This window comes from Staurois parvus, unplaced genomic scaffold (genome assembly GCF_062004578.1).
Source record: "Staurois parvus isolate SC_StPar_1 unplaced genomic scaffold, SC_StPar_1.0 ptg000041l, whole genome shotgun sequence".
NCBI classification, from domain to species: Eukaryota; Metazoa; Chordata; class Amphibia; order Anura; family Ranidae; genus Staurois; species Staurois parvus.
The window spans coordinates 67,035-188,930 of NW_028317837.1; the positions used below are offsets into that span (position 1 = coordinate 67,035).

General features: G+C 47.6%; 3 protein-coding genes and 1 long non-coding RNA gene across 4 annotated transcripts; 1 reads left to right on the forward strand and 3 right to left on the reverse strand.

Annotated features, from left to right (window-relative positions):
• Positions 1-24,572: 24,572 nt before the first annotated feature.
• Positions 24,573-52,873, reverse strand: LOC149470494 (uncharacterized). The gene is made up of 2 exons (XM_089663103.1): positions 52,749-52,873; positions 24,573-39,479 (listed from the first exon to the last, which is right to left on the reverse strand). Exon 2 carries the CDS (start codon positions 39,212-39,214, stop codon positions 37,319-37,321), a length of 1,896 nt encoding a protein of 631 aa, XP_089519229.1. The 5' UTR covers positions 39,215-39,479; positions 52,749-52,873; the 3' UTR covers positions 24,573-37,318.
• A 10,460-nt stretch (positions 52,874-63,333) lies between these two features.
• LOC149470495 (uncharacterized) lies at positions 63,334-71,300 on the reverse strand. The gene is made up of 2 exons (XR_016308598.1): positions 70,785-71,300; positions 63,334-64,143 (listed from the first exon to the last, which is right to left on the reverse strand). It is a non-coding gene; the product is annotated as an uncharacterized LOC149470495 (long non-coding RNA).
• LOC149470496 (uncharacterized) lies at positions 71,230-101,454 on the forward strand. Its single transcript, XM_089663163.1, has 2 exons — positions 71,230-71,625; positions 93,961-101,454. Exon 2 carries the CDS (start codon positions 94,280-94,282, stop codon positions 95,156-95,158), a length of 879 nt encoding a protein of 292 aa, XP_089519289.1. The 5' UTR covers positions 71,230-71,625; positions 93,961-94,279; the 3' UTR covers positions 95,159-101,454.
• Positions 101,455-115,937: 14,483 nt separating this feature from the next.
• LOC149470497 (uncharacterized) lies at positions 115,938-118,311 on the reverse strand. Its single transcript, XM_089663149.1, has one exon. It carries the CDS (start codon positions 118,309-118,311, stop codon positions 117,163-117,165), a length of 1,149 nt encoding a protein of 382 aa, XP_089519275.1. The 3' UTR covers positions 115,938-117,162.
• Between the last annotated feature and the right edge of the window lie 3,585 nt (positions 118,312-121,896).

Here is a 121,896-nt window from a genome sequence, read left to right on the forward strand (position 1 = left end):
ATCTCATATTCTTCCTCCATCCCCACGCTCCTCTCTTTCTTTTCTTTTCTTTTCTTCCTCTCATTTACACCCTCTTTTCTCATAGTCTAATTAGCTATTATTCTCATTCGGTACGGAACACTCATAGCTATACAGATGTAACAATATTCTACAACAGTAGCCCACATTTTTTAGAGATGGAAATATATGTCATAGATGCCTTGAGAGGATACTTTTGTCGACCACTTCAGAATCCGCTTATGTGTACTCTCCTTACATAGAGCCTAGTGTATACCATAATTATCTAAAGTACATGCTACTGTCAGTATTGCTATGGTTACGTCTATCACTTTTGCCTTACTGTGGAACTCCGTCCTCTGATGTTCTACAAATTAATATATTGTCTTGATCCCGTCTGCGTTACGGGAGAACGTACAAGAAATTTTGCACGGACTGCGATCCGTATCTGTCTATCATTTGTTTACCTTTCATACTTCAATAAAACGTTTTTTGGAAAAAAAAAAAAAAAATGATTTCACATTAGTGGATTGTTTATGTAATTATCCACATTGTACTTTAGGAGCGCTTTATTCCCCTTGTGTTCTATACTTTGTGTATAGAAATCCCTCAGCACAATAAACCTCCTACAATTCAAATTGAGCAGCTAGCAAATAATGTGTTCCCACATGGAAACCGTAAATCACAATACAAAATGCAGCGCAGCAATATAAACTCCAATGGTGCTAATAATACAAATGTGCATATATGAAGAGTGAGAACAGAAATGGTGTTTGTGACAATAAATATGTGCTACACCCAATATCTTCACAATGCAGAAACATAAATAATCACAGACTTGCACATAACAGTGCTGAAATAAATAGAAATACCAAATAAAATGTACTCAATAGTGAACTGTCCCTTTAAATCTCAGATATCTTCACATGTGCTTGTGCAGTATGTCTCCTATATATCGTGATCCAAATACACCGGCAACAAGTGTCTCCATTGATGGTATATCAGAGCTGACAGCAGAAGTGGCTCCATCACCTGAGGTGGTGTCACAGAACTGCATGGCGGCTGACTATCCCTCGGAAGATCAAGGTGGAGTCTACAAACTGGTGTCACATAGAGAGTGTTGTACATTTATATGAGGATCTGAGAAGGAGATATCTACACAAGGTAAAGGAGATCCAACAGGCACCTGGGTGGGGGAAGTTGGATCCAATGTTTTTGGATGGGCTGAGCTGGAACTTGGTGGGTTTGCTGCTTAAGCCTTTAGATGTTACTAATAGTTCTGATAGTAATTCTACACATTGCTGGGATTTCTCTCACTGCCAGAGTGGAGTTGGCCTCCACTGAACAAGGCTCATTTTAGGCCTTCAGCCTGGACATAGTTACATAACTAATCTGATAGAAAGAAGACACAAGTCCATCCAATTCCACCAATAGAGGGGGGGAGGGGCACATACATAGAAAGCCTCCATATACACGATCCTATACCCACAGCTCATCCAGAGGAAGGAAAATCCAATCTGTTCAAACAAAGGAAAATCATTCCTTCCTGACCCCCCGAGAGGCAATCGGATATTCCCGGGATCACCTTCCCTATAAATGTTCTATCCAGTTATATTCTGTGTATCCAAGAAAGGATCCAGGACTTCTGTAACGCAATCCACCAAAACCACAGCAGGGGGGGGGGCTTAGATGTGCTGAAGCACCCCCCAAATTCCCTCCACACCCCTATAGATCCCCCATGGTCACAGTCAGGTCTTGAATATCTCTTTTTGTGTATCAGTTGCCCAGAACTGGGAGTATTGTAGATCCCAGACAGGGGACTTTGTCCTGATGTGCGGAGGGATCCAGCGGCTCAGAACTGCAGACCCCGATGCTGTGGTTCTAGTTGTGGCTGCAGGGACCCCGGTGGATTGCTATCTCCCTGTGCCCAGAAGAAGTCCTCTGAGGTCCTCGGGGTGAAGTGGTCACACCGGGAGGAGGATTGCAGCTGCCGGTATCCTCCCCATATCACAATGATCAGCCGGAGATTCAGCAGCTATACAGCCACTCCATCCCTTCCACAATTGGAGGAAGGGGGTCCCCCCATCCCGCTGTCCCCTTTCCTGGCCCCTCCCATCCCACCGGGGAGCCGGGACTCATCCAACTGGTGGCATCCTGAGCACTGAGCAGACACAAAGGAACTGATGTTGTCCCTCCTTCTCTGTGACATCAGAACCCGGAACCAACCAGGATTCCATCCCTTCCGCTTCTGCTTTGGTGACAACCTGTTAGTGGCTTGTCCAGCATGCCATCCAAGCCGTGTCACTTTTCTCCGATGCTTTGGAGGCCAGAGGAGAGGTCTAGGATCTTATAGAGGCCACACCTCTCCATAAAGAGGACCTGTCCCAGCCCATGATATCACCAGGTGAGCTGTTCATCCCGTGTCCTAGCAAGAGAGTTACCACCATCCAAAATAAAGGGGCGTGTTAGAGAGAGAAACCAATCCTAAAAGGAATGAGTGACTCCACCCCCTGTGCTCATACATGTAGGCCCCGCCCACACATGTACACAGTGATGTCCCCCCGCACTCACACATGTAGGTCCCGCCCACACATGTACACAGTGATGTCCCCCCGCACTCACACATGAAGGTCCCACCCACACATGTACACAGTGATGTCCCCGCACTCACACATGTAGGTCCCACCCACACATGTACACAGTGATGGCCCCCCGCACTCACACATGTAGGTCCCACCCACACATGTACACAGTGATGTCCCCCCGCACTCACACATGAAGGTCCCACCCACACATGTACACAGTGATGTCCCCGCACTCACACATGTAGGTCCCACCCACACATGTACACACTGATGGTACCCGCACTCACACATGTAGGTCCCACCCACACATGTACACAGTGATGGCCCCCCGCACTCACACATGTAGGTCCCGCCCACACATGTACACAGTGATGGTCCCCCGCACTCATACATGTAGGTCCCACCCACACATGTACACAGTGATGGCCCCCCGCACTCACACATGTAGGTCCCGCCCACACATGTACACAGTGATGGCCCCCCGCACTCATACATGTAGGTCCCACCCACACATGTACACAGTGATGGCCCCCCGCACTCACACATGTAGGTCCCACCCACACATGTACACAGTGATGGCCCCCGCACTCACACATGTAGGTCCCGCCCACACGTACACAGTGATGGCCCCCCGCACTCACACATGTAGGTCCCGCCCACACGTACACAGTGATGGCCCCCCGCACTCACACATGTAGGTCCCACCCCCCACATGTACACAGTGATGGTACCCGCACTCACACATGTAGGTCCCGCCCACACGTACACAGTGATGGCCCCCCGCACTCACACATGTAGGTCCTGACCACACATGTACACAGTGATGGTCCCCGCACTCACACATGTAGGTCCCACCCCCCACATGTACACAGTGATGGTCCCCTGCACTCACACATGTAGGTCCCACCCACACATGTACACAGAGATGGCCCCCCGCCCTCACACATGTAGGTCCTGCCCACACATGTACACAGTGATGGCCCCCCGCACTCATGCATGTAGGTCCCACCCCCCACATGTAGGTCCCACCCAAACATGTACACTAGGATGGCCCCCCTCACTCACACATGTAAGTCCCGCCCCCACATGTACACAGAGATGACCCCCCGCACTCACACATGTAGGTCCCGCCCACACATGTAGGTCCCGCCCCCCACATGTCAGGGGTCTCCAGGAACATCATGGTTCTATCAGCAGACCTCCTGTGTGACTCCAATCTGGGGCCCTGGAAAGGCGTTTCATGCGTGTCCTATGGAGATTTCATGGACGCACTTTGCGGGTGATCACAGGCGTGTGCAATGTGAAGGCGTGACATGTGTGTGCAGAAAATGGCGGATTATTCCGTGTCGGTGTGACTAAAATCCAGGAAATAGAGATTTTCCAGAAAAGTGCGCCAATCCCGTGTGACATAAAACATTGCCACGCCCACCATTTTATTCTCTATGGTTCCTGCATAAAAACATGGAATCATGTCTGCCCCCCTAGGGGAGGGGTTATATGGGGGCGGGGCCAGTGGAAGCTCTGCGATTGGCTGTGGGGGGGTCGGTCGGCTCTGAGGACACTTTCCAGCTCTCGGGATGTTGGCTTTGCTCAGCTGTCTACACAATTCTGAAGAGGGGCAGTAATATACTGCAACAGAGGCTTTACCGCCCCCCACTGCAGTCTGACCACAGAGCGGGGGCAGCACAGGGTCCCCCCACTTCCCATAGACTTCTCTTATGTCCCTCGTTTTTGTTGCCTTTTCTGAAAGTTCACCAAAGATGCCGCATGCAGGACTGCAGGGGAGGGGGGGTCAGAAAACGCATCAAAAACTCGTGATGTCATAGAAGCCTATGGGGCACCGCGCGTACATTGGGCAGACCGCAGGGGGCAGTGTGAAAGCATTCCTATGTTTCTCCATGAAGGTCTAAGGGCCGGCTCACACTTGCTTTGCCCTCTGAAGAGTGATTTAGTTTTGGATCGTTCTTCAGAGGGCACATTACAGGCAGGGAGGTGTCATTATATGGCCTCCTCACCTTCTGCTTGAATCCCTTCAGCCCCGCCCTGGCCTACCACACCCGCCCCATTTCCTGGAATCGGTGACATTGGCTGGGCCCGCTGATAGTGACAGTGGTGTCATTCCTGCCGCCGCACATACCGTATTTGCCGGCGTATAAGACGACCCCCTACTTTTCCTGTTAAAATATAGGGTTTGAGCTATACTCGCCGTATAAGACTACCCCTCCTCCAACGCACACCAAATAAAAATGAAAAAACATCAGATTTGATTTCAATATGGTATGCTATTTCAGTATGGTATTCCAATGATGGGGCACTATTCCTCCCACTGACACCAATGATGAGGCCCTACTCCTCCCACTGACACCAATGATGGGGCACTATTCCTCCCACTGACACCAATGATGGGGCACTATTCCTCCCACTGACACCAATGATGAGGCACTATTCCTCCCACTGACACCAATGATGGAGCACTATTCCTCCCACTGACACCAATGATGGGGCACTATTCCTCCCACTGACACCAATGATGAGGCACTATTCCTCCCACTGACACCAATGATGGGGCACTATTCCTCCCACTGACACCAATGATGAGGCACTACTCCTCCCACTGACACCAATGATGGGGCACTATTCCTCCCACTGACACCAATGATGAGGCCCTACTCCTCCCACTGACACCAATGATGGGGCACTATTCCTCCCACTGACACCAATGATGGGGCACTATTCCTCCCACTGACACCAATGATGGGGCACTATTCCTCCCACTGACACCAATGATGAGGCACTATTCCTCCCACTGACACCAATGATGGAGCACTATTCCTCCCACTGACACCAATGATGGGGCACTATTCCTCCCACTGACACCAATGATGAGGCACTATTCCTCCCACTGACACCAATGATGGGGCACTATTCCTCCCACTGACACCAATGATGAGGCACTACTCCTCCCACTGACACCAATGATGGGGCACTATTCCTCCCACTGACACCAATGATGGAGCACTATTCCTCCCACTGACACCAATGATGGGGCACTATTCCTCCCACTGACACCAATGATGAGGCACTATTCCTCCCACTGACACCAATGATGGGGCACTATTCCTCCCACTGACACCAATGATGAGGCACTACTCCTCCCACTGACACCAATGATGGGGCACTATTCCTCCCACTGACACCAATGATGAGGCACTACTCCTCCCACTGACACCAATGATGGGGCACTATTCCTCCCACTGACACCAATGATGGGGCACTATTCCTCCCACTGACACCAATGATGAGGCACTACTCCTCCCACTGACACCAATGATGGGGCACTATTCCTCCCACTGACACCAATGATGGGGCACTATTCCTCCCACTGACACCAATGATGGGGCGCTATTCCTCCCACTGACACCAATGATGGGGCGCTATTCCTCCCACTGACACTAATGATGGGACGCTATTCCTCCCACTGACACTAATGATGGGACACTATTCCTCCCGCTGACACCAATAATGGGGCACTACTCCTCCCACTGACACTAATGGTGCCCCATCAGTAGTGTCAGTGTGTGAGGAATAGTGTCCCATCATTAGTGTCAGTGGGAGGAATAGTGCCCCTTCATTGGTGTCAGTGGATGAAATAGTGCCCCATCATTAGTGTCAGTGGGAGGAATAGTGCCCCATCATTGGTGTCAGTGGGAGGAATAGTGCCCCATCATTGGTATCAGTGGGAGGAATAGCACCCCATCATTGGTATCAGTGGGAGGAATAGTGCCCCATCATTAGTCAGTGGGAGGAATAGTGCCCCATCGTTGGTGTCAGTGGGGAGGAGGAATAGTGCCCCATGGTTGGTGTCAGTGGGGGAGGAATAGTGCCCCATCATTGGTGTCAGTGGAGAGAATAGTGTCCCATCGTTGGTATCAGTGGGGAGAAAAGTGCCCCATTGTTGGTGTCAGTGGGGGAGGAATAGTGCCCCATCATTGGTGTAAGTGGGGGAGGAATAGTGCCCCATCATTGGTGTCAGTGGGGGAGGAATAGTGCCCCATCATTGGTGTCAGTGGGAGGAATAGTGCCCCATCATTGGTGTCAGTGGGGAGGAGGAATAGTGCCTCATCATTGGTGTCAGTGTGGAGGAGGAATAGTGCCCCATCATTGGTGTCAGTGGGGGAGGAATAGTGCCCCATCATTGGTGTCAGTGTGAGGAATAGTGCCCCATCATTGGTGTCAGTGGGGAGGAGGAATAGTGCCCCATCATTGGTGTCAGTGTGGAGGAGGAATAGTGCCCCATCGTTAGTGTCAGTGGGGGAGAGGAGCGGCTGCTCCTTCTTTCAGTTCGGCAGCTTGATTTTCGCGGGGCCGTTTGGCTCCGCCTCCTCGCCGGTGATTGGTCGCCTGTGTGCGCTGGCGCCCAATCACCGGTGAGGAGGCGGAGCCGAGCGGCCGCGCGACCATCGAGCGGCCGAACTGAAAGAAGGAGCAGCCGCGCTTCCTGGACCGGATCATCGTGGGACCGGAGCCAGGTAAGGTACAGCAGCCCCTCTGCCCACCCCTGTACTTAGTGTCCGTTGGAGGACACCGCCCCTGGAAAAAGTGCCGCCCTGACACACCGGCTCGCCGTATACCGGCGTATAAGACGACCCCCGACTTTTCAGAAGATTTTCAGGGGTTGAAAAGTCGTCTTATACGCCGGCAAATACGGTAAACCCCCCTGGCTGAAAGGGGGGAGCAGGTCCATGGAGGTATAAGTGTGGCTCACCCTCGGGGTATTACAGCCCCCCAATGAGCCCTGACTGTCCTGTCCCCGTAATACAGCCTAGCCCATTCTCTGCTCTCCTCCTCCATCCCCCTCCCCCATACACTCTTCTCTTCTCATGGACTGATCCCGCCATGTTTTCTCTGTTCTCATACACGGTACAATCTGATTGGACAATCTCTTCTAGAATGATGGAAACTGTGTAATATGAGGACAAAACTCAGCCAATCATTGCCTTCATATCCAATCTGGCCTGTCCTTGTCCAATCAGATTGTACTGTGTATGGTCCCCTCCCACCCCCCAGAGTTGCTTTGAAGCCTGAACACAGGCCCCTCCCATTCTGTCATCATTCCATTACCATCCCCTGCACCAAAATGGGGGGCGTCCAGCAGGCGGTACTGCTCACCACAGGACATTCTTTCCTTCCAGTGACACCACCAACACAGGACATTTCTTTGCTTCCAGTGACACCACCAACACAGGACATGCTTTTCTTCCAGTGACACCACCACCACAGGACATTTATTTCCTTCCAGTGACACCCCAACATAGGACATTTATTTCCTCCCAGTGACACCAACACAGGACATTGCTTTCTTTCCAGTGACACCACCAACACGGGACACTTCTTTTCTGCTGGTGACACCACCAATACGGGACATTTCTTTCCTTCCGGTGACACCACCAACACGGGACATTTCTTTCCTTCCGGTGACACCACCAACACAAGACATTTCTTTCCTTCCGGTGACACCACCAACACGGGACATTTCTTTCCTTCCGGTGACACCACCAACACGGGACATTTCTTTCCTTCCAGTGACACCACCAACACGAGACATTTCTTTCCTTCCAGTGACACCACCAACACAGGACATTTCTTTCTGCTGGTTGTCTTTCTGTGGAAACCAATCATTCCCATCCAGGACTCTCGGGGTTTTCTCTATGGATGAAACAAATACAGAGAGAGGTGGGCTGAGAGAGAACTCCGCTTCTTTCAGTGTTTAGTCCCCGGACACATGGGGTGTCACTCGGCATGCCATTTCCATGCTATGCTTCTTGCAGATCACAAGTCGCCCCCTACTGCCCACAATGACGGGTCATATTGGGGGGTGTGACTTGGTGGGAGTCGCAGCGATTTCTAAAGTCGTCCCTGCACTACTATTGGTGGGATTAGCATAGACATCGGTGTCACTCCTGAAATCGGCATTTCCCCCGACTTGGAAATCGTACGACTTCACTGTAAGCTGGATGTGACCGGGGGGTTAGAGGACAAAACCGGGAACTCCGCAAATGAGGCGTCCCACCATGATTAGTGACACCAACTTTCCTTCTTTCTCTTTCCCTCTCAATTCAATGAGCTTTATTGGCAGGAACAAATGACATTGTAGCATTGCCAAAGCAGTTTGTATGGGAAGAGGGGAAATATAAAGGGGGAGGGGTCCATGGGAAGGATGATGAAGTCCTCAGTGTTTCATGTCCCTCTCAGTCTGTGGCATGGTGTCACATGTGGTGCAGCTATTTCCCCCATTGGCTCCTCTTCTCCCAGTAGAATTTGGAGTTTCCTCCTTTCTTCTATAGAAGTGAAGTCCGGGATGAGAGCGGAGAGTCTCTGGAAGTGAGTGTCCCCCACTGATGAGTACTTGGGGCCCCGTACTGTTCTCCTCCCTCTCTCCCCCCAGGTCCAATAGGACGGCGGCAAATTCACAAAGTGCAGTGTGATTGGCCCATGAGCAGGAGGAAACCGGCTGTGGGGAGTCATGAGAAACATGCAGTTCCTGGTGTGACCGGAGCCTGACCGGGAAAATGATGGGAGATATGATCAAATACAATCTCATTACCTCCTCTGCTCACACTTCCAGCAATGTCTCCTCTATAATTCCTCCCACATGGAGCTTCCTGCCTGTGCCTGACATCACTTCCTTTCTGTGCCTGACATCACTTCCTGTTTGTGTCTGACCTCACTTCCTGTCTGCGTCCGTCATCGCTTCCTGTCTGCGTCCGTCATCGCTTCCTGTCTGCGCCTGACATCACTTCCCCTCTGTGCCTGACATCAGTTCCCATCTGCCCTTGACATTGCTTCCTGTCTGCGCCTCACATCCCTTCTTGTCTGTGCCTGACCTAATGTCCTGTCTGTGCCTGACATCCTTCCTGTCTGTCCCCCCATCACTTCTCATCTGCGCCTGACATCACTTCCCGTCTGTGCCTCACATTACTTCTTGTCTGTGACTGTCATCCTTCCTGTCTGTGCCCGACCTCACTTCCTGTACCTGACCTCACTTCCTGTCTGTGCTTGACACCCTTCCTTTCTGTCCCCGACCTCACTTCCTGTCTGTGCCTGACCTCACTTCCTATCTGTGTCTGACCTCACTTCCCATCTTTGCCTGACATCACTTCCTGTCTCTGTATATGTGTGATCACCACCTTGTGGAGCTCAGAAGAACGACATCCTGAGAAATGTAAGAAAATGAAACCAAACTGTACGATGACAGGAAGATTTATTATCTACTTCAGCTCCAGAAAGTTTTACCCCCTTCATGACCAGGGAATTTATTTTTTTTTGCTGTTCAGCACTGCACTACTTTAACTGACAATTGTGTGGTCATGCTACACTGTACACAAATTTCACTGATATAAATAGAGCTTTCTATTGGTGGTATTTGATCACCACTTGGGGGGGGTTATTTTTTAATTTTGAAAACAAATGATATTTTCTACTTTGTTATAAAACATATCCCATAAAATCAGGTTTCTTCATACATGTAGTACAACGTGTATTCTGCTCCGTGTCTTTGGTAGAAGCATAGCTGAATCCGTGGATATTGATTGGTCTGTGTGAAGTTATGGCGTCTACAAACTATGGGATATAGAATGGAATTTATGCAGCTTTTACGTCGCTGTTACTTTCTGACTGCCGATCACATTTCTTGAGGCACTAAAATGCCCGGACCTTACAAACATCCCCAAATGTCCCCTTTATGGGAAGGATACATCCCAAGGTATGTGCTGAGAGGCATGTTGTGTCCATGGAACATTTACAGTTATTGCCATAAGTTATTGGAAAATGAAAAACAAAATCTATTTACACCAAATTGTCATTTAATGAGCTATTTCTGGCACACGCCATGGGGAGATGTGGAATTACACCCCAAAACACATTCTGCTACTTCTCCCCAGTATGGGGACACCACAAGTGACAGACTTTCTGGCAGCCTTGCCACATACAGGTCCCAAAATCCAATGACCACCTTAAGGCGGCTTAGGCAACCATCCTAGGGTGCCAGGATGGGGGGTGGTAAAATATGAACCTGCAGCCACTTGCTGGGGATTTGGATATTTAACAATGCTGCAGACATGTTATTTCCCCCCACACTGCCCACCGCTACACAGCCGGGAGTGTGAGGACTTTAGTAAATCCGAATGTCGGCTGTCATGTGGAAGTGATACAAGTGGGACAGCAGAGCCCGGTGCTGTCATGGTGGGTGTCACTGGGAAGGACAGAGGGAGCTCAGCGGACCTCCTGTACACAGACCAGGATGTGACACGTACATTGGGGTGCCTACATAGGAACACAGTGATCCCCACACACATTACATATCAGCGCACACGCTGGAGGGAGAGCAATGATTGGAGCACCAGTGCTCCTGTGTAACTCTATACTGATGACCTGGAGGGGCTATTAAAGCGTTCCAAGTGCACACAGTGTTACGGCTTGACATGTTGGGAATCCCATTTCCTCGGCACAACCTCATCTTTTATATTTCACCAGAAAATAGGTCATGAATAGAGATGAGCGAATCGAAGTAGCCGAAGTGGAATTCGAGTCGAATATCGGAAAAATTTCGATTTTTTCCGAAAATGGCGGCTGACATGTGCGGCGACGGAGCGGGGATGTCTGGGAAGGCGCGCAGACAAGGCGCGCTGACCCATAATGCATTCCTCAACGACATGTGATCGCATCAGCCAATCAGCAGCCAGCCAGCCAGCACTGTGTAATGGTCGAGCTATAAATAGCGGCCATTTTGGAATTCTTCATTTGCCTGCAGTCATTGAACAGAGGCAGACCGCTCTGTACTAGGGACAGGGACAGAGTTAGGGCCACAGAAACGAGAATTGGGGACAGAGAAAAGTTACTTAGGGACAGAGAACCATTACTCAGGGACACAGACTTGTTAATGAGGGCCACAGAATCGTTATTTAGGGACAAAGAAACGCTATTTAGGGCCACAGAATTCATACTCAGGGACAGACAGAATTGTTACTGAGTGCCAGAGAATTGTTACTTAGGGCCACAGAAACGTTATTAGGGCCACAGAATTGTTACTCAGGGACAGACAGAATTGTTACTGAGTGCCAGAGAATTGTTACTTAGGGCCACAGAAACGTTATTAGGGCCACAGAATTGTTACTCAGGGACAGACAGAATTGTTACTGAGTGCCAGAGAATTGTTACTTAGGGCCACAGAAACTTTAGTTAGGGCCACAGAATTGTTACTCGCACAGACACAGAATTGTTACTGAGTGCCACAGAACTGTTACTTAGGGCCACAGAATTGTTACTCGCACAGACACAGAATTGTTACTGAGGGCCACAGAACTGTTACTTAGGGCCACAGAATTGTTACTCGCACAGACACAGAATTGTTACTCAGGGCCACAGAACTGTTACTGAGGGCCACAGAACTGTTACTTAGGGCCACAGAATTGTTACTCGCACAGACACAGAATTGTTACTCGCACAGACACAGAACTGTTACTGAGGGCCACAGAACTGTTACTTAGGGCCACAGAATTGTTACTCGCACAGACACAGAATTGTTACTTGCACAGACACAGAATTGTTACTGAGGGCCACAGAACTGTTACTTGGGGCCACAGAATTGTTACTCGCACAGACACAGAATTGTTACTCAGGGCCACAGAACTGTTACTGAGGGCCACAGAATTGTTACTCGCACAGACACAGAATTGTTACTCGCACAGACACAGAACTGTTACTGAGGGCCACAAAACTGTTACTTAGGGCCACAGAATTGTTACTCGCACAGACACAGAATTGTTACTTGCACAGACACAGAATTGTTACTGAGGGCCACAGAACTGTTACTTAGGGCCACATAATTGTTACTCGCACAGACACAGAATTGTTACTCAGGGCCACAGAACTGTTACTGAGGGCCACATAATTGTTACTCGCACAGACACAGAATTGTTACTCGCACAGACACAGAACTGTTACTGAGGGCCACAGAACTGTTACTTAGGGCCACAGAATTGTTACTCGCACAGACACAGAATTGTTACTCGCACAGACACAGAATTGTTACTGAGGGCCACAGAACTGTTACTTAGGGCCACAGAATTGTTACTCGCACAGACACAGAATTGTTACTCAGGGCCACAGAACTGTTACTGAGGGCCACAGAACTGTTACTTAGGGCCACAGAATTGTTACTCGCACAGACACAGAATTGTTACTCGCACAGACACAGAATTGTTACTCAGGGCCACAGAACTGTTACTGAGGGCCACAGAACTGTTACTTAGGGCCACAGAATTGTTACTCGCACAGACACAGAATTGTTACTCGCACAGACACAGCATTGTTACTCAGGGCCACAGAACTGTTACTGAGGGCCACAGAACTGTTACTTAGGGCCACAGAATTGTTACTCGCACAGACACAGAATTGTTACTCAGGGCCACAGAACTGTTACTGAGGGCCACAGAACTGTTACTTAGGGCCACAGAATTGTTACTCGCACAGACACAGAATTGTTACTCGCACAGACACAGAATTGTTACTGAGGGCCACAGAACTGTTACTTAGGGCCACAGAATTGTTACTCGCACAGACACAGAATTGTTACTCAGGGACACAGAACTGTTACTGAGGGCCACAGAACTGTTACTTAGGGCCACAGAATTGTTACTCGCACAGACACAATATTGTTACTCAGGGACACAGAATTGTTACTGAGGGCCACAGAACCGTTACTTGGGGCCACAGAAACGTTAATCAGGGACACAGAATTGTTACTGTGGGCCACAGAACCGTTACTTGGGGCCACAGAAACGTTAATCAGGGACACAGAATTGTTACTGAGGGCCACAGAACTGTTACTTAGGGCCACAGAATTGTTACTCGCACAGACACAGAATTGTTACTCAGGGACACAACTGTTACTGAGGGCCACAGAACTGTTACTTAGGGCCACAGAATTGTTACTCGCACAGACACAGAATTGTTACTCGCACAGACACAGAATTGTTACTGAGGGCCACAGAACTGTTACTTAGGGCAACAGAATTGTTACTCGCACAGACACAGAATTGTTACTCAGGGCCACAGAATTGTTACTCGCACAGACACAGAATTGTTACTCAGGGACACAGAATTGTTACTGAGGGCCACAGAACCGTTACTTAGGGCCACATAAATGTTAATCAGGGACACAGAATTGTTACTGAGGGCCACAGAACCGTTACTTGGGGCCACATAAACGTTAATCAGGGACACAGAATTGTTACTGAGGGCCACAGAACCGTTACTTAGGGCCACATAAACTTTAATCAGGGACACAGAATTGTTACTGAGGGCCACAGAACCGTTACTTAGGGCCACAGAATTGTTACTTAGGGACACAGAATTGTTACTGAGGGCCACAGAACTGTTACTTAGGGCCACAGAATTGTTACTCGGACAGACACAGAATTGTTACTCAGGGACACAGAATTGTTACTCAGGGACACATAATCGTTCAATTAAAGAGTATGTCAGACAACATGCAGAGGAGTGGCAGAGGAGGCAATGTTTTAGGAGCGAGCAGACGTGGCAGCAGAGGAAGGGGTCGAGGCAGCACTATTCGCAGCCAGAGGCCAGTGCTCCCGGTGTCATCCAGCGGTCGTGTCTCCACCGACAACCCTGCCGTCATCGATTGGTTGGCTCGGTCGTCTTCCTCTTCCCAGGTCACCTCTGACACCTACAGCCAACGGTCGGTGGGTACGTCAGACACAACTGTTAGTTGGCATGGCCCGGGAGCAAGCCCACTGAAATCACATGTCCTCTACCTGCCCCTGTCCTTTGCTGTTCCCTCACCAAGCGAAGTATCGCATGCTGTGGGCTCAGCCCCACTGTACAGTGAGGAAGAGCTAACAGAGGGCGGTCAGGAACGGGGGGAGACATCCGCCTTTTCAGCAGCCAGGCGAAGAAGTACTGGCGAGGAGAGTGGCTCGGTAGCCGGTCTAGAGACAGGTCTGTCTCCTGACCCAGACGCAGCCGAGGGGGCTAGTAGTGAGGCGGAGACCGTACTTGATGATGAGGAGGTTGATCGCACTTGGCTGCCTCGTCGTCATCAGGCAATTTCTTCCGCATCATCAGGAGAAGAGGGTGCCAGCTTGGCAGCGAGCGAAACAGTCGGTGGGTTGCCCAGGAGGCAGCAGGGTCGCATCAGTGTCAGTGGAGCCAAACGTCCACGGAGTAGAGCACCAGCTCCACTGCAGCCTACCACCACGGCCAGTAGTGGTGCCGGTGCGCACGGAGGAAGTAGCAGTCAGCCAGTGAGGAGTAGCGGGGGCAAAGTTTCCTACTCGGCGGTGTGGCAATTTTTCGTCAAGCCGCCCGAGGAAGTAAACGTAGCCGTCTGTCGACTATGTGGCCAGAAATGCAAGCGTGGCCAGGGGGCCCATGTTGGGACTACAGCGTTGCGTCAGCATATGCAGCGTCACCATTCGGTGGCCTTTGAAAACCGTGATAAAGATACGGCAGTTCTGCCTGCCCCAGCCCCCGCTCCATCACCCGCTCCGTTACTTGCTCTGTCACCCGACGTCGTCAATCACCCTCTATCAGCCAGTCAAGGCTCCAACACCTCTGCTGAGGGGAGTTGTCGCTCGTTGGCATCTTCCGCTCGTTCAGATGCTCCTTCTCCTGCTACTCCTCTTCTCGGATTCCGTCAACAGTCTTTCTTGGAATCCGTTTCCAAGAGACAACAGTTTGCGAGCACGCACCCGAAGGTGCAAAAGCTGAACGTCCTCCTGTCCAAGTTGCTGGTGCTGCAGTCCCTCCCTTTCCAACTGGTGGACTCAGCACCTTTCCGAGAAATGATGGCTTGTGCCGCGCCGCGGTGGAGAGTGCCAAGCCGTCATTTCTTTGCCATAAAGGCAGTGCCAGCCCTGCATTCACATGTAGAAGAGATGGTGGGCCAGTCTTTGAGCATGTCGGTCTCTGCCAAAGTGCACGGCAGCGCCGACGTGTGGAGCTGTAACTACGGTCAGGGACAGTATATGTCATTTACGGCCCACTGGGTGAACGTGGTGCCGGCACAGCCGCACCAGCAACTTGGACAGGTCACAACGCTTTTGCCTCCACGTTTGCACGTCCTTGGTCCAGCAAAGATGTCCGCCTCTACCACCTTTTCTTCCCCCGTGTCCTCAGCCGCCACCCCCGTGCCAAGTCCCATTACCCGACCGGCATATCACATGTGCAGGGCGCAACGGTGTCACGCTGTGCTGCACCTGGTATGCCTTGGCGAACGTAGTCACACAGGGGAGGAACTTCTGAGTGTAATGAACAGAGAAATCGACAGATGGCTGTCTCCGCGCAAACTGAAAATCGAAACCATGTTGACCGACAACGGAAAGAACATGGTGTCTGCTCTGCGTCAAGGAAGGTTGTGCCATGCGCCATGCATGGCTCACGTGTTCAATCTGGTTGTCAAGCGGTTCCTAAAATCCACCATCCCACTGCAAGACATCCTTAAAATGTCACGTAAACTGTGCATGCATTTCAGCCATTCCTACACCGCAAAGAACACCCTCATTGAGCTGCAGCGGCAGAACGGAATTCCACAGCATCGCCTGATCTGCGACATTGCAACAAGGTGGAATTCAACCCTACACATGTTAGACCGCCTTTACGAGCAGCGAAAGGCCATCACCGATTTCCTGATGTTACAAGCGGATAAAGGTACTCCCCTGTGTAACTTCGATGTCAGCCATTGGCAGCTCATGCGTGACACCTGCCGCTTGCTCAGGCCCTTTGAGGAGGCCACGCTATTCGTGAGTCGGCAGGACTATGGGATGAACGACGTCATTCCTCTGTTGCACGTCCTGGAACAAATGCTGTTAACAATGGCTGGTCAGGGTGCGGTAGACGTGGCGCACAGATCTCAACGCCACATGACCCCTGTGGGGCCAGGACAGGAAGAAGAGGAGGAGGTAGAGGAGGACATTTGTGCTCAGGAATTATTGAGTGAAATGGGTGGTTTTTCCACTCAGCGGACAGGAGTGGAGGAGCAGGAGCATCTGGCAGAGGAGGAGGAGGAGGAGACAGAGGACCCAGACGCACCGTGGTAGTATGCTGTGGAGATGGAGGCAGGGAGTCCCTCGCATTCCTTGGCGCAAATGGCCCATAGCATGCTCGGTTGCTTGCGTAGCGACAGCCGAATAATAACCATCAGACAGAGGGATGACTTTTGGCTGTCCACCTTGTTGGACCCTCGCTATCGTTCCAAAATGGTGGCCTTTTTCACACCTGCTGAGAGGGAGGCCAAAATTACGTACTATAAAAACCACCTATGTAGTCAGTTGGTCTCTGCCTTTGTGCGCCAACGTCCATCCTCAGACACTGTGGGCCCTGTGCGCTCGCGTTCCGCTGCCATGGCAGCAGGGGAGGGGTGGGGTGGTAGGAGCAGTGGCAGCTCCACCAGCAGCGGCTGCCTCAGTCTGCAGTCGATGATGAGTAGCTTTCTTCACCAGCGCAGTGAGGAAACTACTAACCAGCCGCAGCAGCAGCATCAGGTGGACCTGGAGCAGGAGCTCAAACAACAGGCTTGGGCCTACTTGGACAGCACCCTGCCAACCGAGGTAGACAATCCCCTTGACTACTGGGCAACGAAACTTGACCTTTGGCCCCAACTAGCTGAATTTGCCCTTGAAAGGCTGTCATGCCCGGCTAGTAACGTGGCATCGGAGCGCGTGTTTAGTGTGGCAGGAGGAATTGTAACTCCGCGGAGGACACGACTGTCCACCCAAATTGTGGAGAGACTCACGTTTGTGAAAATGAATCAGGCATGGATTAGTCTGGATTTCAAACCACCAGTTCCTGACACAACTGACTAAATCCGCCATGAATCAAGCCCCTGCCATGTGCCACTTTCAGGTCTCCTCACACACTGCTGGTGTGTTCCATTTTTTGTCATAGGGTGCTGGCAGATTACGGGCCTCCCATTGCTGCTGTCTCCATCGCCACACTCTGCCATGTGCCACTTTCAGGTCTCTTCACACTGCTGGTGTGTTGAATTTTTTGACATAGGGTGCTGGCAGATTACGGGCCCCCCATAGCTGCTGCCAGGCCCCTAATCTGCCATGGGCCCCTATATACCGCCTCCTCATGCTGCTGCAAAGTCCAGAGTCTCTCATGGGTCCCTGTACGGCCTCCCATTGCTGCTGTCTCCATCGCCACACTCTGCCATGTGCCAATTTCAGGTCTCTTCACACTGCTGGTGTGTTGAATTTTTTGACATAGGGTGCTGGCAGATTACGGGCCTCCCATTGCTGCTGCCAGGCCCGTAATCTGCCATGGGCCCCTGTACCGCCTCTTCATGCTGCTGCCAGGTCCAGAGTGTCTCATGGGTCCCTGTACGGCCTCCCATTGCTGCTGCCAGGAGGCAGCAGGGTCGCAGCAGTGTCAGTGGAGGCAAACGGCCACGGAGTAGAGCACCAGCTCCACTGCAGCCTACCACCACGGCCAGTAGTGGTGCCGGTGTGCACGGAGGAAGTAGCAGTCAGCCAGTGAGGAGTAGCGGAGGCAAAGTTTCCTACTCTGCGGTGTGGCAATTTTTCGTCAAGCCGCCCGAGGAAGTAAACGTAGCCTAATGTCGACTATGTGGCCAGAAAGTCAAGCGTGGCCAGGGGGCCCATGTTGGGACTACAGCGTTGCGTCAGCATATGCAGCGTCGCCATTCGGTGGCCTGGGAAAAACGTGATAAAGATACGGCGGTTCTGCCTGCCCCAGCCCAGGGTTCCATTTTGTCAGGCAGATTACAGGCCTTCCATAGGTGCCGCCAGGCCCCAAATCGGCCATGGGCCCCCGTACCGCCTGGTCACGCTGCTGCTGGTCCCACAGTGTGACCTGGGTCCCTGTACGGCCTCCCATTGCTTCCACTCTGCCATGTGCCACTTTGAGGTCTCCTCACACTCCTGTGCTTTTCCATTTTGACATAGGTTGCTGGCAGATTACAGGCCTTCCATAGGTGCTGCCAGGCCCCATATCGGCCATGGGCCCCCGTACCTCCTGGTCACGCTGCTGCTGAGCCCACAGTGTGACCTGGGTCCCTGTACGGCCTCCCATTGCTTCCACTCTGCCTTGTGCCACTTTGAGGTCTCCTCACACTCCTGTGCTTTTCCATTTTGACATAGGTTGCTGGCAGATTACAGGCCTTCCATAGGTGCCGCCAGGCCCCAAATCTGCCATGGGCCCCCGTACCGCCTGGTCACGCTGCTGCTGGGCCCACAGTGTGACCTGGGTCCCTGTACCGCCTCCCATTGCTCCCACTCTGCCATGTGCCACTTTGAGGTCTCCTCACACTCCTGCGGTTTTCCATTTTGTCATAGGTTGCTGGCAGATTAGCGGCCTTCCATAGGTGCCGCCAGGCCCCATATCGGCCATGGGCCCCCGTACCTCCTGGTCACGCTGCTGCTGGTCCCACAGTGTGACCTGGGTCCCTGTACGGCCTCCCATTGCTTCCACTCTGCCATGTGCCACTTTGAAATCTCCTCACACTCCTGCGGTTGTCCATTTTGTCATAGGTTGCTGGCAGATTAGCGGCCTCCCATAGGTGCCGCCAGGCCCCATATCGGCCATGGGCCCCCGTACCTCCTGGTCATGCTGCTGCTGGTCCCACAGTGTGACCTGGGTCCCTGTACGGCCTCCCATTGCTTCCACTCTGCCATGTGCCACTTTGAGGTCTCCTTACACTCCTGCGGTTTTCCATTTTGTCATAGGTTGCTGGCAGATTACAGGCCTTCCATAGGTGCCGCCAGGCCCCAAATCGGCCATGGGCCCCCGAACCGCCTGGTCACGCTGCTGCTGGGCCCACAGTGTGACCTGGGTCCCTGTACGGCCTCCCATTGCTGCTGCCAGGAGGCAGCAGGGTCGCAGCTGTGTCAGTGGAGGCAAACGGCCACGGAGTAGAGCAGCAGCTCCACTGCAGCCTACCACCACAGCCAGTAGTGGTGCCGGTGTGCACGGAGGAAGTAGCAGTCAGCCAGTGAGGAGTAGCGGGTGCAAAGTTTCCTACTCGGCGGTGTGGCAAGTTTTCGTCAAGCCGCCCGAGGAAGTAAACGTAGCCTAATGTCGACTATGTGGCCAGAAAGTCAAGCGTGGCCAGGGGGCCCATGTTGGGACTACAGCGTTGCGTCAGCATATGCAGCGTCGCCATTCGGTGGCCTGGGAAAAACGTGATAAAGATACGGCGGTTCTGCCTGCCCCAGCCCAGGGTTCCATTTTGTCATAGGGTGCTGGCAGATTACAGGCCTTCCATAGGTTCCGCCAGGCCCCATATCGGCCATGGGCCCCCGTACCTCCTGGTCACGCTGCTGCTGAGCCCACAGTGTGACTTGGGTCCCTGTACGGCCTCCCATTGCTTCCACTCTGCCATGTGCCACTTTGAGGTCTCCTCACACTCCTGTGCTTTTCCATTTTGACATAGGTTGCTGGCAGATTACAGGCCTTCCATAGGTTCCGCCAGGCCCCATATCGGCCATGGGCCCCCGTACCGCCTGGTCACGCTGCTGCTGAGCCCACAGTGTGACCTGGGTCCCTGTACGGCCTCCCATTGCTTCCACTCTGCCATGTGCCACTTTGAGGTCTCCTTACACTCCTGCGGTTTTCCATTTTGTCATAGGTTGCTGGCAGATTAGCGGCCTTCCATAGGTGCCGCCAGGCCCCATATCGGCCAGGGGCCCCCGTACCTCCTGGTCACGCTGCTGCTGGGCCCACAGTGTGACCTGGGTCCCTGTACGGCCTCCCATTGCTTCCACTCTGCCATGTGCCACTTTGAGGTCTCCTTACACTCCTGCGGTTTTCCATTTTGTCATAGGTTGCTGGCAGATTAGCGGCCTTCCATAGGTTCCGCCAGGCCCCATATCGGCCATGGGCCCCCGTACCTCCTGGTCACGCTGCTGCTGGTCCCACAGTGTGACCTGGGTCCCTGTACGGCCTCCCATTGCTTCCACTCTGCCATGTGCCACTTTGAGGTCTCCTCACACTCCTGTGCTTTTCCATTTTGACATAGGTTGCTGGCAGATTACAGGCCTTCCATAGGTTCCGCCAGGCCCCATATCGGCCATGGGCCCCCGTACCGCCTGGTCACGCTGCTGCTGGGCCCACAGTGTGACCTGGGTCCCTGTACGGCCTCCCATTGCTTCCACTCTGCCATGTGCCACTTTGAGGTCTCCTCACACTCCTGTGCTTTTCCATTTTGTCATAGGTTGCTGGCAGATTAGCGGCCTTCCATAGGTGCCGCCAGGCCCCATATCGGCCATGGGCCCCTGTACCTCCTGGTCACGCTGCTGCTGGTCCCACAGTGTGACCTGGGTCCCTGTACGGCCTCCCATTGCTTCCACTCTGCCATGTGCCACTTTGAGGTCTCCTTACACTCCTGCGGTTTTCCATTTTGTCATAGGTTGCTGGCAGATTAGCGGCCTTCCATAGGTGCCGCCAGGCCCCATATCGGCCATGGGCCCCCGTACCTCCTGGTCACGCTGCTGCTGGTCCCACAGTGTGACCTGGGTCCCTGTACGGCCTCCCATTGCTTCCACTCTGCCATGTGCCACTTTGAAATCTCCTCACACTCCTGCGGTTGTCCATTTTGTCATAGGTTGCTGGCAGATTAGCGGCCTCCCATAGGTGCCGCCAGGCCCCATATCGGCCATGGGCCCCCGTACCTCCTGGTCATGCTGCTGCTGGTCCCACAGTGTGACCTGGGTCCCTGTACGGCCTCCCATTGCTTCCACTCTGCCATGTGCCACTTTGAGGTCTCCTTACACTCCTGCGGTTTTCCATTTTGTCATAGGTTGCTGGCAGATTAGCGGCCTTCCATAGGTGCCGCCAGGCCCCATATCGGCCAGGGGCCCCCGTACCTCCTGGTCACGCTGCTGCTGGGCCCACAGTGTGACCTGGGTCCCTGTACGGCCTCCCATTGCTTCCACTCTGCCATGTGCCACTTTGAGGTCTCCTTACACTCCTGCGGTTTTCCATTTTGTCATAGGTTGCTGGCAGATTAGCGGCCTTCCATAGGTTCCGCCAGGCCCCATATCGGCCATGGGCCCCCGTACCTCCTGGTCACGCTGCTGCTGGTCCCACAGTGTGACCTGGGTCCCTGTACGGCCTCCCATTGCTTCCACTCTGCCATGTGCCACTTTGAGGTCTCCTCACACTCCTGTGCTTTTCCATTTTGACATAGGTTGCTGGCAGATTACAGGCCTTCCATAGGTTCCGCCAGGCCCCATATCGGCCATGGGCCCCCGTACCGCCTGGTCACGCTGCTGCTGGGCCCACAGTGTGACCTGGGTCCCTGTACGGCCTCCCATTGCTTCCACTCTGCCATGTGCCACTTTGAGGTCTCCTCACACTCCTGTGCTTTTCCATTTTGTCATAGGTTGCTGGCAGATTAGCGGCCTTCCATAGGTGCCGCCAGGCCCCATATCGGCCATGGGCCCCTGTACCTCCTGGTCACGCTGCTGCTGGTCCCACAGTGTGACCTGGGTCCCTGTACGGCCTCCCATTGCTTCCACTCTGCCATGTGCCACTTTGAGGTCTCCTTACACTCCTGCGGTTTTCCATTTTGTCATAGGTTGCTGGCAGATTACAGGCCTTCCATTGGTGCCGCCAGGCCCCATATCGGCCATGGGCCCCCGTACCTCCTGGTCATGCTGCTGCTGGTCCCACAGTGTGACCTGGGTCCCTGTACGGCCTCCCATTGCTGCTGTCTCCATCGCCACACTCTGCCATGTGCCACTTTGAGGTCTCCTCACACTGCTGGTGTGTTCAATTTTTTGACATAGGGTGCTGGCAGATTACGGGCCTCCCATTGCTGCTGCCAGGCACGTAATCTGCCATGGGCCCCCGTACCGACTCCTCATGCTGTGACGTTGCAACAAGGTGTAATTCAACCCTACATATGTTAGACGTCTTTACGAGCAGCGAAAGGCCATCACAGAATTCCTGATGTTAAAAGCGGATAAAGGTACTCCCCTGTGTAACTTAGATGTCAGCCATTGTCAGCTCATGCGTGACACCTGCGCTTGCTCAGGCCCTTTGAGGAGGCCACGCTATTCGTGAGTCGGCAGGACTATGGGATGAACGAGGTCAAATCGGCCATGGGCCCCCGTACCGCCTGGTCACGCTGATGCTGGTCCCACAGTGTGACCTGGGTCCCTGTACCGCCTCCCATTGCTCCCACTCTGCCACGTGCCACTTTCAGGTCTCCTCACACTCCTGCTGGTTTCCATTTTGTCATAGGGTGCTGTATGGCCTCCCATTGCTGCTGGCTCCACCGCCACACTGTGGCTCCACACTCTGGTTTTGGCCCCGTGACTGGCCAAATGAGTGAAGTGTGCAGTGATTCTAAGATCGACGGCACTCATCTGCATGTCATACTGACTGACAGTATTATTTCTCTTCCCCAGCAGACTCCAAGGGCATTTAAATTAAAGGTACAGTGTTCAGCACTAATATAAAGGCTCTCTGAAGCCTAGAAACACCCTTTTTTAAGTTAAATTCACAGCGAATTTATTCGACTCGAATCGAATATTGTCCACGAATTCGCCGAATCAGTCGAATCAAATTTTTCATTTCTTCGCTCATCTCTAGTCATGAATTGCATTTATGTGCTCAGAAATAAACGTTACTATATTGTTCCTGAAATGTTGCCTTTCATAAACTGTTGTGCTAATATCATGTAACATAGAAAATGACAACTCCCAACATTGTATTATATAGGGTGTCTGCTATCAAAGAATACATCAGATTTGGGGTTTAGTGATCTTCAGGAATAAAATGATTTTTAAAAGGTGTAAATAAAGAACAAAAAATGTCCCCAGGACTCCATGGACCCCTTCATTCCACGCCGTCTCCAGGAACCGGGAAACCCCAGAGAAGCCAAGTGTCCCCCGACTTCCTCTCCAGGCTGGGATGTCACTCTGGTTGGGCGCCACCTACAGGGGAAGAAGCAAACTGCACCGGCCTACATCTGCTCTATGCTTTGTCTGATCAGGATGGCGGCCATTTCTCCCTGAACACCGAGCGCCCTAAACACGAGGTAAACGTGGTGCAGCATTGAGCCCCGTCCAGCTGTAGTGTAGACTTTGTGTTAAGGACCGACTGGCAGTAGCCTCTAGCGACCCACAGGCCGGAATCCCTCAGGGCGCGGAATCTAAGCCTCAGTCTGCTGTTTTACCAGAGCCCCTGATGGTGGGGATGGACTTGAAGCAGCCTGAGACCAGGTCGCGACTCCCGAGTTCAACCAGCTGTGGTAGAGGTGGATTTGCCAGTGGTAGGTAATAAGTGAGAACCAGATGTGAAGAGGTAGTGTGTAACGTAGTCAGACAGGCCAGGTCGGTAACAGCAGAGGCAGACGGTACAGATCAGCAAGCAAAAGGATAAACGGTTCACAAGCCGGGTTCAGCAACAGGAGGTCAGGTAAACAGGAGAAAGCAGAAGAATGGTCAGACAAGCCAGGGATCAGGGCAGGAGAGAGTCACGATAATCCGGGTCAGGCAGGTTCGGCAACAAAGGCAATCTCAGGCACTAGGAACAGGAACACAGGAATAAGACCGGCAATGTGAGCATTGCAAGAGCTGGTTTAAATAGCCTGCCCGGTACTGACAGGTGCGCCTGGGTCCTAGTGCCTGCCAGCACTGTCATTGGTGACAGGCGCACCTGGGTCCTAGTGCCCGCCTGCCTCTATGTCTTGTTGGAATCCTACGCATGTGCAGATTCAGGCGTTGTGGCGATCTTCTCGTTCCCTGACACTTTGACAGGCTGCAGGCAGCGGAGCGGAATACCAGGTGTATTATAATGCCAGCATTGCACCCACAGGGACCGGACCCCCCATGTACAATGGGCCTAAGAGATACCATGAGCTTGTGTTCCATTCCACCAGACTCCTAGAACTGGAAGAGGACATTTTTGGGGGGATGTGTTGTAGAAGAACCCAGACCACGGTATTGTGCGGTGAAAATATCACCCACCTTTATTCATCAAATACATGTGACACTTTAACAACAGAAGAAAAGAGATAGATTGTTTACATTTCAAGGATCTATTTATACCATTTATATAATCGATGCTAAGAAACTGATTAACATGTGACACACCCCTCATTAATACCAGCCCCGCCCACCTATGTAACCCTCTAAACATCCAAATCCCTGTAACTTCCCAGAAGACACTTTCATCTTTTATCCATAACAAGCTGATTGGGTACAAGAGAACCCCCGAGCCCCTCCTGCTCATTCCCACACAAGTCCATGTCACCATCTACAAGGTGAGAGGACCTGAAGGAGAACAAGACCATGACCACCAGGACCATCGCCTGACTGAAGCCATGCTCACATTTCTTTCTAATGCTGCTTCTATGGTCTACTCAGATACAGATTTGGCAGATGTACATTCGTGTCTTCAAGGAGCTGATCAAACATGATCTGTGCTTGACCATCTTTTTTGGGGTCCAGAGGTGACATTAGGGGTCTGATAGACCTCTTGTGTTTCTTTAAAGAGGATCTGTGACCAGCAATATGTTATCACATGCGAGGCTATTAACCCCCTATATGGCAATAATAAAGTTCAGAGAAAGAAAAGTGTAAAGTAACACACTGTAAATGAAAAAACACACAAAAACACATTTTAAAGCCCCCAGTTCCCGTATACATGAGCAATTGCAAGGGTTGGGTGCGGTTATGTAGGAAAACATCAATCACACTACACATTGTACATATCTCTGCACACACCAGAGGGAGAGGAATAACTCTAGGGCCATCATTCATGGTTCACTATATAAACTGATGACTGTAAAGGCTTTTAATGCGTCACCTATGGACAATTTCTGGTACTGAAGTTTGTCACCATTTCACAAAATTTTTAAAAAGTTTGGTATCTATATACTTGATGCCAACCCAATATTGTATATTTCACTAAAGAAGGTGGGTTATATATTGTGTTTTTTGTGCACTAAAATTACTTTTTAGTGTTTTTTACAGAAAATATGCATTTGACAAACAGCTGAGCTAATATCCTGTAACATAGAAAATGAGAACCACCACCATTATATTCTCCAGGGCCTCTGCTTCAGAAAATAAAACATGTTTGCGGGTTTCAAGTAATCTTCTGTTCTAACAATGTGAATGTAATCATGTGCATAAAAAAGCAAAATCAACTCAGCAAAACACACAACAGCAACAATGTATAAAATTATCATATAGTCTATAGTAGGAAATCTATAGTAGGAACTAATGGCCTAAGAAGCAAAGCCACCATATTACTCAACCAAGTTCCAGCTAAACCCATCCAAGAAAATGGATCCCACTTCCCCCCACCCAGGTGACTGTTGGAACTCCTTTACCTTGTGTAGATATCCCCTTCTGAGATCCTCATGGTCTAATATAAATGTACAACACTCTCTGACACCAGATTGTAGGCTCCGCCTTGATCTTCTGAGAGATAGTCAGCCACCATGCAGTTCTGTGACACCACCTTAGGTGATGGAGCCACTTCTGCTGTCAGCTCTGCTATACCATCAATGGTGTCATTGGTTATCTGATCCATGACTCCAGTACACCGGTTCATCTTACTTATCTTAGATTACTTAGATTCCCCATCCCGTCTATGAAGGGCTCACTGCATAAAACATCTCCACTCCAGAGAAAATGTTTCTTCTCACTGGAAGGCCAGGGGAGTATTGGAAGAAATTGAGGCTTTCCCTTACAGGATATGGGGGAGGGGCAACATCACCTAAAGTACAGCTATGGGTGGAATTGAAGGGAAGACATTTTAGGGTGCTCCTTCCACACAAGAAGCAATGCATCTGGAAGGACTAGGAATCCATTGGACCAATGGGGATTAAACATTCTGCAATACATTGAGACACCATGAAATGTTACTGGCCTGTGATTGGCTCTCCTCTTGTTAGTGAAGTGAGACTCCCCTTGTCGGTGTCATTAATGGAAAGAAACCATGTGAAATGTTTCCCCCCAAATCCAAAAAGGTGACCCTCTTGGGTAGGTACCCATCCTACTATTCCTGATATGAGTTTGTAGTCCCTGCTACTACAGGAAACATGCGGGCGATCATTTACACCTTTTACAGCAGGACAGTAAATATCAGAACACAATTCAAACATCAGACCAACAGCAGGAAGTCTGCTAACTGAATGTGTAATGCAATCTGTCATTAGCATTCCCAGAGTTCCCTCTGCAACATAGTTGTATCAGCTGTTGGTCCTGTATGTAGATCTGTTATTTTCCCACCTTCTGTAACAGGGTGACAACCCTGATCATTCTGCAGGAACATTACACAGCAGCGTTGTCACCCTGTACAGGGAAGTCTTAGATAGATTATAAGTAAGACACACAACAAGTAAAGCCCAACTTCAGCTAACGCTTCTACAGCAGTTACAGCAACAGGTTCTCTATAAGGTCCAACCCCCCATATGAATGACAACTGACAGTTGTGAGCACCCCCAGCAGTGTTATAAGATTTGCCCCAACCCCTCCAACTGCCATTTTATCCCAAAAGACTTGGCCTTCTACAGGAAGTAGACAAAAAATATCTACTGGGAGGGACAACAAAAAAATAAAACAATAGGAGAATCGGAAAAACAAAACCTTCTCTGCTAATGACAGATTTCATTATTAATGTCATTAGTGATTTTGCCCATAGTTACACTTTGGTGCCAACGTTGTAATATTTCCAGGGAGAAGAAGTTTTCTTTACAAACTTTCCACCAAAAAGAGATGTGTGCACTCAGAGTGATTATTGTGAACCCCAATCAGAGGAATGTCAGTCCCCCGGAAGAAGTGGTAGGAATATGACCGCACACTCAGCACTTTGTAAGTTCAGATCTCTGGCAGTTGTATTGTGTGATTAGTCTATGGAGAGGAGTAATAGCTGGAAAGAGAAAACATGGAACAAGGATTTCTGATCTTCACCTGATGGAATCCCATTTGGCAGAACCACATGGAACACAAGTGGCCAGCTGGGCTTACGTTTTACTGCTGAATACATCCCCTAAATCAGCAGTAACTCAGTATTGGAAGGCCTGCATCAGCTTGGGATGTTGTTTTCTCACTGAACAGAGACTTCTTTCTAGCTGGTGTCACAGCCGCAGACCTGCCTGAAAGGTTGTCACCCATGAGATGATATCCTACAACCTCACAAACACCCCCTTTCCTCTCTCTGATCACAATCTCATCACCTTCACAGTCTCCTCATCTTCAAACACCTATCCCTCCAAGCAGCAATCACCTGCAGAAACCTTCACAACTTGAACCCTTCTCCTTTCCACTCTGCAACTGACCAACTCTATGACAGAATCTCTCCCCTGTCCTGCCCTGACCTGGCCACTGCTGTCTACAACAGTTCACTTTCATCCACATTAGACTCACTTGCTCCTCTAACATGAAGCATCAGGCCCCGACCATTACAACCTTGGCAGACTGACAACACCAGAGATCTTAAATGACATAGTCGTGTGCTGGAGCGAATGTGGCCTAAAACCAAATCTCACCAAGTATTCACCCGATATAAATCTGCTTTCTTCACATACAATTCCTCCCTCCATGCTGCCAGACAAGCCTACTTTGTCACTCTCATCAATAGCTTGTCATCCAGTCCTCATCATCTCTTCTCTACTTCTAACTCTCTACTTTCTCCACCTCCACCCAGTACCTCACTCACTGCTCACGAGATTGCAAATCATTTTAAAAACAAGATTGATGCAATTTGTAGGGGCATCTCCACTGCACAGACATCCATCCCACTTAGCATACCTCATACTAAACCTCCCTCAACACTTTCCTCTTTTGACCTTGCTAGTACTGAAGAGGTCACTAAGGTTTCTCAGAAGCCCGTCTCACTACCTGCCCCCTGGATCCTGTCCCCTCACAACTACTACGGTCATCCTCTTCTTCCATCCTATGCTTCCTCACTCACATCTTAAATCTCTCCCTCTCTACTGGTGCCTTCCCTTTCCCTCTAACGCATGCACACATCACTCCCATACTCAAAAAGCTCTTGCTGGGGGGCGCATGCGCGGCCGGCTCCTGGATGGCAGCGCTTTGAAGGCAGCTCCATCCATCCGCCAGCACTAAGTGGCACACACCGACCCTGGGGACCACAAACGCTTCACAGCCCTTCATGAAGGGTGCCCGCACCTCGGCATATATGCCCCGCAGGAGGAAAACCCCGGGGCAACCCGGGAAGCTGACAAATTTTTTCCCGGCGGTCGGGCCCGGAATCCAAGATGGCGCCCGCAACAGCACACAGGGAGACAGACAGGGAGACAGAGGCAGCACTGAGGAGGACTACAGGGCCCAGCATACAGATCCCAGACTGAGGCAGCAGCTGTTCCCAGGGGACCCTGGTGAGTTGTCACCTCCTTTGTCCCCCACAACCAGCAGCCCAGCCAAATCTTGGCCACGTTTAGATGGTGACCCTGGCCCTGCATATCAGGCCCTAAATCTCCCATCTCCAATGCCACACGCAGCCTTTACCAAAATTGATGCGTTCCCTGCGTCAGACCAACCGCTAACAGAGATTTGCATGAGAAACATGCTCTCATCATTACGTCAGACCCTACATACTGATATTTCCATGTCGCTCAACCAAATTACGAACATTATAAGTCAACAAGAACGCAGAATACAGCATATAGAAACCAATATGGGAGATATCATAACGGCACATAATGATTTGATTGATGCTCACGCAGATCACACTTTGGAAATTGAACAAATCAACCTAAAACTAGCCGATCTAGAAGATAGATCGCGCCGCAATAACATTAAATTTAGAGGGATACCTGAATCTGTTACTAATGAGACACTACTACCTTATCTACAACAGTACATCAAGCTCCTCATCCCAACGATACCGGACTTGGAGCTGGCGATTGATCGAGCCCATAGATTGCCCAAACCTTCATTTCTATCCGCTGCTATTCCGAGAGATGTTCTGGCCCGTATACACTTCTATCATATCAAAGAGAGAATCATGACGGCGGCCAGAAATCCACCGCCACTCCCACCAACACATGCAAATATTAGATTATATGCTGACTTATCAAAAGCTACACTTCTCAACAGGAAAAAAATGGTTACCATTACCAAGGCCCTCAGAAACCATAACATAGCTTACCAATGGGGTTTCCCCATGAAGCTAACAGTGCGCCACCAAGGCAGAATATTCACGATCAAATCTCTAGAAGCAGGCCTAGACCTACTCAAAGCATGGAACATCATACCCATAGAGTCGCAGGGAGCTGCACTACCTTCCCTCCAACATATGGAGACAACATGACTAACAACGCAGATCAAGATAAGTTGAGGGAAACTTATATTCACGCTCTTCCCCAGAGGCTCTAGTTCAATACCGAGTTACTGGCGATCAGCCTAGAACCGATGAAAATTGTTTTACGAGCTTACATCTGGCTTGACCCTTCTGACGGTCAAAGTCCGTTCAAACCCCCCAGTTTTGTAGTAGCTAAAGAAGCTACTTGGTTTGCTTGCATTTTGCGCAAGTTTTTTTTTATTATTGTTCTATCTGTCCCTTACCTTCCCCTAATGTGGCACCACCAAGTATTCAACTTGAACTTAAGACCTACTTACCTTGAATATATATGGAAGACCAATTCTAATCCACCAATTGAACCTACTCCGCATAACACTGCCAGAAACCTCTCCTCTTGCATATGGCCATACACTGAGCCACGATTCTCTCAAACAACACGCCATTTAAATATACACCTCAAGAAAGGACCATTAAATGATTAAAATCACATCCCTTAATGTACGAGGCCTTAATTCTCCCTTCAAGAGATCGATGCTCTCCAAAGAATTCCGGAAATCCCAAGCCGACATTTTCTTTATACAAGAATCCCACTTTGCCACAGGAAAAATTCCCAAACTACAGCTACACCGATTCTCCCAAGTATTTATGGCAACTGATACTAAAAAGAAGAATGGAGTTCTCACCGCCATTAAAGACTCTACCACATTCCGAACTATCTCAAACATAGCCGATCCGCATGGTCGTTATCATATCTTAGTGTGCCAAATAGACGATATCATCTACACGCTAGTGAATGTATACGGCCCAAACAGCAAACAACTGTCTTTTTTCCGCAAACTCCACAAACTCATATCACAACACAAACAAGGCAGACTTATCATCGGAGGAGATCTTAACATTATGGGCAATCCGCTCTTAGATTCGTCTTCCACTAAAAGATCCACCAAGCCTGTCTTTAACCATTTTTTACATGACAATGACTTATATGACATCTGGAGATGTCAGCACGGCACTGAGAGAGATTACACCTACTTCTCCCCTCCTCATCTTTCTTATTCAAGAATCGACAAGTTCATCACTGACAAATGGACATTACAGCATGTGAGTTCATCTAACATCGGTACCATAACTTGGTCAGATCACGCTCCAATTAGTATATCCTTAGATGACAATCCACGCTCAGCAATACCACCCATATGGAGATTGAACGCTTCACTACTGAGAAACCCAGAAAACCTGAAACATATCCTGGAAGCCCACGACCTTTTTTTTAAATGAACTCTACTCCTGATATCTCTATTACTATACTTTGGCAAACATACAAAGCCTACATGAGAGGTATCCTCATACAATTGAATTCCCGCACAAATAGACACAGATCCCAACAAATTGACCAATTACTGACCTCCATCCACGCACATGAAGAGATAAACAAAAAGAACCCAAATCCTTCCACGTCCGCGGCCCTATCCCTAGACAGAAACAAACTACGAACCATCCTACTCCACAATTATGATAACAATCTTCAAAAAACAAAAAACAAATTTTACGCACTAGGAAATAAAGCAAACTCACTCCTTGCCAAAATTGTCAAACAAAAACGACTTAAAGCTAAAATCTCCACAATTCAACACCCTAACACTCGCACCATATTAACAAACCCACAAGACATAGCTAATGCGTTTGCGACATACTACCAAGATCTGTATAATATAAAGGATGACCCAAACACAATCCAACCAACAACTCTCTCCATTGGAAACTTTCTACAGAACACAAATCTTCCTTGTATCACTCCTCATCAACTAGAATCTCTCTCTACACCGATAACACCCTTAGAGATTAAAAAAACTATAAATACTCTCCCCTTAAACAAATCACCAGGAAACGATGGCTTTATTAACGAATTTTACAAATCACTAGCACCCAATCTTACTTCCCACCTAGCGACCTTATATAATCATGTCGCAACCTGTGGGGAATTTCCCCCGGACATGCTACAGTCCATAATCACCACCATCCCAAAACCGGGCAAAGATCCCCAATTAGTACAAAACTATAGACCGATTTCATTACTCAATACAGACATAAAAATATATGCCAAAATAATCGCCCTAAGACTACTCCCATATCTACCTACATTAGTCCACCCAGATCAAGTGGGATTTATACCCGGTAGACAGGCCCCAGACGCTACAAGATGAATTATATCCATACTACATCACCTCGAGACCAAAAAACAACCCTCCCTTCTCCTGTCTTTAGATGCGGAAAAAGCATTCGATCGAATTCATTGGCAATTCATGAACCTTACATTACAAAAATTTGGAATAACAGACTGGATGCTTTCAGCAATACTATCCCTTTACTCCAAGCCCACCGCCAGAGTACTGACCAACGGCACACTTTCACAACCTTTCTGTATAACGAATGGTACCAGACAGGGATGCCCGCTATCCCCCATAATTTTTGCCTTACTCATCGAGCCATTAGCAACCAATCTTAGAAATGAATCAAACTTTACGGGAATTAAAATGTATCAACATGAGCACAAACTTAGTCTCTTCGCAGACGATATTATTCTTATGATTACAAACCCCTATAAATCAATTCATTCGATACGTACACATATCCGTAGTTATGCGGATGTTTCGTATTACAAACTCAATGAACCCAAATCATCTATACTCAACCTGCATACACCTATTGATACTAAAACTCTAATTTCCAAACATTTCCCCTTTACTTGGGAATCACATAGCATACCCTATCTAGGGATCAAACTTACCGCAATCACTAGCCAACTTTACGCAACTAATTACATATCATTATTGGAAACCATCCCCCAAGAAATAAAAAATCTACGCACAACCACACTATCAACTTTAGGTAGAGTAGCAACCATGAAAATGTGTATATTACCTAAAATACTATATATTTTTCGGACGCTTCCTATACCAGTCCCTCATACCTTCTTCTCTAGAGTTCAAGCTACGCTAAATAAATTTTTATGGAATTATAAAAGACCCAGATGTTCCACAAACTTATTATTACGCCCACCCTCCAGAGGTGGGACAGGTCTCCCCCACCTAAAATCATATTACCAAGCAGTCCTCTTGGACCAACTTTTCTTTTGGTGGCACCCAACCGACGAGAAGATCTGGACCAAATTAGAAAACTCCTTATGCTCACCACACACGATAACAGACATACTGTACATACCCAGAACAGCCCTACCTAAAAATCTACAAACACACCCGTGTATCCAGGCTTCTTTAAATGCTTGGTTTGACTTTTCAGCCCACAATAAAGCAAACAAGAGTAATGTGAAAATTCCCACCCCCTTTTCATCTCTACACTTCCTCACTCCTCACTTAAACATATCAACATGGAGCAGCCTTGGTATAATCCATATCCAAGATCTCTACACAAAACACAAACTAGACTCATTCTCCGTCCTCCAAAAGAAATTTCATCTTCCCGACAAAGAACAATATACCTATATACGAATAACCCACTCTCTTCACAAAACACAAATACCACTTGAAATAGAAATTCCTGCAACTGCACGACAATTCTTCCAAAAGACACAATACCCTAAGAAAGGAATCTCGACTTTCTATTCACTCATAACCGAAATACAGTTCACTACACACAATTCTTCCTTACTCAACTGGGAAAAGAATCTCTCCCAACCAATCACTCTAAACACTTGGGAAAAAACATTCACTATCACCTTTAAAGCTTCTAAATGTAGCTCCCATTGGGAGACTTACCTGAAAATCCTGCACCAATGGTATCTGACACCAACTAAATTATCCCAATTTTACCCTCAACATTCACAACTCTGCTGGAGACACTGTGGAGAAAAGGGATCTCTCCTTCACATACTTTGGGACTGTAAATCCCTTAAATCTTATTGGAACAAGGTTTTCCAGATCATCTCATCACTCACAGGAACTTCAATTACTCCAAATCCCGCCCTAGCTCTTCTCCACGTCGGAATAGACATATTCCCTGCAAGTGTACGCACTATTATCATCCACATTCTAGCAGTTGCAAAAATTAACGTCACCAAACTATGGAGATCCACCACAACCCCTTTATTATCCCGCCTCATTTCCGATCTCAATCTCCAATGCGAGATGGAAAGAAGAACCGCACTTTATAATTCCTCCTACCATAAATTTAAAACCCATTGGTCACGATGGTTAAATAATCCCAGTTGCTCAATAAAATGACTACTATTCGAAAGGAATACAATACTCTCTGCCCATACTGAATTGGTGCTTACCCTCCCTTCCTCCCACTTCCTTCCCTGTTCCTCCACTACCCTCATGTTCTCCCCACTCTTATGCCCCACTAGTTTCTTAGAATGGTTCACAACATACGGAGCATACCTCTCATGTAACTGAATTACAGAAATACAAGTTCCCCGGCCACTTGGTGGGGAATCTTTACTTTCCGTTTGTCAATATTTTTCATATAATGTTATTCTCGACGTGAACCAAAATGTTCGACTATCTAATATTACTTATGTATGTTTAAACTTTAATAAAAACTATTTGAATATAAAAAGCTCTCGCTGGACACCACCAACCTGAACAACTTAAGACCCATCTCCCTGCTGCCATTTACCTCTAAACTCCTAGAACGCTTAGTCTACAATCGCCTGAGCTCCTCCCTCACTGACAACAACCTTCTTGACCCTTTACAGTCTGGCTTTCGCTCACTACACTCCACTGACACTGCCCTACTAAAACTCACTAATGATCTACTAACTGCTAAAACCAATGGCCACTACTCCGTACTCATCCCAACCAATGGTCACTACTCCGTACTCATCCCAACCAATGGCCACTACTCCGTACCCATCCCAACCAATGGCTACTACTCCGTACTCATCCCAACCAATGGTCACTACTCCGTACTCATCCCAACCAATGGTCACTACTCCGTACTCATCCCAACCAATGGCCACTACTCCGTACTCATCCCAACCAATGGCCACTACTCCGTACTCATCCCAACCATTGGTCACTGCTCCGTACTCATCCCAACCAATGGCCACTGCTCCGTACTCATCCCAACCAATGGCCACTGCTCCGTACTCATCCCAACCAATGGCCACTGCTCCGTACTCATCCCAACCAATGGCCACTGCTCCGTACTCATCCCAACCAATGGCCACTGCTCCGTACTCATCCCAACCAATGGCCACTGCTCCGTACTCATCCCAACCAATGGCCACTACTCCATACTCATCCCAACCAATGGCCACTACTCAGTACTCTTACTGCTTGACCTCTCTGCAGCTTTTGATACAGTTGACCATCCCCTCCTCCTCAAAAACCTCAACTCTTTTGGCCTCCAAGACTCTGCTCTGTTCTGGTTCTCCTCCTACCTATCGCAGTGCTCCATCAGAGTTACCTATAACTCTGCCTCCTCCTCTCCTCTCCCTATTTCTGTAGGGGTTCCTCAAGGTTCTGTCCTTGGACCCCTACTCTTCTCCATCTACACCTCCTCCCTTGGTCACTTGATAAACTCCCATGGCTTTAAGTACCACCTCTATGCTAATGACACACAAAACTATCTTTCTACCCCTCATCTCTTCAGTCTCCTCTCACATTACTAACCTACTAAGTGACATATCGGTATGGATGTCACTCCACCTCCTCAAACTCAATCTTTCCAAAACTGAGCTCTTAGTATTCCATCCAGCCTGTGCCCCCTCCCCCGACTTCTCCATCAAGATCAATAACAAAATCATGAGTCCCTCCCCTCATGCCAGGGTACTAGGTGTAATCCTAGACTCCCATCTGTCTTTTCAGTCCCAAATCCACTGTCCAAATCTTGCAGACTTCACCTCCACAACAGTTCCAAGATATGCCCGTTCCTAACCTCGGAAACCACTAAGCAACTTATTCACTCCCTTGTTATATTTTGCCTTGACTATTGTAACTCCCTCCTCATTGGCAGACCACATTGCAGGCTATCCCCTCTTCAGTCTATCATGAATGCTGCTGCCAGACTCATCCACCTTACTAACCATTCTGTATCAGCCACCCCTCGCTGCCAATCCCTCCACTGGCCTTCACTCAGTGTCCTCCACCCCTCTCTGTCAATCCCCCCACTGGCCTCCATTCAGTGTCCTCCACCCCTCTCTGCCAATCCCTCCACTGGCTTCCCATTGCCCAACAGATAAAATTCAAAACATTAACAATAACATATAAAGTCATTTATAACTCCGCCTCAAATTACATCACCAATATTGTCTCCAAATATCACCCAAACCGTACTCTCCGCTCCTCGCATGACCTCCTGCTCTCTAGCTCCCTTGTCTCCTCCCATGCTCATCTCCAGGACTTCTCCAGAGCTTCCCCCATCCTCTGGAACGCTCTACCCCAATTTATCAGACTATCGCCTACTCTGCTCACTTTTAGGTGATCTCTGAAAACCTATCTCTTTAGGGAAGCCTATTCTGCCCTCAGCTAATAATGGAATCTTCTACTCTTCCAACCAGTCCATCCCCCACAGTTACTACCTTTTGTACCACTAGCCCCTCCCTCCTAGATTGTAAGCTCCAAGGAGCAGGGCCCTCCTATCCCTCTTGTATTTAACTTTATTGTTGCTGTATTGTCTCCCGTTATATTGTAAAGCACTGAGCAAACTGTTGGCGCCATAAATCCTGTATAATAATAATAATATTAATGAGAGATGAAATGTGGAAAGAAGTCATTGATAATGGGAGAGGAGATGGAACATGTAATGGGAGGAATGGACAAGGTGGGCTTAGCTGGAGACCTCAAGGCTGGCTGATCATGTATCAATAGTCAGAAGAACCTGGAATGGACTCTCCCACTGAGGCTTCAGAGACTTGGTAAGATGACAATAGACCCCATCCTAGTCTCTGGTACTGAGGCAGTGTTGGTCGTGTATTACCTCAGGATCCAGAAATGAAGAAAATGCTTGGAAACACAACTCAGTTGGTGAATTATGAAAATGCATTGCATGTTCATTCAAAGCTCCATAAAAAAGATAAAGATGAGAATCATGAGGGAAGCTGTTCAGTTATTGATGCTTATCTTAAAAAAAATGTCAAAAGATAAAATATTCAAATCCCTTGTAGTTGTGTATTGATGGACATAAGCACTAAACTCAGTTCATCCAATCATTACATTCCAGTTTGCTCAGATTTTAGTTTGTTTCTTTTAAGGTAACATTTTATCTTCTCCCTTCTTCTCTAGCTTGTGGGATGACATTGGGGATGTGGAACTAGCTTGTGACACCTGAAAGTTCTTTAATATCTCTTTTCTTCCAGAATTTAATCTATGCTGAAATTTGTGAATCCTCCGGTGATAGATTAGACCGGCATTAACTGAAAAAGGTTTGTCACATTGAGAGCATTAAAATGACTTCTCTCCAGTGTGAATCCTCTGGTGTCTGATAAGATGTGACTTCTGTATAAAAGCTTTATCACATTCAGAACACTGATATGACTTCTCTCCAGTGTGAACCCTCTGGTGTGCGATAAGACTAGACTTCTCTGTAAAAGCTTTATCACATTCAGAACACTGATATGACTTCTCTCCAGTGTGAATCCTCTGGTGTGTGATAAGATTTGACTTCTGTGTAAAAGCTTTATCACATTCAGAACACTGATATGGCTTCTCTCCAGTGTGAACAATCTGGTGTGTGATAAGATGTGAATTCTGAGTAAAAGCTTTATCACATTCAGAACACTGATATGACTTCTCTCCAGTGTGATTCATCTGGTGTGTGATAAGATTTGACTTACGTGTAAAAGCTTTATCACATTCAGAACACGGATATGACTTCTCTCCAGTGTGACTCCTCTGGTGTGTGATAAGATTTGACTTCTGTGTAAAAGCTTTATCACATTCAGAACACTGATATGACTTCTCTCCAGTGTGAATCCTCTGGTGTGTGATAAGATTTGACTTCTGTGTAAAAGCTTTATCACATTCAGAACACTGATATGACTTCTCTCCAGTGTGAATCCTCTGGTGTGTGATAAGATCTGACTTCACTGTAAAAGCTTTATCACATTCAGAACACTGATATGACTTCTCTCCAGTGTGAATCCTCTGGTGTCTGATAAGATCTGACTTCCGTGTAAAAGCTTTATCACATTCAGAACACGGATATGACTTCTCTCCAGTGTGACTCCTCTGGTGTGTGATAAGATTTGACTTCTGTGTAAAAGCTTTATCACATTCAGAACACTGATATGACTTCTCTCCAGTGTGAATCCTCTGGTGTCTGATAAGATCTGACTTCTCTGTAAAAGCTTTATCACATTCAGAACACTGATATGACTTCTCTCCAGTGTGAATCCTCTGGTGTCTGATAAAATATGACTTCACTGTAAAAGCTTTATCACATTCAGAACACTGATATATCTCTCCAGTGTGAATCCTCTGGTGTGTGATAAGATCTGACTTCCGTGTAAAAGATTTATCACATTCAGAACACTGATATATCTCTCCAGTGTGAATCCTCTGGTGTGTGATAAGACTTGACTTCACTGTAAAAGCTTTATCACATTCAGAACACTGATATATCTCTCCAGTGTGAATCCTCTGGTGTTTGATAAGACTTGACTTCACTGTAAAAGCTTTATCACATTCAGAACACTTATATGACTTCTCTCCAGTGTGAATCCTCTGGTGTATGATAAGATCTGACTTCTGTGTAAAAGCTTTATCACATTCAGAACACTGATTTGGCTTCTCTCCAGTGTGAATCCTCTGGTGTCTGATAAGATTTGACTTCAATGTAAAAGCTTTATCACATTCAGAACACTGATATGGCGTCTCTCCAGTGTGAACAATCTGGTGTTTGAGAAGATTTGACTTCTGAGTAAAAGCTTTATCACATTCAGAACACTGATATGACTTCTCTCCAGTGTGAATCCTCTGGTGTGTGAGAAGACTTGACTTATGTGTAAAAGCTTTATCACATTCAGAACACTGATATGGCTTCTCTCCAGTGTGAACAATCTGGTGTGCGATAAGATGTGACTTCCGTGTAAAAGCTTTATCGCATTCAGAACACTGATATGACTTCTCTCCAGTGTGAATCCTCTGGTGTCTGATAAGATGTGACTTCTGTGTAAAAGCTTTATCACATTCAGAACACTGATATGGCTTCTCTCCAGTATTAACTCTTTGGTGTACTGTAAGCTCGCTCTTGTGTGTAAAAGGTTTGTCACAGTCAGAACAATTATATGACTTCCCTCCATTGTGAACCTTCTGGTGTGTGATATATTTTCTCTCCATTGTAAAATCTCCAAACAAGAAGTAGTTTGAAATGACTCCTCTTATGTATACTTGGGTTGGACCTTTTCTCCCGCTGGATCAATGTGGAAGAGGATCCAAACCATGACTTTTAGAACACAGATATGACTTGTATCCCGTGTGAATCCTCCAGTGAACTGCAATAAAGACTTTCAGTCAATTAAGACACCCATATGTCTTGTTTTCCATGTGACTCAGCTGTATTCATGAAGATCAACATGACCGAAAACTTGGTTCATAAATCTACCTGTACAGAATGAAAAAAAGGTAGAATTCTATATAAATGGCTACATAAAGTTGCTTTCTATTTTTAATGTTCATTACTAAATAAATCTTATGAATAGAAAGAATATGTACAGCATTATCTACAGTATTTTTTTAATCAAATAGATTTTATTAAGAAAGTTTATAAGTGCGCACAGTATTCCCAACATTCAGCCCAGACAATGGAGTCATACATTCTCACGTATAGGCAGTTGTGGCACTGTTACAGATTAGAGATGAGCGAATTATTCAAAAATTTGATTCGGCTGATTTGCCGAATTTGAGGAAGAAATTCGATTCGATGCAAATTTATTCGCTACAAATTTAACTTATAAAAAGGGTTTCTAGGCTTCAGAGAGCCTTTAAATTAGTGCAGAACACTGTACCTTTAATTTAAATGCCCTTGGAGATGAGGAAGGAGAAGGAGAAGGATGAGAAGAAGGAGAAGGATGAGAAGAAGGAGAAGGATGAGAAGAAGGAGAAGGATGAGAAGAAGGAGAAGGAGAAGGATGAGAAGAAGGAGAAGGATGAGAAGAAGGAGAAGGATGAGAAGAAGAAGGATGAGAAGAAGGATGAGAAGAAGAAGAAGGATGAGAAGAAGGAGAAGGATGAGAAGAAGAAGAAGGATGAGAAGAAGAAGATGGATGAGAAGAAGAAGATGGATGAGAAGAAGAAGATGGATGAGAAGAAGAAGATGGATGAGAAGAAGAAGAAGGATGAGAAGAAGAAGAAGGATGAGAAGAAGAAGAAGGATGAGAAGAAGAAGAAGGATGAGAAGAAGAAGAAGGATGAGAAGAAGGAGAAGGATGAGAAGAAGGAGAAGGATGAGAAGAAGAAGAAGGATGAGAAGAAGGAGAAGAATGAGAAGAAGGAGAAGGATGAGAAGAAGGAGAAGGATGAGAAGAAGGAGAAGGATGAGAAGAAGGAGAAGGATGAGAAGAAGGAGAAGGATGAGAAGAAGAAGAAGGATGAGAAGAAGGAGAAGGATGAGAAGAAGGAGAAGGATGAGAAGAAGAAGAAGGATGAGAAGAAGGAGAATTCCAAGCCGGCAAAAAGTGTATCTGCAGAGCTCCGCTCTTTCTTAGCGGAGCTCTGCAGATACACTTAGTGGAGCTCTGCAGATACACTATTTGCCGGCTTGGAATTCTTCTTATTTTCATCCTACTTCTTCTTCTTCTTCATCATCCTCATCCTCTTCTTCTTCTGAGGATGAGGATGAGGATGAAGAAGAAGAAGAAGAAGTAGGATGAAAATAAGGAGAATTCCAAACCGGCAAAAAGTGTATCTGCAGAGCTCCGCTAAGTGTATCTGCAGAGCTCCTCTATTTCTGACAGTTCTCTGACATTCACATTTACAGCGGTTGAAACATTGTATCTATTTGTTTCCATAAATGGAAACAAATAGATACAATGTTTCAACCGCTGAGCTCTGCAGATACACTTTTTGCCGGCTTGGAATTCTTCTTATTTTCATCCTACTTCTTCTTCTTCTTCTTCTTCATCCTCATCCTCATCCTCAGAAGAAGAAGAATGAAAAGAAGAAGAAGAAGAAGAATGAAAAGAAGAATGAAAAGAAGAAGAAGAATGAAAAGAAGAAGAAGAAGAATGAAAAGATTCTTCTTTTCATTCTTCCTTTCATTCTTCTTCTTCTTCTTTTCATTCTTCTTTTCATTCTTCTCATTCTTCTTTTCATTCTTCTCATTCTTCTTCTCATTCTTCTTCTTCTTTTCATTCTTCTTTTCATTCTTTTCATTCTTCTTCTCATTCTTCTTTTCATTCTTCTTCTCATTCTTTTCATTCTTCTTCTTTTCATTCTTCTTCTTCTTCTTTTCATTCTTCTTTTCATTCTTCTCATTCTTCTCATTCTTCTTCTCATTCTTCTTCTCATTCTTCTTCTCATTCTTCTTTTCATTCTTCTTTTCATTCTTCTTCTTTTCATTCTTCTTCTCCTTTTCATTCTTCTTTTCATTCTTCTTCTCATGAAGAAGAAAAGAAGAATGAGAAGAATGAAAAGAAGAATGAAAAGAAGAAGAAGAATGAAAAGAAGAATGAAAAGAAGAAGAAGAAGAAGAAGAATGAAAAGAAGAAGAATGAAAAGAAGAAGAATGAAAAGAAGAAGAAGAATGAAAAGAAGAATGAAAAGAAGAAGAAGAAGAATGAAAAGAAGAAGAAGAAGAATGAAAAGAAGAAGAAGAAGAAGAATGAAAAGAAGAATGAGAAGAATGAAAAGAAGAATGAAAAGAAGAAGAATGAAAAGAAGAATGAGAAGAAGAATGAAAAGAAGAATGAGAAGAATGAAAAGAAGAAGAAGAATAAAAAGATGAAAAGAAGAAGAAGAATGAAAAGAAGAAGAAGAAGAAGAATGAAAAGAAGAATGAAAAGAATAAGAAAAAGAAGAATAAAAAAGAAGAATGAAAAGAAGAAGAATGAAAAGAAGAAGAAGAAGAAGAATGAAAAGAAGAATGAAAAGAAGAAGAATGAAAAGAAGAATGAAAAGAAGAAGAATGAAAAGAAGAATAAGAATGAAAAGATTCTTCTTCTTTTCATTCTTCTTTTCATTCTTCTTCTTCTTTTCATTCTTCTTCTTCTTTTCATTCTTCTCATTCTTCTCATTCTTCTTTTCATTCTTCTCATTCTTCTTTTCATTCTTCTCATTCTTCTTCTCATTCTTCTTTTCATTCTTCTTCTCATTCTTCTTCTCATTCTTCTTCTTCTTTTCATTCTTCTCATTCTTCTTTTCATTCTTCTTCTCATTCTTCTTTTCATGAAGAAGAAAAGAAGAATGAGAAGAATGAAAAGAAGAATGAGAAGAAGAAGAATGAAAAGAAGAATGAGAAGAAGAATGAAAAGAAGAATGAAAAGAAGAAGTATTCCAGTACAGCAAAAAGTGTATCTGCAGAGAGCTCCGCTATTTCTGACAGTTCTCTGACAGTTCCTTCACATGTACAGCGGTTGAAACATTGTATCAATTTATTTCCGAATAAAAACATCTGTATCCTAAATGGAAACAAATAGATACAATGTTTCAACCGCTGTACATGTGAAGGAACTGTCAGAGAACTGTCAGAAATAGCGGAGCTCTCTGCAGGGACACTTTTGCCGGCTGATCGGGAAAAATCAGATTCGCGCACCCGAAGTATGCAAATATTCAGATTCGACGCAAATCGAATTTTTCCTGAAATTCGAAACAAATTCCACTTCGCCTGGTTCGATTCGCTCATCTCTATTACAGATCATACAGAACAATAACTTGCTTTGTCTATTGTGTCACTTTTACCTTTTATAAACAAATGAACAGAGAAAAGAAGAAACAACCTAGAACAATTCAGCTGTACACGGCAAGTAACTCCCCCCAGTACATACATAGATAGCTGACACCGATCAATGAGGCCTGTGTCTACAGGATCATACCCCAAGTATGGGTCCCCCATGTAGTCACCATTCAGTAGGATACAACTGGCCGTTCTCCTTCTATGGGGCTAAAAGAGATAAGATTTTAAAAGCCTATGAAGAACTAACTAGGAGAGAACAAGGAGTATCCAGCCAGTTCTGCCAGACATACATCTCCTGGGGGAATTACAATGTTGGTAAATTTGTTTTTTCACATGTTAATGTGGAGATCACCTGCTCAATCCACTGGTGTCTGCTGGGAGTCTGAGACGATAGCCAAGATCGGGATATTTTTTGTGGTCAAGCAGCCTCACTATTGCTATATGACTTGTAATAGGAGGAGGTGTAAATAATTCCTCCTCTATTGAGACCAAGAGGCACACCCGAGGAATATTGAACACCAACATTACAATACTGGTCATATCGTTCCACTTTTTGAATAATTTTGGACATCTCCAAAACACGTATCAAATCCCCGACATCACCGCTACAATTGGGGTCATAAGGGGAAATCCCTCCTGTCCTAGCTGAACAATTGAGCTGGAGTCCTGAAAGATCTATGCAAAAGAAATGACTGAGTTTCTGTGAAGAGGACAGAGAGATGAGAGGTATGGAGGTCACAATCACCTCCCACCACTCTCTCTTATTTTCTCTGTTCCCCATTTCTTTCTATAGGTCTTCGGTAAGAGTCAAAAGACGGGAATAAATAGATGAGAGATCATGCCTTTCCCACTGGTGCCATCTGAAGCCCATTAACAAGTGTGAGAGTGATGTGAAATCTGTATCTGATGGAAGTAGCAATCGATGGATGGGATCTAATGTGTCTACTAAGTCCCACCTGGTAAGATGTTGAAGTTGGGCAGCTATAATATAAAGTCTAACATTTGGTATTGCTAGGCCTCCTTCGTCTTCACCATACTGTAGAGTAGTGAGTTTGATTCTAGCTGATGGCTTCTTCTAAATGAGTTCCCCAAACTGGGAGTCTATACTGGAGAACCACTTACGAGGTGTCCACATGGGAGAATTGTGGAGTATATAGAGGAATTGTGGGGTCCATATCTTCTCTTGTTCATACATTTTATTGGAAAGAGATAATAGTTTTACAAGGAGCTGATAACAATGTGATTGCAGGACTCACCAACAGTAAGTCAGAAGGGGTACAACCCTTAGAGGTAACGTACAGGTTGTAATTTGTACAATACAAATAATATCTTCATACATTAAAGTGGAGTTCCAGTGAAAATAAAAAAAAATAAAAGTCATCAGCTGCAAAAACAGTAGCTGCTGACTTTTAAAAGACATATCTTACCTGTCCCTCGATCTCGTGGTGTCCTCCCCGCAGCCCGTTTCACCGGCCGCCCTGTGTTTCCAGTGCCGGCATCTTCAGTGTGGGCACTCAGCTGTGACAGCTTGCGGCTTCACATCCGGGTGCCCACTGAGCATGTGCGAGTATCTCTGTGCTTTGTGAATGGTCCTGTAGTCTTCTAGGACCTTTCATGTGTCCCAGAAGACTACAGGGAGGGAGGGAGGGGGGAGGACAACTTCCGCTTCTGATCACCTAGGTGATCGCAGTAGAAGTGGGAGCGGGTACCTGTCAATTTCGATTATCCTCCCAAAAGGTGCCAGTGGGGTCCTTAATCACTTGCCTACCAGGCACTTATACCCCCTTCCTTACCAGGCCAATTTTCAGCTTTCAGCATTGTAGCAGTTTAAATGACAATTGCGCGGTCATGCAACATTGCACTCATATGAAATTTTTATAATTTTTTAGACACAAATGGAGCTTTCTTTTGGTGGTATTTACTCCCCGCTGAGTGTTTTATTTTTTGCGCTATAAATAAAAATATGTAAAAAAACTTGAAAAAAAAAGTTTCTTTGTTTCTATTATAAAATTTTGCAAACAGGTAATTTTTCTCCTTCACTGATGTGCGTTGGTGAGGCTGCACTGATAGGCGGCACTGATGGGCACTGATAGGCAGCACTGATGGGCGGCACTAATGAGACGGCACTGATAGGTGACACTGATGAGCTGGCACTGATAGTAGGCACTGATAGGCAGCACTGCTGGCACTGACTGGCAGAACTGCTGGGCACTGACTGGAAGCACTGCTGGGTGTCACTGGTGGGCTCTTACTGGCAGCACTGCTGGGCACTGACTGAGACACTGCTGGGCAAAGGTGCGTGGCACTGCTGGGCACTTGTGGCAGAACTGGTGGGTGGCGCTGCTGGGCACCGATCCTCCGGGCACTGATCATCAGTGTCCTGATGATTGGTGCCAATCCCTCCTCTGACAACTGCCTGCAGTACGTTCCTCATGCCCTGACAGCGTGAGGAAAGTGCAGTCAAGAACTGGCAATTACATTTCCCGGTGACCAGTGTCAAAGGACACAGCAATCACAGAGATCGCCAGGGGCATGCAGGAGAGCGCGTTCTGGGAGGACATCATATGACGGCCTCCCAGAACTGGCCGGCTGCAGTGCAGCTGTCATTTGGCTACCTGCGGTCATCAACTAATTAAAGCAGGACTTCCCCTTTTGGGTGGAGCTCTGCTTTAACTTCAGCAAGAGATAACAGTGCTATAGTATCAAGGGAGGAGTGAATGTAGAGACTGGCACATGTTATATACTCTATAGTATCATTTCTGGTACTCTCACAGTGGGAGTATAGATTTAGTACTTCAACCTGTATGCAGATATCAGTGGCAGACGAGTGGGTGACCTGTCCGCCTCACTGAAAATTCAAACTGATAGTGTAGGTTGCCCCAGTTGGGAAAACCCCATAAGGGATAAAGAGCTAATGAGAGGAAAGGTGAAAAGGAAGAGAGCGATGGAGAGATAAGAGCAAGAGTAGTGAAGAAAGGGGTACAGATAAGGGGGGGGGGAGAGGAGGTCCCCAGGGGGGAGGGTGTGTGCCTGTATAGAGTAGCAACTGAGTAGTGGGTTACCTAATGGACTCAGGACTACAAAGAGAGTAAGGTTTCATCAGAGTTTGAGGGTAGGAAATGGTCAACCCATGGTTGCCATAGTTGTTCATTTTTATGCACTCTGTCTAATAGGACGGCTTCTACTTTGACATGTATCGTGGCTCGAGTGACACTATTCTTAGTTTCAGTGGTATTGAGGTGGGGGGATTTCCAGGCCTTCGCTATGGTTTGCTAAGCCGTGATGGTGACCTACAGGAGTAGCTTGAATTGCCAGTGTGTCACTTCTTGGGCCTTATGCAAGTAAAGGAATGGACGCTGGTCAACTGACCCCAGTCCAGTGTTGAGGAATGGCCTCAGCTGCCATTCTAGCCACGCCTTCTGATGCATTTCACCCCACCCACTAGGGCTTGGTCACACTGCATCCATCCCTTTACTTGTATTGGCTGACACTGGAATTGCTCTGACTCATGCTCCCCTCTTCTCACTTGCCGGTGGGGTGATCCCTTTCCTTCCATCCATAGCTTGCAGACACACCATAAGGTATACTTCTTGGGGCTTGTTATTAAATGAGGCAGTGGCCGGATGGATATATATACTGTAACTTCTTCATAAAGAACTGTAGGCATATGGAATATTTTGCACCAATACGTTTGAACAACTGGGCAGGTCCACCAAATGTGGATACCTGCCTCAGAGCAGCCACATAAACAAGTCAGGGATTAGGGATGGATTTAGTGATCCGGGCAGGGACCAGGTACCAGTGCATGAGAGTGCTGTGGTTAGTCTCCATAGCAACTATATTTTGGGAGGAGGATTTTGCAGCAGACCATATGTCTGCCCAATCGCTTTCAAATGAAGATTTAAATCCCATTCCCACTTGGATGTATATGGTATGGAAGTGTAAAGTGGTGGAGCTGGTAACTGTGCATATAAGGTGGAAATCAAAAGTCTGGCATGGGGTCACGTTTATATATGTGTCCAAACCTAGTCATGTCTGGGAGAGAGGTGTTCATGTGTAAGTGGGAGCAATACAAGTGTTTGATCTGAAGATATCTAAACATTTCAGAGGTAGAGATTTTGTTGGAGTCACATAGGGTTTGGAAGGGTATAAAGGAGTCTGGTGTTGAACTAGACTAGCTCTAGGACAAGCATGAAAAGAAGATAGAGGCATCCATGCCGGATAAAAGCCTGGATTGAGGAGGTATGCCATGAGTGGGTTATGGGGTGACTGTAAGGTGTATCAGAACTTTAGACTGTCCAAGATAGATGGGTAGTGTTGAGTAATTGGGTGTTGGAGTGAGCGACGGTCTCTTGGGTGTAGCCATAGTAAATTTGCAACTGATGAGGGGTTACAATCTACTGACTCTATAGTGACCCATAGGAGGGGGTCACTTTTACTGCGTGATATTAAGGGAGTTGAGCAAGATGTGCAGCTTGGAAATATTTAGCAAAGTTTGGAAGCCCCAGACCGCTCTAAGTTTCGGTAAGATACGGATGGACTGGGGTAGATGCAGTTTAACAGTGCCCCATACATAAGTGGTGGCATGACACTAATATGCAGAGGAAACAGGAAGGTATATTGTGACGGAGGGTAGGCAGGACAGAACACGCAAGGCAGATGGCAAACACACAAAGCTTTATTAATACAAATGGCAGTCACTCAATGGGGGATTGCAAGGGGGTGGCAGTGCCCAGTATGGGAAATAACAAGGAGAGGACCCAAAATAATTGTAGTCCAGCCCCAGGGGCAAAGTTAAAATCTCTACAGCAGTTTGTAATCCAAACAGGGAGGAGGAGAGGGAGTACAAGAACAGTTCAGGGAAAACAGGGGAGCATTCACTCACAGATCCGACAGGGGTGCCCGGGTCCACAGGGGAGCAAGGCAGTATGACATCAAGTACTTGCCCTGAAACCAGAGTATGCGTGGCATAGTCCATGGTAATAATCCCCCCCCCCCCCCGAGTCCTAGATGCCTGCAGAAGGCAGCTGGTGTAGTTCTCCCCCTATCATTGGGGCTTGCAGAGTGGCAGCTGGTGGAGGTCTCCCCCTTCTCTGAGGCTTGCGGTGGGCAGCTGGCATGGTTCTCCCTCTTAGCTTTGGGGTGTGCAGAGTGGCAGCTCCCCTTATCCGTTGGGGGGGGTGTATGCAGAGTGGCCACAAGAGTCCCGTCTCATCTGGGATCCCTCGGTGGCTTGGCAGTGAAATGGATGACCGGGAAGAGCCTGTCATCGGTCTCTTAAACCGATGCAGGACGCTTCTTGGTCGTCCTGGCAATGGCGGGCGGGCCGTGGGCAGTGAGCCTCGTTGCTCGGCAAAGAGGCACGCCCCCCTGGACATGGAGCGCAGCCTTTGTCCGGTGGCATCCGCAAGAGCGGGAACTCCCTGTGCATGCAGTGCAGATGTCGGGACCGTGTGGCGTCATTCTGACACCGCGGTCCAGAACCTCTCCGCAGGAGGTTTGTACCTCTCCGCAGAGAGGTGTGAACCTCACTATCTTTTCCCCTAATGCCTCGCAGGATGGGGAGAAGATAGTGGCGGAGGTGAGAGGAGCCACACCTCTTGTCCTGCGTGGTTCGGCTTCAAAAAGCCGCGGCAGGACGAGAGGCAGCAAGGGGGGAAGGTCATCCTGACAGGGGGGAAACAACTACTGAAATGGGAGCTGAGCTTTATTAATTAAATTACAATGTGCTAAGGGAATTGGGGGAAACTGGCTAATGAAATTGGGACTGGAATGCACTTTATTTGAGGGGCTGAAATGTACTATATTTGGGAGGGAGATATAACAGATTTGGGCACCCTGGCAGCACCTATATTGTGACATTATACAGTTGCAAGAAAAAGTATGTGAACCCCTTGGGAATACGTGGAGTTTTGCATGAATTGGGCATAAAATGTGCTCTGAACGTCATCTAAGTCACAACAATAGAAGAACACAGTCTGCTGAACATAATACTACACAAACATTAGATGTTACCATGGTTTGATTGCACATAACATGTAAACATTCACAGTGCAGGGAGGAAAAAATATGTGTACCTTTGGACTTAATACCTGGTTGACCCTCCTTTGGCAGCAATACCCTCAACCAAACGTTTCCTGTAGTTGCAGATCAGACCTGCACAACGATCTGGAGTCATTTTGGACCTTTTCCTACTCTCTGGGAATGTCCTCTTGTTATGGGCTGTACATTCCAGAACCTCCTCAAGACCTGGACCAAAAAGATTATCGCCAATAAAGGGTAAGGCACAAAGGTGCAGTTTGAATGCTGAGTTCCCTGCCCAGGTTTTTAACCAAAATGCCCTTTTAGCTGAATTCACTAGGGCAGAGGTTCAAGCCGCTAGCTTAACTGACTTGGCCGAGGCATCCACAAGGAAACCAACTGCTTTAAACAGCAAAGGAAATTATTTCATGATTTGCTGCCTGGAGGTTCCTGCCGAGAGAAGTGACTGTGTAAGCCAGCATTCCAGATATCTGGTGACACAGGTAGCCGAGAAAGCTGGCCTAAAGCTGATGGAAGTGGAATTCCAGGCCCTGCGGAGTAAGACTTCATCCCTCTTATCCATAGGGTCTTTCAGAGCCACCATATCTTCAAATGTTAAGTCTGTCCTTTTAGAGACTTTAGATAAGGGGGTGTCTAATTTCTGAACCTTGTCCCATTGCTGGGACCCGTTATCCTCAAATGGAAACCTCCTATTAAGATTACTTGAGAAAAAGGGTTTCCTCTCAGGGCTTTCCCATTCCTGCTTAATGGTATCAACCAGGGAACTATGGACTGGAAAGACATTAGTCTTTCTAGCATACAAACCTTGATACATGAGGTCATGCTTAGATAGGCAAACATCCTCCTCCTTGATCTCTAAGGTTTCGTAGATAGCTTTAAGGGGGTTGTCCACATCTTCCAGGGGCAATTTGTTCCTGGAACCTCTGGAGGAGCAAACATCACCGTCCTCCTCTTATGAGCCTGAATCTACCCAGGACCTAGGATCCTCCTCCGGGTCCTCCTCCCCTTTTAATGCATCTGCTACCTCCAAACCCACCGATTGGGTCCAAGGATCCAGTGGTGGCTGCATTTTTCCAATAGGGATCTAAAGGATTGAAATGTAGACAACATGTCATCCTTAATGGAGGTGAGCACTTTATGGCAGGCTGTAAATGACTTATCCTTAATTAGGCTAGCCACACAATTGCAGCATAAGGGTTTTTCCCAAGCTGAACCCAATTTAGCTGCACAAACTGCACACTTCTTCTTGGGGGTCTGACTCTGCACCTTGTCCTGGACTTTAACCTACAATAAGCAAGAAAAAAAACAGTACAGAAAATAATCAGCCCGGGCCTCTCATACAAAACCACTGTGCTGGGGGAGCAAGAAAAGGAAGTGTGCCCACCAGGGTCAGCAAGAGGGATCAGAGTCCCCAAGCTTACTTTAGAGGAGCCAGTGCCTGAATGACCAGGATATGCCTGAGTACTGTCAGTGCCTTCCATCCATCCCTCTTGTGGTGGCGCCACAGGCTCTGCTGGGTCTGTACACCAGACTGGCTGCCTAACCAGATGCTAGTGCTGCTATGGAGACTGGAACCACGAGTCTCAGGCGCCCGTTGACGACATCACCGCAGCAGGAACTTCTGGTACCTGGACAGCACCCAGAAGTTGCAGCTACTCGCAGGCCAGATTGGCAGTCACTCTGCCCCACTGTGCATCGGATGCTGGAGCCCCCCCCGGAAGGAGAATGACAGGCATCAAATGTCCTGGATCCCCCAGGACACACCCGATGGTCATCATCCACTGAGGCATGGAAAAATATCAGGAGCGCAGCCCCACTTCCCCTGAAAGGATCACATCGGGCAGGAGGAAGTAAGACAGACCAGGAGCCACCAGCAAGCTCTAGGGCCCAGGGCTTCGACAATCAGTTCCTTGATGACTGCACCCATCCTTCCGGAGGAAACACTAAAAACTCAGGAGGGAAGCCTGGTGGTATGCCTTTTATAGTACTGTGCTTACGTGTTTCCTGTCCCAGAAGGAGGAGCTCTGTCTCAGGAAGGATGTCCTGGAGGACGTTTGGAGAAATGAACATTAGAATGTCTGAGAGACAAAAGCCAGAAATAGATCAGTGGCTGCATGCACGCCTCATTGTTAGGCTGCAGGTAGAGAGGAAGAGATGAGGCAGGATTTATCATGAAATACAAATTAAAGTGTATTATTTTCAAAACAGCCAAGAATATTTCACAAGGTCTGAAAAGTATGTAAGTCATCGAGTTATTCCCCAATTTAAGAAGAAGAGCATAACTGCAGGTAGTAAATGTAAGAGAGGAGTTGCAGATGATACGATGGTGAGTAGTATGTACAGGAAAGGAGTACGGAGGTATGACAGTGATGGGTATGTACAGGAGAGGAGTGTGGGGGGGTATGACAGTGATCGGTATGTACAGGAGAGGAGTACGGAGGTATGACAGTGATGGGTATGTACAGGAGAGGAGTACGGAGGTGTGACAGTGATGGGTATGTACAGGAGAGGAGTACGGAGGTATGACAGTGATGGGTATGTACAGGAGAGGAGTACGGAGGTATGACAGTGATGGGTATGTACAGGAGAGGAGTACGGAGGTATGACAGTGATGGGTATGTACAGGAGAGGAGTACGGAGGTATGACAGTGATGGGTATGTACAGGAGAGGAGTGTGGGGGGTATGACAGTGATGGGTACGTACAGGAGAGGAGTACGGAGGTATGACAGTGATGGGTATGTACAGGAGAGGAGTACGGAGGTATGACAGTGATGGGTATGTACAGGAGAGGAGTACGGAGGTATGACAGTGATGGGTATGTACAGGAGAGGAGTACGGAGGTATGACAGTGATGGGTATGTACAGGAGAGGAGTACGGAGGTATGACAGTGATGGGTACGTACAGGAGAGGAGTACGGAGGTATGACAGTGATGGGTATGTACAGGAGAGGAGTACGGAGGTATGACAGTGATCGGTATGTACAGGAGAGGAGTACGGAGGTATGACAGTGATGGGTATGTACAGGAGAGGAGTACAGAGGTATGACAGTGATGGGTATGTACAAGAGAGGAGTACGGAGGTATGACAGTGATGGGTATGTACAGGAGAGGAGTACGGAGGTATGACAGTGATGGGTATGTACAGGAGAGGAGTACGGAGGTATGACAGTGATGGGTATGTACAGGAGAGGAGTACGGAGGTATGACAGTGATGGGTATGTACAGGAGAGGAGTACGGAGGTATGACGGTTCCCAGGGAGGAGTATCTCAGGAAGGGTCTATACTCCACCATAACTCTGGTTCTCGGAGTGTCAGGTCCCAGCGGGTTCTCCTGGTGTCTCTCCTGTTATTCTGTCTCGGACACATCAGAGGAACATGGTGGGAGATCGGCCTGAATGTCCTTCCTAGGAGGGAATACCGGAGCCATTCTGAGGCCCATTTAATGGCCGGCAATGAGGAGGAAACCAACACTGAGAAGTACATGCTGAGATATATACAGCACGGGGCAGCACAGTGGCTGAGTGGTTAGCACTTCCACCTGGCAGTACTCGGGTTGTTGGTTCAAATCCCAACCATGGCACCACCTGCCTGGAGTTTGCATGTTCTCCCTGTGCCTTTGTGGGTTTTCTCCAAGTACTATAGTTTCCTCCCACACTACAAAGACATGCTGGGAGGTGAATTGTCTCCTATGTTGTCCCTAGTATGTGTATGTATGAATGTGAGTTAGGGCCCCTAGATTGTAAGCTCCTCGGGGGCGGGGACTGATGGGAATGTACAATATAGATGTAAACTGACGGCGCTATATAAGTACCTGGAATAAATAATAATAATACACCCAGATCATCGATGACGAGGAGGAAGGTTCAGTCACAGATGATTGGTCCGTCTATAGCAGGGACAGGAGCCGGGACCAGGAATAGGAGATCCACCTGACTTACCCGTGTGCTCTGACATGGAGAAGATCCCATGCTGGCCCTATGGTGGCCGTGTGTTCAGGATGGAGACCGATTCTGTTGGACCTTCTTGAAGCTGATCTAAAATGGCTGAGAGGAAGAAAGTGTTCTCAGGACAGGAAGTGACACCAGACAGGAAGTGACTGCAGACAGATTTATACAGAGGGTGCAGTATGGAGAGCAGACACTAGATGGTGCTGGTACAAAAAAAGCTGAATAGAATAAAACAACAGGGAAAAAACCTGAAAAGCAAAAGATGATGGCGGCTCGTAATCTTCTCATTTAACAGCTTGACGTCATTGTCCCACTCTACAGGTTACATCACATCACGTGACTTCCTCAGGAGTTGGCCATCGGACGTACAGCTGCCTATATATACCATTATAATCCTTAATAGACTAATCGGGCGCCATTATGTTGTAGCTTGTCTGTCCTTTATTTGGTGGCCATTTTCCCTTGGTCTAATTTCATTTATATCTCATTTATCACATTACAGTGCAGTGGATTAGATCTCCCTCCTACATTTTCTTGTAGACCACCTGTACCTCCTTTGGTGGCAATTTTTTCCTGGTCTATTATCAATGAAACACAGTTATCACATTACAGTGCAGTGGGTTAGATCTCCCTCCTCCATTTTGTTGTAGCCCGCCTGTCCCTCCTCCAGCGGCCATTTTCCCTTAGTCTGATATGGAAGCTGAGGATCTGCCCCCCTTGATGTATCTGCGCATGTGCCAGTTTCAGGCATAAGCAGACGATCAGCGATCTCGCTCTGAGAAAGTGTTAACTCCTTTCATGCTGGATTGCAATTACAGGAGTCGCATCCCTCGGATCACTGCTGCTGACGATCCTGATATTACAGGAGTCGCATCCCTCGGATCACTGCTGCTGACGATCCTGATATTACAGGAGTCACATCCCTCGGATCACTGCTGCTGACGATCCTGATATTACAGGAGTCACATCCCTCGGATCACTGCTGCGGACGATCCCGATGTTACAGGAGTCACATCCCTCGGATCACTGCTGCTGACGATCCCGATATTACAGGAGTCATATCCCTCGGATCGCTGCTGCTGACGATCCCGATATTACAGGAGTCACATCCCTCGGATCACTGCTGCTGACGATCCTGATATTACAGGAGTCACATCCCTCGGATCACTGCTGCTGACGATCCCGATCTTACAGGAGTCACATCCCTCGGATCACTGCTGCTGACTATCCCGATGTTACAGGAGTCACATCCCTCGGATCACTGCTGCTGGCGATCCTGATATTACAGGAGTCACATCCCTCGGATCACTGCTGCTGACGATCCCGATCTTACAGGAGTCACATCCCTCGGATCACTGCTGCTGACGATCCCGATATTACAGGAGTCACGTCCCTCGGATCACTGCTGCTGACGATCCCGATATTACAGGAGTCACATCCCTCGGATCACTGCTGCTGACGATCCCGATATTACAGGAGTCACATCCCTCGGATCACTGCTGCTGACGATCCCGATATTACAGGAATCACATCCCTCGGATTACTGCTGCTGACGATCCTGATATTACAGGAGTCACATCCCTCGGATCACTGCTGCTGACGATCCTGATATTACAGGAGTCACATCCCTCGGATCACTGCTGCTGACGATCCTGATGTCGCCAAGCTGCTTGGGGGGTGACATGGCAAGTACAGTCACATGTGGGGGGATGAGTGATATTGGGGGGCCATAACATGTTTTGGTGGTGCAGTTACACGTGGGTGCCAGTCACATGGGGGTGGGGATTTGCAGCAAGGGAGACTGAGCTTATTGCTAGGGGGGGATGTTTGCGTCAATGGGGGGCAGATCTTCACGGGGTACTGATCCTGGGGTGAGGGGGGGGGTAATGACAAGGGGTGCAGATCTTCATGGGGGACTGATCTTGCTGGGGGGGAATGACAAGGGGGGCAGATCTTCACGGGGGACTGATCTTGCTGGAGGGAGTGACAAGGGGGGCACATCTTCACGGGGGACTGATCTTGCTGGGGGGAAATAACAAGGGGGGCACATCTACATGGGGGACTGATCTTTCTGGGGGGGAATGACAAGGGGGGCACATGTACACAATATATAACCTTTGCACGCTACGCCATTCATATGGGCACACGGATGTCAGTGCAGTTGCAGTTCTGTCACTTGATGGTGTTACTTTGGTAGGGGTGCTGTTTATGGCAGAAGGGGCGGAAGTCTGTCAATAATTGTTTGTGGTAGTTTTGTTGTGGATGTCTGTGGTTGGTAGGTCGTGTTACAGCAATTTAGGGGTCACAATTGGCACCCCAATATTTCAGTGGCTACAATTTCACATTCTGCAGTATCATGAATTAAAGTGATACATTATTTCATGGCCTCTATGATTATCAGAGGATACCGGGCACTTCTACCCCCTTCCTGCCTACCGGGCACTTCTACCCCCTTCCTGCCTACAGGACGCTTCTACCCCCTTCCTGCCTACCGGGCGCTTCTACCCCCTTCCTGCCTACCGGGCGCTTCTACCCCCTTCCTGCCTACAGGGCGATTCTACCCCCTTCCTAACTACCGGGCACTTCTACCCCCTTCCTAACTACCAGGCACTTCTACCCCCTTCCTGCCTACAGGGCACTTCTACCCCCTTCCTGCCTACAGGGCACTTCTACCCCCTTCCTGCCCACCGGGCACTTCTACCCCCTTCCTGCCTGCAGGGCACTTCTACCCCCTTCCCGCCTACAGGGCACTTCTACCCCCTTCCCGCCTACAGGGCACTTCTACCCCCTTCCTGCCTACTGGGCACTTCTACCCCCTTCCCGCCTACCGGGCGCTTCTACCCCCTTCCTGCCTACAGGGCACTTCTACCCCCTTCCTGCCTACAGGACACTTCTACCCCCTTCCTGCCTACAGGACACTTCTACTCCCTTCCTGCCTACAGGACACTTCTACCCCCTTCCTGCCTACAGGACACTTCTACCCCCTTCCTGCCTACAGGGCACTTCTACCCCCTTCCTGCCTTCAGGGCACTTCTACCCCTTCCTGCCCACAGGACACTTCTACCCCCTTCCTTCCTACAGGACACTTCTACCCCCTTCCTGCCCACCGGGCACTTCTACTCCCTTCCTGCCTACAGGACACTTCTATCCCTTTCCTGCCCACCGGACACTTCTACCCCCTTCCTGCCCCCGACAATTTTCAGCTTCTACCCCCTTCCTGCCTACCGGGCACTTCTACCCCCTTCCTGCCTACAAGGCACTTCTACCCCCTTCCTGTCTACCAGACACTTCTACCCCCTCCCTGCCTACAGGACACTTCTACCCCCTTCCTGCCTACCGGGCACTTCTACCCCCTCCGTGCCTACAGGACACTTCTACCCCCTCCCTGCCCACTGGGCACTTCTACCCCCTCCCTGCCTACAGGACACTTCTACCCCCTTCCTGCCTACCGGGCACTTCTACCCCCTCCGTGCCTACTGGACACTTCTACCCCCTCCCTGCCCACCGGGCACTTCTACCCCCTTCCTGCCTACAGGTCACTTCTACCCCCTCCCTGCCTACAGGGCACTTCTACCCCCTTCCTGCCTATAGGGCACTTCTACTCCCTTCCTGCCTACAGGGACACTTCTACCCCCTTCCTGCCTACCGGGCACTTCTACCCCCTTCCTGCCTACCGGACACTTCTACCCCCTTCCTGCCTACAGGACACTTCTACCCCCTTCCTGCCTACAGGGCACTTCTACCTCCTTCCTGCCTACAGGACACTTTTACCCCCTTCCTGCCTACAGGACACTTCTACCCCCTTCCTGCCTACAGGGCACTTCTACCCCTTCCTGCCTACAGGACACTTCTACCCCCTTCCTGCCTACAGGACACTTCTACCCCCTTCCTGCCTACAGGACACTTCTACCCCCTTCCTGCCTACAGGGCACTTCTACCCCTTCCTGCCTACAGGACACTTCTACCCCCTTCCTGCCTACAGGACACTTCTACCCCCTTCCTGCCTACAGGGCACTTCTACTCCCTTCCTGCCTACAGGACACTTCTACCCCCTTCCTGCCTACAGGACACTTCTACTCCCTTCCTGCCTACAGGACACTTCTACCCCCTTCCTGCCTACAGGACACTTCTACCCCCTTCCTGCCTACAGGGCACTTCTACCCCCTTCCTGCCTACAGGACACTTCTACTCCCTTCCTGCCTACAGGACACTTCTACCCCCTTCCTGCCTACAGGACACTTCTACCCCCTTCCTGCCTACAGGGCACTTCTACCCCCTTCCTGCCTACAGGACACTTCTACCCCCTTCCTGCCTACAGGGCACTTCTACCCCCTTCCTGCCTACAGGGCACTTCTACCCCCTTCCTGCCTACAGGACACTTCTACCCCCTTCCTGCCTACAAGGCACTTCTACTCCCTTCCTGCCTACAGGGCACTTCTACCCCCTTCCTGCCTACAGGACACTTCTACCCCCTTCCTGCCTACAAGGCACTTCTACTCCCTTCCTGCCTTCAGGACACTTCTACCCCCTTCCTTCCTACAGGACACTTCTACCCCCTTCCTGCCCACCGGGCACTTCTACTCCCTTCCTGCCTACAGGGCACTTCTACCCCTTCCTGCCCCCGACAATTTTCAGCTTTATGCGCTGTCGCACTTTCAATTACAATTGGTTGTTCATGCAGAACTGTATCCATCTGAAGTTTTATCATTTTTTGTCCCAAATACAACTTTCTTTTCGTGGTATGTACTCTCCACTGTGTGTTTAACTGTCTGCTCTATAATCAATAATAGTGCCCCCGAAACATTTCTATGTTTCTATTAAAACATTGTGAAAACTGGTAATTGTTCTCCTTCACTGATGTGTGTTGATGATGCGGCACTGATAGGCATCACTTATGGGCAATGATAGGCGGCACTGATAGTCAGCACTGAAGGGCACTCATAGACAGCAGTAATGAGATGGCGCGGATAGGCGGCACTGCTAGGCGGCATTGACTGGTGTCACTGACTGGGGCTACTGCTGGGCAAGGAGTGGCAGAACTACTGGGCTGCACTGATGAGCATTGGTGGGTGGCACTGATGGGCACAGGTTGGTGACAAAGGTGGGTGGCATTGTCTCATCAATGTTCATTTCATATAGTACTATGTTACCAGGGGCAAACTGACAACTCATGGGGCCCCTGGGTAATAGGGGACCATGGGGCCATTGTGTCCTTGGCCAAACTCCAAAATAGACTATGAAAAAGGTACCAGGGGCATCTCATGGGACCCCATACTGACCCCGGGCCCTCGGGCACTGGCCGAGTTTCCAAATGGTGATTTGGCCCCTGCATGTGACATGAATGTAGTTTATAAATGACACAATGGTAAAGAGAAATGTTTACTTGGGATTGCAATGAGAAGTATTCTGATATAAAACATTTTGTCTTGTTTTTGAAGAGGTGAAATTAGCAGATGGCAGCTGTTGATCTTATGACAAGGTGTTGCTTTCTGCAGACATATGTATGATGATGACCTCATCAGCAGCCTTTCCCCTAGTGTTACCTCATCTTCATGACATCATCTCTGTAAACAAACATGTCGTTATTGGACCTGAATTGGCTGTTAATGCGGTGGGACGTGTTTTATGAACCTGATGTAGAAATGTGACCATATGGGATACAATGCTATGTAATACAGAACACATATTATTAGGGAATACAGAAGCAAACCTTGTCATTGGCATACAATCTGTAAGATGGTTGCACCACATACTGGAGGGGATGATAGAAACATTGGAAGAAAAATGTCCAATCTAGGGCCGTCTATACGGAAAAAGAGGCGACATAATTGTGTCATGTATGGCCATCCGAACTTAGCACAAATACAACACAAAGAAGAAACATTTGTAAAAGCCTTTTTTTTGGTTGATGGGGATATTTGATGACATGACCCGTGTGCTGGCTGTGTTTACACACATGATGATGAAGAATTGCGTGTTCCATCCCAATGAGGAAATCCTATAAAAGACAAGTGTGATGCGGTGGCTGCACAGACAAAGCTGCAGATTCCAATGTGACATCCATACAAGTGCACAGCTTGACATGCATAGAAGGTTAGACGGTGGCCATGATTTCACTACAACACAAATATGTCAGCTTGTCCCGTGTCAATGACAAGATGTCATATTAGCATTGCCACCCAAAAGAAGGGACACACACAGCATGGGGACCAGGTGGGAGATGCTTGATTGGGTATGCAGAACATGACTCTTGTTCCCAGTGGTGTCCAGAGTCGTGAAGGTGAGTGTCTTCTCTGTTCCCAGTGTATGGGGAGTGGTGGTAGTCGAGGGCTCTCTCGGGTAGGGGTGGGGTCTTGTTGTTCAATGTCAGGCTCTCTTTGTGGTTGAAGGGGGGGTGGTCAGTGTCTCTCTGGTTGTGGGGGGAGGGGTGTTGCCAGTGTATGGGGAGTGGTGGTAGTGGAGGGCTCTCTCGGGTAGGGGTGGGGTCTTGTTGTTCAATGTCAGGCTCTCTTTGTGGTTGAAGGGGGGGGGGGGGTCAGTGTCTCCCTGGTTGTGGGGGGAGGGGTGTTCCCAGTGTATGGGGAGTGGTGGTAGTGGAGGGCTCTCTCGGGTAGGGGTGGGGTCTTGTTGTTCAATGTCAGGCTCTCTTTGTGGTTGAAGGGGGGGGGGGGTCAGTGTCTCCCTGGTTGTGGGGGGAGGGGTGTTCCCAGTGTATGGGGAGTGGTGGTAGTGGAGGGCTCTCTCGGGTAGGGGTGGGGTCTTGTTGTTCAATGTCAGGCTCTCTTTGTGGTTGAAGGGGGGGGGGGGGTCAGTGTCTCCCTGGTTGTGGGGGGAGGGGTGTTCCCAGTGTATGGGGAGTGGTGGTAGTGGAGGGCTCTCTCGGGTAGGGGTGGGGTCTTGTTGTTCAATGTCAGGCTCTCTTTGTGGTTGAAGGGGGGGGGTCAGTGTCTCTCTGGCTGTGGGGGGAGGGGTGTTGCCAGTGTATGGGGAGTGGTGGTAGTGGAGGGCTCTCTCGGGTAGGGGTGGGGTCTTGTTGTTCAATGTCAGGCTCTCTTTGTGGTTGAAGGGGGGGGGTCAGTGTCTCTCTGGTTGTGGGGGGAGGGGTGTTGCCAGTGTATGGGGAGTGGTGGTAGTGGAGGGCTCTCTCGGGTAGGGGTGGGGTCTTGTTGTTCAATGTCAGGCTCTCTTTGTGGTTGAAGGGGGGGTGGTCAGTGTCTCTCTGGTTGTGGGGGGAGGGGTGTTGCCAGTGTATGGGGAGTGGTGGTAGTGGAGGGCTCTCTCGGGTAGGGGTGGGGTCTTGTTGTTCAATGTCAGGCTCTCTTTGTGGTTGAAGGGGGGGGGGGGTCAGTGTCTCCCTGGTTGTGGGGGGAGGGGTGTTCCCAGTGTATGGGGAGTGGTGGTAGTGGAGGGCTCTCTCGGGTAGGGGTGGGGTCTTGTTGTTCAATGTCAGGCTCTCTTTGTGGTTGAAGGGGGGGGGTCAGTGTCTCTCTGGCTGTGGGGGGAGGGGTGTTGCCAGTGTATGGGGAGTGGTGGTAGTGGAGGGCTCTCTCGGGTAGGGGTGGGGTCTTGTTGTTCAATGTCAAGCTCTCTTTGTGGTTGAAGGGGGGGGGTCAGTGTCTCTCTGGTTGTGGGGGGAGGGGTGTTTGAGCCAATTTTTGGTTGCCACGGCAGCCTGCACCCTAAATGCATGACATAAAACAGGACATGTCAGTGAGGGGATAAAGAATTACACAGGATAACAGATAGCAGATGGAATTGATGATCTTGTAGGACAACATTGAAGGGTGAGCACAACGTTCCTAACATGTTACATGTTTAAATGTTGCAAAAAAATGAGTTCAATTTAAATGAAAAGATAATGACAAGAGTCAGCACACAAGATCAGACTCCACCAGTCAGAGGATGACCCTGTACTACACGGGGGACATTTATTAATAATAATAATAATAATAATATGTTTCTTCCACATTCACTTGTAACCCCTTCCCTACCGGCACTTATACCTCCTTCCCTACCGGCACTTGTACCTCCTTCCCTACCGGCACTTATACCTCCTTCCCTATTGGGCACTTGTACCTCCTTCCCTACCGGCACTTGTACCTCCTTCCCTACCGGCACTTGTACCTCCTTCCCTACCGGCACTTATACCTCCTTCCCTACCGGCACTTATACCTCCTTCCCTACTGGCACTTATACCTCCTTCCCTACCGGCACTTATACCTCCTTCCCTACCGGCACTTATACCTCCTTCCCTACCGGCACTTGTACCTCCTTCCCTACCGGGCACTTGTACCTCCTTCCCTACCGGCACTTATACCTCCTTCCCTACCGGCACTTGTACCTCCTTCCCTACCGGGCACTTATACCTCCTTCCCTACCGGGCACTTATACCTCCTTCCCTACCGGCACTTGTACCTCCTTCCCTACCGGCACTTATACCTCCTTCCCTACCGGCACTTGTACCTCCTTCCCTACCGGCACTTGTACCTCCTTCCCTACCGGGCACTTATACCTCCTTCCCTACCGGCACTTATACCTCCTTCCCTACCGGGCACTTATACCTCCTTCCCTACCGGCACTTGTACCTCCTTCCCTACCGGCACTTGTACCTCCTTCCCTACCGGCACTTATACCTCCTTCCCTACCGGCACTTATACCTCCTTCCCTACCGGCACTTGTACCTCCTTCCCTACCGGCACTTGTACCTCCTTCCCTACCGGCACTTGTACCTCCTTCTTTACCGGCCAATTTTCATCTTTCAGCGCTGTTGCACTTTGAATGACAATTGCGCGGTCATGCAACATTGTACCCATATGAAATGGTTATCTTTTTCTCACAAATAGAGCTTTCTTTTGGTGGTATTTAAGCACTGCTGGGCACTTTACTTTTTGCAATATAAAAAAAGAAAGTGCAAACAATAAAAAAAAAAAATTGCTTTGTTTCTATTATACAATTTTTTAAAAAAGGTAAATTTTCTCCTTCAATGATGTACGTTGATGAGGCAGCACTGATCGGCAGCACTGATAGACAGCACTGATAGGCAGCACTGCTGGGCACTGATAGACAGCACTGATAGACAGCACTGCTGGGCACTGATAGACAGCAGTGATGGGCACTGATAGACAGCACTGCTGGGCACTGATAGACAGCACTGATGGGCACTGATAGGCAGCAGTGATGGGCACTGATAAGCAGCACTCAATGGCACTGATAGGCAGCACTAATGAGGTAGCACAGATAGGCAGCACTGATAATGGGTACTGATAGACAGCACTGATAGGTGGCACTGACTGGCATCACTGCTGGGCGCTGACTGATGCAACTGCTGGGCTGCACTGATGGGCACAGGTGGGTGGCACTGGTGGGCACAGGTGGGTGGCACTGGTGGGCACAGGTGGGTACACTGCTGGGCACAGGTGGCTGACACAGGTGGGTGTACAGATTGGTGCAGTGCTAGGCACAGGTGGGCGTAACTGGTGGGTGGCACTGCTGGGCACCGATCCTCAAGGCACTGATCATCACTGGCCTAATGATCGGTGCCGATCCCCGCTCTGACAACTGCCGGTTCTCGTCAGTACTTTCCTGGTGCTCTGACAGCGTGAGGAAAGAGAACCTGCAATGGCATTTCCCGGTGATCAGTGTGTCATTGGACACGGCTGATCAGGTGCTGAAATCCAGGCATAATTGGCCTTTTAACACATTACGTGATCAGCCGTGTACATAGAACACAGCGATCACGGAGATCGCCGGGTGTGCGGACCAGGGGGCGCCCAGGAGAGCGCGTTCTGGGAGGATGTCATATGATGTCCACCCAGAACTGGCCGGACGCAGTGTAGCCGTCATTCGGATATCTGCTGTTGGCAATTAGTTAATCAAAACATTTTCACAACAAAAAAAAAAGAAAAAAAAAAGATTCTAATTTCCATACAGATATCATTTGGGCATTTTAGAGCCTCGAGAAAAAGAAGACGAGAGTTCCTCATGACTGAAGAATGATCAGATATATTGTATAGAACATAGTTTATAGACTGTATTGTTCCCCCCAACCAATTAATAACACATAGAAAAGACATGTCGGATGATCCATTATTGCCTACATTCATCTAAAGAAATAGGATTTTATTGGAGTAGAAAGTATTTTTTAATTTTACATATTTCCAGTCTTTTCAAAATCTATATGAAAGTTTAATTTTCTTTTGAAACTAAGAAAAAAAAATGATACTTAACTTCCTATGGAGACACCCAAGCAGGTGCATTGGCAAGATGATGGTCCATGTGTCCATTCACACACAGGCCACGGCTTGGCCACGCCCCCTCTTACTTCATTACATGACTGCCTGTGATTTACAGCAGTGGGAGCCAATGACAAGGCAGAGAAAAGGGACAGCCAAGGCTGTTGTGGCCATTCATTGATATCAATGGGGATCAAGTAAATATTGTGGGGGGATGGGTGTACTGCAACATACATGTTTTTGTAATGCATGCATACAATGCATGAAGCTGAAAGAACTTAAGCCTTTAAAATCAATTTATCATGGAAAATAAACAGTGGTGATGCAAAATAATACAAAGTAAATAAATAATAAAAATAATATTTATATATATATTGGTAATCAAATTCAATGTTATTACAATATTACATGACTCTGCAACGGCCAGTTAAAGTAGCACTGTAATGAATAGCTAGAAAGGCTGCCGTCATGGAGGTAAAACCTTGCAGACAACAAGTGGATAAGCACAACATAAATCTAAATATCAGCCATAACAATGTTGATACATACAAAACATGACTAGATAGTAGGATACAATAGGCCATGGCCCTTTTATTGGTGAAACAAAAAACATTTGATTTCAAAAAATGTTAGAAAATATATTTTAAATCATATAAAAGATAAAAAAAACCACATTAAACAATAAATGAATGCTTGAATACTGCTATAACAACAATAGTCCATTCATTTATTTCTTCTCACTGTTGGCCAGGGGTGGACTAACCACTCATGGGGCCCCTGTGTCCTTGCCCAAACAAAAAAGCCTATGGAAAAGGTACCAGGGGCATCTCATGGGGCCCCCTACTGTCCCCTGGCCCTGGGGCAGTGCCCGAGTTTAAAAATGGTCAGTCTATTCCTGCTATTGACCAGAGGAAGTAGGCTACACTATTGCAAGGTGAGACATTGATGCCTGAAAACAGATGAAGGAGATGAATTATCCAGAAGTGACAGGAGCAGAATTCTGGAAAGGTGATCTGGATACACCATTATCAGCCAAGTTCTCTATCCACATGGATAAGTACACGTCCCGTCACAGGTTGATGTGACCATTGAAGATCTGCAAGGGCACCCCCAATAGCAACAACAATGCTGTATACAGCGAACAAAGCCTGGACCTAAAACAGAGAACAAAGAGAAGAGTTAGAAACCAACAAATAGAACAATGATATTTCACAGGATAACAGACATACATGAACAATGTAACATACAACAGCATGAAGACTAAACACACCGGCCATGACACCCAAGAATTACAGAGCAACACCGCAACCAGCCTGACACCCCCCCATATCTACCTACAGAAGTCCAAGGATGATCCCAATCCAACAGAACAGAAACAACAGACTGACAACCTGACACACGTCACCTCAACCTGATTACAGGACAAAATGAAACATTTCCTGCACCCCAAACAAAAACACAGACTCCTAGCAAACACGAGCAACACTCCACAACTGATCATAAAACACGAGCAACACTCCACAACTGATCATAAAACATGGGCACACCCAACTGACAACACAGACTGACCGACATCCAGACTACAACTCAACCACACTGTCCTCCCCATGTCATTGTAATTGTCCCCCCCATGTCACTGACCCCCCAATGTCACTGTCCTCCCCATGTCATTGTAATTGTCCTCCCCGTGTCACTGACCCCCCAATGTCACTGTCCTCCCCATGTCATTGTAATTGTCCTCCCCATGTCACTGACCCCCCCAATGTCACTGTCCTCCCCATGTCATTGTAATTGTCCTCCCCATGTCACTGACCCCCCAATGTCACTGTCCTCCCCATGTCATTGTAATTGTCCTCCCCATGTCACTGACCCCCCCAATGTCACTGTCCTCCCCATGTCACTGTAATTGTCCTCCCCATGTCACTGACCCCCCAATGTCACTGTCCTCCCCATGTCACTGTAATTGTCCTCCCCATGTCACTGACCCCCCAATGTCACTGTCCTCCCCATGTCATTGTAATTGTCCTCCCCATGTCACTGACCCCCCAATGTCACTGTCCTCCCCATGTCAGGACCCACCATGTCACTGTCCTCCCCATGTCATTGTAATTGTCCTCCCCATGTCACTGTAATTGTCCTCCCCATGTCACTGACCTCCCAATGTCACTGTCCTCCCCATGTCACTGTAATTGTCCTCCCCATGTCACTGACCCCCCAATGTCACTGTCCTCCCCATGTCACTGTAATTGTCCTCCCCATGTCACTGACCCCCCAATGTCACTGTCCTCCCCATGTCAGGACCCCCCAATGTCACTGTCCTCCCCATGTCACTGACCCCCCAATGTCACTGTCCTCCCCATGTCATTGTAATTGTCCTCCCCATGTCACTGTCCTCCCCATGTCACTGACCCCCCAATGTCACTGTCCTCCCCATGTCATTGTAATTGTCCTCCCCATGTCACTGACCCCCCAATGTCACTGTCCTCCCCATGTCATTGTAATTGTCCTCCCCATGTCACTGACCCCCCAATGTCACTGTCCTCCCCATGTCATTGTAATTGTCCTCCCCATGTCACTGACCCCCCAATGTCACTGTCCTCCCCATGTCATTGTAATTGTCCTCCCCATGTCAGGACCCCCCAATGTCACTATCCTCCCCATGTCATTGTAATTGTCCTCCCCATGTCACTGACCCCCCAATGTCACTGTCCTCCCCATGTCATTGTAATTGTCCTCCCCATGTCAGGACCCCCCAATGTCACTATCCTCCCCATGTCATTGTAATTGTCCTCCCCAAGTCACTGACCCCCCAATGTCACTGTCCTCCCCATGTTAGGACCCATCATGTCACTGTCCTCCCCATGTCACTGACCCCCCAATGTCACTGTCCTCCCCATGTCATTGTAATTGTCCTCCCCATGTCACTGACCCCCCAATGTCACTGTCCTCCCCATGTCACTGACCCCCCAATGTCACTGTCCTCCTCATGTCAGGCAACACCATATGTCACTGTCCTCCCCATGTCAAGCCCCCACATGTCAATGTGCCTCATATATAATGCCCCCCCATATCACTGCCAACCCCCATATCATTGCCCCACTCAAATTTGAACTCTCCCCCTACCATGTCACTGTACCCAGGGGCGAATTTGTTGCGAGGCAAACAAGGCGTTTACCTAGGGTGGAACGTTTTAGGGGGTTGGCGCGGTGCTGCTCTATGCTGACCCGGATGCAGTTCTGTTGTACAACATGATTCCTCACACCAGCAGCTTGTGTTGTCTTCATTCCTGTACATGAAACATGGTGTCAGAAGTGACTGGAATCAGGACTGAGCCTCTTGTTTGGAGCGCAGCAGCTTTGGGAAACACAGGTTTGTGAACTACAGCCTGAGACTGAGGATTGTCTGAGATTTGATAGCTCAGAGGCTTCCTGACAATATGGCTGCCATGAATGGCATACCTCCCCCAGAGGGGATGACAATGACTGGGGATTGGAGCAGCAATTGGGAATCTTTCAGAGCTGAATGTGAAGATTATTGTCTGGCTACAGGCTGGAATGAGAAATGTGCAGGAGTGCCGGCAGCAACTCTGAGAAGAGTCATGGGCAGTGAATGCAGGCATGTGTATAAACACCATGTGACCCTCACAGCAGATCAGCAACACAATGTTACAGCCATTGTAAATGTACTGGAAGATGATCTCATACCTGCTACAAATGTCATTTATGAAAGGGATGTGTTTGGATGCTGCAAACAAGAAGAGGGACAATCTTTGGATCACTTTGTTACACACTGGAGAGAAAAGGCAGCAACTTGTGAATATGGCACTCAGAGACCAATTGATAAGGGACACAATTGTTGTTGGTATAGCTAGCGAGAGAGCACACGCAGGCGCCTCCTAAGAGAACATGACTTCACTCTACACACAGCCATTGAGACGTGCCGTACAGCAGAGCTCACTGACAGACGTCTGAAAGTTATGGAACAGGACAGACAGCAGACCGACAGCATAAACATTGCAATGCAGCATGGCAACAGGAACAAACTGCAGCAACGCCGCCTGATGAGCACAAATACTGCCAACCCTACAGCTTGCAGATACTGTGGGACTGTGCATGAAAGAATTAAAGAGCCGTGTCCAGCCTATGGGGAGTCTTGGAAGTCTTGTGGAAGAACAAACCATTTTACTAACGTTTGTTTGTCAAGTAAACGACGGCCATCAATAGGCAAATGACACAACGTGGAGAACACATCCGCATATGAGGAAGAGACACACCACTGAAGTTATAGACAGCAGTGATGGGCCTACCTCCCCCCACACAGATCACCTACCTCCCCCACACAGATCACCTACCTCCCCCACACAGATCACCTACCTCCCCCCACACAGATCACCTACCTCCCCCACACAGATCACCTACCTCCCCACACCGATCACCTACCTCCCCCCACACCGATCATCTACCTCCCCACACAGATCACCTACCTCCCCCCACACAGATCATCTACCTCCCCCCACACAGATCATCTACCTCCCCCCACACAGATCACCTACCTCCCCACACACAGATCACCTACCTCCCCACACAGATCACCTACCTACTCCCACACAGATCACCTACCCCCCCCACACAGATCACCTACCTCCCCCCCCACACAGATCACCTAACTCCCCCCACACACACCACTGAAGTTATATACAGCAGTGAATTGATGGGCCTACCTCCCCCCACACAGATCACCTACCTCCCCCCACACACACACCACTGAAGTTATATACAGCAGTGAATTGATGGGCCTACCTCCCCCACACAGATCACCTACCCCCCCCACACAGATCACCTACCCCCCCACACAGATCACCTACCTCCCCCACACAGATCACCTACCTCCCCCACACAGATCACCTACCTCCCCCCCCACACAGATCACCTACCTCCCCCCACACAGATCACCTACCTCCCCCCACACACACCACTGAAGTTATAGACAGCAGTGAATTGATCGGCGCTGTGCAATCCAGAGGAAAGAAATGGTTTGTCACTTTACATGTCAATAATAAGCCCCAATCCTGTCACCTCCATTCAGGAACAACGTGGGATGTAATGTGCTTAAGAGACAAAATGGTGTCAGCACCAGAAGCACGTCTACTGCCAAGTGACACCAGATTAAAGTTACACTCCGGTGCGATGATGAAATCTCTGGGGCTCTTCAAGACAGAATGTGCCATATGTGGACTAACACACAAGCTGGAGTGTGAAATTGTGGAAGCAGCCAAAAGCCACTGTTGTCTGGCTCATCCTGTGAGCGTCTAGGGCTGAGACGTTTCTCCGTCCCTGCAGAGTGCAATGTGATGGACAATCTATCCAAGGGGCCCTTGACAAAACAACTGCTGATAAAGGAATATAGTGATGTGTTTACTGGGCCAGTAGAATCTGTACCAGGGGAAGTTCATTTCCACCTCGATGTGAGTGTCCCTCCAGTCCAATGTGCACCACGCAATGTGCCGGTGGCATTAAAACAGGCAGTTAAGGCACAGCTTGACCAGTATGAGGCCAATGGACACTTGGCACCAGTGACTGACCCAACTGGCTGGATAAGTAACATGGTGATTGTAAGGAAGCCAAATAAGCTACGAATATGCATAGATCCCAAATTCTTAAATATGGCACTGAGACGATCTCACTACATCATGCCAACTCTCGAGGATGTTTTGTACAAGCTGCCTAAGGCACGTCTGTTCACGCTTGTTGATGCCCGGGATGCATTTTTACAGTGTAAGTTGGATGATGCAAGTAGTTACATGACAACCTTCTGGACTCCGTGGGGCAGGAAAAGATGGCGCAAACTGCCTTTTGGGGTATCAGTTGCACCAGAGGTGTATCAACGTAAACAACATGAACTATTGGCTGGACTCGGTGGTAATGAACCAATAGCTGATGACATCCTTATGGTTAGTTGTGGGGACACAGATGAGGAAGCAGATCAAGATCATGATGGCAAACTGCTGGAACTGATGAATCATTGTAGGCAGGTAAAATTGAGACTTGGCATGAAAAATTGCAATTCAAGGTCAAAGAAGTCCGCTTTCATGGACACATTCTAACCTGGGAGGGTTTGAAGGCTGACCCAGAAAAAATCAGAGCCATACTGGATATGCCGCAGCCAGCAAATGTGAAATCCCTGCAGCGCTTCATTGTATTTGTTACCTACCTAGCAAAATTCCTACCACACCTCTCAGAGGTCTGTGAGCCATTGAGAAGGCTTCTGGACAAGGACGCTGTTTGTCATTGGCTTCCTAAGCATGATAATGCAGTGCAGGACATCAAACGCTTGGTCACGGACACACCTGTCCTGAAGTACTATGACGTTACAAAACCTGTAACTATTCAAAGTGATGCAAGCAAAACTGGACTTGGGTGTTGTCTATTGCAAGCTGGCCAGCCTATCGCTTTTGCTTCAAGGGCACTGACTCTTACCGAACAAAACTACGCACAAATAGAAGAGGAATGTCTGAGTATAGTGTTTGCCTGCCAGCGCTTTCACCACTACCTCTATGGGCGCGACGAGATCACGGCAGAAACTGACCATAAACCCCTGATTTCTATTTTCCAGAAACCACTTTTGTGTGCAGCCAAACGTCTACAGAGCATGTTGTCACGTTACAAAACTATTGCCTAAATGTTGTCTGTAAACCTGGTCCTGAAATGTACATTAGTGACACTCTTAGCAGAGCTACAGCAGCAGGTGGTACACCTGAGTATGCACAACACACAGTTTGCAATGTTCAGCGGGACCTGGAGGTCCTGTCACAGATTAATCATTCAGACTATTTATACGTCACGGACCAACGATTGCTTCAGATAAAACAGCACACTGAAACCAATGAGAGTTTGCAGGCTCTTAAATATGTTGTCCTGAACGGTTGGCCTGATTCCAAGTTGGAAGCCCCATTACTTGTGAGAGAATATTGGACTTTCAGAGATGAAATCGCCATCCAAGATGGTATACTGTACAAGGGGCCAAGGGTCATCATTCCTAAATCTTCAAGATGGGAGATGCTAACTCGTATTCATGCCAGTCACATTGGTGGAGAAGCATGCTATAGGCAAGCACGTGATACCCTATACTGGCCCAACATGCAGAACGAGATTAGAGACTTTGTTAGGTGTTGCTCGGCATGCAATGAATATGCGCAGGCACAACAGAAAGGAACTATGATGTCGCATGTGCTGCCCACCCGGCCTTGGCAAATTGTAAGCATGGACTTACTGAATTATGCTGGGCAGGACTTTCTACTAATTGTTGATCACTATTCTGACTTTTGGGAGATTGAGCTACGTCCTGACCTGTCTGCTGATACTACCATCAAGCATTGTAAAGCACAGTTTGCATGGCCAGCCGGATAGAGTCATCTCGGATAATGGACCTCAATTTGCATGTGAGCAATTCAGACGTTTCTCTACAGATTGGGGATTTGAGCATGTTACCTCATCCCCGAATCACCCGCAAGCCAATGGCAAAGCGGAATTGGCTGTCAAGATATTGAAGAATCTTTGTAAGAAGGCCAAGTTTGATGGTACTGATCCATGGAAGGCCATTCTACATTGGAGGAACACCCCATCTGAAGGCATGGACAGTAGTCCTGCACAGCGCTTGATGTCTAGGAGAATGAAGACTTCATTGCCTGTAGCCAACAAATTACTTGATCCTTCTGTGGTTACAGGTGTCTCGGCAAAACTGCAGCAGAGGAAACAGATTGCCAAACTGTCATACGATGTGTCTGCTAAAGACTTACCTGAACTAAGCATTGGAGAGCCAATCCGTATGAAGCCGCTTCCAGGTGACAGGGCCGCTCGCTGGAGACTGGGTTCCTGTGTTCAGAGGGTTGCTCCTCGATCATATCTTGTGGATGTAGAAGGCAGTCTTTACCGCCGCAATCGAGTGGACCTGCGAAGGGCAGAACGATTCACCACACAAGCCAATTGGCTGGCCAACCCCGTGACAGTATAGACTAGTGGGTGACATTGATTGAGATCTGCCCGCTGTGTGTATACAATCACCCGGCTAATGTCTAATATCAGGGGACAAAATGTGCCAGCATTCATATCAGACTAAGGGAAAATGGCCGCCGGAGGAGGGACAGGAGGGCTACAAAAAAATGGAGGAGGGAGATCTAATCCACTGCACTGTAATGTGATAAATGTACAAACATAGATAAAAGACCAAAGGAAAATGGCCGCCAGAGGAGAACAGTGCGGGCTACAATAAAATGGAGGACAAATATCTACTCCACTGCACTGCATTGTGATAACTGTGTTTCATTCATCGTAGAAGTTTACGAGCCGCCATCATCTTTTGTTTTTCAGGTTTTTCCCTGTTTTATGCTATTCAGCTTTTTTTGGACCAGCACCATCTAGTGTCTGCTCTCCATACTGCAGCCTCTGTATAAATCTGTCTGGAGTCACTTCCTATCCGGAGTCACTTCCTGTCTGTCTCACTTCCTGTCCCGGGAACACTTTTCTCCTGTCAGCCATTTTAGATTGGCTTCTAGAAGGTCCAGTGATTGTCGGTCTCCATCCTGAACACACGGCCACCATAGGGCCAGCATGAGATCTTCTTCATGTCAGAGCACACGGGTAAGTCAGGTGGATCTCCTATTCCTGGTCCCGGCTCCTGTCCCTGCTATAGATGGACCAATCATCTGTGACCTAACCTTCCTCCTCGTCATCGATGATCTGGGTGTATTATTATTATTTATTCCAGGTACTTATATAGCGCCGTCAGTTTACATCTATATTGTACATTCCCATCAGTCCCCGCCCCCGAGGAGCGTACAATCTAAGAGCCCTAACTCACATTCATACATACACATACTACGGACAACTTAGACAGGAGTGAACTCATCTCCCAGCATGTCTTTGTAGTGTAGGAGGAAACAGGAGTACCCGGAGGAAACCCGCGCAGGCACAGGGAGAACATGCAAACTCCAGGCAGGTGGTGCCTTGGTTGGGATTTGAACCAACAACCCGAGTACTGCCAGGTGGAAGTGCTAACCACTCAGCCACTGTGTTGCCCCGTGCTGTATATATCTCAGCATCTACTTCTCAGTGTTGGTTTCCTCCTCATTGCCGGCCATTAAATGGGCCTCAGAATGGCTCCGGTATTCCCTCCTAGGAAGGACATTCAGGCCGATCTCCCACCATGTTCCTCTGATGTGTCCGAGACAGAATAACAAGAGAGACACCAGGAGAACCCGCTGGGACCTGACACTCCGAGAACCAGAGTTATGGTGGAGTATAGACCCTTCCTGAGATACTCCTCCCTGGGAACGGTCATACCTCCGTACTCCTCTCCTGTACATACCCATCACTGTCATACCTCCGTACTCCTCTCCTGTACATACCCATCACTGTCATACCTCCGTACTCCTCTCCTGTACATACCCATCACTGTCATACCTCCGTACTCCTCTCCTGTACGTACCCATCACTGTCATACCTCCGTACTCCTCTCCTGTACATACCCATCACTGTCATACCTCCGTACTCCTCTCCTGTACATACCCATCACTGTCATACCTCCACACTCCTCTCCTGTACATACCCATCACTGTCATACCTCCGTACTCCTCTCCTGTACATACCCATCACTGTCATACCTCCGTACTCCTCTCCTGTACATACCCATCACTGTCATACTTCCGTAACTCCTCAACTGTAAATACCCATCACTGTCATACCCTCCATACTCCTCTCCTGTACATACCCATCACTGTCACACCTCCGTACTCCTCTCCTGTACATATCCATCACTGTCATACCTCCGTACTCCTCTCCTGTACATACCCATCACTGTCATACCTCCGTACTCCTCACCTGTACATACCCATCACTGTCATACCTCCGTACTCCTCACCTGTACATACCCATCACTGTCATACCTCCGTACTCCTCTCCTGTACATACCCATCACTGTCATACCTCCGTACTTCTCTCCTGTACATACCCATCACTGTCATACCTCCGTACTCCTCACCTGTACATACCCATTAGAGATGAGCGAATCGAACTTGGCGAAGTGGAATTCGTTTTGAATATTAGGAAAAATTTGATTCGCGCCAAATCCGAAAATTAGCAGACTTCGGATGCGCGAATCGAAATTTTTCCTAAAATGGCGGCGACATGTGTGGCGACGGAGCGGGGATCTCTGGGAAGGCGCGCAGACAAGGCGCGTTGACCCATAATGCATTCATTCATGACATGTGATCGCATTAGCCAATCAGCAGCCAGCCAGCCAGCCAGCACTGTGTAATGGTGGAGCTATAAATTGCGGCCATCTTACAATTCTCCATTTGCCTCCGGTCATTCAAGAGAGACAGACCTCTCTGTACTAGGGACAGAGTTAGGGCCACAGATACTTTAGGGACACAAAATCGTTACTTAGGGACACAGAATTGTTACTCAGGGACACAGAACTGTTACTCAGGGACACAGAACTGTTACTCAGGGACACAGAACTGTTACTCAGGGACACAGAACTGTTACTCAGGGAGACAGAACTGTTACTCAGGGACACAGAACTGTTACTCAGGGACACAGAACTGTTACTCAGGGACAGACACAGAATTGTTACTGAGGGACACAGAATTGTTACTGAGGGACACAGCATTGTTACTGAGGGACACAGCATTGTTACTGAGGGACACAGAATTGTTACTCAGGGACACAGAACTGTTACTCAGGGACACAGAACTGTTACTCAGGGATACAGAACTGTTACTCAGGGACACAGAACTGTTACTCAGGGACAGACACAGAATTGTTACTGAGGGACACAGATTTGTTACTGAGGGACACAGAATTGTTACTGAGGGACACAGAATTGTTACTCAGGGACAGACACAGAATTGTTACTGAGGGACACAGAATTGTTACTCAGGGACACAGAACTGTTACTCAGGGACACAGAACTGTTACTCAGGGACACAGAATTGTTACTCAGGGACACAGAATCGTTACTCAGGGACACAGAATTGTTACTCAGGGACACAGAATTGTTACTGAGGGACACAGAATCATTACTGAGGGACACAGAATTGTTACTCAGGGACAGACACAGAATTGTTACTCAGGGACAGACACAGAATTGTTACTGAGGGACACAGAACTGTTACTCAGGGACACAGAACTGTTACTCAGGGACACAGAACTGTTACTCAGGGACAGACACTGAATTGTTACTGAGGGACACAGAATTGTTACTGAGGGACACAGAATTGTTACTCAGGGACACAGAACTGTTACTCAGGGACACAGAACTGATACACAGGGACACAGAACTGTTACTCAGGGACACAAAACTGTTACTCAGGGACACAGAACTGTTACTCAGGGACAGACACAGAATTGTTACTGAGGGACACAGAATTGTTACTGAGGGACACAGAATTGTTACTGAGGGACACAGAACTGTTACTCAGGGACACAGAACTGTTACGCAGGGACACAGAACTGTTACTCAGGGACACAGAACTGTTAGGGACACAGAATTGTTACTCAGGGACAGACACAAAATTGTTACTGAGGGACACAGAATTGTTACTGAGGGACACAGAATTGTTACTAAGGGACACAGAATTGTTACTCAGGGACAGACACAGAATTGTTACTGAGGGACACAGAACTGTTACTCATAGACACAGAACTGTTACTGAGGGACACAGAACTGTTACTCAGGGACACAGAACTGTTACTCAGGGACACAGAACTGTTACTCAGGGACAGACACAGAATTGTTACTGAGGGACACAGATTTGTTACTGAGGGACACAGAATTGTTACTGAGGGACACAGAATTGTTACTGAGGGACACAGAACTGTTACTCAGGGACACAGAATTGTTACTCGGGGACACAGAACTGTTACTCAGGGACACAGAATTGTTACTCAGGGACAGACACAGAATTGTTACTGAGGGACACAGAATTGTTACTGAGGGACACAGAATTGTTACTGAGGGACACACAATTGTTACTCAGGGACACAGAATTGTTACTCAGGGACACAGAATTGTTACTCAGGGACACATAACTGTTACTCAGGGACACAGAATCGTTACTCAGGGACACAGAACTGTTACTCAGGGAACGACACAGAATTGTTACTGAGGGACACAGAATTGTTACTGAGGGACACAGCATTGTTACTGAGGGACACAGAATTGTTACTGAGGGACACAGAACTGTTACTCAGGGACACAGAACTGTTACTCAGGGACACAGAACTGTTACTCAGGGATACAGAACTGTTACTCAGGGACACAGAACTGTTACTCAGGGACAGACACAGAATTGTTACTGAGGGACACAGAATTGTTACTGAGGGACACAGAATTGTTACTGAGGGACACAGAATTGTTACTCAGGGACAGACACAGAATTGTTACTGAGGGACACAGAACTGTTACTCAGGGACACAGAACTGTTACTCAGGGACACAGAATTGTTACTCAGGGACACAGAATCGTTACTCAGGGACACAGATTTGTTACTGAGGGACACAGAATTGTTACTCAGGGACACAGAATTGTTACTGAGGGACACAGAATCATTACTGAGGGACACAGAATTGTTACTCAGGGACAGACACAGAATTGTTACTGAGGGACACAGAACTGTTACTCAGGGACACAGAACTGTTACTCAGGGACACAGAACTGTTACTCAGGGACAGACACTGAATTGTTACTGAGGGACACAGAATTGTTACTGAGGGACACAGAATTGTTACTGAGGGACACAGAATTGTTACTCAGGGACACAGAACTGTTACTCAGGGACACAGAACTGATACACAGGGACACAGAACTGTTACTCAGGGACACAAAACTGTTACTCGGACACAGAACTGTTACTCAGGGACAGACACAGAATTGTTACTGAGGGACACAGAATTGTTACTGAGGGACACAGAATTGTTACTGAGGGACACAGAACTGTTACTCAGGGACACAGAACTGTTACGCAGGGACACAGAACTGTTACTCAGGGACCCAGAACTGTTAGGGACACAGAATTGTTACTCAGGGACAGACACAAAATTGTTACTGAGGGACACAGAATTGTTACTGAGGGACACAGAATTGTTACTGAGGGACACAGAATTGTTACTCAGGGACAGACACAGAATTGTTACTGAGGGACACAGAATTGTTACTCAGGGACACAGAACTGTTACTCAGGGACACAGAACTGTTACTCAGGGACACAGAACTGTTACTCAGGGACACAGAACTGTTACTCAGGGACAGACACAGAATTGTTACTGAGGGACACAGATTTGTTACTGAGGGACACAGAATTGTTACTGAGGGACACAGAATTGTTACTGAGGGACACAGAATTGTTACTCAGGGACACAGAACTGTTACTCAGGGACAGACACAGAATTGTTACTGAGGGACACAGAATTGTTACTGAGGGACACAGAATTGTTACTGAGGGACACATAACTGTTACTCAGGGACACAGAATTGTTACTCAGGGACACAGAACTGTTACTCAGGGACAGACACAGAATTGTTACTGAGGGACACAGAATTGTTACTGAGGGACACAGAATTGTTACTCAGGGACAGACACAGAATTGTTACTGAGGGACACATAATTGTTACTGAGGGACACAGAATTGTTACTCAGGGACACAGAATTGTTACTCAGGGACACATAACTGTTACTCAGGGACACAGAATCGTTACTCAGGGACACATAATCGTTGAATTAAAGAGTATATCAGACAACATGTAGAGGAGTGGCAGAGGAGGCAATGTTTCAGGAGCGAGCAGACGTGGCAGCAGAGGAAGGGGTCGTAGCAGCACTAGTCACAGCCAGAGGCCAGTGCTCCCAGTGTCATCCAGCGGTCGTGTCTCCACCAACAACCCTGCCGTCATCGATTGGTTGGCTCGGTCGTCTTCCTCTTCCCAGGTCACCTCTGACACCTACAGCCAACGGTCGGTGGGTACGTCAGACACAACCGTTAGTTGGCATGGCCCGGGAGCAAGCCCACTGAAATCACGTGTCCTCTACCTGCCCCTGTCCTTTGCTGTTCCCTCACCAAGCGAAGTATCGCATGCTGTGGGCTCAGCCCCATTGTACAGTGAGGAAGAGCTAACAGAGGGCGGTCAGGAACGGGGGGAGACAAATCCGCCTTTTCAGCAGCCAGGCGAAGAAGTACTGGCGAGGAGAGTGGCTCGGTAGCCGGTCTAGAGACAGGTCTGTCTCCTGACCCACACGCAGCCGAGGGGGCTAGTAGTGAGGCGGAGACCCTAATTGATGATGAGGAGGCTGATTGCACTTGGCAGCCTCGTCGTCATCAGGCTATTGCTTCCGCATCATCAGGAGAAGAGGGTGCCAGCTTGGCAGCGAGCAAAACAGTCGGTGGGTTGCCCAGGAGGCAGCAGGGTCGCAGCAGTGTCAGTGGAGGCAAACGGCCACGGAGTAGAGCACCAGCTCCACTGCTGGTGGGTTCCATTTTGTCATAGGGTGCTGGCAGATTACGGGCCTCCCATTGCTGCTGCCAGGCCCCTAATCTGCCATGGGCCCCTGTACCGCCTCCTCATGCTGCTGCCAGGTCCACAGTGTGTCATGGGTCCCTGTACGGCCTCCCATTGCTGCTGTCTCCATCGCCACACTCTGCCATGTGCCACTTTCAGGTCTCCTCACACTGCTGCTGGGTTCCATTTTGTCATAGGGTGCTGGCAGATTACGGGCCTCCCATTGCTGCTGCCAGGCCCCTAATCTGCCATGGGCCCCTCTACCGCCTCCTCATGCTGCTGCCAGGTCCACAGTGTGTCATGGGTCCCTGTACCGCCTCCCATTGCTGCTGTCTCCATCGCCACACTCTGCCATGTGCCACTTTCAGGTCTCCTCACACTGCTGCTGGGTTACATTTTGTCATAGGGTGCTGGCAGATTACGGGCCTCCCATTGCTGCTGCCAGGCCCCTAATCTGCCATGGGCCCCTGTACCGCCTCCTCATACTGCTGCCAGGTCCACAGTGTGTCATGGGTCCCTGTACCGCCTCCCATTGCTGCTGTCTCCATCGCCAGACTCTGCCATGTGCCACTTTTAGGTCTCCTCACACTGCTGGTGGGTTCCATTTTGTCATAGGGTGCTGGCAGATTACGGGCCTCCCATTGCTGCTGCCAGGCCCCTAATCTGCCATGGGCCCCTGTACCGCCTCTTCATGCTGCTGCCAGGTCCAGAGTGTGTCATGGGTCCCTGTACGGCCTCCCATTGCTGCTGTCTCCATCGCCAGACTCTGCCATGTGCCACTTTTAGGTCTCCTCACACTGCTGGTGGGTTCCATTTTGTCATAGGGTGCTGGCAGATTACGGGCCTCCCATTGCTGCTGCCAGGCCCCTAATCTGCCATGGGCCCCTGTACCGCCTCCTCATGCTGCTGCCAGGTCCACAGTGTGTCATGGGTCCCTGTACGGCCTCCCATTGCTGCTGTCTCCATCGCCACACTCTGCCATGTGCCACTTTCAGGTCTCCTCACACTGCTGCTGGGTTCCATTTTGTCATAGGGTGCTGGCAGATTACGGGCTTCCCATTGCTGCTGCCAGGCCCCTAATCTGCCATGGGCCCCTGTACCGCCTCCTCATGCTGCTGCCATGTCCACAGTGTGTCATGGGTCCCTGTACGGCCTCCCATTGCTGCTGTCTCTATCGCCACACTCTGCCATGTGCCACTTTCAGGTCTTCTCACACTGCTGGTGGGTTCCATTTTGTCATAGGGTGCTGGCAGATTACGGGCCTCCCATTGCTGCTGCCAGGCCCGTAATCTGCCATGGGCCCCCGTACCGACTCCTCATGCTGTGACGTTGCAACAAGGTGGAATTCAACCCTACATATGTTAGACCGCCTTTACGAACAGCGAAAGGCCATCACCGATTTCCTGATGTTACAAGCGGATAAAGGTACTCCCCTGTGTAACTTAGATGTCAGCCATTGGCAGCTCATGCGTGACACCTGCCGCTTGCTCAGGCCCTTTGAGGAGGCCATGCTATTCGTGAGTCGGCAGGACTATGGGATGAACGACGTCATTCCTCTGTTGCACGTCCTGGAACAAATGCTGTTAACAATGGCTGGTCAGGGTGCGGTAGACGTGGCGCACAGATCTCAACGCCACATGACCCCTGTGGGGGCAGGACAGGAAGAAGAGGAGGAGGTAGAGGAGGACATTGGTGCTCAGGAATTATTGAGTGAAATGGGTGGTTTTTCCACTCAGCGGACAGGAGTGGAGGAGCAGGAGCATCTGGTAGAGGAGGAGGAGGAGACAGAGGACCCAGACGCACCGTGGCAGTATGCTGTGGAGATGGAGGCAGGGAGTCCCTCGCATTCCTTGGCACAAATGGCCCATAGCATGCTCGGTTGCTTGCGTAGCGACAGCCGAATAATAACCATCAGACAGAGGGATGACTTTTGGCTGTCCACCTTGTTGGACCCTCGCTACCGTTCAAAAATGGTGGCCTTTTTCACACCTGCTGAGAGGGAGGCCAAAATAACGTACTATAAAAACCACCTATGTAGTCAGTTGGTCTCTGCCTTTCTGCGCCAACGTCCATCCTCAGACACTGTGGGCCCTGTGCACTCGCATTCCACTGCCATGGCAGCAGGGGAGGGGTGGGGTGGTAGGAGCAGTGGCAGCTCCACCAGCAGCGGCTGCCTCAGTCTGCAGTCGAAGATGAGTAGCTTTCTTCACCAGCGCAGTGAGGAAACTACTAACCAGCCGCAGCAGCAGCAGCATTAGGTGGACTTGGAGCAGGACCTCAAACAACAGGCTTGGGCCTACTTGGACAGCACCCTGCCAACCGAGGTAGACAATCCCCTTGACTACTGGGCAATGAAACTTGACCTTTGGCCCCAACTAGCTGAATTTGCCCTTGAAAGGCTGTCATGCCCGGCCAGTAGCGTGGCATCGGAGCGCGTGTTTAGTGCGGCAGGAGGTATTGTAACTCCGCGGAGGACACGACTGTCCACCCAAAGTGTGGAGAGACTCACGTTTGTGAAAATGAATCAGGCGTGGATTAGTCTGGATTTCAAACCACCAGTTCCTGACACAACTGACTAAATCTGCCATGAATCATGCCCCAAACATGTGCCACTTTCAGGTCTCCTCACACTGCTGCTGGGTTCCATTTTGTCATAGGGTGCTGGCAGATTACGGGCCTCCCATTGCTGCTGCCAGGCCCCTAATCTGCCATGGGCCCCTGTACCGCCTCCTCATGCTGCTGCCAGGTCCACAGTGTGTCATGGGTCCCTGTACGGCCTCCCATTGCTGCTGTCTCCATCGCCACACTCTGCCATGTGCCACTTTCAGGTCTCCTCACACTGCTGCTGGGTTCCATTTTGTCATAGGGTGCTGGCAGATTACGGGCCTCCCATTGCTGCTGCCAGGCCCGTAATCTGCCATGGGCCCCTCTACCGCCTCCCCATGCTGCTGCCAGGTCCACAGTGTGTCATGGGTCCCTGTACCGCCTCCCATTGCTGCTGTCTCCATCGCCACACTCTGCCATGTGCCACTTTCAGGTCTCCTCACACTGCTGCTGGGTTCCATTTTGTCATAGGGTGCTGGCAGATTACAGGCCTCCCATTGCTGCTGCCAGGCCCCTAATCTGCCATGGGCCCCTGTACCGCCTCCTCATGCTGCTGCCATGTCCACAGTGTGTCATGGGTCCCTGTACGGCCTCCCATTGCTGCTGTCTCCATCGCCACACTCTGCCATGTGCCACTTTCAGGTCTCCTCACACTGCTGGTGGGTTCCATTTTGTCATATGGTGCTGGCAGATTACGGGCCTCCCATTGCTGCTGCCAGGCCCCTAATCTTCCATGGGCCCCTGTACCGCCTCCTCATGCTGCTGCCAGGTCCAGAGTGTGTCATGGGTCCCTGTACGGCCTCCCATTGCTGCTGTCTCCATCGCCAGACTCTGCCATGTGCCACTTTCAGGTCTCCTCACACTGCTGCTGGGTTCCATTTTGTCATAGGGTGCTGGCAGATTACGGGCCTCCCATTGCTGCTGCCAGGCCCCTAATCTGCCATGGGCCCCTGTACCGCCTCCTCATGCTGCTGCCAGGTCCACAGTGTGTCATGGGTCCCTGTACGGCCTCCCATTGCTGCTGTCTCCATCGCCACACTCTGCCATGTGCCACTTTCAGGTCTCCTCACACTGCTGCTGGGTTCCATTTTGTCATAAGGTGCTGGCAGATTATGGGCCTCCCATTGCTGCTGCCAGGCCCCTAATCTGCCATGGGCCCCTGTACCGCCTCCTCATGCTGCTGCCAGGTCCACAGTGTGTCATGGGTCCCTGTACGGCCTCCCATTGCTGCTGTCTCCATCGCCACACTCTGCCATGTGCCACTTTCAGGTCTCCTCACACTGCTGCTGGGTTCCATTTTGTCATAGGGTGCTGTATGGCCTCCCATTGCTGCTGCCAGGCCCCTAATCTGCCATGGGCCCCCGTACCGCCTCCTCATGCTGCTGCCAGGCCCGTAATCTGTCATGGTCCCCTGTACCGCCTCCTCATGCTGCTGCCAGGTCCACAGTGTGTCATGGGTCCCTGTACCGCCTCCCATTGCTGCTGTCTCCATCGCCACACTCTGCCATGTGCCACTTTCAGGTCTCCTCACACTGCTGCTGGGTTCCATTTTGTCATAGGGTGCTGGCAGATTACGGGCCTCCCATTGCTGCTGCCAGGCCCCTAATCTGCCATGGGCCCCTGTACCGCCTCCTCATGCTGCTGCCAGGTCCACAGTGTGTCAAGGGTCCCTGTACGGCCTCCCATTGCTGCTGTCTCCATCGCCAGACTCTGCCATGTGCCACTTTCAGGTCTCCTCACACTGCTGGTGGGTTCCATTTTGTCATAGGTTGCTGGCAGATTACGGGCCTCCCATTGCTGCTGCCAGGCCCCTAATCTGCCATGGGCCCCTGTACCGCCTCCTCATGCTGCTGCCAGGTCCAGAGTGTGTCATGGGTCCCTGTACGGCCTCCCATTGCTGCTGTCTCCATCGCCAGACTCTGCCATGTGCCACTTTCAGGTCTCCTCACACTGCTGCTGGGTTCCATTTTTTCATAGGGTGCTGGCAGATTACGGGCCTCCCATTGCTGCTGCCAGGCCCCTAATCTGCCATGGGCCCCTGTACCGCCTCCTCATGCTGCTGCCAGGTCCAGAGTGTGTCATGGGTCCCTGTACGGCCTCCCATTGCTGCTGTCTCCATCGCCAGACTCTGCCATGTGCCACTTTCAGGTCTCCTCACACTGCTGCTGGGTTCCATTTTGTCATAGGGTGCTGGCAGATTACGGGCCTCCCATTGCTGCTGCCAGGCCCCTAATCTGCCATGGGCCCCTGTACCGCCTCCTCATGATGCTGTCAGGTCCACAGTGTGTCATGGGTCCCTGTACGGCCTCCCATTGCTGCTGTCTCCATCGCCACACTCTGCCATGTGCCACTTTCAGGTCTCCTCACACTGCTGCTGGGTTCCATTTTGTCATAGGGTGCTGGCAGATTACGGGCCTCCCATTGCTGCTGCCAGGCCCCTAATCTGCCATGGGCCCCTGTACCGCCTCCTCATGCTGCTGCCAGGTCCACAGTGTGTCATGGGTCCCTGAACCGCCTCCCATTGCTGCTGTCTCCATCGCCACACTCTGCCATGTGCCACCTACAGGTCTCCTCACACTGCTGGTGGGTTCCATTTTGTCATAGGGTGCTGGCAGATTACGGGCCTCCCATTGCTGCTGCCAGGCCCCTAATCTGCCATGGGCCCTCTTTACCGCCTCCTCATGCTGCTGCCAGGTCCACAGTGTGTCATGGGTCCCTGTACGGCCTCCCATTGCTGCTGTCTCCATCGCCACACTCTGCCATGTGCCACTTTCAGGTCTCCTCACACTGCTGCTGGGTTCCATTTTGTCATAGGGTGCTGGCAGATTACAGGCCTCCCATTGCTGCTGCCAGGCCCGTAATCTGTCATGGGCCCCTGTACCACCTCCTCATGCTGCTGCCAGGTCCAGAGTGTGTCATGGGTCCCTGTACGGTCTCCCATTGCTGCTGTCTCCATCGCCACACTCTGCCATGTGCCACTTTCAGGTCTCCTCACACTGCTGGTGGGTTCCATTTTGTCATAGGTTGCTGTATGGCCTCCCATTGCTGCTGCCTCCACCGCCACACTGTGGCTCCACACTCTGGTTTTGGCCCCATGACTGCCCAAATGAGTGAAGTGTGCGGTGATTCTAAGATCGACGGCACTCATCTGCATGTCATACTGACTGACAGTATTATTTTCTTCCCCAGCAGACTCCAAGGGCATTTAAATTAAAGGTACAGTGTTCTGCACTAATATAAAGGCTCTCTGAAGCCTAGAAACACCCTTTTATAAGTTAAATTTGCAGCGAATATATTCGACTCGAATCAAATTTTTTCCACGAATTCGCCAAATCAGTCGAATCAAATTTTTGAATAATCCGCTCATCTCTAATACCCATCACTGTCATACCTCCGTACTCCTCTCCTGTACATACCCATCACTGTCATACCTCCGTACTCCTCTCCTGTACATACCTATCACTGTCATACCTCCGTACTCCTCTCCTGTACGTACCGATCACTGTCACACCTCCGTACTCCTCTCCTGTACGTACCGATCACTGTCACACCTCCGTACTCCTCTCCTGTACATACCGATCACTGTCACACCTCCGTACTCCTCTCCTGTACATACCGATCACTGTCATACCCCCCACACTCCTCTCCTGTACATACCCATCGCTGTCATACCTCCGTACTCCTCTCCTGTACATACCGATCACTGTCATACCTCCGTACTCCTCTCCTGTACGTACCCATCACTGTCATACCTCCGTACTCCTCTCCTGTACATACCAATCACTGTCATACCCCCCACACTCCTCTCCTGTACGTTCCCATCACTGTCATACATCCGTACTCCTCTCCTCTACATACCGATCACTGTCATTCCCTGTTTATCACCTCTGCCTGTGACAGCATGGCTATTGAGAGCCAAGTTCTGAAGGACAGAGAGTTGTCTAGCTCTGTGATTCCTATGATGTTGCAGCTGGAAAGCAAATCTAGTGTCCCCAATCACCTCCACACTGGTTACAGTGTCCCCGATCACCTCCACACCTGTTACAGTGTCCCCGATCACCTTCACACCTGTTACAGTGTCCCCGATCACCCCCACACCGGTTACAGTGTCCCCGATCACCCCCACACCGGTTACAGTGTCCCCGATCACCTCCACACCGGTTACAGCGTCCCCGATCACCTCCACACCGGTTACAGCGTCCCCGATCACCTCCACACTGGTTACAGCGTCCCCGATCACCCCCACACCGGTTACAGTGTCCTCGATCACCCCCACACGGGTTACAGTGTCCCCGATCACCCCCACACCGGTTACAGTGTCCCCGATCACCCCCACACGGGTTACAGTGTCCCCGATCACCTCCACACCTGTTACAGTGTCCCCGATCACCCCCACACCGGTTACAGTGTCCCCGATCACCCCCACACCGGTTACAGTGTCCCCGATCACCCCCACACCGGTTACAGTGTCCCCGATCACCCCCACACCGGTTACAGTGTCCCCGATCACCTCCACACCGGTTACAGCGTCCCCGATCACCTCCACACCGGTTACAGCGTCCCCTATCACCCCCACACCGGTTACAATGTCCCCGATCACTCCCACACCGGTTACAGTGTCCCCGATCACCCCCACACCGGTTACAGTGTCCCCGATCACCCCCACACCGGTTACAGTGTCCCCGATCACCCCCACACCGGTTACAGCGTCCCCGATCACCTCCACACCGGTTACAGTGTCCCCGATCACCCCCACACCGGTTACAGCGTTTCCGATCACCCCCACACCGGTTACAGTGTCCCCGATCACCCCCACACTGGTTACAGCGTCCCCGATCACCTCCACACCGGTTACAGCGTCCCCGATCACCCACACACCGGTTACAGCGTCCCCGATCACCCACTCACCGGTTACAGCGTCCCCGATCACCCTCTCACCGGTTACAGCATCCCCGATCACCTCCACACCGGTTACGGCGTCCCCGATCACCCCCACACCGGTTACGGCGTCCCCGATCACCTCCACACCGGTTACGGCATCCCCGATCACCTCCACACCGGTTACGGCGTCCCCGATTACCTCCACACCGGTTACGGCGTCCCCGATCACCTCCACATCGGTTACGGTGTCCCCGATCACCCCCACACTAGTTAGTGTGGGAGGGATTTGTACCGTCCTGACATTTGGGGACTACTATAGGTAATGATGCACTAAGCTATATTCTCTGAGCACTCATGGAGGCCAACATAAGTCTTCAAAAGACTCACCATGCCAAAATGGGATAATTTTGTGGGTGTTTCCATTGTCGTGGTTTCCCAGGGCCTTCAAAAATGTGATAGGTCGTCTAAAAATTTGGTGTGTAATTTATGCCCTCAGAAAGCCTGACTGTGCTCTTTTGATTTTGGTCCCCCTATGTGGCTAGGCTGTGAAAAAGTCTCACATGTGGTGTCCCCATACTCTAAAGGAGTAGCAGAATGTGTTGTGGAGTATATTTCTAAGTACGCCTAGAAGGTTTGTTAGAAATATCATATTAATTGAGAACTTTGTGTAAAAATAAATATTCTCCTTTTCTTTCCTGCATTTTCAAAAAAACTTTTGTTGAAAAATGACCAAATAAACTTACTATTCACTTCAGAAAATACATTGGGGTTTTTGCTTTCCAAAATTGTGACATTTTGTGAGAGTTTCCACTGTCCTGGTGCTCTGGGCAGCCAAATATGTGATTGGTAGTCATGAAATTAGTGTAGATGTGTAATTTATGCTCCTTGAAAACCCAAATGTGTTCCTTAAATTTTGGACCCCTCTATGCATCTAGGCTGTGAAAAGTCTCACACAGGTGATATCCCCATACTCAGGAGATATAGCAGATCCTGTTTTGGGTTCATTTGGGTTCAATGTTCAAAGACTGAATAATTGTCATTCAAAGTGTAACAGCGCTGAAAGCTGAGAATTGGCCAGGGCAGGAGGGGGGTGAAAGTGTCCGGACTTGAAGTGGTTAACATACCAAGGGGTCCATTTTTTACATATCTACAACTGCACCATGTGCTTCAAGCTCAAGCTTCTCTCTCCACTTTAGTTCTTGAGGAGCCATGACTGATCCAGGGATTGATGGATGGTACGAGTAGGAAAGGCATGATCTCTGGTATTTACTCCAGTCTTTTCATTCTTACCCAAGACTCTGCCCAATTACCATGTAGAAGGAAATATGAAATAGACATAGAGGAAGTGGGAGGAGATTTGGACCTCCGTACCTCTCATCTCCCTGTCCTCTTCACAGAAACTATCTCAGTTATTTCTTTTACATAGAACTTACAGGACCCCAGCTCAGTTGTTCAGTTGGGACCGGAGGGATTCCCCCTTATGCCCCAAATGTAGCGGTGATGTAGGGGATTTGATACACATTTTGGAGATTTCCAGAATTATTCTGATACTGGAAAGATATTACCAATATTATATCATTGCTATTCATGATCTCTCTTCCTCAGGATCTGGAGGAGTGCATCTTGTGATTTGTAGCACAATAATTATTTATGAATTATAAAAATATTTCTTTGCCGCTGGGTGTTTTTATTTTTTGAGCTATAAATAAAAAAAGAGCAAAATATTTGAAAAATAAAAGTTTTTCTTTATATCTATAATAACATTTTACAAACAGGTAATTTTTCTCCTTCACTGATGTGCGTTGATGATGCTGCACTGATAGGCAGCACTGATGAGGTGGCACGGATAGGCAGGACTGAAGAGCACTGATAGGAGGCACTGATAGGCAGCACAGGTGGGTGGCACTGCAGGGTACAGGTGGGTGGCACTGCAGAGTGGCACTGATGGGCACAGGTGGGTGGCAATGATGGGCACAGGTGGGAGGCACAGGTGGGCGGTGTGACGATCGTGGCGTCGGACCCCAGCCCTTCTCACCAAACTCGTGACCGAAGGACTAGCCAATCTAAAACCGCGTTGTCACGTGCGTAACAATGTCACACTGTAACGGAACCGGACCCAGACCGCACTTGGGTATTTCCGTTGTACTGCAGCTTCCCTGTCTGAACACAAATCCCCAGACACCACCTGCTGATCCTGCAGGAAATAGACAGCACCTGACTCTTCTTAAGACAGAAAGTCAACTCCTTTATTTTTACACAAACATAAGATATATACACAGGGCGGGGAAACACAACCAGGAACAGGAAACACATCATCAGCCCGCCCCATCAGTGGGAAGGGCTACAGGAATCGCCCCCCCACCCAACCAAGACACAAAACAATGGGATGTAGCACATGGCAGTGAACAATGGACAACCACGTGGCAGTGAACAATCCCCACACCAATACACAATACCATGACATTCACACCCTGTACCCCTTAACAGGCACAGGGTGGGTTAAACATAATTAAGGGAACATGAGCTGACCGGGGTCCCCCCACCCCCAAAAGTCACTCCCGTCAAATATCTCCCCTTGGGTGGACTCCGAAGTTAGTCTGTACTTCCAGTCCCACAATGCCAGCACCCACACAGTACCCCAAAAAAATTGTCACACACCAAGCATTACTCACCCAGCCAACCTCTGCCTCTCCCGTAGAATATACCCACCTCTGGGGAGAAGCACGGACTGGTCCTTCTCCCTGAAGTCCTCTCAGATGCTGGGGAGAAGACAGGGTGGCTGGGCCGACTCCATCATGCTGTGGGGGATCTGGGGCGACTGCTCAGCATCCCTGGGGTATCAGGTGGCGACTGTAGTCTCATCCACTTTGACTTGATGGACATCTTCTGTGTTCACAAAGTAAGGCTGACATCCTCTTGTCCTAATGCCAGACCCTTTTCTGGGGTTGTGTCAGTGGAGACCGAAGTCCCATCCACGGACATCAGCTCAAGCTATTGTAGTAAGGCACTGATTGCATCCTCTTCCTGTAGCTCCTGCGGTGCTGATTTTTGTGGACAGAGGTCAGAAATGTTTGGCTCTGTTGCCAGCTTTTCTGCTGGTTCCTCTTCAGCAGAAAAGTCTATCAAATCCCCAGTCTCTTGATTTTCCACTGCCGATTCTTGGGCATGCTGCCGAACATGTTTTAGCAGTGGCCTGTATGCCCTTTTCAGATGCAGTTCTTTCTTCAGCAGGTATTCCAGATCTGGTTCAAGCTCTGAGACCCCTGTGAGACCAAATATAGCTTCTGTTCCTTCTCGCAACTCCTCCAGGGTAGGTTCTCCTTCATCACCAAACACAAAATGATCTGTAAGGCTCTCCCATAGCAATCCAGGGCCACCAAACTTATGTCCCTCAGTAGAGCACTGTCAAGACCCCTAAATATTCCTGCTCTGCGTACCATTGCAGAGCCCAATATCTGTTATCCAGTTGTATCTCCTGCCTGACCAGCCTGTCCAATTCAGTCACCCATTGCTCCTGGGGTCGCTCTCCCAGGAATGGCATCTGTAATTTCCAACGGTCCCTGGCCCGTTCCCCTGGGGTTTGACAGCACTTGCCTTTCTCCATACCAGCAGCCTGGAGGGCTCCTCTCCAAAGCACCTCCCAAATACGCTGCCTGAGCTCCAGGTACTGATCCGTAGACACAGTCCTGGGGTATGTTGCAAGAACAGTCTGCAGCAGCCCCGGGAACTCTGATGCCAGGTCCATATCTCCACTGGGGTGACCGACGTCTACTTTCCTGATCTTGGATCCCGGTGGTGGTTTGGATGTGTTCACAGCTTGGAAGCACAATCCCACCGCTTGCCACCAATGTAACGGAACCGGACCCAGACCGCACTTGGGTACTTCCGTTATACTGCAGCTCCCTGTCCGAACACAAATCCCCGGACACCACCGCTGATCATGCAGGAAATAGACAGCATCAAACTCTTCTTAAGACAGGAAGTCAACTCCTTTATTTTTACACAAACACAAGATATATACACAGGGAGGGGAAACACAACCAGGAACAGGAAACACATCAGCCCGCCCCATCAGTGGGAAGGGCTACATGAAACACCCCCCCACCCAACCAAGACACAGAACAATGGATGCAGCACGTGGCAGAAAACAATGGACAACCACATGGCAGAGAACAAGGAACAATGTCCACACCAATACACAATACTATGACATTCACATTCACACCCTGTACCCCTTAACAGGCACAGGGTGGGTAAACATAATGAAGGAAACATGAGCTGATACTGGGGTCCCCCTATCCCCAAAAGTCACTCCCATCACACACACCCAGCTGCACTCTGCACAAAGATTTTCCAGCTAATGGACCACAATCTGTATCTGCAGCCTGGGAGCAATTGTTACTGGGTCAGGTTAGTTACGCAATTAACCCTTCACACCCCACCACCTCCTTTTTGTACAGAGAAAGAGTAAACTCAGCAATATCAGCAATAACACTATGATGTTTGAATAATCGTTGGTATACCACTGTCACTGCAGGCAGAATATACCGAAGTTTAAAACACCCACACAGTAGCGTTCTTCAGAGGCAGGAATTCATAGTTTGCATTAAAGGACTTTAGAAACAGTTCAACACTTTCAGAAAGTAAAATTTATTACTAAAACGTCAAAAGGGTGCAATAAAAATATTTACAGAAAAAGATGTAACCAATATATATATATATATATATATATATATATATATATATATATACACAGAGAACAACAGCACAGCAAAGAGATAACAGAGAGAAGTTTAGAGGGGTAAAATACTTGCCACACGTCCTGGGTTTAAGCAGATCAGGTTTCAGAGCAAAAGGATTTCTTATCTCCCACTGTCAGTTACGATGTTAAAACAGGGAGATTCTTCAACTTCTTTCAACTCTGCTTAGCTTTTTCTAGCAACTCCACAGGGTGTCTCCCTGGAGCAGTAAACCAATCGCCTCATTTGGGAAGGGAGTTGTAGGTGGAGACCCAAGCTATGACCAAAAATCCTCACATTTGATGTCATGGTTCATAACTTATTCTCGGTGCATTTAGCAGCCTTGCTACTAGTAGATTAATACTCAGAATCACCGGCTGAATGTCTATATATGAAATATGAGATAACCGCTTGAATGGTTGAGGAGATATAATTTTCTGCTCTCCTGTGTATGCCAGCTAGGGGGTGTAAAATAACAGGTGATTTGTCTTGACGTGAGCCATCCGAATATGTGCTTCATGTTTGTGTAAGTCTTTCATAATCCAAGATATGTAATCATAGGGGAAAATGGATGTTGAATGTGGTGTCTAGTTTATGACTTATCTGGAATGTCTTTGAACTCAGTGAAGGACTTGGTTTATGACTCTACAAGCCCTCCTCTAGCAAGAGTTTTGTAGACAGAGGGGCACCTAGCTAGTGAGGTTTATAGCCATGACACCCTCCCAATGAGTCTGTTGCCTGTGATCTCTGCAAACACACACCGACCACATTCCTTAGGGAGGGGGGAAATCAGAGGGGGGAAGCTGATTTGGGGAGTGAGAGATGATACAGCATGGAAGATTCTTAACAAGATGGAAGACCGCGTCCATCTCGGTGTGCACGATTGCTACAGGCGGCACTGATCATCATCTGATAATTGCCGGTTTTCGGCAGTACTTTCCACGCGCTGTATTTACCCGGTGATAACTGTGTCATTGGACACAGCTGATAATGTGGTAAAAGGCCACTGTGATTGGCCGTTTACCATACCCCGTGATCATCTGTGTCTGTAGGACACCGCAATCACCAGAGGGGCCGGATCCACGCTGCTGGGGGCGTGCAGGGGGCATGTCCTGGAATGATGTCCATGGACATCGTCCCAGGTTTACACAACCGTGCTGTAGCCATTCCTTCGGCTATAGTGGCATTGGGAAATGGTTAAATACTGTGAAGCTGTCCCTAATTAGGATGGTCTCCTATATGACCAAAAGCACATCTGACCACCTTGATTGGGGTCAAAGGATCTGGTGAGTGAGCAATCTGTATTCATTACTCCTGTTGGCACACGGTGAAGATTACAGTCACAATCTTTTTTCCTGTCCGGTTTGGGCCACAGGCTAAAGAAGCCACAAGGAGTGTCACTTTGAACTTAATTTATGGACTTATATTTTTTATATTTTAATTTTTATGTCATTTATACACCACTGTCCTGAAATTTGTTATGAGAACATCATTTTTGCATATTTGGTTATTTATGCACAATTGGAGGGTTGCACACAGGGACTTTAAGAATTAATAGTCCCTACCAATTGTACAATTATATCATCTAAAGGTTGTATGTAGCACCTACCTATTCTAATATAAATTGACAATAATTATTTACACCTCCAAGTCATATAGCAATAGTGAGGCTGCTGTATATTGCCCACAAGGGTGGACTGACCATTTGGAAACTTGGGCACTGCCCGTGGGCCCAGGGTCAGTAGAGGCCCCATGAGATGCCCTTGGTACCTTTTTCATAGACTTTTTTGAGTTTGGGCAAGGACACGGGCCCCATGATCCCCTATTGCCCGGGGGCCCCATGAGTTGTCAGTCCGCCCCTGACTGCCCATAAACTAATAGCACAATTCTGGGTATCACCTCATACTCCCACCAGACCACAGTGGACTGAGCAGGTGAACTCCACATTAATACATGAAAAACTAACTTACCGACATCGTAATTCCCCCAGGGGATGTACAGTATCTCACAGAAGTGAGTCCCCCCTGACATTTTTGTAAATATTTGATTCTCACTTTTCATGTGACAACACTGAAGAAATGACCCTTTGCTATAATGTGACATAGTGAGTTTACAGCTTGTATAAAATGTAAATTTGCTGTCCCCTCAAAATAACTCAACACACCGCCATTAATGTCTAAACCGCTGGCAACAAAAGTGAGTCCACCCCTAAGTGACAAGGTCCAAATTGGGCCCAATTAGCCATTTTCCCTCCCCGGTGTCATGTGACTTGTTAGTGTTACAAGGTCTACAGGTGTGAATGGGGAGCAGGTGAGTTACATTTGGTGTTATCGCTCTCTCTCTCTCATACTGGTCACTGGAAGTTCAACATGGCACCTCATGGCAAAGAACTCTTTGAGGATCTGAAAAAAAAAAGAATTGCTGCTCCACATAAAGATGGCCTAGGCTATAAGAAGATTGCCGAGACCCTGAAACTGAGCTGCATTACGGAGGCCAAGACCATACAGCAGTTTAACAGGACAGGTTCCACTCAGAACAGGCCACGCCATGGTTGATCACAGAAGTTAAGTGCACGTGCTCAGCGTCATATCCAGGGGTTGTCTTTGGGAAATAGATGTATGAGTGCTGCCAGCATTGCTGCAGAGGTTGATGGGGTGGGGGTGTCAGCCTGTCACTGCTCAGACCAACTGCCTCACACTGCATCAAATTGATCTGCATGGCTGTCATCCCAGAAGAAAGCCTCTTCTAAAGATAATGCACAAGAAAGCCTGCAGTTTGCTGGAGAGAAGCAGACTAAGGACATGGATTACTGGAACCATGTCCTGTGGTCTGATGACACCAATGTAAACTGATTTGGTTCAGATGGTGTCAAGCGTGTGTGGCGGCAACCAAATGAGGAGTACAAAGACAAGTGTGTCTTGCCTACAGTCAAGCATGGTGGTGGGAGTGTCATGGTCTGAGGCTGCATGAGTGCTGCCGGCACTGGGGGGCTACAGTTCATTGAGAGAACCATGAATGCCAACATGTACTGTGACATACTGAAGCAGAGCATGATCCCCTCCCTTTGGAGACTGGGCTGCAGGGCAGTATTCCAACATGATAACGACCCCAAACACACCTCCAAGACCACCATTGCCTTGCTAAAGAAGCTGAGGGGAAAGGTGATGGACTGGCCAAGCATGTCTCCAGACCTAAACCCTATTGAGCATCTGTGGGGCATCCTCAAATGGAAGGTGGAGGAACGCAAGGTCTCTAACATCCACCAGTTGCATGATATCCTGGAGGAGTGGAAGAGGACTCCAGTAGCAACCTGTGAAGCTCTGGTGAACTCCATGCCCAAGAGGGTTAAGGCAGTGCTGTAAAACAAAGGCGGCCACACAAAATATTGACACTTTGGGCCCAAATTTGGACATTTTCTCTTAGGGGTGGACTCACTTTTGTTGCCTTCGATTTAGAAATTAATGGCAGTGTGTTGAGTTATTTTGAGGGGACAGCAAATTTCCATGTTATACAAGCTGTACACTGACTACGTCACATTGTAACAAAGTGTAATTTCTTCAGTGTTGTCACATGAAAAGAGAGAATCAAATATTTACAAAAATGTGAGGGGTGGACTCACTTCTGTGAGATACTGTATGTCTCTCTGGCAGATCTGGCTGGATATTTTGGGTCTTGCTCCCCCCAGGTAATTCTTCAGAGACCTTTACAGGTTTAACTTTTTTAGCCGCAAAAAAAAGGACCGAGCCAGTTCCATCCTACTAAATGGTAACTACTTTACAGACCAATACTTGGGGTAGACACGGGCCTCATTGATTGGTGTCTGCTATCTATGTATGTACTGGGGGGGGGGGTTACTTGCCGTGTACAGCTGAATTGTTCTAGGTTGTTTCTTCTTTTCTCTGTTCATTTGTTTATAAAAGGTAAAAGTGACACCATAGACAAAGCAAGTTATTGTTCTGTATGATCTGTAACAGTGCCACAACTGCCTATACGTGAGAATGTATGACTCCATTGTCTGGGCTGAATGTTGGGAATACTGTGCACACTTAGAAACTTTCTTGATAAAATATATTTGATTAAAAAACTATATATTGCTGTACATATGCTTTCTATGTATAAGATACATTTTTAATAATTAACAGAACCTTTATTTAGTCCTTTATATAGAATTCTGATATTTATTTATATTTTATGCAGATGGATGGATGAACCAAGTTTTCGGTCATGTTGGTCTTCCTAAATACAACAAAGTCACATGGAAACAAGACATATGGTTGTCCTAATTGACTGAAAGTCTTAATTGCAGCTCACTGGAGGATTCATACAGGACACAAGTCTTATCCACGTTCTAAAAGTCATAAAGGTTTTGGATCCTCTTCAACATTGATCCAGCCTCAGAGGACAAGAGAGAAGTAATTTCAGTGTTCTGGAAGTGACAATGGCTTTACAATAAAGTCCAACCCAAGTATACATAAGAGAAATCATTTCAAACTATTTCTTGTTTGAACTTTTTACAATGGAGGCAAAACATATCACTGGAGAGGAGCCATATCAATGTTCTGAATGTGGCAAAGAGTTTACACAGAAGTCATATCTTATCACACACCAGAGGATTCACACTGGAGGGAAGCCACATCAGTGTTCTGAATGTGACAAAGCTTTTACGAGGAAGTCACAACTTATCAGACACCAGAGGGTTCACACTGGAGAGAAGCCATATCAGTGTTCTGAATGTGATAAAGCTTTTACACAGAATTCAAGTCTTATTAAACACCAGATGATTCACATTAGAGAGAAGCCATATCAGTGTTCTGAATATGATAAAGCTTTTACACAGAAATCACATCTTCTCATACACCAGAGGATTCTCACTGGAGAGATACCATATCCATGTTCTGAATGTGATAAAGCTTTTACAAAGAAGTCACATCTTATCACACACCAGAGGGTTCACACTGGAGGGAAGCCATATCAATGTTTTGAATGTCACAAAGCTTTTACAAAGAAGTCACATCTTATCGCACACCAGAGGATTCACACTGGAGAGAAGCCATATCACTGTTCAGAATGTGACAAAGCTTTTACACAGAAGTCAGATCTTATCAAACACCAGAGGGTTCACTTTGGAGGGAAACCATATCAGTGTTCTGAATGTGACAAAGCTTTTACACAGAAGTCAAATCTTATCACACACCAGAGGATTCACACTGGAGAGAAGTCATATCAGTGTCTTGTATGTGGCAAAGCTTTTACAGAGAAGTCACATCTTATCAGACACCAGAGGATTCACACTGGAGAGAAGCCATATCAGTGTTCAGAATGTAGCAAAGCTTTTACAGTGAAGTCAAACCTTGTCACACACCAGAGGATTCACACTAGAAAGAAGCCATTTTAATGCTGACATGCTGAATGGGACAAAGCTTTTACAGTTAATGCTGGGCTAATATATCATCAGAGGATTCACACATTTCAGCTGCACAGAAGAAAAAAAGGGATATTAAAGTAGTGTCCAGTGTCCCATTAGTTTCACAGCCCCAATGTCACCCCACAAGCTAGAGAAGCAGTGAAAAGTTAAAATGTTACTCTAAAAAACAAACTGGAATGTAATGACTGAGTGCATTGTGTTTAGTGATTATGTCCATCAGAAACACAACTAGAAGGTCTGTGAATATTTTACCTTTTGACATTTTTTAAGATAAGCACCAATGACTGAACTGTTTCCCTCTTGGTTCTCATCTTTATTTTATAAGGAGCTTTGACTAAACATGTAATGCATTTTCATCATTCACCAACTGAGATGTGTTCCCAAGTGTTTTCTTCATTGCCAGATCCTGAGCTACTACATGACCAACACTGCCTCAGTACCTTGCCAAACCTCTGAAGCCTCAGTGGGAGAGTCCATTCCAGGTTCTTCTGACTATTGATATATCATCAGCCAGGGTTAAGGGCTCCAGCTAAGTCCACCTTCTCCACACCTCTCATTACATGTTCCACCTCCTCTCCCATGATCAATGCTTCCTTTCCATGTTTCATCTCCTCTCATAGATGACAGTTTTGCAGGTAGGTCTGTAGCTTGAACACCCAAGATGAAGTCTCTGGTCAGTGAAAAAGAAACTCCCTAAGCAGCCAGAAGGCTTCCAACACTGATTTTCTGCTGTTTATGGGATGCATTCAACAGTACCATTTAAGTTCAGCTGCCCACTTGTGTTCCATGTGGTTTTGCTGAAAGTCTCAGGGATACCATCAGGTGAAGAATGGATTTTCTTGTTGTCTTCTTCCTCTGTCCAGATATTACTCATCTCCTTAGAATATTCACACAGCACAACTGCAAGAGATCTGAACTTACAAAGTTCTACCTGTGCGGTCATATTCCTGTCACTTCTGGGGACTGAAACCCCTCCAATTGCGGTTCAATTTCATGTCTATGAAAGGACAGGTCTCTCGTTGGGGTAAAGTTTTCAAAGAGCACTTCTTGTCTCTGGAAATGTTAGGACATTGGCACTCCCATGGACAAAAATCAATCATTACATTTCCTGCTCCCTCAACCTCCTAGCGATCACAGAAACCTGGATCCAGGCCACTGACTCTACCTCCCCTGCTGCACTCTCCTACGGAGGTCTCACCTGGACCCACTCACCCAGGCCTAAAGGTCGTAAAGGTGGTGGGGTTGGTCTGCTCCTGTCACCGCAGAGCACCTTCCGAGTCCTCCCAAACCCCCCCTCCCAATCCTTCTCCTCCTTCGAGGCCCACTAGGTCCGACTATTCTCCCCAATTCCCCTGAAGATTGCTGTGATATACCGGCCTCCTGGATCCATATCCCGCTTCCTGGTAGACTTTTCCTCCTGGCTACCCTTCTTCCTCTCCTCTGAGCTACCCACCATCATCCTTGAGGATTTCAACATCCCTGTCAACCTTGACAACCCGGCCACATCCCATCTCCTCCACTTAACCTCCTCCTTTGCACTTGGACAGTGTATACAATCCACCACCCACTCCAACGGTAATATCCTTGATCTTGTCTTCTCCAACCACTGCGCTCCCCACAACCTCACTAACACCCCCTTCCCTCTCTCTGACCACAACCTTATTACCTTCTCTATCTCCTCGTCCTCCAACGCCTACCCCTCCAAATGTCACACTACTACCAGCCGTAACCTCCGCAACCTTAACCCTGCCCCCCTCCACTCTGCAGCTGATCAACTCCACGACAGCATCCTCCCCCTGTCCTGCCCCGACTTGGCTATGACTGCCTACAACAACGCGCTGTCAACAGCCCTTGACTCACTAGTGCCTTTAACCACACGCAACATCAAACCCAGACCGCTCCAGCCCTGGCAGACTGATCACACCAAAACCCTCAAATGACACAGTCGTTCCCTGGAGCAACTATGGCGCAAAACCAAATCCTAACAAGCCTTCACCCGCTACAAATCTGCCTTCCACACCTACACCTCCTCCCTCCACGCAGCCAAACAAGCCTACTTCCTGACCCTCATCAAGACCCTCTCCTCCAATCCTCGCCGACTCTTCTCCACCTTCAACTCTCTACTCTCGTCACCCCCACCTCCACCCAGCACCTCACTCACTGCCCTTGAGATTGTCAATCACTTCAAAAACAAGATTGACACAATTCACAAGGACATCGCCGCAACTCACACGCCCTCTCAACCTGTCCCCTCTCACACAGCTACCCCCTCATCCCCCCCTCCCCCTCGACATAACCCGCAGGCATAACCGGCATAACTTTGTCGCTGCTCAAACTCCCTCCAACCCCGTTCCCCCTCACTCAACTACCCCCTCATCACCCCTCTCCCACGGCCCCACCTCTGATCTGACCTCCACTTTCACCCCACCCTACATTCCTCATACTGAAGCCCCCCCAAAACTCTGCACCTTTGACCTTACTACCATTGAGGAAGTCTCCAAGATCCTCTCTGATGCCCGCCTCACCACCTGCCCCCTCGACCCTATCCCCTCACAACTCCTACGACCTCCCTCCCCCTCCATCCTACACTCCCTCACCCACATCTTTAATCTCTCCCTCTCCTCCGGCACTTTCCCCTCCCCTCTGAAACACACACATCACCCCCATACTTAAAAAGCCCTCCCTGTACCCCAATGACCCGAACAACCTCAGACCCATCTCCCTGCTCCCATTTACATCTAAACTCCTCGAGCGCCTAGTCTACACCCGCCTATGCTCTCACCTCAACGACAACAACCTCCTCGACCCCATACTGTCCGGCTTCTGTCCCCTACACTCCACCGAAACTGCCTTACTCAAACTCTCCAATGACCTGCTAACCACCAAAGCTAATGGCCACTATTCAGTGCTCCTACTCCTTGACCTCCCTGCGGCCTTCGACACAGTCGACCACCCCCTCCTCCTCAAAAAACTACACTCCCTCGGCCTCAAAGATTCTGCTCTCTCCTGGCTCTCATCCTACCTATCACAACGCTCTTTCAGCGTTACCTATAATGCTACCACCTCTCCCTCACTCCCCCTCTCTGTTGGGGTCCCTCAAGGCTCTGTCCTTCGGCCCCTTCTCTTCTACATCTACACCTCCTCCCTTGGCCAACTCATACACTCTCACGGCTTCAACTACCACCTCTATGCCGACGACACACAAATCTATCTCTCAACCCCCCACCTCACCCCCTCGGTCTCCGCCCGAATCACACACCTACTAAGCGACATATCTGACTGGATGTCGCTCCACTTCCTTAAACTGAACCTCTCCAAAACCGAGTTTCTTGTCTTCCCCCCCAGCCCGGACACCCCCCCATTGACTTCTCCGTCATATCCAACAACGCCACCATCAAACCCGCCCCACAGGCCAGAGTACTTGCTGTCATTCTGGACTCCAACCTATCCTTCCAACCCCAAGTCCAATCACTAACAAACTCAGGCAGACTCCACCTCCACAACATCACCAAAATACGCCCGTTCCTAACCCCATAAACCACTAAACAGCTCATCCATTCCCTCATCATATCACGACTCGACTACTGCAACTCCCTCCTCACTGGCCTGCCTCGCCGCTGGCTATCCCCGCTTCAGTCGATCCTGAATATGGCTGCCAGACTCATTCACCTTTCCAACCGCTCCATCTCCGCCACCCCCCTCTGCCAATCCCTCCACTGGCTTCCGATTGCGCAACGGATCAAATTCAAAAACCTAACACTGACGTACAAAGCTGTCCACCATACTGCCCCGAACTACATCACTGACCTAATATCCAAGTACCGCCCAGCACGCACACTCCGCTCCTCACAAGACCTCCTTCTCTCTAGTTCCCTGGTCTCCTCCTCCCACGCCCGCCTCCAGGACTTCTCCAGGATGTCACCCATCCTCTGGAACTCCCTACCCCAACCCATCAGATTATCACCTACTCTCCTCTCCTTTAGGCGCACCCTGAAAACCCATCTCTTCAGGGAAGCCTACCCCACCCCCTGCTAACCTGCTGACCTCCTACACTCTTTCTACCACTCCATCCCCCACAGCTATTTCCTCCTGTACCACTATCCCCTCCCTCCTAGATTGTAAGCTTGAAAGAGCATGGCCCTCGATCCCCTCATGTTTTGCATTGTATTGGTATTGTTCGGTCACATGTTCTGTCCCCCTTTGTAATGTACAGCGCTGAGCGAACTATTGGCGCTTTATAAATACTGTATAATAATAATAATTACATAATTGGTGCAATCTGTCATTAGCACAGCAGTTTTTGTTTTTCCGAGTCTCCCCTTGTAACATTTTTAGTTGACTTTCCCAGTAGATCATTTTTTTTCTACTTCCTGTAGAAGGCCAAGCATTTTGGCAAAAATGGCAGTTGGAGGGATTGGGGCAAATCCTATAACACTGCTGGTGGTGCTCACAACTGTCATTTGTCATTCATATGGAGGTTGGACCTTATAGAGAACCTGTTGCTGTAACTGCTGTAGAAGTGTTAGCTGAAGTTGGGCTTTACTTGTTGTGTGTCTTACTTATAATCTATCTAAGACTTCCCTGTACAGGGTGACAACGCTGCTGTGTAATGTTCCTGCAGAATGATCAGGGTTGTCACCCTGTTACAGAAGGTGGGAAAATAACAGATCTACAGACAGGACCAACAGCTGATACAACTATGTTGCAGAGGGAACTCTGGGAATGCTAATGACATTACATTACACATTCAGTTAGCAGACTTCCTGCTGTTGGTCTGATGTTTGAATTGTGTTCTGATATTTACTGTCCTGCTGTAAAAGGTGTAAATGATCGCCCGCATGTTTCCTGTAGTAGCAGGGACTACAAACTCATATCAGGAATAGTAGGATGGGTACCTACCCAAGGGGGTCACCTTTTTGAATTTGGAAGAAACATTTCACATGGTTTCTTAACTTCCATTAATGACACCGACAAGGGGAGTCTCACTTCACTAACAATAGGAGAGCCAATCACAGGCCAGTAACATTTCATGGTGTCTCAATGTATTGCAGAATGTTTAATCCCCATTGGTCCAATTGCCTAGTCCTTCCAGATGATATTACTTCTTGTGTGGAAGGAGCACCCTAAAATGGCTTCCCTTCAATTCCACCTTGTTGTACTTTAGGTTATGTTGCCCCTCCCCCATATCTGTAAGGGAAAGCCTCAATTTCTCCAAATACTCCCCTGGTCTTCCAGTGAGAAGAAACATTTTCTCTGGCGTGGAGATGTTTTATGCAGTGAGCCCTTCATAGACGGGATGGGGAATCTAAGTAATCTAAGATAAGTAAGATGAACCGGTGTACTGGAGTCATGGATCAGATAACCAATGACACCATTGATGGTATAGCAGAGCTGACAGCAGAAGTGGCTCCATCACCTAAGGTGGTGTCACAGAACTGCATGGCGGCTGACTATATCTCGGAAGATCAAGGTGGAGTCTAAAAACTGGTGTGAGAGTGTTGTACATTTATATTAGATCATGAGGATCTCAGAAGGAGATATCTACACAAGGTAAAGGAGTTCCAACAGTCACCTGGAATGGTGACAAACTTCAGTACCAGAAATTGTCCATAGGTGAGGCTTTCAAAGCCTTTACAGTCATCAGTTTATATAGTGAACCATGAATGATGGCCCTAGAGTTATTCCTCTCCCTCTGGTGTGTGCAGAGATATGTACAATGTGTAGTGTGATTGATGTTTTCCTACATAACCGCACCCAACCCTTGCAATTGCTCATGTATACGGGAATTGGGGGCTTTAAAATGTGTTTTGTGTGTTTTTTCATTTACAGTGTGTTACTTTACACTTTTTTTTCTCTGAACTTTATTATTGCCATATAGGGGGTTAATAGCCTCGCATGTGATAACATATTGCTGGTCACAGATCCTCTTTAAATAAACACAAGAGGTCTATCAGACCCCTAATGTCACCTCTGGACCCCAAAAAAGATGGTCAAGCACAGATCGTGTTTGATCAGCTCCTTGAAGACACAAATGTACATCTGAATCAGAGTGACTTGCGAGCCACAGGTGTGATAATTACTAGAGGATCGCAAACATGAAACACATAACTACAACTGTATTGGAAATATCTACAAATATATGTTGCGCTCCTAAATACTTTTCAATAAATAATAATTAAATTATTACCAATAAATTAATTCAAATTATGATACAAATAACTAATAAAAGTGTATACATACCAAAGAATATTTAAATAGATAATTTCAACTAATCAATCTCCTCCAAATAAATATCAAAATAATTCCACATGAAATACTCCTCTAAAAAAATATTTTACCAAGTGCTCATAAATCATCTATTAGTGACATGATGTACTTACTAATACCTTCCATTGCATTTATATTCATAATACCCTCATAAGATCCTTCCTTTAGGAGTAATGGATATATAATATATGATGGTGGATGACATCCATTACTCCTAAAGGAAGGATCTCTCAATTTTACCAGCAAAAGTATATGTCCAGCAGGTTCCAGGGAAAGTGAACGGAAAGCGTGTATAGCCTAATTGCAGGCATCGGGGGAGGTGAGCGCACATCTTCACTATTTGAAGAATTCACAAAAGTCACAAATTGAGGAACAACAAGCACCAAGTCACTATATACAAACAATTGTTTATTCAATGGGACTATTATTTTGATGATATTTGGATTCATGCTAATCACTACTAGTTATTTATGAGCATTTGGTTATTTTTATTTATGGGGATCATTTAAATGCGTTTTAGTTGAGGGTTATTAGTTGGTTTATTATCTTTATTATATTAAATGAGGGTATTATGAATATAAATGAAATTGAGGGTATTAGTAAGTACATCATGTCACTAATAGATGATTTATGAGCACTTGGTAAAATATTTTTTTAGAGGAGTATTTCATGTGGAATTATTTTGATATTTATTTGGAAGAGATTGATTAGTTGAAATTATCTATTTAAATATTCTTTGCTATGTATACACTTTTATTAGTTATTTGTATCATAATTTGAATTAGTTTAATGGTAATAATTTAATTATTATTTATTGAGAAGTATTTAGAAGCGCAACATATATTTGTAGACAAATGTACATCTGCCAAATCTGTATCTGAGTAGACCATAGAAGCAGCATTAGAAAGAAATGTGAGCATGGCTTCAGTCAGGTGATGGTCCTGGTGGTCATGGTCTTGTTCTCCTTCAGGTCCTCTCACCTTGTAGATGGTGACATGGACTTGTTGTGTGGGAATGAGCAGGAGGGGCTCGGGGTTCTCTTGTACCCAATCAGCTTGTTATGGATAAAAGATGAAAGTGTCTTCTGGGAAGTTACAGGGATTTGAATGTTTAGAGGGTGACATAAGTGGGCGGGGATGGTATTAATGAGGGGTGTGTCATATGTTAATCAGTTTATTAGCATAGATGATATAAATGGTATAAATAGATCCTTGAAATGTAAACAATCTATGTCTTTCCTTCTGTTGTTAAAGTGTCACATGTATATGATGAATAAAGTTGGATGATATTTTCACCGCACAATACTGTGGTCTGGGTTCTTCTACAACACCCCCCCCAAAAATGTCCTCTTCCAGTTCTAGGAGACTGGTGGAATGGGACACAAGCTGATGGTATCTCTTAGGCCCCTTGTATATGGGATGTGGGTGTTTGCAGAGAGGCATGTTGAGTGCATGCAAGATTTTATTTTTTTACACAAAGTTGTCAGAGACGAGATATTTCTCACACAAGCCATGGATATATGTGGAATTACACCCCGAACACACATTCTGCTACTTCTGGGGATACCACATATGAGAGCATTTTTGGAAGCCTAGCCACGTACAGGGGTCCAAAATCTAATGACCACGTTCAGGCTTTCAAAGGTCATATTTAGCTTCCTTACTAACTATTCCGGTTTCAGAGGTCCTGAATTGCCAGGAAAGTTCAAACACCTCCCAAATGACCCTTTTTTAGAAAGTAGACACCCCAAAGTATTTGATCAGAGGCACGGTATTTTGCAGATCTAATTTTTATCAAAAGATTTTGAAAAATGCAAAAATGAAATAAAAAATCCATGCGTCGGCCTGCTTGGGTTATATAGCTGCAGCAGCTGCTCCTCCAATTATATATTCTCCAATATACCCCTGGGTACCCAGTTCTGGAAGGGCATCATATGATGTCTTTCCAGAACATGCACTGCAGCGCACCCCCAGGGGTGAGCACCTGGCGACATCCGTGATCACTGAGCCCTACGGACACAACTGATCATGTGATGATGCGGCCTTTTATCACGTGATCAGCTGTATCCAATGACAGAGCAGATCAAGCAGTAAATACAGTTGCTGGTTATCGGTAACCAGCAGCTATCAAAGCATAGATTAGCACTGATGATCAGTGCCCTCATGATCAGTGCCTTGCAGTGCTGCCCAGCAGTGCCTCCCACCAGGATGCAGCAGTGCCACCCATCAGTGCCCCCTGCAAGTGCCACCCAGCAGTGCTGCCAGTCAGGGCTGTCAGTGCCACCCATCAGTGCCTCCTATCAGTGACCATCATTGCATATCAGTGCCTCCTCATCAATGCCCCCCAGTGTCACCTCGTCAGTGCAGCCTATCAGCGCCCATCAGTGCTGCCAGTCATTGCCATCTCATCAGTGATGGCTATCAGTGCGTCCTATCAGTGGTGCCTCATCAATGCACATCAGTGTTGCCTATCCTTGCCACCTCATCAGTGCTGCCTCATCAATGCACATCAGTGAAGGAGAAAAATTACCTGTTTGCAAAATTTTATAATAGAAACAAAGCAAAGCTTTTTTTTTCAAATGTTTTGCTCTTTTTTTTGTTTATAACTCCCCTCCCCCCCAGCGGTGATTAAATACCACCAAAGAAAGCTCTATTTGTGTGAAAAAATGATAAACATTTCATATGGCTACAATGTTACATGACCGCGCAATTGTCATTCAAAGTGCGAGAGCGGTGAAAGCTGAAAATTGGTCCGGACAGGAAGGGGGTGACAGTGCCCGGTAGGCGAGGGGTTAAAGGGGAGGATCTAGAGGCTGAAGGTTTTTACCTTCAGTGTGATGCTCCTCCCCCTTATACTTATCTGATCCCGATCCAGCACTGTGCACAAGAATAGAAGCTCTCCAGGGTCTCTGACTCCTCATTGGCTGAGATACAGCAGCCAGTGAGGAGGGAGTGGGGGTGGGTCAGACCATGCTCTGTGTTTCTCATAGTTATATTGAGGCGGCTCGGGAGTGAGCACACATGAGTGCCCCAAAGTAAGCATCTTGCCTGGAGTGCTGGTAGGGGGAACCGGGAAGAGGAGGATCCTGGTGGATCTGTGCAAACCTATTACACAGAGCTGGTAAGTTTGACATGTTTGTTATTTAAAAATTCTGAACCTTGACAACCACTTTAATCTTCGGATTTTGTGAGTGCATAAACGCATGTAAATGTGAGTAAACGCAATGCAATGCACATAAATGTGACTCTGGGAGCAAAATACAAGTCTGGCCCCTCTGATTACCTGTCCTTCCCCATGATAAAAACGTCCTGCGAACGCATGTAACCGCACATGTGGGAAGTCATGAGACACGTGCAGTTCCTGGTGTGACCGGAGCCTGACCGGGAAAACGTTTATCTGGGGTGACGTTTGGGGACAATGTGATCAGTGACACCCACTTATGTCTGATCTCACTATTACTTTTCTATCCGAGTTTTCACTTCAATACAGGAAATAATGTGAAATCTGAGGGAAATCTGAGAGCCGTATGAAGACTTTGGGCCGTTCTATTGTCTGTTCATATGTCTGTGTGTACATCACACCGAAAAGAGGGACATTTACAGGGCAAAGAGGGACAGAGAAATATGGTGTCACACAAAGGAGAGTGATGGGAGATATGATCAAATACAATCTCATTACCTCCTCTACTCACACTTCCAGCAACGTCTCCTCTATAATTCCTCCCACATGGAGCTTCCTGTCTGTGCCTGACATCACTTCCTGTCTGTGCCTGACATAATTTCCTGTCTGTGCCTGACATCACTTCCCACCTGTGCCTGACATCACTTCCTGTCTGTGCCAGACATCCCTTCCAGTCTTTACCTTACATCACTTCCCATCTGTGCCGGACATCACTTCCTGACTGTGCTTGACATCACTTCCCATCTGTGCCCGACATCACTTTGTCTTTGCCTGACTTCACTTCCCATCTGTGCCTGACATCACTTCCAATCTGTGCCTGACCTCCCTTCCTGTCTGTTTCTGACATCACTTCCTGTCTGTGCCGGACATCACTTTGTCTTTGCCTGACTTCACTTCTTGTCTGTGCCTGACATCACTTTCGGTCTGTGCCTGACATCACTTTCGGTCTGTGCCTGACCTCACTTTCCATCTGTGCCTGACATCACTTCCCATCTGTACCTGACCTCCCTTCCCGTCTGTTTCTGACATCAGTTCCTGTCTGTTCCTGACATCACTTCCTGTCTGTGCCGGACATCACTTTGTCTTTGCCTGACTTCACTTCTTGTCTGTGCCTGACATCACTTTCTGTCTTTACCTGACATCACTTTCTGTCTGTGCCTGACCTCACTTCCCGTCTGGGCCTGACATCACTTCCCATCTGTACCTGACCTCCCTTCCCATCTGTTTCTGACATCAGTTCCTGTCTGTTCCTGACATCGCTTCCTGTCTGTAACTTACCTCACTTCCTGAATATACCTGACCTCACTTTCTGTCTGAGCCTGACATCACTTCCTGTCTGTGCCTGACATCACTATCTGTCTGTGCCCGACCGGACTTCAAGTCTGTGCCTGACATCACTTGCTGTCTGTGCCCGACATCACTTCCCATCTGTGCCCGACATTGCTTTATATCTTTGCCTGAAACACTTCCTGTCTGTGCCTGATATCACTTCCTGTCTGTAACTTACCTCACTTCCTGAATAAACCTGACCTCACTTCCTGTCTGTGCCAGACATCACTTCCTGTCTGTGCCTAACATCACTTCCTGTATGTTCCCAACATCACTTCCTGTCTGTGTCTGACATCACTTCCTTTCTGTGCCCGACCTCACTTCCTGTCTGTAACTTAATTCACTTCCTGAATATACTTCCTGTCTGTGCCGGACATCACTTCCTGTCTGTATCTGACCTGACTTCCTGTCTTAAATGACCTCACTTCCTGAATATACCTTACCTCACTTCCTGTCTGTGCCTGACATTATGTCCTGTCTGTACCTGACATCACTTCTTGTCTGTCACTTACCTCACTTCCTGAATATACCTGACCTCACTTCCTGTCTGTGCTTGACATCACTTCCCGTCTGTGCTCAACATCACTTCCTGTCTGTTCCTGACATCACTTCCTGTCTGTGCCGGACATCACTTCCTGTCTGTGCCTAACATCACTTCCTGTATGTTCCCAACATCACTTCCTGTCTGTGCCAGACATCACTTCCTGTCTGTGCCTAACATCACTTCCTGTATGTTCCCAACATCACTTCCTGTCTGTGTCTGACATCACTTCCTTTCTGTGCCCAACCTCACTTCCTGTCTGTAACTTAATTCACTTCCTGAATATACTTCCTGTCTGTGCCGGACATCACTTCCTGTCTGTATCTGACCTCACTTCCTGTCTTAACTGACCTCACTTCCTGAATATACCTTACCTCACTTCCTGTCTGTGCCTGACATTATGTCCTGCCTGTAAATGACATCACTTCTTGTCTGTCACTTACCTCACTTCCTGAATATACCTGACCTCACTTCCTGTCTGTGCCTGACATCACTTCCCGTCTGTGCTCAACATCACTTCCTGTCTTTGCCTGACCTCACTTCCCGTCTGCGCCTAACATCACTTCCCGTCTGTGCCTAACATCACTTCCTGTCTGTGCCTGACATCACTTTTTTTCTGTACCTTACATCACTTTAGGTCTGTAACTTAAATCACTTCCTGTCTGTAACTTACCTCACTTCCTGAATATACCTCACCTCACTTCCTGTCTGAGCTTGACATCACTTCCTGTCTGTGCCTGACATCACTTCCTTTCTGTGCCCAACCTCATTTCCTGTCTGTAACTTAAATTACTTTCTGAATATACTTCCGTCTGTGCCGGACATCACTTCCTGTCTGTATCTGACCTCACTTCCTGAATATACCTGACCTCACTACCTGTCTGTGCCTGACATCATGTCCTGTATGTACTTGACATCACTTCTTGTTTATCACCTACCTCACTTCCTGAATATACATGACCTCACTTCCTGTCTGTGCCTGACATCACTTCCCGTCTGTACCCGAAATCACTTCCCGTCTGTGCTCGACATCACTTCCTGTCTTTGCCTGACCTCACTTCCCGTCTGTGCCTGGCATCACTTCCTGTCTTCCTGACATCACTTCCTGTCTGTACATGACATCACTTCATGTCTGTACCTTACATCAATTTCTGTATGACCTCACTTCCTGTCTGTGCCTGACCTCACTTCCCGTTTGTTCATGACCTCACTTCCTGTCTTTACTTGACATCACTTTTTTTCTGTACCTTACATCACTTTATGTCTGTAACTTAAATCACTTCCTGTCTTTAAATTACCTCACTTCCTGAATATACCTGACCTTACTTACTGTCTGAGCCCGACATCACTTCCAGTCTTTGCCTGACATAACTTCCTGTCTGAGCCCGACCTCACTTCCTGTCTGAACCCAACCTCACTTCCCGTCTGTGCCCAACATCGCTTTATGTCTTTACCTGACCTCACTTCCTGTCTGTGCTCGACCTCACTTCCCATCTGTTCCCGACATTGCTTTATGTCTTTATCTGACCTCACTTCATGTCTGTGCCCAACCTCACTTCCCGCCTGTTCCCGATATCGCTTAATGTCTTTGCCTGACCTGACTTCCCATCTGTGCCTAACATCACTTCCTGTCTGTGCCTGACCTCACTTCCCCTTTGTTCCTGACCTCACTTCCTGTCTGTACCTGAACTCACTTCCTGTCTGTGCCTGACATCACTTCTTTTCTGTACCTTACATCACTTTATGTCTGTAACTTAAATCACTTCCTATCTGTAACTTACCTCACTTCCTGAATATACCTGACCTCACTTCCTGTCTGAGCTTGACATCACTTCCTGTCTGTGCCTGACATAACTTCCTGTCTGAGCCCGACCTCACTTCCCATCTGTGCCCGACATCGTTTTATGTCTTTACCTGACCTCACTTCCTGCCTGTTCTCGACCTCATTTCCCCTCTGTGCCTGACATTGCTTTATGTCTTTACCTGACCTCACTTCATGTCTGTGCCCGACCTCACTTCCAGCCTGTTCCCGATATCGCTTTATGTCTTTGCCTGACCTCACTTCCCGTCTGTGCCTAACATCACTTCCTGTCTGTGCCTGACCTCACTTCCTGTTTGTTCCTGACCTCAATTCCTGTCTGTACCTCACCTCACTTCCTGTCTGTGCCTGACATCACTTCTTTTCTTTACCTTACATCACTTTATGCCTTAACTGACCTCACTTGCTGAATATACCTGACCCCATTTCCTGTCTGTGCATGATATTACTTCCTGTCTGTACCTGACATCTTCTTGTCTGTAACTTAAATCACTTCCTACCTGTAACTTCCCTCACTTCCTGAATATACCTGACATCACTTCCTGTCTGTACCTGACCTCATTTCCTGTCTGTGCCTGATATCACTTCCTGTCTATAACTGACATCACTTGTCTGTAACTTACCTCACTTCCTGAATATACCTGACCTCACTTAATGTCTGTGCCTGAAATCACTTCTTGTCTGTACCTGACATTACTTCCATTCTGTACTTGACATCACTTCCCATCTGTGCTCAACATCACTTCCTGTCTTTGCCTGACCTCACTTCCTGGCTGTACCTGACATCACTTCCTGGCTGTACCTGACATCACTTCCTGTCTGTTCCTGACATCACTTCTTGTCTGTACCTTACCTCACTTCCTGTCTGTAACTTATCTCACTTCCTGAATAAACCTGACCTCACTTCCCGTCTGTGCCCGACATCACTTTCTGTCTGACATCCCTGACATCTGTATCTTACATCATTTCCTGTCTGTAACTGACATAACTTCCTGTCTCTGTATATGTGTGATCACCACCTTGTGGAACTCAGAAGAACAGCAGCCTGTGAAATGTAAGAAAATGAAACCAAACTGCATACGACGACAGCAAGATTTATAACCTCCTTCAGCTTTGGAAAGTTTTACCCCCTTCATGATCAGGGCATTTTTTTTGCTGTTCAGCACTGCACTACTTTAACTGGCAATTGTGCGGTCATGCTACACTGTACACAAATTAAATTGACATAAGAGCTTTCTTTTGGTGGTATTTAAACACCACTGGGGGTTTTATTTTTTAATTCTGAAAACTAGTGATATTTTCTACTTTGTTATAAAACATATCCCATATGTAACGTGCATGTAAGATTTGAGTAGCTGAGATGTGATCTGTAGAAAATATGACAATGTAGATTTAGCATTCCATGTTATAATAATATAAGATGTGTTCAGAATTGATGTGACATAAATGTACAGATGTGAGTAGCTGAGATGTGATCTGTAGTAATATGTAATTGTAAATTTAGTTTCATTCCTTGTTTTTAAAGATGTATTCAGTCATATATTCAGTCATAGGTACTCAGAGACATGTGCCCACCCATTAGCATCTGAAAAGACAGAGCAGCTTCTAGGCTGAAAGTGACACCTAAGTGCCAATAAGATTTGTCACCTCCTGGGAAACCTGGAAGGAAAGGGCTCTAGACAGGTTGGCTTCATGACACAGCGGGAGACCAGAACTTTGAAGTATATCAGTAGATCAAAGGAATATATTTCATCTCTCATAAAAGCTAAAATAGTTGCAGAGAGATGAAAATACTTCCTTCTGATTGGACACTCTGTGGGCGACATCTGCATGTAAAACTGTATTTGTGGCCTATGTGGGGTCCCAGAGAAATGCAGGAAATGGTTATATGGTGCCTGATTGCGACAGCTAAACAGTGATTGGTACTGTCATGATCGGACTGATGCGTGGTGTCGGAAATTCAATCCCTGACTTGGTGATTCAAACCGTTCCTGGTCCAATCGACTTTGGGCATTTCACTACCCAGAATGTCCTGTGGTCTGGTACAGGAACACTCCCCAAAGTTGATTGGCCAAGGAGTAATGTCCAGCCTAAGTCCATATTCCCATAAATTGAGGACCCTGACATATGGACGTGGTGATTCGTATGAAGCCCGTTCTATTGACTGACAGATTGCTGACTTTCTCTGACTTGCTCCAGTCGCAGGATGACTCTGGGTAAAAGTTTTATTTCTGTTTTATTCCCGTTTATTTTATAGTCAATAGCCAATTGTGTGTCTTCTTGTATTTTGTGTATTATTTGTAACTTTTTATACTTTGTACATATTTTGTGCACTGCCCACTTTCAGGATATTAAATCATAAAATTAATAAGTGACTTCTGGGTATTTAAGCTCGGGCTCATATCTCCGGAGAGATTAGATTGTATTGTATTGAAGTGTCTTTATATACTCGGTCAAGTTCCTTGCCAATCTGGATGCAATTGCACTGCGTGTTGGCAGATTGTAAGGGTGACAGGTCTGCCAGACAGAGATCTGTGTGTGTGTGGTGGCCCAGCAGGCCAGTCAAAAACTGTTGGGTGGTGGCAAGCTACCTTTTGTTGTGTGTCTGGTGTGGGGGTGTGTGGACAGTGGAAGAGGGACTAACACTGGGGTTCTAGCTTGTAGGATAGCTGGAGGAATCCTAGAAGGGTGTGTTAATTGCTAGGCTGCTCCTCAACCCTTAGTGTGAACCAGATTGTCTGTCTGCCTGTGTGTGTGGTCAGCCAGCTGGATTGGAGTGGAGTCTCCCTCCAGTGGTGGCCAGAGGTAGTGCGGGCTATGATAGTATATCACGGCCAGTCTTATATATGTATATATATTCAGATTAAGTCCCCCTTATTCCCTCTTACCCCAAGTCATGGCCGCACGTGCGCGCCTCGGTTAGCTAGTCGCTGTGGGCGTGTGCGTCTGGGTTGGATCTGTGACACCATAAAAATCAGATTTCTTCATAAATGTAGTACAACGTGTATTCTGCTCCGTGTCTTTGGTAGAAGCACAGCTGAATCCGTGGATATTGATTGGTCTGTGTGAAGTTATGGCGTCTACAAACTATGGGATATAGAATGGAATTTATGCAGCTTTTACGTCGCTGTTACTTTCTGACTGCCGATCACATTTCTTGAGGCAGTAAAATGCCCGGACCTTACAAACACCCCCAAATGTCCCCTTTATGGGAAGGATACATCCCAAAGTATGTGCTGAGAGGCATGTTGTGTCCATGGAACATTTACAGTTTTTGCCATAAGTTATTGCAAAATGAAAAACAAAATGTAATTTAATGAGCTATTTCTGGCACACGCCATGGGGAGATGTGGAATTACACCCCAAAACACATTCTGTTACTTCTCCCCAGTATGAGGACACCACAAGTGGGAGACTTTCTGGCAGCCTTGCCACATACAGGTCCCAAAATCCAATGACCACCTTAAGGAGGCTTTGTCAACCATCTTACAGTGACAGGATGGGGGGGGGGGAATATGAATCTCCAGTCACTTGCTGGGAATTCAGATTTTTAACAATGCTGCAGACGTGTTTTTTCCCCCACACTGCCTACCGCTATACAGCCGGGAGTGTGTGGACTTTAGTAAACCCAAATCTCGGCTGTCATATGGAAGTGATACAATTGGCTGTGAAGCCGCCTATCATTGCCACACCCACCACAGAGATGTGCCCCTCCCCCTGACACCATGTGGGAGAGCAGAGCCTGGTGCTGTCATGGTGGGTGTCACTGGGAAGGACAGAGTGAGCTCAGCGCACCTCCTATACACAGACCAGGATTTGACATGTACATTGGGGTGCCTACATAGGAACACAGTGATCCCCACACATGTTACATATCAGCGCACACGCCGGAGGGAGAGCAATGATTGGAGCACCAGTGCTCCTGTGTAACTCTATACTGATGACCTGGAGGGGCTATTAAAGTGTTCCAAGTGCACACAGTGTTACGGCTTGACATGTTGGGAATCCCATTTCCTCGGCACAACCTCATCTTTTATATTTCACCAGAAAATAGGTCATGAATTGCATTTATGTGCTCAGAAATAAACGTTACTATATTGTTCCTGAAATGTTGCCTTTCATAAACTGTTGTGCTAATATCATGTAACATAGAAAATGACAACTCCCAACATTGTATTATATAGGGTGTCTGCTATCAATGAATACATCAGATTTGGGGTTTAGTGATCTTCAGGAATAAAATGATTTTTAAAAAGTGTAAACAAAAAATAAAAAAAAAATTTTGAACTCTAGGACTCCATGGACCCCTTCATTCCACGCCGTCTCCAGGAACCGGGAAACCACAGAGAAGCCAAGTGTCCCCCGACTTCCTCTCCAGGCTGGGATGTCACTCTGGTTGGGCGCCACCTACAGTGGAAGAAGCAGACTGCACCGGCCTACATCTGCTCTATGCTTTGTCTGATCAGGATGACGGCCATTTCTCCCTGAACACAGAGCGCCCTAAACACGAGGTAAACTTGGTGCAGCATTGAGCCCCGTCCAGCTGTAGTGTAGACTTTGACGGGCTGCAGGCAGCGGGGCTGGAGGCTGTACCTGTGCCTACCAGGTGTATTATAATGCCAACATTGCACCCACAGGGGCCGGACCCCCCATGTACAAGGGGCCTAAGAGATACCATCAGCTTGTGTCCCATTCCACCAGACTCCTAGAACTGGAAGGGAACATTTTTGGGGGGATGTGTTGTAGAAGAACCCAGACCACGGTATTGTGCGGTGAAAATATCATCCAACTTTATTCATCATATATATGTGACACTTTAACAACAGAAGGAAAGAGATTGTTTACATTTCAAGGATCTATTTATACCATTTATATAATCTATTATAAGAAATGATTAACATAAGACACACCCCTTATTAATACCAGCCCCGCCCACTTATGTAACCATCAATCACACTACACATTGTACATATCTCTGCACACACCAGAGGGAGAGGAATAACTCTAGGGCCATCATTCATGGTTCACTATATAAACTGATGACTGTAAAGGCTTTTAAAGCGTCACCTATGGACAATTTCTGGTACTGAAGTTTGTCACCATTTCACAAATACGCACAATTTTTAAAGTTTGACATGTTTCTGATCTATATACTTGATGTAAACACAATATTTTATATTTCACCAAACAAATTGGGTCATATATTGAGTTTTTTGTGTATTAAAATGATCTTTAGTATGTTTTTTTACAGAAAATATGCATTTGAGAACAACTGTGCTAATATTCTGTGACATAGAAAATGGCAACTATCACATTTATATTATCCAGGGTCTCTGCTTCAGAAAATAAAACATGTTTGCAGGGTTCAAGTAATCTTCTGTTCTAAAATGTGAATTTAATCATGTACATAAAAAAGCAAAGCCACCATATTACTAAACCCATCCAATAAAATGGATCCCACTTTCCCCCACCCAGGTGACTGTTGGAACTCCTTTACCTTGTGTAGATATCTCCTTCTGAGATCCTCATGATCTAATATAAATGTACAGCACTCTCTGACACCAGTTTGTAGACTCCGCCTTGATTTTCTGAGGTAGTCAGCCACCATGTAGCTCTGTGACACCACCTTAGGTGATGGAGCCACTTCTGCTGTCAGCTCGGCTATACCATCAATGGTGTCATTGGTTATCTGATCCATGACTCCAGTACACCGGTTCATCTTACTTATCTTAGATTACTTAGATTCCCCATCCCGTCTATGAAGGGCTCACTGCATAAAACATCTCCACTCCAGAGAAAATGTTTCCTCTCACTGGAAGGCCAGGGGAGTATTGGGAGAAATTGAGGCTTTCCCTTACAGATATGGGGGAGGGGCAACATCACCTAAAGTACAGCTATGGGTGGAACTGAAGGGAAGACATTTTAGAACTCCCCTTCCACAAAAGAAGCAATATCATCTTGAAGGACTAGGAATCCAATGGACCAATGGGGATTAAACATTATGCAATTACATTGAGGCATCATGAAATGTTACTGGCCTGTGATTGGCTCTCCTATTGTTAGTGAAGTGAGACTCCCCTTGTTGGTTTCATTAATGGAAATAAACCATGTAAAATGTTTCCCCCAAATCCAAAAAGGTGACCCCCTTGGGTAGGTACCCATCCTACTATTCCTGATATGAGTTTGTAGTCCCTGCTACTACAGGAAACATGCGGGCGATCATTTACACCTTTTACAGCAGGACAGTAAATATCAGAACACAATTCATACATCAGACCAACAGCAGGAAGTCTGCTAACTGAATGTGTAATGCAATCTGTCATTAGCATTCCCAGAGTTCCCTCTGCAACATAGTTGTATCAGCTGTTGGTCCTGTCTGTACATCTGTTATTTTCCCACCTTCTGTAACAGGGTGACAACCCTGATCATTCTGCAGGAACATTACACAGCAGCGTTGTCACCCTGTACAGGGAAGTCTTAGATAGATTATAAGTAAGACACACAACAAGTAAAGCCCAACTTCAGCTAACGCTTCTACAGCAGTTACAGCAACAGGTTCTCTATAAGGTCCAACCCCCCCATATGAATGACAACTGACAGTTGTGAGCACCCCCAGCAGTGTTATAGGATTTGCCCCGACCCCTCCAACTGCCATTTTTCCAAAAAGGCTTGGCCTTCCACAGGAAGTAGAAAAGAAAACAAACAATCTACTGGGAGGGACAACAAAAAATAAAACAATAGGAGACTCGGAAAAACAAAACCTGCTCTGCTAATGACAGATTTCATTATTAATGTCATTACTGATTTTGCCCATAGTTACACTTTGGTGCCAACGTTGTAATATTTCCAGGGAGAAGAAGTTTTCTTTACAAACTTTCCAGCAAAAAGAGATGTGTGCACTCAGAGTGATTATTGTGAACCCCAATCAGAGGAATGTCAGTCCCCCGGAAGAAGTGGTAGGAATATGACCGCACACTCAGCACTTTGTAAGTTCAGATCTCTGGCAGTTGTATTGTGTGATTAGTCTATGGAGAGGAGTAATAGCTGGAAAGAGAAAACATGGAACAAGGATTTCTGATCTTCACCTGATGGAATCCCATTTGGCAGAACCACATGGAACACAAGTGGCCAGCTGGGCTTACGTTTTACTGCTGAATACATCCCCTAAATCAGCAGTAACTCAGTATTGGAAGGCCTGCATCAGCTTGGGAAGTTGTTTTCTCACTGAACAGAGACTTCTTGCTAGCTGGTGTCACAGACACAGACCTGCCTGAAAGGTTGTCACCCATGAGAGGAGATGAGATGTGGAAAGGAGGCATTGATAATGGGAGAGGAGATGGAACATGTAATGGGAGGAGTGGCCAAGGTGGGCTTAGCTGGAGACCTCAAGCCTGGCTGATGATGTATCAATAGTCAGAAGAACCTGGAATGGACTCTCCCACTGAGGCTTCAGAGACTTGGTAAGATAATAGACCCCATCCTAGTCTCTGGTACTGAGGCAGTGTTGGTCATGTATTACCTCAGGATACAGAAATGAAGAAAATGCTTGGAAACACAACTCAGTTGGTGAATCATGAAAATGCATTGCATGTTCATTCAAAGCTCCATAAAAAAGATAAAGATGAGAATCATGAGGGAAGCTGTTCAGTTATTGATGCTTATCTTAAAAAAAATTGTCAAAAGATAAAATATTCAAATCCCTTCTAGTTGTGTATTGATGGACATAAGCACTAAACTCAGTTCATCCGATGATTACATTCCAGTTTGCTCAGATTTTAGTTTGTTCCTTTAAAGTAACATTTTATTGTTTCCCTTCTTCTCTAGCTTGTGGGATGACATTGGGGATGTGAAACTAACTTGTGACACCTGAAACTTTTTTAACCTCCCTAGCGGTCTGATATTGTCCATATTTCTGTGCTCAAAGAGGTACTTTTTTGCATGGAAATATGTATTTTTTTTATTGTAGGTCTGTAATTTTTAGGAATAACTCACTGAAATCTATCTGAACACGAGTCTAGTAAATATCCTGGGTAGGATAAAATTTGAAACATGAAATCATTTAATAAATAATCATAAAAAATAATAATATAATAATAAATTTAATTAAATAATATAATCAAACCAAAAACACTGAAATGTGAAATAGAGCGCCAAGTTCGCACATCGCTGAGCTCAGTCGCAGAATCGTTTTCAGTGTCTGATGATGAATTTCCCCAACAAATCATTATCACTCAATTCTGCAAATGGTTCTGATTTACTATCGCTGTTCTCTAGCCGGTCTAAAAACGATTTTGACCTAAAGGGACACTTTTTGGACGACATGGACGTTTCTCAGTTTCCAAGCAGAAAGAACAGTAAAAATGCAGGCAAGGCGCCGGACAAAGCACTCGGGACAAAATATATGTGAAATGGTTTGATACAGGAATGGAATACTATGTGATTTTAGTGTATTTAGTGAATGTCACTTTTTTTCATTTTCAAATTTCCCGCCATTCCATCCCCCGTACGTCCCGACGCTCGCAGGGGACGGAACCCAGATGACAGATGCCGGCATCCGCCGCAGGACATTACAGGGGACACTGCAGGAGGCACATCGTGGGAGCGCAGGACAAGGTAAGTGATCGAGGGATCCCGGAGCAACACTGCAGTGTATTCCTGAGTGTAGCTCAGGGTTACAGCTTGTGGTACTGAAACTTTACCCCAAGCTACACTGAGGAATACCGCCAGGGGGTTTAATATCTCTTTTCTTCCAGAATTTAATCTATGCTGAAATTTGTGAATCCTGTGGTGATAGATTAGCCCAGCATTGACTGTAAAAGCTTTATCACATTGAGAGCATTAAAATGGCTTCTCTCCAGTGTGAATCCTCTGGTGTCTGATAAGATCTGACTTCCCTGTAAAAGCTTTATCACATTCAGAACACTGATATGGCTTCTCTCCAGTGTGAATCCTCTGGTGTCTGATAAGATTTGACTTCACTGTAAAAGCTTTATCACATTCAGAACACTGATATGGCTTCTCTCCAGTGTGAATCCTCTGGTGTATGATAAGATGTGACTTATGTTTAAAAGCTTTATCACAGTTAGAACACTTATATGGCTTCTCTCCAATGTGAATCATCTGGTGTGTGATAAGATCTGACTTCTGAGTAAAAGCTTTTTCACATTCAGAACACTGATATAGCTTCTCTCCAGTGTGTACAATCTGGTGTATGATAAGATGTGACTTCCTTTTAAAACCTTTGTTACATTCAGAACATGGATATGGCTTCTCTCCAGTGTGAATCATCTGGTGTGTGAGAAGACTTGACTTCTGTGTAAAAGTTTTATCACATTCAGAACACTGATATGGCTTCTCTCCAGTGTGAATCATCTGGTGTCTGATAAGATTTGACTTCTGAGTAAAAGCTTTATCACATTTAGAACACTGATATGGCTTCTCTCCAGTGTGAATGCTCAGGTGTATTTTAAGCTTCCTCTTGGTTGTAAAGGTTTTGCCACATTCAGAACACTGATATGGCTTCTCTCCAGTGTGAATCCTCTGGTGTCTGATAAGATCTGACTTCTGAGTAAAAGCTTTATCACATTCAGAACACTGATATGACTTCTCTCCAGTGTGAATCCTCTGGTGTCTGATAAGATCTGACTTCTGTGTAAAAGCTTTATCACATTCAGAACACTGAGATGACTTCTCTCCAGTGTGAACAATCTGGTGTCTGATAAGATTTGACTTCACTGTAAAAGCTTTATCACATTCAGAACACTGATATGGCTTCTCTCCAGTGTGAACAATCTGGTGTACGATAAGATATGACTTATGTTTAAAAGCTTTATCACATTTAAAACACTGATATGGCTTCTCTCCAGTGTGAACTCTTTGGTGTACTATAAGGTCTCCCTTGCGTCTAAAGGTTTTGTCACATTTAGAACAGTGATATGACTTCCCTCCATTGTGAACCTTCTGGTGTCTGATATATTTTCTCTCCATTGTAAAATCTCCAAACAAGAAGTAGTTTGAAATGACTCCTCTTATGTATACTTGGGTTGGACTTTATTGTCACTTATTGTCACTTCCAAAGACATTGTCACTTCCAGAACACTGAAATTACTTTTCTCCTGCTGGATCAATGTGGAAGAGGATCCAAACCATGACTTTTAGAACACAGATATGACTTGTATCCCGTGTGAATCCTCCAGTGAACTGCAATAAAGACTTTCAGTCAATTAAGACACCCATGTGTTTTATTTTCCATGTGACTCAGCTGTATTCATGAAGACCAACATGACCGAAAACTTGGTTCATCAATCCACCTGTACAAAAAAAAATTAGAATGCTACATAAAGTATTTTTCTTTTTTTAATATTCATTACTAAATATATCTTATGAATAGAAAGAATATGTACAGCATTATCTACAGTAATTTTTTTTAATCAAATAGATTTTATTAAGAAAGTTTCTAAGTGCGCACAGTATTCCCAACATTCAGCCCAGACAATGGAGTCATACATTCTCACGTATAGGTGGTTGTGGCACTGTTACAGATCATACAGAACAATAACTTGCTTTGTCTACTGCGGTGTCTGTGGTGTCTGTTGTCGGTGTTCGGAGGGGGAAGCGGTATTCTAATGAAAGTAGTTAAGCACAGTTTGGGGTCGGTTCCGTTACATCCCCAAAAAGACTTGCAGCTGGAATTGCAGCCAAAGGGGGTCCTACAAAGTACTGACTCCGGGGGGCCGAATACAAATGCCGCCACACTTTTCACAGGTTTATTGGTCACAAATGTTGGAAACCATTTCTCATTTTCCTTCCACTTCACAATTATGAGCCACTTTGTGTCGGTCTATCACATCCAATCCCAATAAATACATTGTAACATGACAACATGGGGGGGCATTTCAAGGCACTGTAATGTGTATTGCTATCATGTAGGGGACCAATAGCCTCCTATATGATGGCATATAGGTGACAGGTTCTCTTTGTGGAGACCCCCAGGGTCTATTAGACTCTGGATGTCTCCTGTCTGTTCCACTGCAGATGATGGAACACAGACCGCCTTCCATCAGCTGCTTCCCCGGCACTGATCCCGGAGAATGACAGCTCCAGTCCAGGAAGTGATGTCATCCACGTCATACATGTCACTTCCTGGTCTGTGTACAGGAGGTCCGCTGAGCTCCTGCCACCCTTCCCAGTGACACCCACCATGACAGCACCGGGCTCTGCTGTCCCGCATGGTGTCATGGGGGGAGGGGCACATCTCAGTGGTGGGAATGATAGGTGGCTTCACAGCCACTTGTATCACTTCCACATGACAGCCGACATTCGGATTTACTAAAGTCCACACACTCCCGGCTGTATAGCGGTGGGCACTGTGGGGGAAATAACATGTCTGCAGCATTGTTAACAATCCAAATCTCCAGCAAGTGGCTGCAGATTCAAATATAACCGCCCCCCCATCCTGACACCCTAGGATGGTTGCCTGAGCTGCCTTATGCTGGGCGTGGAGCCAGGTGCACAGTCATTGATAATAAAGTGGTATGTGGGTGGAGCCAGGTGCACAGTCATTGATAATAAAGTGGTATGTGGGTGGAGCCAGGTGCACAGTCATTGGTAGAGAGAAAACAGGTGGCGCACACACCTAGTGCATTATCCAAGGTTTATTGTAGGAATTAAATCATAAAAACATACTCACAGACAAAGCATGTATCTAAAAAGCATAGAAAAATGACAATGGCCACAACGGCGGGTAAGGTGTTCTCACTGTCAGTGCGGTCAAATATCTGACGCGTTTCGGGGATGAATCCCTTTCCCCAGAGCTGATGACCAACCTGTATGGAGGTCAAGTAGTAAATAACCAGGGCTAGATGCCTTGGGAGCAAAGCTCCACCTCCTCTACTTGTTATAAGATGAGGGGTTGGAGGGGGTTATTTAAAGTGCAATCTTGTGTAGTTTTTATAAACGCATATACATACTTATATACACATGCATATACACATATACAAAGAGATATGCATGCACTAAGAAACAAAGCAAATAAAAAATTATTAAATTATTATTAAAAATACATGAATATAGCACCTGCAAATGTAAATAAATAGAAAACATTTTTTTAAAATAAAATATATAAAAAATAATAATGTATATGAAAATAATCATAGTAGTAACACTGGCAATGATGATAAAAATAGTAATATTAGTAAACATCATAAAAATAAAAGTAGTAAGACTAGTGGATAGTGGATGATTATCAGTTCAAAGTAATGAGTGTGGCTGTAGACCATATATATCTCTTCAAACGTGAAGCACTGAGCAAACTCTCAGCACTGTGTGAGTGCTGTGTAGTGATATTGGACTGTTGTAGGGGGAAAAAAAAAAAAAAAAAAAAAAAATTGGGAACATTAGAAAACATAAAATAAAGAGTGTGTGTGTGTAAATGAATGGCCTTTAGGAGGCAATGGTTAAGTGAATGGATGAGACATATGAATATGGTGTAGATACCTCTGATGCTGATGTATGATGAATGGAAAGTAAAGTAAGAGCCTCGCTGTTGATGCCAGAGTGGGATGGTGTGGGAGTGTGCTTGTATACCTGTGGGGAAATGGCTGCTGGAATGCAAACCACAAGACAGGAAGTAAACTCCGGATGACTCATGCCTGGTATCCCTGGAACAAAACATGAACAGGTGCAGTGATTGCAAGGCTCCTCCCAGGGGGGAGGGAAGAAGGGAACTGAGTCAGCATAGCCATGTGGAGGATGGCTGGAGGGGGTGAATGTGGTGTTGTGGTGATATGTTCTATAATGGAAATTGACCTATGGAAGTGGCAGACTTCGGGGACAAGGGAAAAAAGGGGGGGGGGAAGGGAACCAAGAGGGCAAATATGTTTGTAATGAATATTGAAAATGTAATGATCAACATGTCAGAACTGAGGGGAGGAGGAGGGAAGGGGGATACAGACATGTGGTGAGTATTGTATGATGTATGGAGTGTGGCAAAAATAGGGGGGGGTCATTGGTAATTGAGTGGTATGTGGGTGGAGCCAGGTGCACAGTCATTGATAATAAAGTGGTATGTGGGTGGAGTCAGGTGCACAGTCATTGGTAATAAATCGGTATGTGGGTGGAGCCAGGTGCACAGTCATTGATAATAAAGTGGTATGTGGGTGGAGCCAGGTGCACAGCCATTGGTAATTGAATAGTATGTGGGTGGAGCCAGGTGCACAGTCATTGATAATAAAGTGGTATGTGGGTGGAGCCAGGTGCACAGTCATTGGTAATTGAGTAGTATGTGGGTGGAGCCAGGTGCACAGTCATTGATAATAAAGTGGTATGTGGGCGGAGCCAGGTGCACAGTCATTGGTAATTGAGTAGTATGTGGGTGGAGCCAGGTGCACAGTCATTGATAATAAAGTGGTATGTGGGTGGAGCCAGGTGCACAGTCATTGGTAATTGAGTAGTATGTGGGTGGAGCCAGGTGCACAGTCATTGATAAAGTGGTATGTGGGTGGAGACAGGTGCAGTCATTAGTAATAAAGTGGTATGTGGCTGGAGCCAGGTGCACAGTCATTGATAATAAAG

Bases quoted from the DNA above. Each gene is read 5' to 3' on its own strand.
- LOC149470496 (XM_089663163.1), top strand. From the start codon at position 94,280: ATGGAGGCAAAACATATCACTGGAGAGGAGCCATATCAATGTTCTGAA.
- LOC149470494 (XM_089663103.1), bottom strand. From the start codon at position 39,214: ATGGAGAGAAAATATATCACACACCAGAAGGTTCACAATGGAGGGAAG.
- LOC149470497 (XM_089663149.1), bottom strand. From the start codon at position 118,311: ATGGAGAGAAAATATATCAGACACCAGAAGGTTCACAATGGAGGGAAG.